We start from the raw sequence: 123,834 nt of genomic DNA, 5'->3' as shown, positions 1-123,834 counted from the left end.
GTTGTAGAATATTTCCAAAGCTTCAAAATGACATCTGGTTGGAGGCTGTAAGTCCATATCTTACGGCTGGAGCATCATCGGAAAAGAGTAAAAAGTACTGTTTGCAGCGGAAAACATACTTTTTCCACCAAATGCCAATCCCAACAATTATTAGAAAATTGTGTAACTCATGACATACAGACTTGGGAATGGTATCAATTTCTTCATAATGATGTGTAGGAAGAGATTATCCATGATGGCAATATCAAAAAATGTTTGTCATCATGAAAAAACAAGATGGCGGCATAAATATGTCGATTTTTAAGAAATTGTCTGTAATTCTAATAATGTCGAGGATATCGGATCAATTCAGCCATCTGGAAGCTCCAAAATAATCATACTACAATATCTGAAAGATTTATCCAATTCCACCATCTTTTACTATGGTAAATATAACTTTCACATTCACGGAGACATAACCCACGGCTGTTACTCAAAAATGACCACGGAATGACATTTGTGCCCGGACTAATCATGAACCTCAATTCCTCGTTGATTTTGAATACTTTACATTTAACAGAGCTTAATATCTAAAAAAAGTACCGCATGCAGCTTCACCGTGCTGAGAGGTGTGGAGTTTGGAATGGTTACGTCCAATTAGCGATTTCCGATGAGTAATTTTGGGGGTTAGCAGTCCGCTGAGCGATCCATTGTTCAGGATAACAATGAGGATAGGCAGACGCTATGAATGGGAGGTTTTGGGTGTCATTCATCAACAGAGGCAGGCCACAAGTGTATGTGTATACTTGCAATACATTGATGATGATTGAATCAGTACCTATCACCTTCCATAAAAAGGAATCAGTAATAATTGTTGAGTAGAGTGATTTTGGGATCTTAAGGAAGCTTTTTTGCTCGAAATCCCCTCCCCCCTCTCCCTCCTCGTCCATCCCGCCTCCCCTTCCCCCCGCCTGTAGGGTGGGGGGTGTTCTAAAAATAGATTTCCCCTTCCCCCTGCCCATTGGAGGTGAGGGGGTTGTAAAGATAGAGATATATCTTTCTCTCTCTCTCTCTTTCTCTCTCCCCTTCCCCTTGCCCAGTGGAGGTGAGGGGGTTGAAAAGAGAGAGATATATCTTTCTCTCTCTCTCTTTCTAAAAATGGATTTCCCCTTCCCCCCTCCCCAGGTGAGGGAAAAAAAATTTCCCTTTTAGGAGGAAAAATTCCCTCAAGGAAAAAAATCCCTGTGAGGGAAAAATTCTCTACTGTCAAATTAAAGTGAATCCATATTTCTACATCTAATGCTATACTGACAGATTAAAGTGAATGCTAGATGAGGGAAAAAAATCTCTTTGAGAGGGAAAAATTCCCTTGGTGACAGATTAAAGTGAATCCATATTTTTACATCTAATGCTATACTGACAGATTGAAGTGAATTGAGAAATTCTCTCTCCCAGTATAGATGAGGGGTATGAATATGGGAAAAATTCTCTACTGACAAATTAAAGTGAATCCTTTACTCTACATCTATGCTGTCTTAGCCACATCTGCTCTCTCCTTCTTTTACTCGCTCCATCTCTTACTGGCACCCTTCTAAATTCCTTTTTTGCTATTCTCTATTACGAAAGGGGAGTGAAGCAGACAAGGAGTAAGTTCCATTTTGATCGACCGTTCCTATACTGTACTAGTGAAACCACATGCTTCTCTTTGCAATCTTTGCGTTATGAAAGGCTAGAGAAGGAGTAACTAAGTTCCATTTTGATCGAGCGTTCCTATACTAGCGAATCCTTCTCTCTAATGATATACTAGTGAATCTAATCTAAGTTCTATAATGGGTCATATTATGCTTGCTTTCCAACTGACAGTCAAAAGTTCAATCCCAATTGGCCTGTAGAAACTCGTTGAAGCTTGTGCAGTCAAATTTATCGTCAGTGGCGCGTGCGCTCGTGAGCGTGTCCCTCGTCGTGCGCTCTGCAAGGTTCCCTCTCCTGCACCGAAAACCGTTACATTCCGTTACATGAAAAAATGTCTAGACTGAAATTTGAAGCGACATGTGTTTAAAGCTCATTATACTTCAAATTTCACTCTCCCATAATATGTCATCCTTTCGCATAATTTCAGAGACCAAAAGCCTTTATACTCGCCGTCTTCATCTTGAAGCAGCATGTGTTTAACCGTTAAAAGTTACTTCACTCTCTCTCATAATATGTCATCCTTTTACAAGATTTATGGAAAAAACCGATATAGTCAAAAATGTCTAGACTGAAATTTGAAGCAGCACATGTTTAAATACTTCACTCTCTCTCATAATATGTCATCCTTTTACAAGATTTATGCAATCAATCATAGTCAAAAATGTCTAGACTGAAATTTGAAGCAGCATGTGTTAAAGTTCACTCTCTCTCACACAAGTGTTTACAAGATTTTATGTTTTCGGCCCCAATATAAAGTCTTTATATTGGGCTAGATCCATTTTTTCTGTAATAATTTGCACTACCTGATTTTCTGTGAGGTTGTGTTCTTTGGCTTCAATCCAGTTCATGTGAAAAGAAACCCAGGCATATGAGGATACGATGTCCAGCGCCACTCTGTGTATGAATAAATTTAGATAATCTATGAATGGAGCTGAACATTGCAGTCTCATGACAGTACCCTCTTCCGAATTTTTAATTGCCTCAGCTATTTCATCACAAACGCTTTTCACAGCGACTCCCATCTCGTTTTTCTTAATAAAATCTCCTATATCATTTTTAGTCGCGTACTTTTCTGCAATTTGATTAATTAGAATAGCAATAGCATCTTTTGTAATGAATTGTTCAATACCCTCCATAATATTAGCTTTTATTGCACTCGCCATTTCAGATAATCATTTTTCAAACTCTTCCTTTGTTAATGAAGAACTAGTCAATTTCTGCAAAGCAGATTCCAAATATTGCTTATCAATTGACGATGGATGTGTTTCATTTACTTTAGTAAAAATTTCTGTACTAAGCTGTTTTAATTTAGTATTGAGATAGTTTCTGTCCAACACCTCCAAATTCTTAATTTTATCCGATATGGCTTTTAATTTCTTATCTAAATAAGCTTTATCAACTTTATTGTTGTTAATACTGAGCAACTGAGATGAAAAGCTGTCTGTTAAAGTTTTCACTTCTCCTAGAGCAGATTCTAAAGTTAGAGTTCTCTCTACAATAGCTTTATCAATATTAGCACTGAAATTTTGTAATGAACTTGAAATATGTTCTCTTTCAATTATGCTCACTCCAATATTCTTTGTATTTTCTGAAACGAGTTTGGTTATTTGCGAATCTAAATAAAATTTCACAGCTTCACTGATTCTTTGTTGATTTATCTATTCGATTATTTTTTGTGTTATCGAGTCAATATCACATGTAAGATTAGCAACAGCAGGCCCAGCACTAGGCGTATCAATTCGACCGAATCGATGTAGAGTCATAGTAACACTAAACAATTAGTTTTGCTTCTTTTAGCTCTTCAATTATAGACGTGATCTCAATATCATGCCCGGTGTTGCCAGAAGCTTTTGAGGAATAGAGTAAATTTAATCTTTCCACTAATTCGTCAAAATTATCAAAGTATTGATAAATTCTATCATGAGAATTATTTTTTGCAAATTTCAATAAACCCCACCCCTTCTTTTTACTAATTTTTTTACTGGGAAATAACTTTTGAATCATTTGCGATTTAATTCCCTGATTTCGTTTAACATAGCCTCTTCGATCTAAATGTATGCCTGTAAGTGTTAAGATTTTTTTATACTTATCCAGGTCTCTCTGATTATAAAGATTCGAGTTTGGTCTCACACTGAATAATAACTCAAGTAGACCATGTGTTAAATGAAATCTTTCATTATTAATATCTATATAACCGTTATCGAATATTACTTGCTGATTTCCAATATAATACACGTCATCTTTAGAATTGTATGAAATTCCATAACTGATTGAATTATTCAATTTTCCCGCATTAAACGTTTTTAGATATTGTGACAGCACATCATTGTTTCTGCTAGAACCAAGTAAACTGTTTTCAAATTTAGTCGAGCTTAAAAAATTGTCTGTTGAACTCTCATAACTCTGCTCATCCTCCTCATTATCATCAATTTCCATACTCTCCTCTTTTACTTCTTCCTTTTTTGGTTTTACACCAGAGTGAAAACTAGATTTGGTTTTTCCCAATTCAATTATAGGTTCTATCAATGGTGATAGAGTTTTCCTATTGTATTCCTCCGATCGCCTTTCAAAATTGACTAAGCTTTAATGCTTGTCTCTGATTACTTTTCTCAATTTCTTAATCTTTTCGATTAAACCAACGTTCTTTCTATTCAGTTTTCTGCTGCTGTATGACAACATGACTGCACAAAGAATTAATCTCTACTGAACGGTAAGAAACGTATCGAGCGAATCTTGGTACTTGCCGCTATTAATTCCACACTCGCTCATAATAGTTACAAAATTATGAGGTTTACGATTCTAAACTTTATGACAAAGTTTAACGAAATCTTTATAAGAAATATCTCCTCCAACGTGATCTCTGTGAATTAATTTCAGACTCAATAAATCTATCTTGAAGATTATAATCATATTTGCATTGTCCCTAGTGAAATGTTTCTGTGTAGCTCCATAACTCTGAATTAAATATGCAGTGTCAATATTACGATGTCGTCCCATAGTAAAATATTCTCTTATCTGTGGCACATTGCTCAGTTGTAAGTCATCAAAAATTACTAAGCTATATTCGGGGATACGGTTCGGATGGGGAATTTGGCTCACATCCTCTTTCATGTGAAATCCAATATTTTTCAAACCTGCAAATACCTTCTTGAGAAAAACATATTTTGGTTGATATAAGCTCTTGCTAAATAAGTAAATGTGCTTAAATCTTAAGCCATTTTCAGAAAATACTAAATTAAATAAGAGATTTGTTTTTCCTCCAGCACTGGGAGAAATAATTAACATTCTTGCATTATGAGGAAGTAAGTCTCCATTTTTACAAAATGCAGCCTTTTCTTTATCTGTAATTAATTTATCAAAGTTAACAATTGGTATTTGACTCATGATTACAAATGTACAGAACGTGATCTGATAAGGAACTGATAAGTTATCAGGGAGGAGGGTGAGCCACCACATCGGCTCGACAGGCGCTCGCTCGCTCCCTCCCACTGATAGAAGTTTCTCACCTCAACATATCGTTCCCTCTCTTTCCCGCACCCTCTTCACGAGAATGCATATGTTGCTTGAGCCTTAGCAAATTACAAAAATGAAACTTCAGATTGAAATGAAAAGCATTTTTGATGAGCAGCTATTATATTTACAGCAAATCTTTGACATATTTACACTGAATGGAATGTATTAACAATGAGATATTACAATAGATTATTTTTCATCTAATAGTTGATCTTTACTTATATAACTAGGCGTTGAAAATCCAATCCATTTCACTAGCAATCCTTTTTTATCACGTTTTAATATTTTTTCAATCAATTCACTTGTCTCTCCGATTCGTTTAATTGTGTTTTTTTAATTTCTTCTGCATAAAACCTACCACTAATTACTTCTCCGTTTAGATCTCGCAAGCTATACGTTACAGGTTGAGAAGGAAATATAGAATGAATCACAAAATACTCTGCGCTCCAGTTTATGTTATAAGATTTATCGAAAAGAACCCTTTTCTTCGAGATTCGTACAACATCTCCTAGCTTAAATTTCGGTTTTGAATTTTTCAATTTATATCGTCTATTGAATGCAGAATTCAAAGACATTAAAACATGATTACGATCTTTTTTCCCCACATCTTTAGGTTTCATTCTAATGGATGAATGCGTTGTTGCATTATAATCACAAACCAAACTGTCTAGTTGCGATATCCAGTTTTTGGTTCCATGTTCAGTTAAATATCTATAATTTTTTGCTTTAATTGTTCTATTAAACCTTTCAACTATGGAGGCTTTCTTATCACTAAAAACATGGTAATGTTTAATACTATATCTATCTAATAACGCTTTAACTTTTGAATTAAAGAATTCTGTTCCCTGATCTGTTTGGAACAGCTTAACTCCCTTATTTTTAGAAATAATTGGCTCGAGAGCATTAAATACAGATTGGCTTGTCTTGTCTTTTAATGGTACACAATATGCAAATTTTGAAAAACAATTAATAACAGCTAAGATATATTTATAACCCTTATTAAAATGCGATAAACTCGTCATCTCAATGAGATCGGCTTGAAGCAGGTCTTTTTCACTTTTCAGTTCATATTTGCGAGTGGCATAGTTCACACGCGGCACGCTATGAAGCTCTAAAGCTAGCTTAGATCTAATAATATTCATGATATTTACAACAGTCAAATCAGTGGTGTTGGATGATTGTCACGGGACATACTGAGCAATCAGTTAGAGTGTTGTGGGCACTCTATAATGTCCAAAAGGGAGAGTGTAAACACCATTCTCCGCAATGTATCTCTTATCATCATAAGGACTCAAACAGATTTTTGCACATTCAACCTGATACATGGTGTGACTATAGGATCTTAACATATTAAATTTTTCAATGTGTTCACTACGTTCAAACAATGATTTCTTATTTAAATTAAAATTAAGTTTTCTACATTTCACTCCGCTCTGTACACCCTTTGCTATACATTTATTTACAGGTTCTTCATTCTCGTTACATACTAAAAAGGAGTAAAGTTTGGATCGAAGTCCAAGAAATTTATGGACAGGTTTTGAGGCAGTCTCATCCTTGAACTTTCCTACAACTTTATTTCTCTCCATGGAAAAGCAAGGGTGGGAAGGTGGATAGTTAGAAGTATCGAAAAGGCTCAAATTTTCTCTAATCAACTGATACACATCTTCGACTTTTAGGTTTAGAAGAAAACTGTCGGTATCAGTCATACAGAGTTCTATACGATCCCACGGTATAATTTTTTGTAATTTGCAATAGAAAAAATCGTACATATGGAATTTACTCAACTCCAGTACGGAAAAGCCGGAATAGACAGGCTTGTTCATTTTAAGTTCCAACTTGCGAGAGAAAACCGCGATCACATTCGGACTAATTATTTCCCAGCGTTTACATAGTGGATTTGAAATGTACTTATCTAACCGTTCTTCATCCGTGATAATTTCAACATTGATTTGCTTACGACTAGATTGAATGGTCTTGCCAAATATCAGATTGCAACAGGCCTTAAAGAAAGATATTTCAAATTTATTTTTCGCGTTCTGTCTATTCCGGATATTGAAGTCGATGTAGCTTTTCAGCCAGGGAGATTGGGAAAAGCTAATGACACGATGCACTTTCAATAATTTCAAACCGAGCTGAAGGTAGAGCTTTAAATTGACATAGTGAACAATGTACTTTTCACGGTTGAAAAGTGTGTTCATGAGCTTTTTGGTTCCAGTTTGACCGTTCTCATTTGTTTGGTAGTTCGACAGCAATTCGCGTGGCGGTGTTTGGTGGAGAGGTGTGAGTGGGAAGCTGGCATGCTTATCATGTAACTCTTGAGGGTACTTGAGATCACATTCTATTATATATCCGGTTTCTGAATTGCTGTCCAAATTCGCGAAATCAAGCTTGGAAATTTCTTCCTCTGAGAGGAATTTGAAATTTCCAACAGGTAAGCTTCGGCTCATAGCTTCCGAGTATAAACTGTTTGCATCGATATAAAGGAGATAATTAGACGGTTTTGAAGGATCGTATGTTTCGGGTAGATGTTTGTTATTCGCTTCACAATAACGTTTACCGATGAATGACACCCCACCCCTCATCCCTGCCCCAAACATAAGATGCATGTCAGGATGAGTAATCAATTCTAGTTCGACTTTAGTGTGTTTCAGCATGCAATTCCAGGTGAAGTGCGCGAGAGAAAGAAAATGGGTCACATCAAGGCCGTATGAGCTAAAAAGCATAGACCTCATGGATTCAAAAACTACCGCTAATAGCATTACAACCAAACATAAATAAAAATTGTGATATTCACCCAGATTTTTCAGCTTGAATGTTGAGAACACTCTTTGCGCATGCTCATATTCTTCGCGAGACAGAGGTGTATCAGTTAAATCATTATGAAAACATTCGATGGGAGGAAGCGATGTTTCCGCGAATTTTTTGGGACAGCTCATGTACGAGTAAGGATATACTCCTTTTTTCAACAAGAGCTGTCTGTGTTCGCGAGGTGGATCATGAAACACCGAAAATAATCGTTTGAACTTATTTTCCATGTCTGTACTTTCTACCAAATTATGCACCAATACTTCCAAGGATTCAGACATAAACTTGTAGGAATCTAAAAATTTAATTTTGCCTACTGAAAGTGTCAAAAATCTCTCTGACGTATTTGCGATGCAGGAAATTTCTTTTTTACATTTACCGAGCGATTTCAGAATAAAATGCGAATCAAAACCGGAGAAATTATGAAAATAACACGAAATGTACTCCGGAGTACGAGCTGTTAAATTACAAGAAACATGTGCCGCACACAAGTAATTACCGGTTTCATGCGCGTGGTGACGACATTTAATATCACTGTCTAAAAACGGTTCAGCACAAAGCCTGCAGTTTACCGAATTTTGAAATTTGCGCTCTTGACTTTCGGATAAAGCTTGCATCGGAATTTCTCGTTTCATATCCTCATACAAAATGTTGCCGAGATCTGTAATTTCCTGAAGAAATTTCTCCATGATTTTTTCGTCTAAACTACTCGATCTATGGAGTACAGGTCCGTAGGCGATTTCCCCGTTAACATCGATAACAATGAAACAATAGCCGCAGGGAATATGGCACGCCGTTTTCTTTGTGTAACTACGAGTAATTTCATCAGAATCGGATTCATCATCATTATTATCGATATTAACAACATAAGTTTCTAAATCCGCGTGAATGGTGTACTTTTTCTTCAACGTCGCGCCTAGTTTCTTGAATTCAATTGTCTCTCCGCGTTTAGGATATGAAACGCGCTGAGATTCAAACTTGGAACAAAGTTCCACATGTTTCATCAAATTTGCTTCAGCATCACAATTCTCAGTTTTGTTTGATGTGAACCGGTGAAAACAAAAATTGCAAATGTGTACTTGACCATGGTGTTTTGACCATAAAAAGCATTTTTCGTCAGAGAGATTTTTGACATTTATAATGCAATGTTTGTTTTTCAAAAACTGGGGTGTTTGAATGAAACTGAATGTGTATATAGGATTAAATTTAATCACATTCACATCCAGTGATTCAATTTTCTTTGGCACCCATCCACTCTCATGTCTTACGAAATTTTCGAAAGATGAGAGGATTTTTTTCACAGCCAAGAAAAAATGCTCATTAAAATCTTCATAGTTCTCAAGCATATTTAGCGCTATGTTGGAGTAACTATGTAGATTTATTAGACATGAGACAGTCTCACCAACCTGCTTGTCATCCATCACCACTAATTTATACAGCAAAACATTTAATACTATAAACCACTTAACATTCCCATCATGGCGTGCCGCATGTTCCCTAATTATGTCGAAAACTCGACGTTTCGACCTCTCAAGCATGTTGGTGATGTCGATATCCTCAGCCTCGTCATCGAGGGTGATGCGATGGCGGACTGCTGCAGAATTCACACCACGTAGTCTGCGTTCCCTCGGCATGATTCTGAAAAACAAAAGAATAACGATCAGGATGAGATAGAGTACAACAGCATGTTTAGTTGTGAATTGTCATTGGTAGAAGAAGGGTGTGTGAAAATGATATCTCAAGATCACATAATGTTGTATGAAAGATTAAGATTATTATCTTTTGATAAAAGATGGTCGAAATCTTCTCCGTATTTGTCCGCGGAAAACATGGCGAAAGAGGGATTTATATTCTCATCTGCACCAGACATTGTGCGATGTGTATTTTGTTCAATTTGTTTGGGAAAATGGGAAGAAAGTGACATACCAGCAATAGAACATGCAAGGTACAGTCCGAACTGTAGAAGGAAAGATAATATAACAATTGAAGAGGAGAATTTCGATAATAATATTCTACAAGAATATGAAGAAAGATATTTAACTTTTAATTGTGTAGAAGATTCATCCGTTCAAGGAGAGTATTTTGAAAAGCATCATCATCTACATTGTGACTTTTGTAAATCATTATGCAATAAAGCAGAGTATTTTGCGAGAAATGGTTATTTCTTACATAAAAATCCATTCTATCTGCAATGTGTCTATTGCAAATATATTATCGAAAATCCATTTGAAAAAGTAATACATTTACCGTTTTGTTTATATGAAGAGTGTGAGAAAGAAGAGCGGGGCTTGGATGTTCCGGATATACCATATCGTAAAGATGAAGTAAAATCGCATGCATGCAGTATATTGTAGAAGGTTTTTTATCCTCCAAGGACAAAAACTGTGCTCCGAGGACAAAAACTGTCCTCCGAGGACAAAAACTGTCCTCCGAGGACAAAAATTGTCCTCCGAGGACAATTTTCCTCTCCTCCTCAGAGGATGAAATCAAAGTAAAAATGTACTTACATGTACTGGCTGATGGTGCGCGAATCTCCTCGAGTGTACAGGTGTAGATAGCGGGCTATGGTACAGGTGTAGATAGCGAGCTATGGCTCCTTTCAGATTGATTCCTCTCAGGTGTAGATACCGCCTTTGACTCCTTTCAGATTGATTCCTCTCAGCTGTGTTGTCTCGACGAGAGCTCAACTGGTTATGAGGTTCGGAACTCGAATTGAGAGGTGAGAAAATGCTGTGAAAACAATGAAATATTTGATAACTGAACTGAAATCAATCGAGAATGCTATTCAAAAAAGTGAGCCCTATGTTGAAATGCTGTGAAATATTTAATAATATTAGAAATCAATCGAGAATGCTATTCCTCTATCTTGAAATGTTGTGAACTATCTAATAATATTAGAAATCAATCGAGAATGCTATTCCTCTATGTTGAAATGCCGTGAAATATTTAATAATATTAGAAATCATTCGAGAATGCTATTCCTCTATGTTGAAATGCTGTGAAATATTTAATAATATTAGAAATCATTCGAGAATGCTAATATGTTTAAGTGAGTTGGCATGGGGGATTTCAGCTTCTAGCAGGTGTTTTCACCCTCTCATGCAGAGTTCTAGACGAGATTTTTTTTTTTCGTCTTCTAACACATGGATGCTATTCGAAAAATGATCGAGTGTCTTATAGGAGAGAGAATACTTACAAACCGATAATGATGTGGGAGCACGTGTTGTTGAGGAGAAATTTGAATTTTTTTGCCTTGTAGCACGCTTCGCTCTCGCTCGCACAAGCCTGGAACAGAGAGAGAAATGTATGCTATAGAAACAGAAGCGATGAGAGGAAAATTATCATTTACATCAGAGACAGATTCGAGTATACTTCACGATGAGTTCTCCATCAACATCTTCTTCATACATCTTACCAGACAGCCCGCCACAGCGCATCCTCAACTACTGGCAGCGGAAAGCTGCCCTCGCTGCTGAGTTGTCCGCTGCCGCCTCCGCTCCCTCACCGCTCAGCGTGGAACCACCATCACCATCCGGGGAGATCATCGTTGGGGACAGCCCTATTCAGCGCTTGGCTCCAGCACCTACCTGGGCACCGCGGCGTGCGGTGCTAGCTACCCTCTCGAACAACATCAAGCAGAAGCAGGCAAAGAGGGAGTTGGTGTTTGGGGACGAGCCTGAGGTTAGCGGGGAAGAGGAGGAGGAGTCAATCTACTCTCAAACAAAGGTTAGTTTCAACAAATATTATTAACTTGTGTATGCACAGATTTTTTCCGTGATTGATTGTTAAAAAATTTGTGCACATACAAGTCTTTGATTATTTGATACGAATATTATTTGAAATGATTAGAAATTGAATTATTGTTTAAAGTACTCGATCATGCATCAATGTTACGAATATTATTTGAACTGATTAGAAATGGAATTATGAGATATTATTGTTTAAAGTACTCGATCATGCAACAATTATTTGTTACCAATATTTCCTTGAAGTGATTAGAATGCTAAGGAAATATTATTTGAACTGATTAGAAATTATTGTTTAAAGTAATCGATCATGCAACAATGTTGCCAATATTTCCTTGAAGTGATTAGAATGCAAAGGAAATATTATTTGAAGTGATTAGAAATTGAATGCAAGGAAATATCATTTGAAGTGATTAGAAATTGAATTATAAGATATTATTGATTAAAGTAATCGATCATGCATAAATGTTACCAATATTTCCTTGAAGTGATTAGAAATTGTTTAAATTAATCGAACATGCATAAATGTTAGCAATATTTCCTTGAAGTGATTAGAATGCAAAGGAAATATTATTTGAACTGATTAGAAATGGAATTATTGTTTAAAGTAATCGATCATGCATGAATGTTACCAATATTATTTGAACTGATTAGAATGCAAAGGAAATATTATTTGAAGTGATTAGAAATTGATGCCAAGGAAATATTATTTGAAGTGATTAGAAATTGATGCCAAGGAAATATTATTTGAAATGATTAGAAATTGAATTATTGTTTAAAGTACTCGATCATGCATCAATGTTACGAATATTATTTGAACTGATTAGAAATGGAATTATTGTTTAAAGTAATCGATCATGCAACAATTATTTGTTACCAATATTTCCTTGAAGTGATTAGAATGCTAAGGAAATATTATTTGAACTGATTAGAAATTATTGTTTAAAGTAATCGATCATGCAACAATGTTATTTCAATAACTGATATTACTCACTTTATGCAGAGAATGCCAATTCGATGATGTCGAGTTGAGATTATGACAATAATCTGATGTAGAGATCAATAATCTATTGATCAAGTTCTCTAGTATGATGATAATCTGAAACAAATAAGACACTAATCGAATATTTTTCAACAGAAACGAGCTGTAATGGAGCATGACTCCTCACTCGCCCCGCTAATGAAGGAGGTGGAGGGCGCGGGAGAGTTGGACTTTGTCCAACTCATAAACAAACCTCTACCCAAACCGTGGATCCCGCTGAGGGAGTTGAAGGAGGATCTACCGTACTGCATCATCAGAGCTCGAGAGGACACCAATAAACACGGTCGACGTGTAATTTTAAAAATAAGGAATGCAGGAAGCAAATGTGAGGTGTATCTACCTCAAAGATTTGCTTCCTGCATTACCAGAGAAAAAATAGAACATTTTAACATCAACTGTAAAAATTATGTGTTGCTAGTAACACATAAGTTGCCAAATTGGTCGGATATAAAAATTGTTAATGCTTAACAATTTTTATATCTGTATACAAATGACCTATGTGTTACGAATTGTATAGATGTATGTATGTGTGAAAGTAGTGTTCAATAAATTGTAATATTGTTTCTATAAAAATTGTTTTCAATTCTTACCTGTTGTTGTTGTTGATAAGTTCGTAATGAATAGTAGAAACACACAGAAGAAGAAATGGTTCAGCTGCTCTGTTGTGAATGATATTTAAATAAGGTGACTGGGTCTTTTATAGTTTGTTGTGAGCATGCTCAGTAGTCTTTACCGCTACACACACACACACACACACACACACACACACACAACACACACACACACTCACACACACACACAGCCAAGAGGCAGCGGCTTCTCGCTCACTCCCTCCTACATCTGTTTTGGCACGTGTTCCTGCAGATGTGGGTGGGCGCGCAATGCCAGCATCATTTCCCCCCTTTTCAAATCGCATTCACCTTTCAGATTATTTGCTATTTGAAATAATATTCTTATCATTCAAGCAATGTTATAAGCACATAGCAATAGCGTGTGAATTCATTTCCAACTTGATTGAAAATTAAACCAATTCGATTCAATTCAAGTTGGTGTATTGATTAATTAACCTCAGTTAATGTTCAACCATTGAGTTGAAAGGTAATGAAAAATGGTATGTAGGAGAAAGCAGAGTTCGAGGAAATGGGGTAAAGGAATCTTGAGTTCAGCGGCAAGAGTTTTTAAAGGTGTGTCAGGTTTGGCAGGTAATGTGACATCAACTATTTTAAATAAGGTAATTGATAACCTGGGAGAGGAAATTCATATTCCGGGATACGAGTATTGTGGGCCAGGAACAAAGGTTAATGAGAGGTGATCAAGGTATAAATTCATTAGATAGAGCTTGCAAGGTACATGATATAGCATATACGCAAAATAGCGATAATAAAACTCGAGCGGTAGCTGACAGAGCTCTAGCAAACGCTGCATGGGACATTTTCAAAAATCCTCAAACACCCCTTGCCGAGAAAGCACTTAGCTATCTTGTTACAAATGTCATGAAAGCTAAAGCGGCGTTTGGTGGGTCTTTGAGAAAGAAGAAGAAGAAGAAGAAGAAGAAGAAGAAGAAGAAGAAGAATGAGAGGAGAAGTTATAGTAACGATATTAGACGCAAAGCTATAGCTCAGTTAAAAAAGCATATTGCAGGAAAAGGGTATTTTTTGAAGCCTTTTCCTCAAATAACTAGTGGAGGGAGAGTTTTAATTCCACCCCTACCCCCATCATCATATGGAGTGAGTTTATTCCCTCAAAAACAAGTTAAGAAACGTAGAACAACAAAGAAGAGTAGGAAGAAGACAAAGAAGAAGGTATGAATATTGAAGGAGAATTGAGTAATTATGATTTGATTGATTGGTCGAAATTATTACAGATTCAGCTAAGAGGCATATATATGCTAGATGCATTACCCAAAAAAAATTCTAAAAAACGAGAATGCCATTGTGAATTTAGCAAGGGAAAGTGAGGATGGCACACATTGGGTAGCATATAAGAAAGTCGGCTCTAATGTTTGGTATTTTGATCCAATTGGAAATTTACAACCTCCATACAAATTGGACGAATATTGGAAAAAAGAAAATGGAGTAAATATATTTTATAATGTAGAGCATATGCAACCATTAAATAGCGATTTTTGTGGTCATCTTACATTATTGTTTCTTGCAAATCAGTTGTAATTAAGTGTTTGTGCTGAACACACAAGATGGTTGTTATTACATTAAGATCTAACACGAGTAACCTCTATGAACATTTACAAGAAATTATAGAATTGGATAAAAATCGTGAATGGGAAATTGGATTGATTAATTTTTCTAGTTACAATAGTATTGCAAACATTAACAAAGGAACAAATTCCAGCTTCAAATATGGCGATAGATTAATCGAGTTGGATACCGGTGCATATGAAGTTGAGGATATTATAAAATCTTTAAAGAATAAATTGAAATTGATGGGAAGAAGAATAAACTTATTATACGTGCAAACGCAAATACTATGAAGATTGGAATTCATTCTGATAAGCCTATTGATTTAACACGTTCTGATTCGATTGCTAAGATACTTGGTTTTGATAATGTTGTTTTGCAGCCAAATAAATGGCATTATTCCAAACATTTGGTTAACATAACAAGCGTTGACAGTATTGTAGTTGAGTGTAATTTAGCATGTGGCAGTTACTCTGACAGAAAACAAAAACATATAATCTACGAATTTTTACCAAAGGTTCCTAGCGGGTATTTAATAAACGAAGTACCATCACCGATTATTTATGTACCTTTGAATACGCATCGAATTCAAACTATTAATGTGAAGGTAACGGACCAGAATGGATCGTTTATTGATTTCCGTGGAGATACAATTACAATTAGGTTGCACATACGTGAAAAGTAATGGGTTATCTTATTTTCAACCCACGTTCGAATATGTGCATGCACAATCAAGTCATTAAAGAAAGGAACGCAATAGCATCAACACCTAAAAACAAACGTGCTTTGTCGGCTAAAAGCGCGAGAATATTAGAAAAGTTGGGTTTTATAGTTGATTGGCGAAATGTTAGGAGGGGGAGCGGCAGCAATTAGTGAAATTCTGGATGTGGAGACAGACCTTCAGTTTTATAATGATATTACTAAATTCCAATTTCACACTCATACAGTTTATTCGGGACAGGAAATAAAAAACTCTGACGAGGCACGTATTGGCATAAATTCTTTAGATGTCTATTCTTTACCTTGTAAATCATTCATATTGATTGAGGGAACAGTTAACTGTACAAAACCGGGAACAGACCCAGGCGATGCACCAGTTGCAGCAGACTTTAAATTAAGCAGTAACGTAATCGGCAACCTTTTTGACGAAATACGATATGAATTAGCAGGTCAGCAAATTTCTAAATCAAGATTGATTGGATTAACATCCACAATTAAAGCTATTCTAGTGAAGAATACTCTTGATAAAAACACATATCACTTGGCTGGTTTTGACAGAGCAGGATATGAGCTAACGGATAATAAATTCACTTTCTGTGTACCGCTGAAATTAATCCTCCCATTTTTTGAAGATTTTCTAAGAATAATTTTAAATTTAAAACAGGAACTCGTCTTATTGAGGTCACCGACAGACCTAAATTGTGTTGAGTCTACAAGTGGAACAAGCGTTAGTGTGAAAATTACAAAACTACAATGGAGAATGCCCTACATAACTTTAGAAGATCATGTAAGACTGAAATTTTTGAGACTGCTCGATGCTGACACTCCACTGAAATTAGGTTTCCGGCATTGGGAAATTTGTGAATTACCAAATTTGCAAAATTCACTTAACCATTCTTGGGCAGTTCGTACCACATCGAGTTTTGATAGTCCAAAATATGTTAAAATTGCATTTCAAACTGATTGTAAGAATAAAATTAAAAAATCAATATCTAATTTCGATAGCTGTGGTATTTACAATGTTAAAGTATATTTGAACAGCGAGTATTATCCATATGAAAATCTGCTAGGTGAGAAGGAGGTATTATACCGCATGTTCCTGGATTTCGCGCCCTCATATTATAATCATTCAATCAATAGCGAACTCGGAACAGAAATTGACTTTAAAACGTTTTGTGAATCAACACCGCTGATTGTTGTAGATTGTTCACACCAACCAAGTCATTTGAAATCATCGACAGATGTTCGTATTGGAATGGAATTTAATAGTGCAGTACCTGCAAATACTTCCGCGTATTGCGTTTTAATTAGCGATTGTGTGATGGAGTACACACCTCTGACGAGCATGGTGAAAGAAGTTCAGTAATTTGCGCACCGCCTATATAAGGTGTGCATTCTGCTCAATTTAGTTCATTATCAGTTTCACCTTTGAACAGACAACATGTCCTATTCTTTGTGTTCTGATATTTTGGACAAGCCACAAACTACCAGTATTCAGTGTGATCTTGATAGTTTCTATTATGAAGCAAGTACACCAAAGCCGCTGCAGGTGGAGGAGGAGAAACGAGAAGAGGAGGAGGAGGGGAGGGAGAAAGACGAAGGATTCAACGAGCCCGCCGAAGATAAAGAAGTGGACAAGCAGACGCCTACGAAAATTGCTACGGTTGATCTTCACTGGTTTAAACAAGATTGTAATCAAATTATTGTGAAAGAACTTGCCATAATTGATCAGTTTAATAATTATATTGTGTTCCATTTCAAATCACCATTTGCAAAGACAGAATTGAGTGCAAAATTGTATAACGATGTAACATGGTTAGAACGTCACTATCATAAAATAAAATGGGAAGATGGAGATTTAGAATACAGTGACTCATTAATATGTGATTACCTTGCAGGTTATGAGAAAATTTTTACAAAAGGAACTGAGAAAGCAAAGTTTTTAAGAAGATTGCATAGCAACGTTCAATGTATACCAGAGGATTTTCCAAAACCTGATTTCAGCTTTTTCACTAGTTCATGGTGTTATGCTGTGTGTAACATTCATAAAAATAGACCACATTCTCGCTGTACTTTATTCTCTGCACAACATTATAATTCTTTGTTGTTTAAAAATATGTATCAAACAAATAATTTCTTGTGCGAAAACAATCGAATGCAAAGTATGAAAATGGCTCCGATGTACACAAATTCGCAGAAAAGAAACTTTGCTCATTATGGATTCTTCTACAACGGAAAGGATCTACAATGTGTTTATTGCTTACATGCATTGAGACTGCATAAAGCGTGTACATGTTGTCTGTCGACAATTAATGAAGAAAGACCACTTAATTACTCTATAATAGTTCCTGCCTACACTTAGTTTACTACTCAACAACATGGATCCGAGAAAGTGGTTGGCTGCTGACAACGAATTGGAAGTGAGGTTAAAAAACTGTATTGATTGGTACGATGAGTGTGAAAGTGCAATTAGGAAATCAACTCCTGAAAATTATAGTTTGGCGAAACAATTGAAAGACATTTTTCTAAGCACGGTTAATTTAAATGACATAAGAGACTATCTATGTTATTATCATCCTCATAATTTGTGTATAGATAAGCTAATTAAAATTGAAGATGAAATTATGAATAGTTGTGCTGAAATGTGTAAATAAATGTTTTCTGCCTTCAAATGATTTTTCATTCCAATATCCCATTCACGATTTTTAGTTTAGTTGCTGCTTAGAGCTAGGCCTGACAACACGTGTGGCGTGATCTTTTTTATACAGACACGAGCCCCTATAACACATGCATCTCATCAATTTAGAAAGAGAGATATATCTTTCTCTATTCCCCTCATTCGACACATGTCAAACATCTGGGAAGCCTTTAACATGCAGTGTTATGGTTTTTCAAAATTCAAAAAATTAACTTGACTCTTGATGTCAATTTCATTTAACGAATTTGATTCAATTGCGAAGAATATTAAATTTTCAACAGGATGTCAAGATATTGATTTACCGTTAACAAAAACAGAAAATGTACGCTTTTCGATTTTATCTGAGATTTTCGAACTGCTCAATATTCTAGACAGCGGCCATCTACATTATGATTGTTCAAATGATTCAGCATTATCTGTTGTTAAAAATTCCGATGAACTTTGGAAATGCTTGTACGATATTGCAGATAAAAAATGTAAAAGAACTTAGATCATTGTAGAGATTCACTAGTATAGCATTAGATGTGAGAGAGAGAGAGAATTTCTCAATTCACTTTAATTTGTCAGTATAGCATTAGATGTAGAAATATGGATTCACTTTAATCTGTCACCAAGGGAATTTTTCCCTCTCAAATAGATTTTTTCCCCTCATCTAGCATTCACTTTAATTTGTCAGTATAGCATTAGATGTAGAAATATGGATTCACTTTAATCTGTCACCAAGGGAATTTTTCCCTCTCAAATAGATTTTTTCCCCTCATCTAGCATTCACTTTAATTTGTCAGTATAGCATTAGATGTAGAAATATGGATTCACTTTAATCTGTCGGTATAGAGAGGGAATTTTTCCTCCTAAAAGGGAAATTATTTTTTCCCTGAGGGAATTTTTCCTCCTAAAAGGGAAATTTTTTTTCCCTCACCTGGGGAGGGGGAGAGAGAGAGAGAGAAAGATATATCTCTCTCTTTTCAACCCTCTCACCACCACTGGGCAGGGGGAAGGGGAAATCTATTTTTAGAAAGAGCGAGAGAGAAAGATATATCTCTCTCTTTTCAACCCCCTCACCTCCACTGGGCAGGGGGAAGGGGAAATCTATTTTTAGAAAGAGAGAGAGAGAAAGATATATCTCTCTCTTTTCAACCCCCTCACCTCCACTGGGCAGGGGGAAGGGGAAATCTATTTCTAGAACACCCCCCCCACCCTACAGGCGGAGGAAAGGGGTGGCGGGATGGACGAGGGGGGAGAGGGGGGAGGGGGTTTTGGAGCAAAAAAACCCGTCAGTTATCTCAAAATCCCTCTACTTTGTTGAGCAAAGATCGAATAGCTTTCTGCTTCGAACAGTTCAAATTCATCTTCATTATGCCTATATAATATATCTATATATAAAAATTTACAATTCCAACAAGTTCTATCAATCATCTGCATTTCTTCAAGTGAATGAGTAACACTATTGCAAATAGATATAAGGTATAAAGTATCTCACATATATCAAGAAGATTTAAGATCAACTTCACATCTAAAGCAATCTACATTCACAAGCAATCACAAATATTTTTATTTCTGCCAATCTACAATCGTCAATAATGGCTGGAATTTAGTTATTCCGTCATTTTTAGGAAATGGAATAGCTTTTTCAAAAATTCACACCCTAAGGCTGTGCAAAGGTTAAAATTAAACTTTCTACTGGTGATTTTTTTCAAAATTTTTCGATTTGAATATTTTCAAGTTGAGCATTTTTTGTAAATTGAATAACTTTCTCAGAAATCTATATTTTCAGAAAATTTCTGTTTTACACGATCAACAATACCATGAAGTATATAAGATATATGAGTAAGATCAACAATATCCTCTAAATTTCATGGATTTATCTCTTACCGAATTTGAAATGTTCAATCCCAAAAATTTAAACTTTAGGCGCTCAAATCTCAAAAATTAAGAGAAAAAATTATGGGAATAAATGTTTTCTTATGGAAACTTTTTCATTTTGATAGCTTGATGATATAAAAATCAAAAAACTTTGAAAAATATTACCAGTAGAGAGTTTATTTTCAGCCTTTGCACAGCCTTAAAGAGTTTTTTTTACTATCACCAGTAAATAGTACCCAAATCGATTTTTTCTATTGTCACCAGTAAAATGTTAGTCAGTTGCACAAGCTTTTGAGAACAGTTTGTAAAATTGATAACAGTTCATTGGATAAAATTATTATTCAACAACAAATGATTCGTTTTTATGGAAGGTGGTGGGTTCTGAAGTTCTGATTCAATCATTATCATCAATATATCGTATTACGAGTATACTTACGACACTACCCATTTAGCCTTCCTCTGTCACAGTTCCTGATGATTAATGACACCCAAGTCCTCCCATTATTAGCGTCTGCCTATCCTTATTGTTATTCTGAACAATGGATCGCTCAGTGGACTATTTTTTGCTGAATTGCTCATCGGACGACACCTTGGGAATAGCCCTCAGCTGGATGGGATTCAGGGTATCCTTCCCCGCAAATCTATATATTTATATAAATAATATAAAAGAGAAAATATCCAAATTTAGTGGAGAAGCTCAGCTAGGGTGTAAGAATGTTGTAGTAGGAGGACTTTAGAATAACGCAAAAGATACACCTAAAATAAACGGGTTTTCCAGCGTTTAAGAATATTTCTGCGTTTCCTCAGTTTTAAAAAGAAGTAGGGTAATAGACAGAAAATGTTCAAATTTGGTAAACAGGTGCGTACAGCACCTGTGCGTATTCACGCACCGCGAACACGCCAATCCACTTTCCATCAGCTGATTATATCTGTATTCTTACAAAAACGGTAAGATACAGATATAAAAAGTCTGGCATCAGCTGTTAAAAAATGAATTGCACGTTTTCGCGGCGTGTAAATCTGTACGCACCTCAAGGTCCATGTTATACGAGCGCTGATAACTTGAGTTAGCAATGTTACTTCCATAGTGCACGCTAACAACGCTGTGTGTAACTTGGTTTAGCGCTGCCAGCGCCGCGTTAACGCCGCGGCATTAGCGCTCGTATAACATGGGCCTTAGATGTAGAAAATGTTCTATTAGAAGAGCTGTGGAATAACGTCAAACATAGGCCCGAAATAAGTGTTTTTCTTCTTTTCGTCAGCTTTTTTCAAATTAGGTAAAAATGTTCACAGGGTGAACAAATGTCAGCTAGGGTCTAAAACTATTATGTTGAGAGATGCCCAATATTTCACCGAAGATACGCGCAAAGCTGGCGTTTTCCAATTTTTTCTATATTTTTCGGTTTTTTTATTATTTTATGGACAGGAATTGTTTACATCTGTTCCACAGGTCCGTGTAATATTTTTTTTGGTTCAGAGTTGTTTTCCAGGGGTCTCAGGAACAACTGAATTTGAAAGTGTAAACTTGAGGAAATGGCGCTGATAAATAAATTAGAGGGATTCTTTTCTCCAGTTTTTCATTTAGTTTTCTATGTATATTTCTTCAGAAAATTCATACTTGAGAGAGTTTGATATGAAAGTTTTGTAAGTTAACCACGTCATTCCTATCTCAAATTTCAAAGGCCTGAACTGAATACAATAATTTTCATAATATCCTAACAAAGTCTCTACAGAGAAATATTTATTCATTCCAATGGAAACACGATTTTTTCCATCCTGCACTACATAATTTGAATTAAACGGTTCCTAAAATTCTCTTTTGACTGTTTGATGGAAAGAAGCATGCCTATATGAAAAATGTAGACAAGCGAAGCGAGCCTGCCGACTAGTATCAAATAGTTTTCATCAATAGAATGTATAGTATTGTACTTTGAAATTTTTCAATTCACTTCAATTTTCTATAATACTATTGCTGCTGGATCCTCCTTGAACCGCCACTGCCTGTGATTCCATGACCCCTGGACCCCGGCAGTGTCAATGGGACTCGCTTCGTTCGCCTGCAAATCCCATTGAAACGGATTCCTCTTGTACATCCGTTGATCAGTCAAGAGTATTTTGAAGTTGCTTCAATTGCTTGTTGTTTTGAAATGTGGCTCTTGGATAAAAACATAAAAATATGAACCAATACTCAAGCTGAACCTCATTATGAAGTTGAACTATTGGTTCTTGAAAAATGTGATATAACTCTTAAAAAAGTGATGAATGACTGGGAAAAGCAGGCGTGATTTCAGGAAATCCATAGAGTTAGTGCATGAGATATATATATGTCAGTTTACTCGCGAAAACTCTGGCACACAGAGCGTGCGAGGAGCTTGGTTGTCGGGCTTGGTGACAACAACCAAGCTCCTTGCACGCTAGCGTCAACTAGTCTCCCCGACAGTAAATACCCTACTGGTTCGGAGGGGACTAGTTGTCGGGACCGCAGACGACAACTAAGCTCCTCGGTCGCTGACGACAACTAGTCTCCCCGTCAGTAAAGCTCCTCTCTCAGGAGCTCAGTTGACGCCGTCAGTAAATCGCCTCGAATGTGGTTTTAAAAGGAGCTTTACTGTCGGGGAGACTAGTTGGCGCGTTCCCGTTTCATATGCAGCCCGGAAATATTTCAATCTGAGTTGTCTCCGACGCTCGCATGGCCAGTGCTACTGGCCAGCTCCTTCTCACTGTCAGCTCGACAGCCATATTGATAGTTCCCTCCCACCAACTCGGAATTATTTTTACTCCATTCTACAGGTTTTTCAGAGTGTATTTCAAATTGAAAAACATAAATGAATTCAACTAAAAGTATTCTTTTATCTACATACACATATATTTAAGATGATGAATTTAAATGGAATATATATTTAAAAGTTAAACATATTAATAAATCTCGCATAATCATTCTTGAAATCTTCTTCTTTTTCAGCTGTGAATCAATTCAGTCAAGTCCAATCAAGTTTCAGTCCAATTTAAATTTGTTGTTACAATGATATTTTTCAAAACCTCACCTACATGTAGTCCGGGATTTTTTGAGCACGTTTTACAAAAAATAAAAACTGTTCTTTTTCTCTCTTTTCCTGGCCGTCTATCACTGCAAACAGCACAGTCTCTGGTCTTGCCGTCTGGTAGTTGATAGAGCAGATGCAATTTGCTATTAAGTCTCTCATCATCCACTTATTGAGACGGTCTTCCTCGTTTTTTCAAATTTCTTACATCAAATTATTTGAATCTACATCGCTGTCATGCTCAGAATCAACTATCAGATGAACTTCGTCACAATCCTCTTTCATATTTTCATATTTAATCCTCTTTCGTAGTCTCATATTTCATTGGATCCTAAAATATTCTCCATATCCACTTAAACGACATGAACAACTCGAAATTGGTAAAGAAAATAATATAAGATATGAAAATCAAAAGTAACCATATTCACTTTAAAAACTCTCTATCATAATAATGTAAACAATGTACGGTTGACATGAGACTGAGACAGCTGTGGACAATATGTCATCTGTTGTTATTATTATTCACTATAAAGTTGGCAGAAGTATTCTATTTAGTTAGAGAAATACTCAGTTTTAAACCGTTATGTTGGTAGTGAGGTCACGTGGGGTTGCCTTTGGTCTATTTGCGTTTTCTCTGTCGTTAGATCGTTCACTCAATACTAACTGGAACGGGCTGTCCAATGCTAAGCTACAGCCAAAAGTGTGTAAGGCGGAGTGAGTGAGACAGGCCTACCGTGTGGGATACCCTTCTTTCTCGTACTCATACATTTAAGAAGGTTGTTGCAGCTCTTGAGTACGATTTTTCATTTTTAAAGTTGAAAAACGGATTTGAATGAGTATTAGGGCTATCAGAATTAGATCACAACCTTTTCTCTTAAATATTGTGATGTATTTGTCGTAAAATGCGTAGAATTGAATAAAAATACGACCGAGAAATGGTGATGTATTGTGTTGCATTTGGATGCAAGAATGGGCATGTTAAAGGAAATGAAATACCATTTCACAGGTAAGTCAAACATTTTCAGTCTATTAATCAATTTGAAGAAACCTTTTTTGTTCTACATAAATTTCCAATACTTTTTTACTTTCCTTGCCCTACTACCATAGGTAAGGAAAGTATTGCTTTCCAAAAAAATTAAGGTACCCCAATTTCAAGTTTTCTATACGTTTCAAGGTCCCCTGAGTCCAAAAACATGATTTTTTGGTATTGGTCTGTGTGTGTGTGTGTGTGTATGTCTGTGAACACGATAGCTCCATTCCTAATTAAATATAACCTAAATTAAACCTAACCTCTAAACCTTTCACATTTAATACTTTAGATTTATTCGTCATCTTTAGAACAAAACATAAACACGTGGTTCATTTCATGAACATGTTCACAAACATGTGGTTCAATGCAAAATCCTAACCCCCTAACCTATCTTTTTTACCTTTGAAACATCAAAAAACATAACTCTACCTAGACCCTAGCCCCTCCTAGCATATTGCAATTTTAAAGCAAAAACCTAACCTATCCCAATAAAACATTATCAAATATAACCTAAATAAAACCTAACCCCTAACTCTTTCACATTTGTTGAACGATAGACAAGGATAGCAGCACCATTGCAAATCGTACACTACCATTATAACGTGGACCTCACTATAGATACTCAGAGAATACTTTTGAATAACTATGTTATAACTGCGACTGTTGCTTGCCGTTACTCTGTTTCTGAGACAAAGAGAAGCTGCTAACAGGCCTATTATTAGAAAGCACGTTGGTATTATCTACGCGTTGCTAGAATCACAGCTTTTATTACGGGTACGCGCCACCTTAGTCCTCTGACACACCCAGAACCTGACAGGAGTGGACAGCGACTATCTCATCCATCGACACCGTACGCCAGCGACAGGGAAAGACTGTTTTGAAAGAGTCTCGAATTGGCGTGTGCGTTAGGCGCCAAAACCGGTCACTTTTACATCCGTACAGAAACGACAAAGTCAGACACATCGAATCTCTGACACTTCAAGAACAAGACGGTCAGGTTCTACTTCTTGGACGGACTGTACTACGCAGAGCTGTCTGGTTTTCAAACAATGGTATTGTTCTGATGAATCCCCACATGTAGGCTATTCTTAACAAGACCATTGACAATTTATTTCTGAAACCTATCACTCTTTTCTATCCCTCTTCGTAGTAATATCAGGCGATGACTTATCTTGTAACTGTATAATTCCTATTTATCAGTCCCATATATCATTTACATTTGTAAGTCCTATATATCATTCCTATTTTGTGCAGTTGTCTCTCTTTTCTGCAGTTATTTGGAGCTTAAATTTAATAATAGAACTATTACTAAATTTCTTGACACAAAACAAAAATAACTTCACTTAATAGGTCAATTGTCAAGATTAGTGAGTACACTGAAACTTCTCTATAATTCGTAGTTTTGTCATCAAAAACACTAATTAGTTTTCCCATAAAGATAAATACACTGATATGCCATAGTAACTGATAACTCCAGTAATGAGTTCATCGAAAATTATGCTACAGTAACTAATAACTCCAGTGATGAGGAGACCGAAAATCACATCAACTGATGAAGTGAATTGGAAAAAAGGGTGTTGTGATTTATCATTAATAAGCTGGAATATTAATTGCATGCAATTACCATAATTTACCCATTTATTCATAACAGCTAATGCTATTTAAGAATAATCACATATACTGTCCTTAATGCCCCGAACTCAGCTGATTAATATACAAATTTTACATCAACTCACTTTTGTTAATGTCTGTCTGCCTGTTGAGGTATTGTTTGTTTCCACCATAGCCTATATATTTATTAGATAATACAACTTGTGATAGCAATACCTTTAACGTTATAGTAATTGGTATTATTAGTTTAGGGATTTTGAATTCTGATTGTGAATTATTTACCCATACGGAGTGAACTTTAAAGTTCTATGGATTCACATATAATAATATAACTAGAGACACCCTTGGTTGAAGAACTCGCTCATGAACAGTTATATTGATCTCTGAAATCTTTTACAAGTATCTCAAATTAATATTTAACAACATTTTTCTAATATTCATTCATAGAGGCTATATTATGAATTAATTATGGGCAATGATGGGATCAGTATCAATGATATAATTTTCTCGTATTTTGTTTTATCAGCCTCGATATTGCAGAGCTTGACCCTCATTAATCAGAGCTCAATTCGTCACCCTCCAAAATTCGTATTAAATGCTTGGTCCCGTAAGCTACAAATTATATAGGTTCTACTGTGTTGAATGTAGTCTAGGCCTACTGGAGGGTTAATTACTCGAACATTGAGAATTTTGAATATAATAAAATTATTCAGTATTGTTTTTCATTTTGAATGTCATTTTCAATACTGGAAGATATACAGTTATCATTTCCCAAAATAGCGGGAAAATGTTATTTTTTCATGATAATATTTTGATGATTGATTTTTCTATGTTTCAATGACGGGATTTGCTTTTGTCTGTATATGTATGTTGGCATGTTTGTAAATTAGCTTTTGATGATTACAGCTTGGCAATGCTCTCGGTTTTATTTATAACAAGTAATATTGTCATCGTCAATACACGCCAATCAGTCATTGGCCGTTTCAACACTACAATTTCTCGTCACGGTACCGGTTTTTTTTCCGATGTCCGAAGGGCTAATTGGGGTGACATATTGACAATGAGATCTGTTTATAAATGCTGTACGAGGTCTACTGTTCACAGAACTACTAGCTACAAGTATTCAACTGAAGAAGTCGGAAATAGACATTTCATTTTACTCATGGAAGACACCCACCCTTATCCATCTACTTCAACGTCTATGAAGATAACAATATCAAAGAAACAGAGTTGAAAGTACAAAGACATAGAGATGGAAATTTATAAGTGAATGAATAATTGTTATAATTCAATTACTCAGGTATATTAAAACTGACTACTTTTTTTAGCATTTACCTGATTAATATTACTGCAATCATTATGTTTCAAATTCAAATTTGCGTTGGGTTGCTGTCACTCGGCTGCTCTCTGCACCTATTTTCTCGAATCATGCAATAACTTCAAAAAAATGACGTCAACAAACTTGGTGACTCAACACATCTGTCTCGTTTTTCAACTGACAATGGCAAACTCTCCCGATCAGCTGTTTTCAACTGACGATGAAAAACTCTCTTGATCAACTGTTTTCAACTGACGACGGAAAACTCTCTCAGTCAGCTGCTACTCAGTTGATGAATATTATTACCGTACCTAATCATTTTTAAGTTCCCTCAGTGAGTTATCCTCAACATGAGTCCTAATCCAAATGATGATTTTCGTACCACAAACTCTATATTTCAAACTATAAACTATATTTCAAACTTAATCAAAATCGTTAGAGCCGTTTTCGATTTCCATCAGACATACAAACAAACTAAAACAGAAATTGAATATGATGATAAATACGTCTATAGTAACATCCATATGGGAACGTCTGTTATAGTAGACTGCACAAAACTAATCCAATGTAAGTTGGAAGAGCTGAGTACCTCCTCACCACTTACCATAAACTTTGCCAATTCTTCAGGTGTACTGTATTATGAAAATATCAATATTAATTCTAACTTATAATCAGCTGCCTAGGAGGCCTAGGCCCCCCTCACGGATCAGATAAATAACGAAAATGCGGGTCTATCTACACAAATCCTTAGAGTCTCATAATGATTTAATACTTTTCTTTATCAGCAGTAGTATAATTCCTTCTACAGTATCAACAATTTAGCAAAATTGCCTTGAAAGGATGGATACGGGTACAGAGTAATAAATAATATATTTTTCTCTGTGGTATAGTTTGAATACAGAATGGTTTCACTTATTGATCAGAGCACAATAAGTGAGTTATTGAATAAATTTCAATGTGAGAATTAACAAGTTGCAAGATGTCACAGTGAAAGCAAAAGAAAGGGCACAATCAGACAATCAAAAATGTATGTAAAGGGTTGTTGAGAATTATGGGAACAGCTTGATGTATCTTTAGCTTTCTAACTGAAATTTTCCAATTAGAATATGATCCCCAATGAAATTGTTGAAATTATTCTTACTTCAATTATTGTATGGTAATTGTATGGCAAGATTACGATACTTATGAGCTCTACTTAGAAATGGAAACAAGATGGACAAGGATTGTGAAACAAGATAATTGTACTGGAATGTAATAAACTGTGATATTTTCATGATTATATAAAAGCAATTAAGCCATTCATTTCAATCATTGAGAGAAAAACCAATAAGATGCTCATATTATCTTCTCAAATCTTAATAAATTAACAATACACTACCGGTAATTCACGTGTAAATAATACTGATGTGGTCGATTTCAATGAGCATTAAATGAAATGTTTGTTATCTTCTAAATGTCTATACTTGAGCATTCTGTTAATTTCGAACAGAGATCACTTTTACGGAGTGTTTTCTCAGATGATGCAGCAATCACTGAGGAATTTCCAACACATAACTCAATAATCCAGGAGAGAGTCATCTAAAATTAGAACTATTAGTGCAATATTGCTAAATTATTAGAGTTTTTCAATAAATTATTAATCCCATAAATGTCTCTTAATTAAATGATAAGTTATGGAGTTCCAAATATTATAATATTTTTCGCATTCCCATTTTTCTTTTTTTTATATTTGAATCGCTTCATTCACTCGTTGTTTAGTCGAATATAGTATTTAATAGTATTATTCAGGTATATCTATCACATATAAATCTCTCTCAGCAGCTACTATAATATAAACGCTTAAAATAGGTTGCTAGGGAACGATAATGATAAGAATATGTGATGAATAATCTATCCTGTTCTAGGCGAGCAATATTTCTGTATCACAGATATCCAAAAACTTCAACACTAAAATGTGAATATCTTTGAAACGGTTTGATATATTTATGAGCGATTTCCACCATTCATTGTCTCTTGAAATTCTTTATTATTTGAATCTTGTATTAAAACCTCCACATAGAAAATTTTTGATTCAATGTGGCGGAACGAAGATGGCAGACCAAAATTATTTTGAAGCTACCTACAGAATTTTTTTTCAATTTGAATGAGAATCTCAGTGGAGCCCACTGTTATATTATCTTTGGAAAAGGAACATTAAGCTGTTTTCCTATTAATATTACGCTGTAGGTTTACGTGAATCCATAGGACTTCATAGGTTTCTCCGTATTGGTAAATGATTCAGAATCAGAATTCAAATTTTGTTAAATCAATAATACCAACGACTTAGCAACTGCCATCACAATTTGTATCATTAATATTATACGTATGCTACTGAAGGATAATATAGTCAGGCAGACACATAGGAGCAAGTTATTTTGTCTCATGCAGTACTTTAAATGTTACTTTTATATCCTGAAAAAGGACGAAGAAGTGAGTAAAATATTTTGTTGTTCAACGAACTTGACCTGTAAAAAGGTTCAAAGAGTGCGTGTTCAAAATTTGAAGCTGATCGATCAACTCTTTCTAAAGTTATTGTAGTGCATTCAAACAAACAAGCAAACCCACAGACTGGCAACAACTTTGAACTTGAGTAAAAAGTATGAACTTGCTAACGCTCGTTCAACAAATATTATTGAGAGAACAACGGGCGGTATTATCAAGTTGGGAGCACATAACTTGAAGGAGTCAACTTATTTCAGTGTAGGGGATTGTGTATTTCACAAGAGAGTGTGGTTCTGAGGGATATAGGCCTATAGTGAGAAAGTGAAGAAGTGAGGATTCAATTGAATTTCAGTTTTAGTTTTTTTTTGCACGGCCGGCCCTCTCTCACATTCAACCATCAACCCTCCAGTACGATGCTACATCAACTATATTATACAATCCTACTCGGTGGAATGGGGGAATTCACAATATTACAAGCAAGAGTTGATAGTAATGAATATTATTGACACAAAGAAATTTACAAATCTAGGCATGGGAAAGTCAAATTAAAGATAGGTTGTAGATAATTATGTCTGAAGCATTGTATGAAATAATAGCAAAACCCTGAGGGGTTTTGAAGAAAGGAGAGCATTAGCACACAACCGGGTAAGAGAGAGAAAGTGAGAGAGAGAGAGAGTGTGTGTGTGTTAGACAGAGAGAGAGTGTGAGAGAGAAAGGCGCAGGAGTGATAGAGAGAGGGTGATGGAGGGGAGAGAGAGAGTGGGAGAGAGAGAATGAGAGAGGAAGCAATAGAACTAAATAAGGTTGAGATAAGAGACAATGTCACGCAGGAGTATTGTCCAATGGTGGTCACACACACACTTCTACAGTCACACTAAGTTCTAAAAAGAATATTTCAAAGAAAGTACAGTCTGTGCCAAAATTGAAACCAGTTTACTTCCAAGCTATTCTGCCAAAAGCGTCAAAAGCTGATAGCGACAACCAGAGACTGTTTTCCAGGTAGAGAAATTAGTCACGGACTCGCCCCGCCAAAACAAGACACTTCTTTTTCAGCACAAGAACGACAAAAGTGGCCACCGCCAGAACAAGACTGATTTTCAGTGCTAGGATGGATGTGTCTGACATTGACGGTGGTGTATCCTGACATCGCCCCTTTATTACTAATCGCAGCTCCGACATAAACGTACCCTTATATGTGTTGATGGGGGAACCACCATAGCCTCGATATAGGCTATGTCGTGTCGATGCTGTGGTTTGTCGGAGCTATGGTAGGTAACCCCTCATTATAGTATAGATATGAAAATGAATTGCAAAAAGACCCTTGTTATGGGATTGATTGTGATTTATGTTTAAATATTATAACATGGTCGTAGATAAAATACCGTATTTGTATTTAGCCGCCATATAGAACTTTTCACTGTAGCCAACATATTATATTACTGGAAAAAGACCGCTTCCAAGCGCATTGTATCTGAACAAAAAACGACTCCGAAGAACAATCAAATTCATCAATGTAGGTATGACAAAACATTTATTTTGCTGAATTTTGTTTCATTTTGAATTAAAAGAATATATATTTGCTCTTTCGCTTTCTTCTATATTTCACTCTTTTCTGTCTTCTTACGTTCTTACTCCATTACTTCATACGTTGAAGAAAATGGCCGACCTAAGCTGTGGGATGATATTTTGTGAAAAAATATGTGATGTTTTATAATGCTGTTCTCAATGTCAGTGATTTCAAAAACTTATTTTTTATTCTGAGTGTTGTGCTTAAAAAAGTGAATGAAAAATTGGACAATACTTCTCAATCCAGCCACAGAGAACTGTTCATAAGTGGGAAACAAATTCCTTCGTTCTTAGCTAGGTAAGCAAGAGGGCAAAGACCTCAGGGTCTAGCCCTTGGGATCATCTTTGCTATACCTATATAATATGCAATTTTATTGGTTATTTCTTTCACCCTATTTGCCAGTCTACTATTACATTTTCTAAACTTGATTTATAATTAGCAATCATTTGATTCTTTAAAAAATAACACCTCAAAGTAGCCGAAAGTTTTTCTACCGAAGTTTCCAACGTTTGGGTAGCTTATTTCAAGTAGGTATTATGTGGGAAACCATGCTTACAATCTACAACTTGTATTATTTTTCAATCTAAAATTACTTGATAAGATTATTTTCTGATTAAATTTACAATAAGAGGTAGGCCTAACGTACGACATGCTTGAACTGTGATATTCAGTCAATTATCGATCCGTGGCCATGATGCTATAGCGTTTCTAACAAGCCTAGTTTTTCAATTCAATCTGTTGCTGCTGACAGTCTGTAGGCTTCAGTGTAATTTTAATTTATTTCTAGCATACAATTAGTTTTCGTTGATCGGGCCTGATTATGAGTTATTTACGGTCAAAATTCTTGCAAGCTTAGTACAAATTACTAAGTTAGGTACCATTCGATTATGAGTTATTGTACCTAGCCTACAATTTTTATTTAAAAAATGAATTTTTGCATTAAGCATTTTTAATAGCAAAATTTATCTTGCTGGCTAGTTGATCCCGTACTTTATTAATTCAACATATATTTTGTACTATCTAGTGTTACTACCAATAACGTATTTTACTCAGCCTTTTTCTATCTGAATATTTGTTTTTATTCGGAAATTGCCTTTGTTAAGGAATAACTGTGTTTTAACTTTCAATTTAACCACCTGAACTAAATTTATCTCTTTTAATTTCAATCTGTAAGGGAATAATGCTTTTTGAACTGAAAAATTTTTAAGTTTCAATTCTTAAATAGAAACTGTTTCAATATTAAACTTTGATGGACTGTTGCCGAAAAATTCATCTTGCTAAGCCCATTACTAGCTCATTACCCTTGACAAGTGTTAGGTAGGCTACTGTATGTTGCCACCATCTAGAAATAATGTATTATTCATTTTTCATGGGCTTAGAGGATTTCCATATTATTTTTATTGGAATCTAAATTAATCTTGGTGACTTCTAAATTTATCTATTTCGAATTAACGTTATTTGCAGGCGCTTTATCCAGATAGAAATATTTAGAAGCTCATAATCTCAATTTTAATTTATTGTATCCAGGAAATTCTTCTATGAGTTTTGCTGCCTTTGTGAAAATTTATTTCATCCTTCAGAATAACTTACAAGATATTGCTAACTTTGTTTTAAAGCATCTCAACAAACCCTGCTTAATTTGTCCTAAATATTTTGAATTTTATTAAAATCTTCCCATTGATTATTTTAATCTTTTCAATTAAATAAAATAAATGAATTTTGCAAGATTAAATGAATGCACTTTTCAATTGCTCTTGAACAAGATAACCTGACCTGAATTAGTTTTCTCTCTATGATCAAGATTATTTTATGTTTAGACTTAGGCCTATAGATTTTTGTACAAAAATGAATAAATAAATAGCAAACCAACGATACGATGATATTAGTCGAATCAACTAATAGTCTCTAACAAACCACCAGTGTAACAACAAATGAACCACTGGAAAATTTCAAAAATAATTTAAACTTCAATAGAACAGCAAAGAACGAATAAACGACAATGAATCTTATACACAAAAACGTTATCTCAAATTCAAACAGCTGTTTTTTGCTTGCAGGCTTTCGCCGAAGACATAAAGTTAGTACAAGCGTGCTTACAGTATCGTTATTGTCCGGTCTTATAGCATTCTTTTCTTATAACTTATCTTTTGCTTGATTTTTGACTTTTGAAGTAAACACCACTTCATGATTTAAGGTCTCTTCACTCTTAGGAACTCTTTGCTGAGATACGTAGCCTCCTATCTTTCAATTTTGAAAGCTACGCTACGCTGATGTGAACGGGACAGATTCGTAGTTTGGATTTAATATTTGGGGACATTGGGGACGTATTTCAGTGTAGTGTAGCTAAGCGTGACGAGACCCTTGAAGACTGACTTTTTTAAAACTATTATCACAACTCTTTATTATCGACTTAACAAAGAATCGAAAAATTTTCTCATGTTTAATTGTATACGGTATTAAAATACTATTATTTGACTATTTTTTGCAGTTAAATCAGTCCCACATCTCTCAGGTCCGTAAATTGTTGTCTCCTTCATAAGCTCCAAGTTATTCGGCCTACCAGTTGAAGTATTTCGGTGTCGTGTTATGTATTTTTCATATATTTATTTACTGGTGCACATTAATTGCCTTGTTGTTATTTGTTCTCCAAGACAGAGGTATCTGAAGCCTTCACCTGTTTGCAGTAATTGAACAGGTATTTGAGTTTTTTACCAATTATTTCACAATTCGACATTGTCAATTAATGATTGAGTCATGATCCTTGAAGTTTAATTGAAAACAAAACATTTTCTAATCATTCTTGCTGCTGCTAGTCTCGTTTCCCTGGTTTTTATTCACTTTTCACTGTGGTAATATTTTTCCTAAGGAAATCCTTCCTGAAGAAAATATACAATCGGGAACCGAACCTAGTACCAGGCATCAAGCTTCTGTTTTGGGGAGAGCTGTAACTGCCAGTGTGTTGAACGGAATTTCTTGTTGAAAGATATTTTGTTTTTGATGTCTTCTGCTATCTTCATTGCCATTGTATTCGAGCTCATGCCTGGACATCACTTCACAGACAGCTTGGATATATTCATACCTCACTTACATTTAGGCTCTTAATTACTAGACATAATGTTGGAAATGAATGTATTATGAATAAATGTCTAGAAATAAATGTATTTGGTGACACTGTTTGCAATAAATATATTTGTATCATTGTGTAACTAGTCTTTGAAATATAAAACTCAATTTCATGCTAACTTTGTTAAATCTTTCTGGAAAATTGTATGCAGTTCAAAATAATAAGAACCTGGATTTTAGTACATTATGTTCATCAGATTAAAAATAAGCTCTTGTCTGTAAATCGTATACATTATCATAAGAACTTATTTAGTACATAATATACATCAGTTTAGAAATTAGCTCTTGGTAGTTATATTATGAGTATATTATATTATGATATTATGACTAGAACAATATTAGTGAACAGTTCAGTAAAATACTGATAGGGCGGGCAGTTTCGCGTGGTTTTCAGTAAATCCACTGAATATCCTAAAAACATTGGCCTAGCCTGAATTGTAACTTGAAAGGTTTTGTAAGTTACAAAAGTATATCATTCTTTTTATAATCAATAAGTAATTAAGGTCTTATTATTATCTTATATACTCATTCAATTATTCAACAATCAATCTGAATGCACAGTCTAAAACAATGTTTGATGTAAAACCGTGATGGATCTATTAACATTGCTGATATTTACCTTAATCACATAATTTATACAAAAATAGCATATTATTTAATCTACTTGATCCCGAACATGTACTGTGTTGTGTATTCTTTTCAACTATTAATATAAACTTTGAATTTAAAAACACTTTTGAAGTGTAATGATTCACTACCTCCGTAAACAGAGGTAGTGAATCATTACACTTACAAAAAATCTGGTGTGGCGCACTCACATAACTTTCCTTGCCGTTATGAAAATTGATTACCTGACGCTAGTGTTCACGCGCATCCCAAGTCTACTATTCAAAGATCTGAGCCAGCTGGTGACAGGACAATAACGCTGGTCTGCTATCGAGGTCTGCTATCTCTTCATAGTGAATGATTTAATAGAATCGACAGTTGCCAAAAGTTTGCAATTGAATAATCACATTTTCTCGAATTTCGAGCTTATTTTCAATTTTAGGTGAAAATGTTACTGAACATTAAATGTAGAGATTTCCATGCTCAATCTTTTCCACTTGAAATTTTCTGTTTTAATTGTATATGAAGCCTGATAATTTGGAATCTAAAATCAAACTTTGCATAGATGGGGCGGAGCTCCTAAAATTTTACAGATATGGGAATTGTGGCAGTTGATATGCTTTTCAATGACTATTTTAGGTATAAATTTGATCAAAATCGTTGGAACCGTTTTCGAAAAAATAGCGAAAAACACTGTTTTTGAAATCATTTTCGCCGCCATCTTGAATTTCATTTGATCTAAATTGTTCGTGTCGGATCCCTATACTGTAAGGATCTTAAGTTCCAAATTTCAAGTCATTCCGATAATTTGGAGATGAGATATCGTGTACACAGACGCACAGACACTCATATACACACACACAAACACACACACATACACATACATACCAATACCCAAAAACTACTTTTTTGGGCTCAGGGGACCTTGAAACTTATAGAAACTTAGAAATTGGGGTACCTTAATTTTTTTCGGAAAGCAACAATTTCCTTACCTTTGGTAATAGGGCAAGGAAAGTAAAAATATTTTAATCATTTCGAAAGTCGGCAACTCTGTAAATGCATTCTTCACGCAGGATCAAATTAACAGTTTTTTAAACTATACCAGAGATTTCATCTTTCTGTTATTAGATTGCAATTGCAGTTTATTAAATTGCCAAAGCAAGTTTCCAACAAATGCCATGTAAATTTTTTTAAAGTAAAGAAAGGGAAAATAGCCACAAGATAGAGGGTTGTAAGGGAAGATTATTGATTTAATCTTCAATAAATATATTGGAAATATTGATCAAGCCAATTAGTGTGGTTAATATTGAAGAATGCTCAATTCGTAATTGAACAAGACCAATTTAGTTTCCTTCCTGTACTATGAAGTGTGATACAGCAATTAAACATGGATTTGTTCTGGAAGATTTGAAAAATTGATTTCTAATGCCAATAACGATAAAGGGTGCAATCTATATCATAATTTTTTTCAGTTCATGAATCACAATTATAGTCTGTGTAAAATAAGTTGAGACTTGGCCCTCCATCCGAAGAAATTACAGGGTTGCCAAATCGTGTAAAATTGCAACTTTCTCAAATTTCCAATTCAACGTCAGACTTGGATGTAGAATATCATACCCGATATCCTAGTAGTGCTAAAAAAGTTTCAGTGTTGAAGGATGAAAAGGAAATTTTACTTTTATAATAAAATTGGAAACATCGCAAAGATTTGTTTTTCTTTTGAATATCACTTCTCAGAATCATGGGGTGTCGTAATGCATAATAATTTTATATCAAATTAACGGGAAGAATGTCTCCTTTCTATTGGTGTCTGGATAATTTATATCCGACCTATAGTTATTTTTTAATTAATGATTATGTTCATCAATGTCGAGCAGAAAACATAACATTTTCGACATGCTAGAAACTTTTTTGTTTCAAAAGATAAGAAGTGGGTGGTGAAAGCGAGATAGTTTCTCAGAAATGATTGAAATTATTTTTTCAATTGTCAAAAGTAGTCGGAAAATCGTATTTTGGTCTCCAAGGAATTTTAAAGTTAGGAGAGCGTTTTACTGAAAATCAATAATAATCATTGAATGGTACGGTACATGGGAACTTTTTTAATAGTGGAAGAGCGTCTCTCGTTCTTTAGACAAGTTGTTTGTGTAAAAAAAATGTCTATCCAATGTGTGGTGCAAATCGCACCTAAAGTCTGGATATTCAGAATAATGTATTAAAATTATTATTAGCAGGGACACCCACATGTGGGGAGTTTGTAATTCTGGTAGTGGTCCTTGAAATTCTTAGACAAGGGAGTGATTATTCGAGGTCGGAAGTGTTTTACCATGAAAGGGCATTGAGATTAGCAGTGAGGATTAGGCCTTGCTTTGAGGTAGTGCCTTAAGGCCCAGTGCACACTTGCGTCTTTTCTAGTCGCGGTTTTACGACCAGAGCGACAACAAGATCATTGGCGTTCTAAAAGTTGTTAGAAGTATATGGGTTCCGGACGGAGCAGTGCGCATTACAGCGTCGCACGCCCGCTCACGCTCTGCGGAGAAAGTTTCATTTAAAAAACTGTCCTATGCTTTGTAGTTGATCTTAATACAATAACATACTTTGTAAAGGCTACTTTCACACGATAGGAGACGTGCAACTTGGAACACTGAACAGTGTTCACGTTTTTTTGTCGAAGTACATTGAGTCAAATCGTGTCTTTCACATGGTGACCCCGAGCCAGGAACCTCCTTTTGTCACGTCTTTTCCCCTCGAGGCAAGCAGAAACCGGCTTGGATCGAGATACTAGCGGACAAATCGCCGCTTTCACATGGTGATTCTACGTCTCTCCGGTCACCACTTTTTCTCTAAAACTATCTTTCTTGAAAATGAAGATAGAAAGATTCTGATTTCGGATTTGGATTCAGCGACCCCAAACTCTCTAAAGCGTAAGTCCCTTTTTCGAAAATATCCGAAAACAAGGAAGTTATGGCTGTTTTTAATAAAGCTTTCTATTATCATTTAATTAATTATACGGTAAAAACGAACAGGTACTGTACTATACAGTACGTATGTACTGTAGCTATTATAATACAACTTACACTGTATTCGTGTAGGAAATTTGGTAGGATATTTATCTTGATTTCTGAAAATACCCCAAAATAAGGGATTAAGATAACTTTGAAAAACCAAAGTTTTCCTGCCGATTGAAGAAACATTAAAAATTAGTCTAAGACATATTATGTCTTAGACTAAAAACGTGTAACAAAATCAGACAACTATTCAAGCTATCAAGCTTTTCATAAATTTATTTGTCTCCTCATGGCAGAAGGTTTGCGCCCAACGTTTTCACTTGAACATTTCTGCGATTAAATTGTGATAGAACACATTATCGTATTGATCTCCTAAATACAGTTACATGTACATCGATTTTCGTAAAATTGATTTTTTACCGTTCCTATGAATTCTAACAGGTTCAGCACAACTTCTTAAATAAAATTATGTTTGATTCAACAGAATTCATAAGCAAATGCTCGCGCTTGGTCCATAGTTCTACGACTGAGGAATGAATTTAGCTCAGCGACTAAAATCGACAAGCCATGATTATGTCAATCTTACTCACGATACAAAGTATCGAACTGCTTTGTACTATGATACATGGTTTTCATTAACAAAAATAAAACAAGATTCCGGATTCAAAAGCATCAAAGTCGCCAGGCTGGTCTGAACTATTCATGACTTTTTACTTTCCTTGCCCTATTACCATAGGTAAGGAAAGTATTGCTTTCCAAAAAAAATTAAGGTACCCAATTTCTTAATTTCTATACGTTTCAAGGTCCCCTGAGTCCAAAAAAGCGGTTTTTGGGTATTGGTCTGTATATGTGTGTGTGTGTGTGTGTATGAGTGTATGTGCGTCTGTGTACACGATATCTCGTCTCCCAATCAACGGAATGACTTGAAATTTGGAACTTAAGGTCCTTCCCCTATAAGGATCCGACACGAACAATTTCGATCAAATGCAATTAAAGATGGCGGCTAAAATTGCGAAAATGGTGTCAAAAACTGGTTTTTTCGCGATTTTATCGAAAATGGCTCCAACGATTTTGATCAAATTCATACCTAAAAAAGTCATTGATAAGCTCTATCAACTGCCACAAGTCCCATATCTGTAAAAATTCCAGGAGCTCCGCCCCATATATGCAAAGTTTGATTTTAGATTTCCAATTATCAGGCTTCAGATACAATTTAAACAAAAAATTCTAAGTGGAAAAGATTGGGCATGAAAATCTCTACAATTAATGTCCAGTAACATTTTCACCTAAAATTGGAAATAAGCTCGAAGTTTGAGAAAATAAGATTATTCAATTTGCAAACTGTTGGCAAGTGTTGATTCTTTTAAATCTTTCACTATGAACAGATAGCAGACTTCATGTGTCTGCAGCATTATTGTCCTGTCACCAGCTGGCTTAGATCTTCGAATAGTAGACTAATTTAGATGCGCGGGAACACTAGCGTCAGTTGATCAATTTTCATAACGACAAGGAAAGTTGTGTGAGTGGGCCACACCAGATTTTTCAGTTTGCATTATCCACTCAGCAGTTCTAATACACAGACATCAGTTTCACTTGGAATGGCATGACATTTTCTATTCTTTCAATTCCCATTATTACCATAGATCGATTCAGATCAGCACAATGTTTATACTGTATGTTCATAATAGATTTTTCTGATTGTTAAAAAGAAATAGTCAATAATTGCTGGGAATTTAAAGTGATATTCAACAATTTGAACCTGATGAATTGGATTGTTGAATGACAATTGAAATTCAGTGAAGTTTACTGTACAACATTCCTTTTCCTCCTATTTTATTAGGTGATGAGTGGAGATGATTTATGATTTCATATTTGGATTCATCTTTTCATAGTTCAATATTTTTTTGGGAAACTAGAACTTTTAAAAATTGAAAATGTTTATGTTTAAACTTCTCAGGTGTTCAAAAACTTCTTGAAACCTTTGTCTGTCCCTTTGTGAGGTAGGAGTATTATTATCTTAGTACGTTTTCTATATAATCATATGATAATGGAAAGCTATATTAAAAACAGCTATAACTCCCTTGTTTTCGGGTATTTTTGAAAATGGGACTTACGATTTTCTAGAATTTGGGGTCGCTGAATCCAAATCCGAAATCAGAAATCTTCTATCTATATTTTTAAGGAAATTGGACTTTGAGAAAAAGTGATTAGTCATACTTTGAGCAAACGTCAGCGTAGTTGTTAGATCTGTCGGCTTATTCGTAAGATCCCCATGTGAAAGCACAGGAGAGCTGCAAAATATGAAATATGATCTTCAGTAATATGATCTTCAGGAGCGAGGATTCTGCCGTGTGAAAGAGGCCTATTGCATTGAGGTAAAAGTAATTGTACTATGATTACAGTACTTGATCAATAACATCTTGCTCTGAATTAAATTGTAGTTGTGTATGTACATCATCACCATCGCCGTCAACCCCTATAAATTATCAGCATCAGAACCAGAAATTTCCAGATCTTGTTTACTAGTCTGAGCGGTCTTGTATCTAGTATTGCATCATCAAAACAATAAGTGGGTACCGAGTCGGGACGGTATCGTTCTTCATGAAATTTCTGGAATAGAAAGATTGTTTACCGGCCTAATTTATTATAGTAATTAGTAGTATTGTCATCATAGTTGCACCCTTAGCATCAAGAGCAGCTGAATCAGACCCTGTCACATGACCAGTGGCGTGATCGTCTCCTGAGACTCCTATTGGTCGTCAATCTCTTTTCCCACGGCCTCTTAATTTTCAGCGACCCTGTACTGCTTCGAGGAGACCTGGGAGAGAGTTAGTTGTTCGGTGGTTGAGCGTGTGAACGGGTCGCGAATCTCCTCTCCTTATGACATTCCCGGTACTAGTTTAGTTCTAGGGGAATTATTCTATTCTTGTGTGTTAATATAGAATATTGTTGGACGAGTTCCAGACAACTCCATGATAGATCTTCCTTGGGGATTTTCTCTCTTGTTGGTTATTTTTCCTAAACTCGTATCACTGGGGGTGAAAGAGTTATCCTTGGTTTTGAAACCTGTAAGGGATCTAAGTTTGTGCTACAAATAGTTGAGTGGGGAATTTAACTAGGCTCTTGTTATGATAGTGACATTGGAACATTTAAACTTACCGCCATAGCTGGCAACACTGAATTAGAGAACTTGAAGATTTATTACAATTATTAACATTTATTCACAATTACAGTTTTGTTGTGTTGAAGAAACAACGAATATTGAAGTGAAAGAAATTTTATTCGGGAACATGAATTATTATAAGCACATAATACAATGTGTAATAGAACAGAACAATTTGAATTTAGGCTGAAGTTAACCATGAACAAGAGAAGTTGAGAAGCAGAAAAGAACAAGTCCAGTTCACACTGATTGTAATTAATTTTAGCAATATGTATAGAATTGAAATCAGTGTTTGAATTAATTGTCTTTGTATTTATAGATTGTAAATAATGTAAATAAATGTAATTGTGAATAAATGTTAATAATTGTAATAAATCTTCAAGTTCTCTCATTCAGTGTTGCCACTGTGTTGCCAGCTATGGCGGTAAGTTTAAATGTTCCAATGTCACTATCATAACAGCTCTATTCGGTTCGATCACGGTGAGTTCCGCATCGTTCGTGGATTGTTGCCGATTATTTTTGAGTACTTAATTTATAAGTCTCAACTCTGTCTCTTCACGACATTTTTAAGTTTAATACGGGAAGTGGGAATCCGTTCGCTATTCTCCGTATTTGGTTCTGCAGTGATTCAGGTAACTGTATGTTAGTACTGGTCACTTGTATGCATCTCCTCTTCTGTAATAAGGTAATCTCAATTTTAAAGTGTGAATTTTCCTTGTTTAGATTTCATACCATTGAGTGGTCCTGCATTTTAACTTTACTTAGCAAATTCAGACTTGCTGTAATTCCTAGTAGAAAAATTCTAATCCTTTTCCTAGAGAACTCAGGTGCAGCTTGAGTTCGTCCTTGTCAAAGTCCCAGACTTTGTCGGCTAGCAGTCGGCTAATTTGATGTTTGCGTTGACATCCAACAATAAATTCTTGGTAATGCATGTTTCATTCAAAATGAGTTTATTCTCAGTTTGTCACAATTGTGAGTCGCTTAGTGCTAAATTATTTTGGTTAATAAACACAATCTTTTTAGAGAATATTGTATTATGTTTATCAATAAATAAAAATAACAAGCGAAGCTCGGTGCCCCGATATTTTATTTATAAAGCCACCACGCACCATAGCTTTCTCATAGTGGCGTAGGCTTATTGTTTTCTGTAAATAATTTTTCAGTGATCTTCTGTAAAAGACTGAATTCTATACCGTAAATAATAAGTGCATTCCGTATTCTGTATTTTTCTACGAAGTACGTAGTATGTACGTAAAAGATACTTACGGTATTTACCAATCTTACATTGAAGTTTGATTTTGGAACTAGAGATTGCCATGACATAACTCATGTCGGATATAAGCATATAACTTCTATAAATCAACATTATTACTTTCCTTGCCCTATTACCATAGGTAAGGAAAGTATTGCTTTCCGAAAAAAATTAAGGTACCCCAATTTCTAAATTTCTATACGTTTCAAGGTCTCTCGAGTACTAAAAGTGGTTTTTGGGTATTGGTCTGTGTGTGTGTGTATGTGTGTCTGTGTACACGATATCTCATCTCCCAATTAACGGAATGACTTGAAATTTGGAACTTGAGGTCCTTACACTATAAGGATCCGACACGAACAATTTCGATCAAATGCAATTCAAGATGGCGGATGAAATGGCGAAAATTTTGCCAAAAACAGTGTTTTTTGCGATTTTCTCGAAAATGGCTTCAACGATTTCGATCAAATTTATACCTAAAATAGTCATTGATAAGCTCTATCAATTGTCACAAGTCTCATATCTGTAAAAATTTCAGGAGCTCCTCCCCATCTTTGCAAAGATTGATTTTAGATTTCCAATTATCAGGTGTCAGATATAATTTAAACAAAAATTAGAGTTGAAAAGATTGAGCATGAAAATCTCTACAATTAATGTCCAGTATTATTTTCATCTAAAATTGAAAATAAGCTTGAAATTTAAAAAAATGTTATTATTCAATTGCAAACTGTTGGCAACTGTTGATTCTATTGAATCATTCACTATGAAAAGATAGCAGATCTCATGTGTATCCAGCGTTATTGTCCTGTCACCAGCTGGCTCAGATCTTTGAATAGTAGACTTGAGATGCGCGGGAACACTAGCATCAGTTGATGAATTTTCTTAACGGCAAGGAAGTTTGTGTGAGTGCGCCACAACAGATTTTTATATTTTTGTCTTTTCGTTAAGAAACTAGTAATACGAGTTTAAAAATACTTGAGTCATTGACCCATTAACAGGATGTAATTTATTGTAAACTATAAGAAACTGTAAGATTCTAAATAAAATACTGAACAGTTTACTATTATATTTATTATCATCATAACCATTCATATTTGATTTCATAGTTGATAATATTTTATGATTCAAAATAATTTTGTAATTTCAATTAATAATAGCCTATAATGAAAATAATAAAAATAATATTTTAAAAATTTAATAGCAATTATCGAGTTTTGTAGTTTATTCAACAACAAAGGGTAAGATAGAACAGAAAAAAACTGATAACCTTCATAAAGCTCAATATTAAGTTGTGATTTTTGTGTATTAGAACTGCTGAGTGGATTATGCATACTGAAAAATCTGGTGTGGCCCACTCACACAATTTTCCTTGCCGTTATGAAAATTGATCAACTGATGCTAGTGGTCCCGCGCATCTAAATTAGTCTACTATTCGAAGATCTAAGCCAGCTGGTGACAGGATAATAACGCTGCAGACACATGAAGTCTGCTTTCTGTTCATAGTGAAAGATTTAATAGAATCAACACTTGCCAACAGTTTGCAAATTGAATAATCTTATTTTCTCGAACTTCAAGCTTATTTCCAATTTAAGGTGAAAATGTTACTAGACATTAATTGTAGAGATTTTCATGCCCAATCTTTTCCACTTAGAATTTTTTGTTTAAATTGTATCTGAAGCCTGATAATTGGGAATCTAAAATCAAACTTTGCATATATTGGGCGGAACTCCTGGAATTTTTACAGGTATGGGACTTGTGGCAGTTGATAGAGCTTATCAATGACTTTTTTAGGTATAAATTTGATCAAAATCGTTGGAGCCATTTTCTATAGAATCGCGAAAAACCCTGTTTTTGACACCATTTTCGCAATTTTAGCCGCCATCTTTAATTGCATTTGATCGAAATTGTTCGTGTCGGATCCTTAAAGGGGAAGGACCTTAAGTTCCAAATTTCAAGTCATTCCGTTGATTGGGAGACGAGATATCGTGTACACAGACACACATACACTCATACACACACAACACACACACACACACACACACACATACAGACCAATACCCAAAAACCGCTTTTTTGGACTCAGGGGACCTTGAAACGTATAAAAATTAAGAAATTGGGTACCTTAATTTTTTTTGGAAAGCAATACTTTCCTTACCTATGGTAATAGGGCAAGGAAAGTGTAAGGAAAGTAAAAAGTCATGAATAGTTCAGACCAGCCTGGCGACTTTGATGCTTTTGAAACCGGAATCTTGTTTTATTTTTATTAAAGAATGATGCAGAATGAAAACCATGTATCATAGTACAAAGCAGTTCGATACTGCGAAAAGCATAACCATTGTACCAACTATTCTAAATTATCGTACCGTATTTCGTGAAGCCATGCTTTGTTAAAGCCAGTTACTCAGAAAGCGTTTTTTTGTTGTTCGATGTTTTGTCGTCCTTATGAATTCTGTTGAATCAAACATAATGTTATTTAAGAAGTTATGATGAACCTGTATGGAGAATTCATAGAATTCTTAGAATTCATAGGAACGGTAAAAATCAATTTTACGAAAATCGATGTACATGTAACTGGATTTAGAAGATCAATACGATAATGTGCTCTATCACAATTTCACAGAAATGTTTAAGTGAAAACGTTGGGCGCAAACCTTCTGCCATGAGGAGACAAATAAATTTATGAAAAGCTTGATAGCTTGAATAGTGATCTGATATTTGTTACATGTTTTTAGTCTAAGACATAATATGTCTTGGACTAATTTTTAATGTTAATATTATAATTTTTAATAAGTCAACACTGATGTTCATTTATTTTGAATTTTCATCTGGAGATGGGAGTAAGTCCTGGAATTTATAGTGCTTTCAATTGATTTTAAAAGTTTAATAATGTTAGAGGTTTATTGTATTGTAAAAAGAAATGAAAAGGTCTTTTTGAAAAAGCTGTACTATTCCCTCGTCATTTGTATTATATTTCTATATTAGTTAAAAACCGATTAATTTATTCATTACTGCCTGATAATTGATCACTTTAATAATTGTGATTTTTATAACTGCTCTGACGTCCGGTATTACAAAAAACTTTGAAAATTCGAAATCAGAACTTTTATGTCACGATTAATGACCAAGTTGCCCAAGCCGCGAAAATTGCTGAGTACAAATTGACGTCGCTTGACAGTGAGAAGCTGTCGATACGCTCAAGTGTGCACTGAACTGAAATCGGCTGCCGGCAGAGAGTCGCTCCACTCGTAAAAACGCAACTGGCTAGCGTCGCAAATGTGCATCGAGCCTAACATGGCGACTGGCGTCCTTTTTGCGGAAGCTTGAGAAAATAAACTGTATCACGTCTTGACTGTATGTAGATTGAAAGATGCTTATTGCGAACCTAGAATGAGACCTTGCACCTTGTTGACACCTGAATTTTTATCCCTTTCTCAAGCTAGATTTTAATTGCTCATACAGTAGTTTCAACTGCTAATTCTTCATTAATTTTTTATGTAAGTCCTATAAATATTTCACCCGACTGAATACTAAGCAAATTTTGTAGATATTTCACTCTGATGTACATTAATAGCTGCATACAGACTTGAGCGCCACGAACACACTCATTTTGCTTTCCATCAGCTGATGCCACGCTTATTATATGTGTATTTGTGCAGAAACAATAAGATACAGATGTACTGAGCATCAGCTGATGAAAAGTAAAATGCGCGTGTTCGTGGCGCATAGGTCTGTCTGTACGCACCTCATTATTCAAATCTGTAATAATTATTGAATCTTGAAACTTATCTTTTCACTCATACCTTTTTCAAATTCAAATTTATTAAAATTCATTTCCACAACATTTACAAAAAAACCAAATGCTCTGAAACTAAAAATAACAGATATCAACTCAATAATACTAAAAATAGTTACTTAATATGTTGGGAGTTTGCAGTGAAAGTCGGCCAAAGCAATGGTGGATCAGATTAGTCCCATAAAATCAATATAAAATTTGAAGTGATTTTTGCTTCAATTATTGAATTATAAAATTTAAATAGGAAAAAGCGGAATAAAAAATTTCCCTGAAGAATTGACTCCTTTTTTCCAATGGTATATCGAATGTGAATTTCTGTACATAGGTAAGGGCGCTATGTGTTTCAAATGATCAATCAGTCTGCTACTATGCACTCTAAATAAATTTTATTAATTGAACAGAACTATTCAATACACCTAGAAACTTCATGCTAAAAGCATAAGTAAATACATACTTGTCCACCAGTATGAGTAGCAAGATGAAATTAAGAAGGGGAAAAGTAAACTAATTCGGAAGAAATCGAATTACACGAGCGACAGCTTAAAAATATGTTATTTTTCTTATCATAGTTCTCTATTATTCTTGTGTGTGGTTTTATTCAGAAGTTTAATTACAAAATCTAGATTAATCTATAGAATGCTCCTTAAAAATATCCAAAAAAATTATTCAGTTGAGTTTTAACTTCTAAGACCCAGAACAAACATTTCAATAAATTTATGTCCTGTGACAAGACTATGTTTGATGGGATTGATCCAATTAATATCGACAGGGGTTGTTCTTGCAATATAATATATTATATTGTAGTTCTGATTTTTTAATATATTGTTTGGATAGATAAGAGAAGTCCAGTACCAATTTTTTCATGCAAAATTTCCTTGTGCTAGATACAGTGACCTAAAAACCTTTTCAGCTATTTCCCCCAAATCCAGTCATCCGACAGAAAAATTTCTCTCCAGCCATTCTTTTAGATTATACAATTTTGAATAAAATGAAATTATACGGAGGTCTCTATATTCAGTGAGTGCTGACTTACAATTTTTCAGAAATGAGTAAAATTCCAAGAATAAATCAATTTTGATGAATTTATGTTTTTAATCAACAATAACAGGTTACCGAGATACATAGTTTTTAATATAGAAATAGGCCATTCTTTGTGTATGGAAATATGAGTTGAAGCACACACAACTATAAATTTATCATTTCTCCAATCAACTCGTCTCATGATAGATGATTTTAAACCGTATTGACGAGCCGAGAAGGATGAACTGTATAAAGAGGAGATCCGATTATTGTGTTAAAAGTTATGAGTGTTTGAAATTTTGATCGTGGAAGTGTCCTTATACGCGCCTCTCCACTAGGAAATACTGAAATAAGATGCGTCCAACGGTTGATTCTCATAGAACTTGTATCATTTGGCGAAATCTCAATGTGGGGACAATGAAATCAGTGATTATGGTTGAACCAAAAAAGTTAGGTGCTTTTTCAAAATACAAGGAGCATTGTTATCAGGTGTAACTGGAAATCTATGCGAGGTGGATCGTTCAACCTGGTCTCAGGTTGTAGAGCACAAAATTACACTCAGAGGGATTTTAAATTATATATGTAAATGGTGTCAATCGGGTGATATTGTTGATAAAAAACAGAAATTCATAAAAATTGATTTTGTTCTTAAAATTTTTCTTATTTTTGAAAAATTGTAACTTATGAGTAGTTCAGACGATGCGTCATTCGTGCATTTCCTATCCCGTACGTGTATAGGACGATTCTTTCCATTATTATAATTAATATCGAGCTTCGCTCGTTATTTATTTATAAACAGAACACAATTCTTTAAAATGATTGGTGAAGGACTAACAGGCACAGCCCAAAACTGTTTCTTCCCAGAATTTTTATTTATACACTATAACGTCCAGAAAGTATGTTATGTTCCATACACTTGAATTCAGGTTCAATTTTCAGTCCAAACATGTCAAAACAAAAAAGTTCTAATTTATATTATTTAAAAACCGAATTGAATAACAAAATAACATTCACTAATCACTTAAAATTGTCAAATAATGAATAACTTTGAAAATTATGATTTACTCTAGTTTAGAATGATAATCATGCCATGTCAACAAATCAGATTATTTTGATAAAGTCGATTAAAATTTCTCGCTGATTGATTACACAGCTGGAAATAGTTTCTGTCTCTCACACACACGCATCTTCTGTTTTAACAGACGACGAAATTATCATCTGTTTTTCCAAGGATGAATAATTGTTATCCTTTTCATGTCCTTCAGCGAGTTTTCCCAGGGATGAGACCTAGTGCAATCGAATTTTTATATCATAAACCTACTATGTTCCAAATTTCGTGAAAATCGTTAGAGCCGTTTTCGAGATCCGTTGAACATAAATAACCAGATATACAGAAATTGCTCGCTTAATATAATAGGATAGATATTACAATTTAGAAAAAGGCGTTGGCTAATTCATCTGTCCGATGACTGAATTTGGCGGAAATTTGGCTGAATTTGGCGAAAATAGCTGAGAACTGGAAAATGTCTCGAAATACGAGGTTTTTGGGCCACTCTGTATCTAGCACAAGGCAATTTTGCATGAAGGAATTGGTTCTGGACTTCTTTTATGTATCTAAACAATATATTGAAAAATCAGAACCACAATATACTAACTTGGGACAAACCAATCACAATTCAGCGAACTTGGAATCTGAAAAAAATTACAGTGGCAACAAGAATGGCTAAATTGAAATGAATTTGTTAGTTATAACTTATCAATCAATCAATCAATCAATAGTTTATTTCTCCTTCATACAATGCATACATGAATGTATAATTACATAAATACAATTGACAATTAACAATATAAGTAAAAGTAAAATAGTCTTATTATTAAATACGGAAAGTCCCTGAAAAGGTTAAAAACCTGAGCGCAGGGGTACCTGAGGGGGGTTTATCAGTTTCATATATTATAGTTCAGAGTTTCATAATTCTATTTGTTTTAGCAGCTCAAAATCATGAAATATTATCAGAAAAGGCAAACAATAATAATAGGTCTAATTATCAGTTCGATAATAATCAATGTAGAGGTTGGGGCCAAAAAAAAAAAAAATGAATTTGGAAGTTTGATGAACATAACATTTTTTCTCAAGTTGAAGCAGTAGGTTACACTGTAGAAGTTCATTTCATGAATAATTAAGGTATCTTTGGCATAATTCTAGTGATATAAGATTTTACCATTTGAATCATTAGTAATTTATACTAGAACTAGAACTTTTTTAAATTCTTTTTTGATCCATACCCTTCATTGTCGATCGAAGCTATTTATATAAATATACATTATTTTACTAATTTTTGACAATTATTTGATTGTGAACCTTGATGATGATGTGACGATATAATATTATAGGTTTTGTTTGCACCACGCTTTTAGAAACGTTTTACTGTTGAAATTTTTAAAGTATTTCGATTTAGATAGATACTATTAAGTTCTCTGAATTGAATTGAGTCTAGGGAAAACATTTTTTATAATTTTTACTTTTTACTTTCCTTGCCCTATTACCATAGGTAAGGAAAGTATTGCTTTCCGAAAAAAATAAGGTACCCCAGTTTCTAAATTTCTGTACGTTTCAAGGTCCCCTGAGTAAAAAAAGTGGTTTTTGGGTATTGGTCTGTGTGTATGTGTGTGTGTGAGTGTGTGTGTATGAGTGTATGTGCGTCTGTGTATACGATATCTCATCTCCAAATTGACGGATTGACTTGAAATTTGGAACTTGAGGTCCTTACACTATAAGGATCCGACACGAACAATTTCGATCAAATGCAATCCAAGATGGCGGCTAAAATGGCGAAAATTTTGCCAAAAACAGTGTTTTTCGCGATTTTCTCGAAAATGGCTCCAACGATTTCGATCAAATTTATACCCAAAATAGTCATTGATAAGCTCTATCAATTGCCACAAGTCCCATATCTGTAAAAATTTCAGGAGCTTCTCCCCATCTATGCAAAGTTTGATTTTAGATTTCCAATTATCAAGTGTCAGATATAATTTAAACAAAAAATTTCAAGTGGAAAAGATTGAGCATGAAAATCTCTACAATTAATGTCTAGTAACATTTCCACCTAAAATTGGAAATAAGCTCGAAGTTCGAGAAAATAAGATTATTAAATTGTAAACTGTTGGCAAGTGTTGATTCTATTAAATCTTTCACTATGAACAGATAGCAGATCTCGTGTGTATCTAGCGTTATTGTCCTGTCACCAGCTGGCTCAGATCTTTGAATAGTAGACTTGAGATGCGCATGAACACTAGCGTCAAGTGATCAATTTTCATAACGGCAAGGAAAGTTGTGTGAGTGCGCCACACCAGATTTTTGAGATATGAGTTTGAAATCTTGTAGGAGATGCATTGCCGATTTGGTAGCAAATAAAAACATTATATTTTGAAGATACATTCTCCAATATATTATTATCTATCTCATGATATATTTGATTCCTGAGAATATCAATTCCAGGAAAATTTATTCAATTTTGAAAACTCTAAATTTAAGTTATTTTGAGTCATTTTTTCTTAATTGGAAACAATTTTAACAATCAAACAGAATTTTAATAATTAAAGCAAATTTATTTAATGTGTGCTTCATAGCTATGATTTTATGTATGATTTCTCTATTCTGTGAAGTTACCTACGACAGTTGCAGCAGTTTTATTGTTGAGTGTGAAATCTTCCAGTTTTGCAACAATAGATCAATTGAGAAAGGAATTTGGAGGTAATATTTGGAGCTAAATTTTTGACTTAAAAGCTTTGTTTGGACCAATTAGGAGGTTTGAACATATCAAAAGTCCCCATCCCTATGTACCCCTGATGCTAAGGGCATGAAGGTTGATCAAAAGTTTTTTTTTTCATTTGTTGTTGCTTACATTTATATTGGGAACAATGAATTCCACCGTCATGTCTAAGTACTCAAAATTGAAGTCAGGTAAATTTTCTACAAATTTTGTCTAGTAGAGTTCTGTGATATTTTCAATAGTCTTCGCGATATATGCTCTTGAAAGTGTGATTAAAACAAAGTGTGGTTTTAAAACACAGGTTTTTATCCAACTTTTTGCAGCTTCCAGGTTTATACTCTCCAAAAATGCAACGAAAAAAATGAAAATAATCGAAGAGCATTGAATCCTCTTCGATTTAATATGTTATTTAACTATTAATTTCATGATATCCTTCAATTGTTATCTTGCTTCTTTAATTGCTTCAGTGTCGGGGGTGAATTATCCCAATTCAGTCACAATAGATCATTTGGCAAAGAAGTTTGAAGGGAATGTCAGGAACCTAATATTTGACTGTGCAGTTCTATTGGGACTAGTTGTTGAAAGGTGAACATATCAGAAGTTCCTTTCTCTAACCTATCTGCTAATGGTGTGGAACCGCTAAGTTGACACGTGTTGAAAAATAATTGAGCAATTCACCCCCGGCACTAAAGCTGCTATAACAATAATTGAAGAAAATCAAGTAAAATCAGTATTGAATTAGTGAAATACTGCATTGAATAACAAAACTATAATGGACAGAACTTGTAGGAAATTTATCAAGCTTCATTTTTTAATGCTTTCGCACAAGGATGAGGGCGTTTGATATATTCGCCTCTTTAATGGTCCAAACAAAGCTGCAAAGTCAAAATTTAAGATCCAAACATTCCCTCCAAATTCCGTTGAGATTTCATACCTCAACAATGAAACTGCTGCAATGGTCATAGGGAAATGCATGAAATAGAATAATCATAAGTTACATCAAATTGAAAAAAATGAACTAAAAAATGGTTAAAACCCCAAACTTTCCCCTCTTTAACCATTCGTTGACTGGATAATTTTTCATAATAGTAGGCCTATCTATGTAACTTTGGGACGATCAAAATTTTATCTATTTTTATTGAAAACTTTCCTCCTTTCTCTTATAATCAACCAATAATCTACTGGATCGGTAAAATTATCAGTTATCTTTAAACGAAAACTGATGTAAAATTTCTTACTTTCCTACGTCAATATCTACTTCTTGAATTCTGATTGTAGTTTACACCAAAAGTAGGAAATAATCACTGTATTTGATTTAATAAACTTTATTTCCAATAAATATAAGTAAATAATAACCTGAAGCTTTTCATCAAGTACGGAAATTTAAATAATTTTCATCTCAGGTGCAGTCTTGCATATTCTAACTTTATTTAAAGTATTGTAAATAATATATATTGTTAAAGTATTTGTGTATTGGGAATAGAGTTTATTGAATTAATTATTCTACAGATAATAAATTGATAAAATGCAGTAATTATTCCTTATTTTTGGAGTAAACATCAATATGATTATAATGTCAAATGTCACTCCATAGTAACATATAGCATAAGTAGATGGTATAGAGCGTTTATATTCTAAATTTCACTGTTAACTCAAGCCGATAGTATTTGTAGTTCTTTTTCATGAAGCTGTGTGACGCTGATAGTATCTGATACTGTGCTGTTCTTACACTCTCACCCGGTTAGAGCAGTAATAATAGACAGTGTTCGACAATAATCGGCTTGAAATTTGGAACATAAACGATATACAATGGGATATCTACTTATGCTATATTTTCTCTATGATTGTAATGAGTAATCTATATCAAAAACCTAGAAAAAATTAACTGTTGATAAGTAAATTTAACTTCCTAAGATTAGTAGGTAATAGTTCAGCTCTTAGATTTTTACTCTGTTCATGTTATTGATCTATATGAATATTTACGTCATTTTTATTGAATTTTAATTTTATATTTACTTATTATATTGTACGCTCTTCTACGAAATAAAGATGCTTATAAAACTTTGCTTGTTATTTATTTTTTTAATAAATGAATACTAAAAATACTACCTAATGCTTTCTAAACACCTACCCAAATATACTTTAATTGAAGAGATCCCTACCAACTTCTAATCTATTACGTTCTGCTATAAAGCATTTCGAATCATTATTATGCAGTATTTAGTTCACATTATTTTTTATTGATTTTATTATAGATCTTTTTGTATGCGGTTCACATTGTTGTTATTTCATCATTATTACAATAGTGTGATTCATGAAACCAAGATGGATTAAATCAATTTCAGGTAATCCAATCCCCCTTGTAAGCATCCCATTCCCTCTTGTTGATTTTAAACTATTACCTTGGTATTGACGTTTAAATCTTTTGACGATTGAATTTATCCTAAAAAACATTGTCTTTTTCGCGATCTATCGTTTAATTTTTCGTTAATTGAATTTCGTGTTGAATTGAAAAAAAAATCTGTAATTTAAATTTCCAGATGAATTATGGCTGAATTTATTTTGTCCGTTTATGATAATTTTCTGGTATAATATTTACAATTGTACATTTCATCCAATTTTAAATTATATGAGTTATCATCTGTGCTTTTATTCGCTTAAAAATGTCTTTCAGATTGTTTGAATGCCATTCATCTTTCCAAAGTGTAAGTGATCCTGTTTATTGTTGAAAACATGACTGACCATTCTTTCTAACAGGTTCACTTTTTCATAAAATTTTGTGTTTCTGTTATTTTGAATATTGTTGCTAATAGGTGGTAGCAATATGAGTGATGATTGGGATGATATACATACTAGTTTCAATCCAAGTGCCAGAAAGCGAATTGCCAGAAGAATCTCAGAGAGCAGCTCAGACAGCGAAAGATCAGCTGTCACCGCTGAAGTAAGTTGTTTTTTCAAACTCATTAAATTGTAGTTTTATTTTCGGGTTTTGATACTGCATGTTGCATCCTAAATTCATATTATTGAAACTTTCGTTACTCATGAGTATTCGTGTACTCATGAACACAAATATTCATAGGTGGAAAAGGATATTCATTTAATGAATAATAATTATTATTTATCCATTCATCATCATTAAACCCTTGAAACAATACAATATAAACAAACGTTGCATCTCATAAGTCCAAAACTTCGCTCCTTCCTGATTTTGGTAAATAGATAATATTAAAAGTCTAAAAGCATCAGGCAAATAAAATTAGAAATTTATTAAACTGCTCTTCAAAATCTGTCAGTTAACATAAACACATTCATCAATGTTGGCAGTTGAATCCATTGAGTCCCATGAAACATTACTATTCCAAGCAATGTTTAGTCTGTCAGTATAGAGGTTTAGGATTATGTCAACTTTTAGGGTTTTCAGTCTGTAATAACCTTAAATCTAAATGTAAAAGCAAAGTCTGTTGAATGACAATACACCGTATGTCACTTTGACTATAATTATCAAGACATGAATGTGCTTGGTGTGTGGTACACTACTACTCACATACACCTCTACTCACTCTTGCACTATAGTCCAGTCAATATAGACATAAAAATGGGGATGTTCTTGCAATTAATATTGTAGTTCTGATTTTTTGATATATTATTTGGATACATGAGAGAAGTCTAGAACCAATTTCTTCATGCAAAATTTCCTTGTGCTAGATTTTCCAGTTTTCAGCTATTTCTGTCAAATAATATTATAGTAATCGGACAGAAAAATTTGCTCTCGATTTTTTTCTTAGATAATAAAATTCTGAATAAAATGCGATCATTCGGAACTCTATCTCCAATGAGTACTGAGTTATGATTTCATTCAAAAATGAGTAAAAAATTTAAAGAAAAAATCAATTATGACGAATTTTAGTTTTTGATCAACAATATTTTCCGATTGTTACCATTTACATATATATTTCGAAACCCCTCTGGGTGTAATTTTGTGCTCTACAACCTGAGACCAGGTAGAGCGATCCATCTCATATAGATTTCCAGTTACACCTGACAACAATGCTCCTTGTAAAACACATGCTGCGTTGCAAAGCGACCTATATCAAGACGATATGCGATTTGAGTAGTGCTTGATAGTTCTTGTCAATCAGAAATTTTCACTTGTAACTGTAGAAATACATAGGCCTACAGAATATAATTATATATAAAAATGTGACCCTAGATACTAGTAGATTGAGCCAAATTCAAAATTAATATTCCGCAATGTTAACAAGTAAGTTGTAAGTGCATGACTGGCGGGTAGAAGATTTAATACCCAATAATATTAGATTCTATTTAATTTCAGGCTAACTGGTCATTATCATGTAACACAGTAGGCTACTAATTTTCTTATGATGTATCGTATTACAAGATACTATGATATTATGTTTCATCAATTCTATATTTTGAGCAATACTTATCAATTACTAATTAGTTTGTTGTTTGAATAATTGATGTGTTTTAGCTAATATTTTAATAGAATATGACCAATGAAAATATTTTTCGGTGAAGTGATCTGTTATTTAGGGACAGTTACAAGCTTCAGTGTAAACCTTTTGTTTAAACTTCAATGATAATAATTATAAATCTATATTTTGGTGACTCCAATTTTTAAGTCACATTTTCCAACAAAAGTAGCTTCTAACAAACAACTGTTTATTATCAATTATTCATAATAGCGAAAATCGACTCATCAGAGAATACAATTCTATGTAAATGTATTGAAAGTTTTATTCTTTTTGTTATTGGTAATATTGTGCTGTTACTTTGGCTTAAAAATAGTTTAAAACATTTTTAAATGTTCATGGTTATAATAATAATAATAATGTAAGATTGTAGAAATGAACGCACAGTAATATAATATAAATCGATACAGATACGGATTAATGAATTGACCACAAATTTGTATTGATTGTTGTCGATGAAAATCCAAATTACATGCTATTGTTGTCGATTCCAAATTACATGCTATTGTTGTCGATTAAGAATTCATAAAATATATGAATTACAACTTAATATAGAATGATAAAGAATGGAGGTACCAATGATATATAAGTTCTAAAACCCTCCTTTGAGTGGAATTTGAGCTTTTGCAGAATTTCTAGTAATTTTTTTAGATAAAAAAATGAAAAAAATATTTGTGATTGAATTCTAAATAAATAAATATACATTCTATATATTGCAAAGGGGTTTCAATAGGAGTGAATTGCTTTGTAATGTATTTTATAAAAATAGGTACAGGGTGCCCAAAAACTTAGTATTTTCTGTTACTTTTCCAATTTTCCGAGAGTTTTGCCAAATCGCGCCCATCGGACGGAAAAATCACTCTTACCTTTTCCTAAATAATAAAATTTCTAATAAAATGAAATATTTCAGAGCTCCTATGACTTCTGAGATCTAAGTTACAATTTTTACTTTCCTTGCCCTATTACCATAGGTAAGGAAAGTATTGCTTTCCGAAAAAAATTAAGGTACCCCAATTTCCAAATTTCTATACGTTTCAAGGTCCCCTGAGTCAAAAAAGTGGTTTTTGGGTATTGGTCTGTATGTGTGTATGTGTGTGTGTGTGTGTGTGTATGAGTGTGTGCGTCTGTGTACACGATATCTCATCTCCAAATTAACGGAATGACTTGAAATTTGGAACTTAAGATCCTTACAGTATAGGGATCCGACACGAACAATTTAGATCAAATGCAATTCAAGATGGCGGCTAAAATGGCGAAAATGTTGTCAAAAACAGGGTTTTTCGCGATTTTCTCGAAAACGGCTCCAACGATTATGATCAAATTTATACCTGAAAAAGTCATTGATAAGCTCTATCAACTGCCACAAGTCCCATATCTGTAAAAATTCCAAGAGCTCCGCCCCATCTATGCAAAGTTTGATTTTATAATCCCAATTATCAGGCTTCAGATACAATTTAAACAAAACATTTCAAGTGGAAAAGATTGAGAGTAAAAATCTACAATTAATGTTTAGTAACATTTCACCTAAAATTGAAAATAAGCTCGAAGTTCGATAAAATAAGATTATTAAATTGTAAACTGTTGGTAACTGTTGATTCTATTAAATCATTCACTATGAAAAGATAGCAGACTTCATGTGTCTGCAGCGTTATTGTCCTGTCACCAGCTGGCTTAGATCTTTGAATAGTAGGCTAGACCACGGTATATAGAAGAAGACGGTAGGTGTCACGCGCATGTTTGTGCTAAATTTCCGGTGTCGCTGACGTCATTTTATATCCAATCATCTGGTTTTAACTAATAAGTTTCATAAATTGCCAATAATTAAGGTGTAAAAACCTCGGTTGGTGGCGATGATGTAATCTAGCTGGCTGGCCACTGCGCACACATTTCATGACCCCTACCGTTTTCATCTAAATACCGTGGGCTAGACTAATCTTGAGATGCGCGGGAACACTAGCGTCAGGTGATCAATTTTCATAACTGCAAGGAAAGTTGTGTGAGTGCGCCACACCAGTTTATTCAAAAATTTTCAAATTTTCGAAAAAATGAAATTTAGAGGAATTTCCGTTTTGATTCGAATATATCTTCCGATTTCAATAATTTTAATGAATGATCCATCAAAATCCCTCTTGACGTAATTTTGTGCTCTACAACCTGAGACGAGGTATACCATTCTATCAGAATCATCTGTTAAATGCACTTGATCTCAGTATTTCCTAGTGGACAGGCGCGCATAAGGACACCTCAAGGATCAAAATTCCAAACACTCATAACTTTTGACACAATGATCAGATCTCCTTCTTGGCTTGTCAAAGGCGGTTCGAAGTCACGTATTATAAGACAAATTCGGTCGAAAATTGAAAAATTTATCCTTGATTGTACTCTAAGCTATATTTCCATCCATAAACAAAACTTTGAAAACGATAGTCGTAATAAATCGTACTTGTTCTTGAATTGCAGAGCAGAACTTTTTCTTTCATTTGACGTAAATAATATTCATTAAAAAATATTTTAGTAGAGTTTGTTTCGATCGTTAAAAAAATCAAGAAAATGAAGATATTTTTCTCATTTTAAGGTTTTCGGTAGTTTTTTGATAAAGAATAATTGTTCAAGATGATTCAAGGCACTTCAGCTTGTAGAGAATGGAATTTTCAACAATCTGAGACTAATGACAAACTCCTAACATGTACCATTCTCATCTCAAAGGCAGTTGATTATTAGTAGAATCGTAAAAATATAAAAATGAATTCGCCTTTCACCTGTTCAGCTGTACCTTGACTAGATTTCTAATTTTTTATATGGAGTATTCCACGAGTAAGAATGAATTTTTATAAATATGCATAATCGAAAAATCGTAATTGTCCAATATTGCCCTAATATCAGCCCAGTCAATGAAGAATCGCAACTAATTAACCCAGCCAAAAGCACAACTAAGGAAAGCCGAATTTTCGCAGGTAGTATACAATCATATCGTATATCTATATTATCGTATATCTATTATTCAGGAAGTTATATTGCCATATAAAGCGAGTAAATTTCAACTCATTATGTTATGTATATTTTGTCTAATAAACGTTTACGATTTCGTTTTTCGAAAAAAATGTTTCGTATATAAGTTATAGCTCGTCTTGAAAATTATGTATCATAAGTCGTACTTTTCAATGTCGTATAATCTTAATCGTCCAATCTGCACGTTTTTCCGCGGTAGATGCCCATTTAAGTAATACAGCTGTCCTGTCCCTCGATAATCCGACGTTCTCGCTAGTCCGACGCGCTGCCGGCAGCAACATGCATCTCTCTCCCTCCGCTCCGTTTGTACATATTGTATATTTAATTTACTTTAAAAACTCACATTTACTGTCATTTTGTATCCTGGTATTAATAAATTACCTTTACTGTTTCCTCCTTTTTTTTAACTTTATTATGTTCAAACACAATAAGAATAAATTATCTTTGATAAAATTACATTTTTGCAATCCGACATTTTCGGTAATCCGACACTCTCGGCACTACCTCCGTAAACCGAGCCATAGTGCATTCTGGTGACGTCTGCACAGGTAGGGCTCCTAAACCAATAAAAATTTGTTGATTTCAGCTGATCTATATCAGCTAGTGTTTTTATTGGTGTAAGAGCCCTACCTGTGCTGACGTTACCATCAACCACCTGTCATGCACTATGGCTTGGTTTACGGAGGTAGCGTTCTCAGTCCCTTAACTGTCCGATTATCGAGGGACAGCTACTACAACCAACAGGTGGTTTCATGAAAATCTACTGGTCAAATGCAAGGCAATTTGTTATCGGGTGTACCTGGAAATCCATTTGAGATAGAACGGTGTATTTGGTCTCAGATTGTAGAGCGCAAACGTCCAGCGGGATTTTTAATTATAAGCATGGTACAGACTTGAGCGTCACGAACACGCGCATTCCATTTTTCATCAGCTGATGCTACGCTTATTATATCTGTTTCTGTTCAAATACATGTATAATCAGCTAATGAAAAGTGAAATGCACGTGCTCATGGTGCTCAAGTCTATACGGGACTTTAAATTTGAATAGAAGAACGGTAATTCTAATTTAGATTTTTCGAAAGTTTAACTCATCTTTGTAAAATTTTGGCTCATCACTCAATAAAGATAGAGAGCTCGAATTATTTAATTTTATTCGAAATGTTATTGAACGAGCGTTAGCGAGTTCTTACTTTTAACTCAAGGTCAGAGTCGTTGTCCGTCTGTGTGTATGTTCGACAATACCTTTGAAAGATTGGATCAATCAGCTTCAACTTTTGAACACATATCTTTCGACCCTTTTTACAAATCAAGTTCGTTGAACAACAAACTTTACTGACTCCATCGTACTTTTTCAGGATATAACTAATAACATTAAACGTGCATAAGAAAAAAATGTGTTGTGATTTATCATTTAGTCAGCTGAAGAATTCATTCCATGCAATTACAACAGTTTTTCCATTCATTCATAACATCAGCTGATTTGGGAGATATCTCACAGTGAGATATCATGCGCTGACACATGATTTCAGCTGGTTAATATACAACATAATTTACAACTTTTACATCAACATACTGATATGGTATCAATGTGTGGTTTTCGCCATTCATTTTCTCTTGGAACTCTGTATCGCAATCATGTATCACATGACCACCTTCTCATTTAAAAAAAATGAATTTGGATTCATATGAGGATAAAGATGTTGAAGCGACAGAGAAATTTTTGAAGAGTAATTTTTCTTTTACTGTCAAATTATCCTGATAAAATAAATATTCAGCTGTTCTCATAATTATTTTCACCTACTCTGTATAAAAGTTGCTGGTTTCAAAGATTACAATAAAACAGTTCATGGGCGAGTTATCCAACCCAGGGGGTCACTAGTTATCTGAAAAATGTAAGGGTGATTTTTTATGTCTGATGGCTCAAAATGGCGAAATTCACAGAAAACTGGAAAAGGAACTGAAAATCCGAGGTGTTAGGGGCACTTTATAAAAAGCTCCAGGGCTAGAAGACTTTTTGTATTTAAGTTGCCCAATCCTCCAGAATCATTGCACGAATAATTTAGCATATTTGGAATTAATTCTCCAAACGGCTTTTTTTCACTACCTCGTGGCTGGACCAACACATGAGATAATTATATTGCTTCTATCATGCATCTCATTGCAATCTTCAGAAAATGGAATGATGAAATTCATATTATATAATTTCAAGAGGCTATATTTTTTCGTAAGGTCTATCCTTTCTATTCAAAGCTGCTATTCAAGATTAAACATAATATATTGAAAATATAAATATTAATAATGTTATCAATAGGTAGGGTAGCTATGCTTTTGTAGAATGGCTGACATGGTGGAATATACCTGTACAGTATCGTTAAAATGAACAACTTCTAATTTTTCCCTCACAGACTTGGGAAACCATCATATAACATTATGCACGATATTCAAATGCATGCAGTTCCTATTTTGTAGGAAAATTGATTTTGCGTTACTTAAATAATTATTAAATTGAAACAATCCGCCAAGTTGCGTAGTTACAAAGTAGGCCTATAGGATGTGGCAGAACCAATTAAGCAATTATAAGGAGCTATAAAGATTGACCGAGGATAGAATAATTTTTTTCTAAATCGGCAAATTATACCATTTTATAATATTGATTAAGTTTTGAGAGCAATGTCCTGAAGACTGTGGCCATTAGCATCACATTGTTGAAGAAGATCTCTTAAGTTTCTAGCAGCTCTTGCACACTTGGAATCAACTTCATTATTAATTTATTGTTTTGCGGTCTTTCATGAATAATTATTCGATGGTTTTCTTCAGTCTGGTAGCGGAAGTTTTGCTCATTTACTTATCCATTGAGATAAAAATGTGCCTTGTATCTAAATAATACTGCATCTGGAAGGATCTGAGCAAGCATTTGCTCACACAAATTTTCTCAGTGTGTCTGCTGGGCGTAATTTTAATTGATCAATCATTATTCTAAAAGGATCCCCAATACAATAGAATGTCGTCGATGGACTGCTGTCCTCACCCGCAGCACATTTTCTCCGATCTGTTGTCCACTAGTTGGTGGGTTGTCCACCCCACCCCACACACGTTCCAACTCAACTCTGACTAGGCGGCTGACATTGGCAAGTTGGAGGATTTGGGTGTCCAGTTTACACGACTCGTCCAACTTCCCAACGTCGAATCCAATATTGAATATTGGACCTCAAGTTGGACAAGAAATTAAATGGATAGTGAATGTTCCCTCCAATTGCCGAACGAAGGACCGAATTGTGGTGGCATTAGGAATAGCGCTGTTACGTGGAATGTTGAACTGTCGTCGAAAAGCCCGTCCTATAGCGATCACAGGTTTTTATTGTTTAAAAAGTGCGAACGGTAAAATTACGATGAGCACCGGTCGACTACTTGAATGGGGATAATAATAATGAACTGAAATGGACCACTGGCAAAATTTTTACTCCAGAGTTAAATTTTAACTGTGGCAAATTGCTCAATCGGATCTGTCACACCTTGTATATACAGTACAAAGGTTAAACAGCCGATGACCATACAGCCGATTGTACATAACATTTTCTTATATCGACCTTAGTTTTCACAAATATACAACATTTGTATATCTTGAAAACTAAGGTCGATCGATATAAGAAAATTCCACTGGACATTATTTGTTGCAAATTTCATGTAGAATCTATGGACTTCGGCTGTCACACCTTTCGTGGGGCGCCCTGTATGTTATTATAATAATTGTTTTCCTTAATTATTACTCCACAATAATAATTATATGGTATGATTGATTTTGATTTTTTATTTGCTAATTCATGAGAAGAAATGACCTACTCCTTTTTCCCTTGCAGAGAAAAATAAGAAAAACACAAGTGAAACATTTAAACAAGAGAGCATTTACATCAAGCAATTCTAGTGGTGTTAGTAGTGATGAAAGTGTCATTCATGCTCCTAGTCGTAAGAGACGCAGAGTAAGTAATATTATGCTTTTGTAAATCATTTATCTATGCAATAAGTATTCACATGTTAGGAAGCCAACCACAAAAAATATTGAAATCAGAGATTCAGGTCGTGTGTTTATTAATTTTTCGTCAGTTTTCGCTTTCAACAAATCTTACTCCCGCTCAAATTCTCAAATTCATTAATTCATTTTTCAATAAAAAATCGGACACTTAACGCGCCTTGATATTGTAAATAAGATTAAATGGATTTCTAACCAATTGCATTTTAATTTTGCCAGTGTCACTAGATACAGAAACAAATATAAAAATATGACACTTGAGTTCCAATCTTAGGCCCGTTTCAAGAAAGTCACAAGTTAAAGAAACAGGTGAATCCTAATCTACTAGGGTTATATCTGAGGTCGTTATGTTATAATGGCTATATTTGAATAGATTCACAAATATATTATTTGACAAAGCAGATAGAGCTATCCTTTTCTAGCTCCGCAACATTGCCAGATCGTTTTTTACAATGTAGAAATGTATTCAATTGACAACATTTATATTTAATCTCAATTATGAAAATTTATTATTTAAACATTGAAATGTTTTTTTCTGATTACAAGAATGAAAGCTGCTAATGTTACATCAGATATACCGGTATCAGCTATTCTCTATAGAAGGAAGTGGCAAGGGTGAGAGAGAACAAGCAGCACTGTTCTCCTATCTTTCTCCACTGTCATTATAACATGAACCTCACTTCAGTGAAACTAGCCATTGGAGGGAAATTTAACTAGAAGCTGAATATTATATTAGTATGGCATAAATAATATTATCTAAATAAGATTAATTCGATTGATTTTCATATTCAATTTTATTATTTATCAGATGGAGCATTTTCTATAGAAAGATAATTGAGGAATTTTGATTTTCCAATTCATATTTAAAATGTATGTCAACAGGCTGAATATTCAATCTATTCTCGACCATTCAATAGTATTTCATTTTTACTGTTAGGTGACTCAGCGTATTCAATGACCCATTTCATTCTAATTTTATGTAAAAGAATCGCCAAGCAGTCAGAGTTTGCAGTTTTCATATTTATAATTCCTCAAGTGTTTGAAGTGAGGCCTATTTTGCATTTTTGAGTCACACTTTCATATGATATTCTGTATTTACGTTAGAATTTATCTTCTTTATGAACTCGTTCACACAAACGTTTTGCTGTTGTTGAGATAAGAAAAATCACCCCTTGGCAATCAAAAGAGATTCTTCTTAACACATTTCCCACTCAAATTATAAATAAATTATTAGTTTTGAAAAGACACTTGACTTTTCTTTTTTTCTTGACTGGGCCATAGATCAGGTCTCATTTTACTAACGTATTTGAATTTCATGTGACCTATTTCAAGCTGAATAATTTGGTATAATTTAAGTATTGCTGAAGCTATTTGTTCAGGATATTATTCCAGCCTGAAAGCTTGGCAGGCTCCTCTAAAACATCCTGTATATAGAATTAATCTGTTTTGCAACTAATTTGGGTTAGTGCTTTTATTAACTGTTGTAATACAAAAATATAAACACGGATTTTTCTGACCAAAACTTATATCTAAAATTGTGTGTATCATAAGAACATTTCGATTCAAATAGATAAATGTTTTAATCAACAATAAATTGGCACCGATGATGAGATAGAAATTTTCATCTTGATGTGCTTCACATACTAATACTGTACAAAAATTGTGAAGGAAATCGATTATGTGCTTTAATTAATAGTGTGGCTGGCTCAAAATAATAGCTTGGGAGTAGTTTGTCATAATTCAGGCTCTTGACATCTGTAAGCGAAAACATCTGTCATTTTATAATAATTATAGGTACTCTATCAATGTACAGTTTTAAAAGGTTCGTCAACATTAATTTTTATTTACTCATTACTAGTCTAAATTCACAGCGCCAAGCGACACTTGTTCAAATATTTATCGTCACCTTTTGCAATACTCTATCAATCAAATTTAATCAGTAAGTCTCAATTTTTCTCAAAAATTGAATTACGAGTATATTTATATAAAATGGATAGGGAAAGAAACAATCTGAGTACAGATTGTACGCTCAGACTTGTATGCAAGTTGAGTTCTTGTGCAAGCAAAATTGCGATTCTTGTATGCAAGTTGGGTTCTTGTCCAAGCAAAATTGCAATACTTGTCAAATTAAGCATACAAGTCAAAATGTACTCTCTGCGTCGCTGTCTCCCTACTCATTTTATATATTATTTAATATACTACTTATTTATATGTATATATTCGTATGAATTTTAAATTTTATCGTTATTATTTTATTTGATATTTATTCTTTATTAAATTAATTTTGAGACTTGAAATTTCCATTTCATTTGAAAGGGTCTGAACCTATAGCGCTAAGCACCGCTTACTTTATTTAATTGAAGAGACTGTTAAAATTGGCTATAAAATGTTTTTATTTTTTAATAATGCATTAAAGCTTTATTACCTCATGCTGTTCAATAATCAGAAAATTGGAGAAATTTTGTTAAATATTTATCTAGCAGTTAAATTTAAACAGTAATTTTTTAAGCTTTGTTGAAAAGCAGCATGGTGCGTCACCATTCATTTTAACGTACTGTTTCAACCACATTTTGGTCCAACTAACGATTTTTCAAAATTTAAAATTAATAGACTTTCTTCTGATAGAAATGACAAACAAACCAAATACGACCTCAGTGATGGTCATTAGTTTTGTAAATCTTTTCATATCTAAAGATAAAGTGGACTATATTAATTGTCCAGGCGATATACAGATATACTACAAAAGAATCATCGGATTTTAATAATTAACAAAGTACACATCCAAATTAAATAATTTTTTACAGCAATGGAAAGAGAAAATTCCTAAGTTTTTGACAAAGAATGAAACGTTGGACGACCCTTATTAGACTAGGCAGCCAGGACGTGCAGCCAGCCAGGCAGCCAGGCAACCAGTCACACAGTTAGCCGGGCAGACAGTCGCTCACTCCGTCACCGAGAATTGTTTCAAGACTTTGGCAGTCATCTCTTGGCTACCAGTGTGGTCGTCGGGCTCGACATCCAACCAGCTGCCAAAATTTGACTGCCAGAATGGCTGCCCTAGTCTTGAAACAATGTCCTGGCTGCCTAGTCTAAATAGGAACCCAAGGTTTTTATAAAAAAAACTTTGCAATTACCTCTTTCCATTGGTACAAAGATTATTTTTATTTCAACTGAGTACTTTTTTTATTATAAAGTTTAAAAATCTTACGAATCTTTTGTAGTAGTAAAGGCTAGTTTATACGATGCCAATTGGCGAGACAATAATTGTCATCACGTGGTTGCGGATTGTCGGAAGCCAGGCCAGTCGAACGAGAAGATGTTTATACGAGGCCAACGATTGGCACGGCAGTTGACAGCTAAATATGGCCGAATGCTCGTCATCTGTTGTGTATGTTGTGACTCGGAATCCCAGTTGTCGCCGTGTGAACTGTGTAGGCCAGTAGCGCTGTCTTGTTTTTGCCAGTTCAGTCACAACAGATGATGAGACCTCGGCCATGTTTAGCTGTCAACTGACGTGCCAATATTTGGCCGCCTATAAACATCTTCTCGTTTAACTGGCCTGGCCTCCGAGGTTGCGGACAATATTGTCCAAAGACAACTGTCTCGCCAATCGGCGATGTGTAAACTAGGCTTAGTAAATTTCATAGGCCTACTTGTTTCTCGTGAGACTACTATTCTAAAGCCATCTGTAGTAAATCTAGGTACATTTTAATTCAATAATTATTTTTTATTCTTGTTGATCTTTCCATTATCCAATTATAATTTATTGTTTATAACTGAGAATAATATTTCAATTCATTTTTACACATACACATTAAAACAAAATAAAAAGAAAGTGGTACAAAAATAAGGGTGGAGGATTGAAGAGTTTTTCCAACTATGAATATCCATTTACTAGTAAAACCTTCAATCCTTTTTAATGATTCAATCAATGATTGATTATTAATTTACACAAGCGTGAGATGTCGGCGCCAATTTCTAAAACATATAACAATCAAAACCCTCAAATGAATAGAAGCTCTGCAATAATCCACTTTAATTTCTTTGAAAGTCGTACCATATCAAAATCTATTTTTAATTAAAATGTGTGGTAAAATATGCTTCTCAAAAAAATCCCGAATTAATCTTATCTTTCAAAATCCTCCAATTGAAATCCACGATTTAATATGGCGGATGACCAGATTAAAATTGCTTGTTCACATTGGTACAGTCACTATTGAAAGCCAGAATTGAACATTGCTGGTAATTTGGTAACAATGCGTATTTGGGAAAGGATAATGGTATCGGCACTGTTTAATGACAGACAAGGATAGCAAACCAATACAGTACTAAACATGTGCTGACTTAGAAACGTAAATCTCATTCTAGAAATCCTCAAAATGCCGTTTATAATTTTGAATCTCAGTTTTCTCTGCCTGTTTCATCTTAACTTTTGAAACTTATTCTATTTAACAATAATTCGCGAACGGTATTAGCACTTCTTTGAAATTTCCTATTTTACTGTTTCCCTTAACATCTTAAACAAGATTTTTGTACCACTTTTCCAGTTTTTTCTTTCAATAGATTTATTTTTCATCGTAACCTAATATTATTATCGTGGATCAGTGTCCTTATATAAATGAAAATAAAAGTTTTGTATATAATTATCTTGCATACGACTTTTAGGTGCGGTTCCATTTAAAATCTTTACTGAAAATAGTGTTATCTTAGTTGTGGCAGTTTAGTTCAATTAACTAACATTAACATTCATTTTTCCACATTCCATTTATTCTCATTTTGATTATCTCTTCCATCCTTCATATTTGTCATTCCATGAGTTTTTAGTCCAAATCTTTTTCCTGCTCCCTCTTTCAAAACCAATTGATATTTTTAATTATAAATCTTAAGATTATATTCTCAATTACTATTTTTGTATCTTACTTTTAACTCAGTTTTGTAATTTGTTGTTCTCTGGTTATTTGTGCAGAGACTGTCAAGTGATAACGAAAATAATAATGAAACTAATGACTCTGGTAGTGAGAGTGAAGTAATTGTTCAAACTGTAAAAAGATCCTCACGAGTAAGTATTGGCTTGTGAATATATAATATGCATGCTACTTGTTACTTCTAATTTATCATTGTAAGGTAAACTGTTGTGAAAAATAGACCCAATTTTATAAAAATGAATAATTTTATTTATTTTATAATTAACAAAGAATATTCAACTTCTATCATATAAAGAATACCTAGACTCTATTTTAAGACCAAAAGTTGAATAACATTAAGAGTCATTACCTCTTTTTAGGCTATACTCACTTGAATAACTTATTGATTTTCCATTATCATAATAGTGTATATATGCTTACAATATACGTATAATAAGCAATATGTTTAATTTCACTATTATAAATATACAGGATGTTTCCGAAAACCCTACCAATATTCTAGGGCATTCATTGTTCCTGGGTACGAAACATATCTAAATATCATTTTCAACTAGGTCCGAAAGTCCTTAGTTACTCACACAGCAGCCATTTTGATTTCTTCACTTCCTTTTTTTCTAAATGATGGCTGCACATACGGGAGTGAAACCTTAGACCAGTTATAGAATAGACACGTTGGGAAGTCTAGCCTCTGAAGCCAACATCTACTGCCATATGACCATATCGTGACGTCAGCATCGGATAGAAAACTTTTCTGCAGAGTTTGTTTACATAGTTTTCTATTTCTATTTCAGCGGGAGTTTACCATTTTCATAAATAATAATTTACTTCCATCGGAAATAGACACAATCAGTTATGGAAAACAATATAAACAAACTCTGCAGAAAATTTTTTTATCCGATGCTGACGTCACGATATGGTGATATGGCAGTAGATGTTGGCTTCAGAGGCTAGACTTCCCAACGTGTCTATTCTATAACTGGTCTAAGAGTGAAACTTATCACAAACATTGACAACTAGACAGAGCTACATCAAAATTATGACAATTTTTCAAATTCATAAAACAAAATGGCGGCCGTTTAAAATGCTATTTCTTGAATAAGAAAAAAACCGTCGATTTTACTAAAACATTACAAGAATAACTTTTCTAGTAAATTAAATAACAAATTAATTTACACCTGATTTTTCAAGATTGAAAAAAATATTAATTGAGATATGGCAGCTTTAGTTATAGGTGACCGCTGAATGTCAAGACCAAGTGGGTTATGTAATGTTTTATTATTGCTTCCGAAATAATCTAAAATCGCTTATAAATAGCAGCAAACATAATATGGAGATTGTTGCATTATTGAGGAAGACTTTAAAACCATTCCTTGGCGTGCAAGAAATAAAATTTCAAACTTTTAAAAATTATTTACTAGAAAAATTGTCAAGTAAAAAATCAAAATGTTTCGTACCCAGGAACAATACCCTAGAATTTTGGTAGGGAGTTCAGAAACACCCTGTAATCTGTATTATATTCAATGTTCTATTCCATTTTATATTATTTAAAGCCCATTTCATAATATTGTCATTGAGCAATCAGTCATTGAAAGCATTGCCCTTTTCATATCAAATCGAGGCTCATTCAATGGTATTAGCATAATATAATGAATACTATTTAGGTACAATAAAATAATAGCCAAGGCTGTTCAACCTCCGCGAAGCTGTTGTTTAACCAACAGGTTAAAAAACTTTTTATTGCTGGAATTCATAAAAAATTTATATTTGTATATACTGTATCAAGTTATCGAAATAAACCATTTTTTCAGAAATTTTTCTTCCGATTAGAAATTTTTGAGATTAGCACCGAAAGTCTAAATTTTTAGGATAGGTCATTTTATTCAATCAATGCACATTTTATCCTCAAAATGTCATGATTTATCTCATACCGAATTCGAACTTATCTGTCCCAAAAAATTAAACTTCATGTGCTGATAAAGTAAAAAAGGAAAAAACTAGAGGAAGAGGTTTTATTTTGATAATTTAATACTATAAAAATCGAAAAACTTTGAAAAACATCATTAGTAAAATATATTATATGAACTAATTAGTAATTAATGTTATACAAAATATGTAAATAGATTTCTATATTAAGTCTTTTTTAGCCAGTTGCACAGCTTTCAACAGGTCACTGAATACATCTGTATATCAGGGGGCTGACCCAATGCAAGTAGAACATTTTAGAAGGTATAATAATTACTTTGGGATAAACTATTCATCCCCAATAATTTTTGAATTATTGTTATTCCAGGCTGTGATAAGAAGTGAAGAAGAAGATAGTAGCACGAGCAGTAGCAGTAGTAGTCCTAGAAGCAGCAGCAGCAGTAGCAGTAGCAGCAGCAGCAGTGGTAGTAGCACTTCTTCTTCTACTACTTGCAACTCTGATAGCTCATTCAGTGTTGCCTCGTTCGGTAGACTAATGAGACGGTCAAAGAGAGCGGCGGCGGTCGCATTTGTAAGTTATCCCCCCCCTTCCCAAACATTTTGCCATTATAACCAATCAAACATTTATCTATTCCTACAAAGACTACAAACTTTCCTCAAATCCCCAATTTATCCGTTTTTTTTTTTTTTTTTTTCTTAATGTTAATGTTATTGCTGAGGTTTATGTATGATCCTAAGTATAATCCAAACCAACTATTCGAACTTCGACAAATTCCTTGTATTTAGTTATTGTATTGTTTTGAGTTGACTTATAATATTCATTAGAGAATAATGTTTATTCATGAAATTAATTTGTTAGCTCTTATTTAACACTTTTCACATAATAGTTGTGACTAAATTTCTATTTCAAATTTCCTTGTAATAAAATATTACTTCATAATTGTAATTCAGGTCTATTACTTCAAAGACATAAAACCTTGACAGCATTTTTAGTATCTAGCATTTAGTATTTTAGTAAGCAACTAATCAACGACAGGCTGCATTTAAAGGGTCCGTCCAATTCTAGTTTTACGATTTTAGTGTAGTCTTATTGCTGTGTTTTCATCGAATTGTGAGTCTGATTTTGTTTCGATTCTTCTGTTGCAGGTACAAGGGTTGATTATTGATTGATATCAGAATCATGGTAATTGAGAATATTTTTTGACAACTATTGATGAATTTTGTGGATTAGTTTACCAGAAGATGATGAAATTGTTTTAATTCTTATTTCTAATCAGAAATATTTTGTTTGTTACAGGTGGTGAGCAGCGATGATGAATGGAGCACCTCGGACAGTGGAACGAGTTCCCCCAATCTTCCACGACTTCGAAATGTAAGTTTTGTCGAGCTGTTTGCGTTTCGAATAGAAAAGTTCTTGTATACAGTACACTTGCTATCTAAAAAATCATTATTCATTGATCATCCTAAATGAATCTTTAAATTCGCTACACTTGATTTCAATACAGTTCCTTATCAATTCCATGTATTATTTTTTTATTATTTCATATTATGATTGATGTTTGAATAAAAACTTGAATTTTGCCCAGTCCGTGCCCAATGTCTTCAACAGGAGACTACTCAAAATATAGTAGAGCAACATCATAATAATCGTGAGACACTAATTAGAAGCTTATCTCTACCCATACCCTACCATAATAGAGGATATTTTTATTGCTTTATAATAAGTAAAAAAAATTGAAAAAAATCCAGTTCCGTGCAGTATCCAATATTACTAAATAATAATATTGGTCTAGAAACAATTAAAAATTACATCGGTATATTTCTATGTAAGATTATTTTAATTTGTCAAATATTTCAACATTATAAAAGCTTGTAACTCAAGGATTTATCCAGATCGATCACTTAATCTGCTGGAAACATTTTATCACTGTTGTCCGTTAATTTTATAATTTTGTTGACAGTGGATTGTTTAGATATTTTTTGTTGAGATTTATAATTTTTATAGCCCAGTCAACGGATGGTTTTAGACGGGGAAGTTTGGAACACCACTTTTGATCTCGAGCTCTGTTTGTGATTGTAGAGCATGAACATATTATATCAAAGTCGCTACCCTATCAAAATAAGAAAAGTATCTCAGGGAAAATTTTCCTCAGATTATAAATTTTTGAGATATGAGCGCTTAAATCTTAACATTTTCAAGCAGATTATTTCGAATCCGCTAAAAGATAAATTCGTGAAATTTTCAGGATACATTCTTCATGATATTGTTGATTGAATAAAAAGATTCATCAAAATATCAATTTTTGAGAAATTTGAACAATTTAAAAAAATGACAAACTATAACTTAGATAAGGTTACTTTTAGTAATTTTTGTAAATGGAATAACTTTTTAAAGAATTTATATTTTCTAGAAAAAATCTTCATTTTATCAACAATTACATGAAGAATGTACCTATTATCAAAATCTCATGAATTCATTTCTCACCAGATTTCTAATGATCTGCTAAAAAGTAATTGATCTGCTGAGTTGATTTGATTTAATTTTAACTTTGGGACATTTTTGTATTAGATTTGATGTATATTGAGATTAACTGTTCGGAAATAAGGATAGGAAATAAAAAGAGTAGTGGAATAAGAGAATAACTATATTAAAATGAAGGACCATAGGAAGGGGTGAGGATACCACAAAACGCGATGCTAGGATAAATAATAATGAAATTAATAAATGAATCTAAATACATTGATATTGTTCCTTTTCACCATATGTAATTGAAGCGTTGAATCGTTGGTGTGGCCACACGTAGCGTCGATGATGAATCTCTAGTAGCACTTTTAGGTATTTCACTATTTGAGGTAATATGTCGGAAATGAGGTGGAACAATAATTGCGGTAAGGAGTTGAGGTATGAGTTACGGTTTGTCACGGCTGGTAATAATAATATATCATAAGAAAAATAAGAATTAAATGAGGTTTTCCACAATACTGGTAATAATAAGAAGAAAATATTGTGTAGCGGTTTATAACGAAAGAGAAATAGAAGTTTCTCCTAGCAATCACTTCATACGAATGGAAGACCAGGGTGACGCTTCCACTGAACACATGCGCTAGATTACAAAGAAAGGGTTACTGCGCAACCACAAGTTGAAACCAAATAGAAACAAGTTGAGGGCTGGCGGCAAATCACATCATATGAATTAGCTTAGGACTCTCAAGCTACAATAAATAATAATACAAAATACGAAACAGTAACACTGTTTTATGCTATTCCTTACACGATTGATGCAGTAGTTTTAGGCTAAACTCACACTGCAACTCCAGACGCAGCATGCGTTTTCAAATGGTCAACTCAGACAGACCAGTAGAGTAGATTCGACTCTCCGCGACCTCGCGACTGTTAGACTGAGTCGATAAGACAATATATTCATAATAATCATGATTAAATTTGTTACATGCTAAGTAGTGACGAATCAGGTATTATATTTTTAATAAAGTAAGGTTTGAAAATGGAGTAGCATGGAACTGAAGTAGTAACAATGAGCAAAAAAGTCGTAAGGTCGAGAGACTGGATCATCCTCGACTGGAGTCGTTCGATTTGAGTCGAGGTAGTAACCCGTAGTGTTGAGTGTGAAATCTTCAGTTTTGCAACAATAGATTAGTTGAAAGAGAAATTTGGAAGGAATGTTTGGAACATAATTTTTTACTTTGAACACACAACTCTGTTTAGACAGAACATTTAGAAGGTGAACATATCAAAAGTCCCCATCCCCACCACTTATGCTTAAGGGATGAGGGTTATTTTTACACATACAATTATTGGAAACAATGCGTTCAAGCGACATATTCACTAATCATACAAAAATGAAGCTTGATAGATTTCCTATAACAGGCTCATCCAATTTTTTGTCCTTTCAGCTTTTATAAACCTCCAACCATGCATCAAAAGGAAATGTAGGCTTGTAGAGCATTGAATTCTCTTCAATTTGATGTATAATTCCATTTTAAGCATCTCCCTACTATTTTTCCAGCAGTTTTGGCGTAAAGTCTGGAATCTTTGGTTTTGCAATCCTTCAAAATTTGAAATGGATGTCTGTAACACAATTTCTAACTCTGCAGCTTTATTGGACTAGCTAGGAGGTGAACAAGTCATGAGACTCAACTTGAACCTTTCACCAACTTCTAAACACTTCATAATCATAACCTCAGATGATATGGCAATCCCTGTTTGGATATTTAGGGCCGGCTTCCGAGCTCGGTATCTATCAGTTCTGGACTTGCAGAGTCTATGACTAAAATAAGTCCTCGGATTCAATTCGTCATTCTGAATCAGGGATTTATCTTCCAAACTCTAGGATCTATTAAGTCCTAGACCTATTTTGAGTCCAGGACTTGAGGCAGTAAACATGAGGGAAATGCACAATCTTCTTCTTCTTCTTATATCTATAAAAGGCTAAGCCCCGACTAAAATCACACCACAGCCCAAACTACTGAGCCTAAAAACTTGAAATTTTGCACAATTGTTTATTTTAGCCTCAAAACATCCACTATGAGAGGATTTTCAGAAATTTACCCCCCAAAAATGTTGTACTTTTTAACCGCTCATTGCACAGCAAAGTCATGAGGAACTTTTTTGTTCAGTTACGAAAAAAAATTAGATCTATGCAGAAAAATTCCGATCAGGAGGGGGGTTCAGGAGAGGGCATTTTTCGAAAATTTTTATGTAAAATCACACTACAGCTCAAACTAATTGGCCTACAGACTTAAAAACTTTGCACAAATATTCTTTAAACATGCTAGACGCATAACGCGCCTATGCACGTAATTCATGCGCACGCTAGAACGGATTTCGAGATGTTTTGTCTCTTAAGGGTTTCAAAGGATGAAAAAGGATCCTATTAAGTGAGGCTATGAACATGGTAAGGTGAACGCCATATGGAACTGAGATGATTGACACATGATATTCTAACATATGTTGTAATCATTGGAAAGCTTAAAATAATCTTATCAATAAGCTGATTGAATCAATTTTGCGTTTCTCAAGAGCGCGAACTGGCCACGTGTTTGTTCCATAGTTGTATGCTTGGCCAGTTCGGTTTGCGCCTTCTATCAGCTGTATATATGAAGTCTCATACATTCCGATTAGAACAGAGCACAGAGATTTTCTTTGGTTAGGAGTTTGTTGATAATTATTTTTTGAAATTCAAATTTTATTACCATCAAAAATCACATTGAAAACTTTCTCAATAGACAACAAGATTACAAAAACAAAATGTCAAACATATACCTACATTTATTTGTAGCACGGCCAGAAAAAGACAAACTTGAGTACTAGCCGTAAGTTAATTCAATATGACTTATATATTATATTTTTTGTTAATATTTTGTAAATAAAAAGTACGAGCTGATGAGAGGTGTGAGTAATTCCTTATATTTGATCCAAATGGTTATTCATATTGTAGTAGTTGGGGTCACTGCAATCAATAGTTTTTTATTCTGTACAGTACTGGTAGCTAATAAATTTCATACGTATTGATTGTCCATAATGTATCCAGTGTCCATAATGGAAGTGATTGAACTACTCAAAATATTAATGGCTTACTGGTCCCTCAGTGAATTTATAGTATTCCTGGTGATTGAGCCTGTCTTTTTTCAGCGTTGACTATTAATAATAAAACTTTATTTACAACTAGCTTACCCGGCGAACTTTGTACCGCCAAAAAGTCAATGTATCTCATGTCACACTTGACTATTTGGTAAAACATGAATTTTATCTGACAATCAATATTTTCATTTACATCTCAATACGGACTTTCTATGTGCTTAGTCATGCAGCATTCATTATTCCGAAAACATCTTCTCAATCAATTGGTAGTAATATGTATCAGTAAAGTGTTGAATTAGAAAGAATTGATAGGTTGAATCAGAGTTTCAAAAATGAATTCAATGTTTTCATAGTTGCTGATTGTCAATAGATGGTCCAGGAAATATGCGATGTACGATGAATCACACAGAATTCCATATATTCTTTGCATCTTCCATTTTAGGATGAATATGAGCTAAGCTAAATTAAAAAAAAAGTAAATTATTCTTTCATTCTTCAGTAATCAATGAATGCAATATGAACAACTCTCTTTCACGAGGTGAATAATTTTTTTTCAACATTTTCCAGTTTCTCAATGATAGGGGAGTGATAATTATTTGTATAGGTCTTCTAAGGAACCATTATCTACATCTGGTACCAATTAACTACACTTCAACTCCAAACTACCGTTTTAATACCAGTACCAATTTATCACAGGGTGAAGTGTTTATTACAGCTGGTAACATTAGATGATAAATCATTTTATCACAATATGATCTTGAATCATGATCATCTTTCTGTTCTTCGGTAGCCACTCAGCCGACAATTTTGAAAACAGGTCTGTAAAATGGATTAATAAAATATTTATTATTAGCCCCCCTATTGAAATTTCTGGTCAGAAACCATCCCCAATATTCACACAACATATTCCCACAGTTTTATGCCGTTATGTCAAGTAGTTTTCAAGTCCATAAGGAACAAACAAACAGACATTCATTTTTATATATGTATATATAGATTTACATCCGGCTCAAACAAAAGCCTCTCTAAATGGAGGTAGAATGATAAGGTTGACAACTTTCAGTTCTGTGGTTTCAACATTTTTTTTTTTCAAATAACTTTCGAAAAGTTCATGTAGTACCTACTATTGTGTTTGAGACACTTCTGGCGCTATCATAGTTTCACCACTATTCTGTTCCAATTTTTGCCAATTAATTCCAATATTTGCAGTCGTCAATTATATCTATAATAAAGTATAGAGCTGGCTTATACACGATCGGGATGGGACAATTATGTTTGACGCATCATCACATCTGAAATACTGGACTAATTAACTTGAAATTTTGCATATAGATTCCTAATTAACCAAGGATGGTTATAGGCCTATTTACAATTTTTCAAAATTTTCCTGCTAGTAATTATTCTATTGTTGTAATATTGGCAATGGGAGACAGCTGATAAATACGTGCCGATAGAAATGTGTTCCATTGTGATGCGCAAGCGCAGTACAGTTAACGTTTTAGTTTTTTTTCTGTGTTTATTATAGATATTTATAAAAATAATAATAACAGAATATATTGCTATTTCAAAGCAAAACCTTACTTTTCAAACATAAATAAACATTTCACTTTACGTTATGCTATCATTGATCATTGGTCCTCGTCAGTGATTTTGGATTAAAAATATGAGCTTTGAGTTGAAGAACTTACTTGTTTCGAAAAAAACTAGAATAATAATAAATTAATTATTAGTATGTTACAAAATACACTGATTAATAACATTGAAATATAGGATTCCCAGGCAATCAATCCATGTGTTATTTATTCTTGAAATGTTAGGTTATGACTCAGTCCAAAATAAAGTTAGTTTTTAAGCACAACTCCAATACAATTTTATTCCAAAAATAAACTTGCAAACTATTAATTTTGAATTAAGATGGATTAATTCATAATATAATCAAGGTATTTCATGACTGCTATTCAGCTATTCATTTTTTCCAAAAACAATAACTGAGATGTCTTTGTTTATTTAAGTAGAACTACTAGACTTAAATCCTCCGAGGCTTTAAAATCGCGCTGATTTAATATTATTTATTAATCCTTGACTCGGAAAGAGGCGAGAACCTACTGGATTAAATAAGTCCTTTACTCAGAAAGCGAAATTATAAACTCCGGAGTCTTCTAAACTCAGTCTATTCAAGTCCTCGACTACGTTAACGGCCTGAATCGGAAAGCCAATTCTCTGACTCGAGAGTTTGAAGCCGGTTAAAGCCTAACTTGGCCAAATCCCGAGCTCGGAAACCGGCCGGCCTTTAGCCGTACGTGCACTCCACATCCATTCACCACCTACACTAGCGCGACTCAAATCGCGAAGCTACTCCTCCATACATCAGCGCCCCAAGTGAGTGCTTTCTCAACTACTACGATGACCAAATTTCTCATTCGAAATTTAAAAAATTATTGAATTTTTTTTTAATAATACTACCATATTATCATTCTAAAACTCAACCCCATAACTTCCTTCATGCTAACTTCAACCTCCAACTAACTTCTTCTTAACTCTAATAATAATCATAACATCAAATGATAAGACGATACTTGTTGGAATATTTAGCCGAACGTGCATTCCAGATTCATTCATTGGATACTCAAGACGACTGAGTTTTAAGGCGACTCGACATGTTGGTTGCCAAGAGACGTGAGACTTGAGTATCCTATATGTTCAATAAAGCAAGGTTATGATTTCAAGTGAAATAGCGTGAATATAAATGAGAACACATTCAAATTTGTTGAAAAAGTAGTAAAATTTTCAATATACAATTGAAAAAAGTTTGATTAAAATAAGCTTTTGATTACACAATTTTAATCAGTATTTTTCAACTAGTACCACAAATTCCATAATTCACGTTTCATTCTTCAACATGGCGATGAATTTTCTACTCGTGAATGCTTATTTTATGCTATCATTATTATTTTTGAAGTGACGGATTCAAGGATCCAAAGGTTCAAAGAACCCCACACGTCAACCGAAGCTTATTGTGTTCCCAAGTAGTATGTTGGTTAGGCAAACCAATACCTGTGTCCTTTACAAGAACCAGGAGTTTTTCCCTATGCTAACATCCCATTCATCACCTGGTTGCTTGTCGCAATCCAGTGTGATATGCTTCAGACTGATTAGTCTTCGTGACCTATGTGAGTTCTACTCCTGGCCTTCTTTGATGGTCCTTCCGCTGAGGAAGGGGCGGCCAAGTTGCCTCTAGAGCGCCTGGCCACCCTACACCCTTGACTCAGCCTCTTGATAGGCAATTTTGCCTGGAGTTTCACCCATCTCTGGTCTCTTGGGTTTTTCTTTTTTCCCTCCGAAACTTCGCAGGGTCAAAAGCCTCACCTCTCCTAAGAAGTTTTGTCTAAATGGCCGCCCTTCTTGATCTCTCCACCCACAAACTCGTGACCTACGTGAGTTCCACTCCTGGCCTTTTTGTAGGTCCTTCCGCTGAGAGAGGGGATGCCAAACTGCCTCTAGGGCGCCCGGTCACCCTCGATTCAGCCTCTTGACCCACATTTGTGCCTGGAGTTTTATCCATATCTGGTCTCTTGGGTTTTTCTTTTTGCCCCTCCAAAACGGCCTTGATGGGGCAGATCCCGTGAGTTTTATTTTATGCTAAAATTCAGGCTCTTAACATTTGGGATAGACTACACCCGACAGTTTAGTGGGTGTAGAACAGTCATTGGCAACTGCTTCTGATAGACCAAGATAGAAAGTCATCAAGCAATTCTCACTGGCGCAAAAGAGTCATCCTATGCCAGTGGGGTTTTTCACTTACCATCTATTATTATTGAATTGTATTGTCATGCTGAACTTCATTTGATTTCTTTAGCCTATATTTATTATTCTGACTTCTTGACGTGAATCGGGTCTATTGTGTATTGAGAACTCAGTTGCTGTGATGCAGTTTTGTTTATCATTGGAATCATGATTTCTCTTCGAAATTTGTTCATTTAAAACTGCAGCTATGCATTCATCATTGATATGATTCAAATATAATATGAAGACAACCACAAATTGTATCAACCAACATTTTAACTACCACAGAGGTGACCTACAAAAAATGTAGCACAAATTAATATCTTTACATGTCAGAAGAGAATTTTCATACCAAACTTATTTTCGGATAAATTTAATGAAATTAATAACAACTTTGTATATGATATTTCAAGAAATATGCGGGAAACGTGAAGTTTTCAAGTTGAAAACTTGATTGTTTGGTAGATGAATCTGTGAGTTCTATTATTAAATATTGTTGATAATTCAATTATTTTTAATAAAATATGTCTAGTCTAATATTCTAGTCTAAAACTCATCATCATCCAACGTTTATCAGGATTAGAAAGAAATCAAAGCACATTATGGTGCAAGACTGGGAAGTATGTCTACATTGCAAGCATGATAGATCCTATAGTGAGGTCCAGGTTATAATGGCAGTATACGATATACAATAGTGTTGCTATCCTTGTCTATCATGTAACAAAGCAGATAGCGCTATCTCTCTCTAGCTTTGCAATGTTGTCAGTTTGCCAAAAATATTTCATTTTGACAGTGACTGTACAAATGTAAACAAACATTTTTTATTGTCAGTCGCCATGTTTTTTCATCATTCTACCAAAATACTTCAGTACACAAGTCGTATAATCTATTTAAAATGTATTTTTGAATGAATGAAATAATTGTTAGATATTACCGTATGAGAAACAAAAATTATACCTGAAATGACAATTTAAAAGTTGACAACTTTGACCATCCTAGACTTCTCGTCCATGCTTCACCTAGACTAAAGGTATAGGTTAGGCCTACTGGTACCTGTATAAATAATATTAAAAGGTTATTTCAGAATTATTTCCATTGGAATTATCTTATTATAAATAGGATTCCTATTTTTCTATTATTTTTTAAAGATATTGGAATAGAATACCCACCTTGATTTCTGTTGTTTTGAAGTACAGATTAGTGTATCACAGCTTTTTAAACTAGCCCCGCCATTTCAGGTTTGTATAGAAATAAAATCTGATCTCAGATATGAAAGCAAAGTTTTGAATCAAATTATGAAAAAAATATTTTATTGATGAATTAAATTAATTTGGCATGAAATTGACTATTTTATCAAGGAAATGAAAACTAATATTAGATCAAGTTTAATAGGATGAATCTAGTAACAGCTATACACTAAGTGGCAACATGGAGTCAAATTAAGAGACTTGGCAACGTGATCTATCTTTCTTCACTGCCATTGTAACGTGGACCTCACTATAGGAGAGGCTTGCTCGAATGATAGACTCTGCAACCATCGTGTGCGATGGTTTTCGCCATACAATTCTCCAGCGCCCTCCAACGAAAACCCTGTTGATTTCTGATGCGTTTTTCCATATGCATGTGGTAACAGGCTAGAACTATAAAATCGATTTTTCATGACTTCTTCAAGGCCTCAATCTCTTCGCTACAACAAGCAGAATAAGAATATTGATGATGGAAACAACGAAAATATTCGTCATCATGAAAAAAGCAAGATGGCGGCAAAAATATGTCGATTTTCATGAAATTCTCTGTAATTCTATTAGTATTGAGGATATAGGATCTTTTCAGCCATCTGGGGGCTCCAAAATAATCACACTACAATATTTGAAAGATTCATCTCATTCCAAAAACTTGTACTATGGTAAATATAACTTCAAACTCTTAAAATCTGATTTCTTGGGAGAAAATTTTACTTTTTCACCCTATGAATGTATTTACAGAGAACAAACACTGATATTATTGATACAGTGTTGTAGAAAATTTCTAAAGCTTCAAAATGACATCTGGTTGAAGTCCATGTTCTACGGCGGGTGCCGTAGATAGAAAAAAGATATCAATCCGATATCTCTCACAATAAATATTCTTATTCGGCTTGTAACGAAGAGATTGAGGCCATTTGCAAGTCTCTATCTTGAAGTAGTCATGAAAAATCATGATTTTATAGTTCTAGCCTGTTACCACATGTGTATGGAAAAACGCATCAAAAATCAACAGGGTTTTCATTGGAGGGCGCTGGAGAATTGTTTGGCAAAAACCATCGCACACGAATCAACCAGGAATCTGTTAACGGTACAAGAATGATACTTCCCAGGTAGAGCTTGCAGAGTCTATCATTCGAGCAAGCCTCTCCTATAGTGAGCTTTAGTTTTAGCTTGTTACCTCATGCATATGGAAAAAGAAAATGCACATGAAAGAAATATCATGCCGAGTTTTCTTTGGAGGGCGCCGGAGAACACATTTGTTGACGTAAAGTGCATGAAGATATAACGTTTTAAAGCTGAAGAAGCTATCTAAATTTCATAGAAATTGTCATTGAAATTTATCTGTATTCCTTGCACAAAAAAAAAGTTATGGAAAGAATTTTGAAAAAAACGTTTTTTAGTCAAAAAATGAGTGCATGAAGATGTATCGTTCCAAAGTTGAAAAACGCTCTAAATTTCATAGATTTAAAATTTCTCTGTACCTCTTGCACAAAAAATTTTTATAATGGAATGAAATTTGAAAAAAATAGAAAAAGTTTTTTGTGCTTTTGAAGGTTATAACTAAAAAAATATGCGTTTAAGAGGTAAATTTTATAAAACAAAAATTGTTGAGGAAGATTTTCAAAATATTTTCGTTTAAAAGACGGTTGAATATCTTGAACGGTTTTTGAAATACAAGCGATACAGCAAAACTTTACATTTTGGCGGCCATCTTGTTTCCGAATGACATTGCGCCCGGACTATTTGTAGAGGAAGATTTTTAAAATATTCTTGTTCAAAAAACGGTTGTATATCTTGAACGGTTATTGAAATACAAGCGATACATCAAAACATTTTGGCGGCCATCCAGTTTCCGAGGTGTTTGCCTGTGATTTCGACTTATCATCATCACGATTCTTATTATGCTAGACCTAACGAAGAAATTGAGACATCTTCCACGGCTGTAACCCAAAAATGACCACGGGATGACATTGCGCCCGGACTATAAAGCCTGTTTGTGAGGACGGACTAAGTAGTCTAGGATTGTCAAAGTTATCAACTTATGAAATGTAATTTCAGGTATGATTCGTGTTTCTCATACGGTAATATCTAAAAAAAGTTTAAAGGGAATTTTTAAAATCAATTTTGCAAATTGATGTCTACCTAGTATTAAGTATTCTGTTAGAATCAAAATAAAACATGGCATCTGCGAATTGTTTGTTTACATCTGTACAGTCACTGTCAAAAGTAAAAATAATATATTTCTGGCAAACTGACAACATTGCAAAGCTAGAAGGGGTTAGCGCTATGTGCTTCGTCGAATGATAGAAAAGGATAGTAACACCATTTCCAATCAAGTACTGTCATTATAATGTGGACCTCACTATATTAAGCTAACTAATTAAAAAATTAATAAAAAAATTGAAAGTTCTGATATTTATTAAATTTGGGAAAGAGTGAGTTTTGGACTTTGTTCTCTCTTGATCTTTGTAAATTTGTAAATTATCTGTGCCTATATGTATATGATAAATTTAGAAGTAAAATAATATAATGTTCCCAATGGATTCAAGAATTACTTGACCGATCGGGATAAAGCTTTGAAGTTCAGTTTTTGTCAACAGTATGTTTGATCCAGAATAATGCTATACTACCCCAATATAACATCAAAAACATGACATGAAGAGTTTCTAAAACTTTCAATGTGTAACCAATTTGTGTGAATTGACCTTGATTCATTGTGTTGAATTGGGTGCAATAAAATAATTTGTTGTCAATGTTATATATACCTAAGTTTGAATACTGATGAGATATTTTCTTCTATTCTAACATACATTTATGAACCAGTAAGTTTATTCCCAGAATCTCTTACTGATTACTAAGTACACCGATTAATATCAACACTAATCGACTGCACTAAAAGCTAGATTTCACTGATCTACTCTTTCACTGAACACTACTTGAACAAGAACTAATTCGAACGGTTTCCTCGTTTTGAGCTCTCGCACCAATCCTCCACTGGCATTAGATTTATCGGAAAATTTTACATTAAATTCATTCCATCATTTGATTGTTAACTTTCATCTATTCACGAGATATTCAAATTTTATTTATAATACAGGTACAATGCACAAATAATGATATTATACAGGGCCCGCCACGGGAAACTGACGTTTTTTTTAAGTTGATATTACGCATTCGGTTGGAGTTGGTGAGGGAAGTCGATGCCAGCTCGTTACTTGTCTGACCTTGCCATTTATGTTTGTTAATTATTGTTCAGTTGCTATCATGCCCCTGTGGAACGTAGTAGAAGAGCATCGCGCTCTCGAGTATGACAGTTTTGTGCGGAGTGGTGAATCAGTTAGGGAGTTCAACGCCTCTTTCGTCTAAATGTTCAACGTTCCTCGGCATTCCGAGCCGAAATACCATAGGGATAATGCCCTAGTGGAGGTAGTTCAATAAAAAGGCACCAGGACCACATCACACAGTTCGAACTCCGGAGAACATGGAACGTGTAAGACAGGCTATATTCCGTAATCGCCTCATCTCTAGATTCGATCTGCATTGGCCCAAGACCATTCGATGTGTGATTTTTTGTTGTGGGGATTTCTAAAGTCTCGTGTGTATAAAAACAAGCCTCGTACGTTGGGCGAACTGCGACAAGCTATAGAGCTGAACGTCGCTCAGATCAATCTTCAACTATTGAAGAGAGTGAAGCAAACTTCAGAGAGCGTCTTCACATTTGTAAGGTGTGAAAATGGACACCTTCTTGATGAGATTATTTTTCGTAGGCCTACATATGTTAGTCAAATTCCATGTTTTAGCAAACTTATTTCTGCCAATTAATTATTTTTCAACTTCAAAATAGAGGAGTGTTGTCCATTTGAAAAACATTGGTTTCTCGTGGCGGGCCCTATACAATGATCGGGAGTTTATGATAATCTGGAATTTTGTTGACAGTAACTTGTCGACAATATTCCGGATTACGAGGAAATTGGCCTCTTTTCCAAGTGCAACGTTTGACTGGTTTTGACTTTCAGTGAACCATACCTACATACCTATTAATCATATAATATCAAAAATTTCAAATTATTTGACATAAGCTACTAGAAGTACTAAAATATTATTTGATTGTAGCATTTTCATTTGCCTGAAGAATGTTGATTTTTATATTCGTGTATTCTTGTACTGGTATTGGAACAGTCGAGGAAGGATTGACTGTTCCAATACCAGTATCTCTGATACTGGTGGAAACAAAAATTTCATTAATTCGATTATAGTTGGTTGAAAACTGTGGTGACAGGATCATTCAACTATGCTTGTTCTGCTTTCTTCAATTCATTTAGATAAGTTAGGTTCCAACGATTGGATTCATTAATTAACATTCATGTTCATAGGTTTCTTTTATTGATGGAGATACTCAATCAGTTGTTCCTTCTAACTTGAAAAAAAATTCAAAGTGATTATTTTTTATATAGTATCTTTTTCCAGTGACGTTTTTTTTCGGTAAAAGTTACGATATACTACAAAATTTCTTAAAAATTTTTCAGCCAGTGATTATTTCTAGCTCTTTAATAGTTTGTTATGGAGTTATGATTTTTTAATGATGTCGTTGCTGTCGCTGAGCCAAGTAACTATCATTAAAAATGAACTATAAAATCGATTTTCCACGACTACTCATGATAAAGACTTGCAAATGGTCTCATTCTCTTCGTTACAACAAGCCAAATAACAATATTCATGATGAAGCAACGAAAATAATTTTCATAATTGAAAAATTTAAGATGGCGGGTATAACTGACAGAATTTTCTATATTGATCGCTTTTCAGTTGTAGTGAGAGATATCGGTTCGATTCCACCACCGAAGTGTTTCAAACTACCCAAAATATAAATTTCGAGAAAATAAAATCATTTATTTTAAGTACTCTCTCATCTCTCAATGATTAATATAACTCACTTCCCACTCAATGATAATTTCACTTTCCACTCTGTATGTATTTACAGTGGACATAACCTAATATTACTGAGACAGTGTTGTAGAATCTTCCCAAAGCTTCAAAATGACATCTAGTTAAGGGCTGTAAGTTCATTTTCCACGGCTGGAGCATCATTGGAAAAAGAGAGAAAAGTACTGTTTCAAGCGGAAATCACGCTTTCTCCTGCGTGATTTCCTGCGTGATAGGTGTGTGCAAAACCTTATAAAAAACTCCGATGATGTAGTCAATAAGATGGAGAAAACAGCATTGAATTGAATTCAGAAATTTATTCTTCATTTTTAATTGTGTTTGTATTTGTTGTTATCAAATTTTCAATTCGTTTTTTTTACAGACAAGGACCAATAGGATACCAACCACATCATCATCATCATCTTCATCATCAGACTCACCTATCCCCCGACCACGTAGAGCTGTTAGTGTGAGTACTTCTTTTATTCATAATTTTTAATTCATGGAATCTATTCATGAATGGTAGGGAGTTTTTTCACCTTTCTTATCGAAGTATTCCCAATGTTTGGGGAATATAGAATATAGTGTGACAATTCTTCTATAGGCTATAATAGGTTGAAAGTTTCAAACTAAACATTTTGCCATTATACTTTGAAAAAGCTAGGCCTATTTTGAACGTATCAAGTTTAATGTATAATGAAAACTGAGCACAGCATAAAAACATCAAATCACTATTTTTTATCATCATTTTAAATTTAGAATAGAAATTGAAGTGTTTCATACTGTTTTGTAATAATAATAATTTATTATTAGCCTATTAATTATATATTATTGTAACAATGTAATATTTTATTACTGTAATAATAAAATAATCATTGATCTATTAATATATTCAATTCTATAATAAATTATTCTCGAATAAATGAATAATCTTCAATCATTAAATAAAATATTTTCCCAAACATATGAAAATTCAAAGCTTAGAAAATTATCAATTTGCTGATCAAAATGTTTGGCATTATTATTTGTCTGGTTAAAGCGGGCCATTCACTATCCGATATTTGTCGTTTAATTGGACGTAGGAACGGGTGTGGGGTTGTGGGCGGGACTAATACTGTCGTAAGTGTTGTGAACTGTTGAACTGACTTGGCCGACCGCGGAAGGTCAGTCGCCGCCTTGTCGCCTAGTCTGAGTCAGGTTCGATCTGCAACGTGAGTGCGATGTTTGACTAACCAGCCGAAGCGTCAGTGGTGAAAGATCCAAAGTAGTTGAAACAAACTGGCCCGCTTTAGGACGTTGGGTTTTGTTTTTTGCGTTGCCGACCACGATCGGGTCGTGCTCGAACTAAATGGCCGACTGCTTCTGTGTTAAATCGTTAAAGCGTTTTCGTTTATCCAAAGTATCACTGCGGACCGAACATAGTACGCATTCGATTGCGGCAGTATTCCTTCAGAAGCAGTTGTCCATCATCCGCAGGGAATATCGACCTCAAATATATTGTAGAAGATAGCAGGCTATAGTAAACAAGACTGGGAAACCCAAATAAAATTCTTCAAAGTAATAACATAATATAATACAATCAGAATGGTCAAGATTGATAGTTGCATGGAATGTATTGAGAAAATAGAAATCGTGGAGAAAATCTATGAGTACGAAGAAATTTATAGCATAATTTGAATTACTTTTTCAACAAGTCACAATTGAAGCTTTTTGTTCAGACAATCTATAAAATGGAATGTTATAGTTCATCATGCTCTTCTTTTTTCAATAGAAAGAGCTTTGATAATTTCCATATTAATCCATTATTCATATCCATTATCAATAACTACATAATATGAACATTATATTATACAGTAATATATAACAAAAAACAAAATTAAGAATATGAAATCTAATATAAAAATTTGTGATGCTTTTGTGATACTTTTTTATTTAATTGAAATAATTTATAATTAATATAATGGCAGATAACGTTATTTTGGTCTGAGTGTGTGAAGTTTGACATTGCGACCGAGTCGTGCGGTCGACGTCAGCAGTTCACGCAAAACCTCCCATCTTGAATCAAATGTTTCCGTCAGAAGGCTCACCAAAATTCAAGATTGATAAATTAATATTTAATTGAGGAATATTGCTCTATTTTATTATTTAACTATTATCAATCCATTATTTCAACTTCATAGATAAGTTTCAATACAACTATCAATAACAATTTATTTTCCCTGGTACTCTTGCTAATAATACTCCTTGTATTTTGAAAAACACTCAATTTTTAGCTTCAACCATCATTACCAACTTCATTGTCCTCACTTAGAGATTTCACACAATGATATAAGTTGATGAGATCATGTTCTATGAGAATCGCCCGTTAGATGCACTCAATTTGGTGGAGAGGCGCGTATAAGGATCTCCTCCTACCACAGCTACCTCTTTTCGGCTCGTCAAGGCGGTTCAAAATCATGTATCATAAGTCAAATTCGATGGAAAAATGGGAAATTTATTTCTGAGTGTACTTAAACTTCATATTTTCATACACAATATAATGGTCAATTTCTATTTTCAAAGTATATCGATAACCCGTTTTTATAAAAATTACTTGATTCCGAATTGTAGAATAAAATCTTCTCTTTTATTTGTTGTAAGCGATTTATTAAAAAATATTTTCGTGAAGTACGATCAGACCGATAAAAAAACAAGATCTTTTAATGCGGGTGATGCCTACATGAGATTTTTACTTGTGCGTGGGTAATGGGAAGTGCGAGGGTGAATTATGAGATGATCAAACGTCCATGCCTATTTGATAGGATTCGGCGGGACTCGAACCCGCGACCAGGTAGCACTAGCAGACTGAAGGATGCATCGCCTTAGTCAACGTCGGCTATCTGGCCGGCAATATTGAAGATACTTTGCTCATGTTCGCAATCTCGGCAGTTCTATGTTAGGAAACAGTGGCTCAACATGAATTTAAGGCAACGGAGCTCTTAGAGCATGAAATTCTCTACAATTTGGAATCAACCATGAGATTCTATGATGTATCAGACACGTTTTAGAGACTCTTGATTAACAGTAAAATCGAGGAAAGAATGGAAAAACTAAAATAGCAATTTTTATAGGTTGTAACTTTTAAATGGTATTTAAATCGAAAGTGAAGTGAGAAGAGGAGAAAATTCTTCACATCCTTCACTAGATTTTAAATTTTTATCTGAAGTATTTCACAAGATACGCAGCTTTGAATATAGAAATTGGTCATTATTTTGTGTTTGGATATATATGGATTGAAGTACATTCAACAATAAATTTCCCATTTCTCTCACGAATTTGACTTATACATAGTTTTTGGGGCTGTATCTAGCACAAAGAGATTTTGCATGAAAAAAATGGTTCTGGACTTTTCTTATGTATCCAAACAATATATTAAAAAATAAGAACTACTATATAATTTACAAGGAGCTATGTATATAGTTACTGGACTATTATGGAATATAACTGTCAAATGGATTGAATAACTCCAATTTAAAGTTACAAAAGTGCATCATAAAATTGTTCTATTCAAATTTATTATACTAGAGTGGATTCTACAATCATTAGAAACAAAAAATATCCACAATAAATGCATACTCTATTGTAAAAAAATAAATAATATGCAATCAAAATTCGGGAATGGAATAGTAAGGGCTATAAACCTGTTTTTCCGTTTTCAATCATTTTATAAGCTGTTTTGTCAGTGTTGTTGTTAAATAAATGGGCTTTTATATGAATAAATGAAAAGGTTCATTAAATAAATAAATTTATATAAGCATAATTATGTTTTAGTTAATGAATTGATATCAGGCGCTTGAAGATAACTTTTGTCTCTGTTATTTTTAGAGAACGATCTCTGCTGTTAGCGAAACGACGTCAGACTCCAGCTCGGAGGATGAACAAGTCGTTGGTGAGTATCATCTAAATTACTGAAAAATTGATCCTAGTAATTTAAAGAAATTGTCTTTAGTCATCAAGACTTGAACAAAATGAATTTGAACAATCGATTTTTGCAGTGTAATGATCTCAATTCATTCGTGGCTGCCTTGAACATTTTCACTCGATTTGAACATTTGATGCTATTATTTCTTGACAAATATTCAAATGAGTGAATCAGTAAAGATAAAACGATCTATCTATTTCATTCATTTACACAAGACAAAATCAGTTAATTTTTTCATAAAAATAATATAAAATATAATATAAAAACACAATATTTTTTTTTATTTGTTGTACAATTATCGCACCCATGTGAGAAGGCACAACAAGGCTTATGCCAAAAAATTAATCTTTATTTACAGTGTCACACACGTATATTTATTATTATTAACAATACTTGAATGTCTTCTGATCTTCAATTAATTGCTATAGAGATGTGTTCTACTATTCATTGTAAATTTTAGTTTCAAGTAATCTACGAACTACCAATCAACTTCATGACATGGATATTTTTAATATATAATTATATACATGGATATTTTTAATATTTTATAGATGAGTTCTATTGACATAATACAATAAATGTTTAGTATTTATCATTTTTACATAAGCATTGGCATTAGTTTGATTTTTTTTTAATTCTAGTTGAAGGAGATGAAAACGACTGGGAAGATGTTGAATCTGAAGAGGAGATTAAAGCAACTAAGAAGACGAAACCGGTATGTTCTTACATAAAACATCCTGCTCAACTTGCTAGCTTTACTGTATTCAGTTTTCACTGCCACTGCAACATTATAGTAACACCAATTATATGAACTTTATATTAACAACTATGAGATGCCATTCGTTCAATCAAACATTCAGGTAGTTTATTAACAAGAAATCAAAGCGTGAAGTAATGCATGATGAACATGAACATATTATCATGTTTATCATGCACATACACATGTTCATCATCAACGAGATGCTTCTAGCATAAAATAAACAACCAATAAGTATAAATAAATCACTAGAAATTTACAAATTTTAATGACTAAAATAATTTAACCTCAAGTAGAGTAGCGAAAAAATAATCAAAAACATCGGAGATACCTAACCTCAAAAAAATTTACTCTAAGCAAGCGTTCAGCTGTGATGACACAACAATGTATGACGACTGTGTATCATGCAATATTCAGGCCCGGTTGCACAAAAGCCGGTTAAATTTTAACCGTGATTAATTTCACGAGAACCAATCAGAGAAGGGCTTTTAGAAAATACGGCTTCTCTGATTGGTTCTCGTGAAAATAATCACGGTTAAAATTTAACCGGCTTTTGTGCAACCGGCACTTGGGTAATTAGTGTGTTGTCATGCAAGTTGTCAGTTGTGGGTAATGTCTTTTTATAATCTTATTTAAACTTGATATAAACTTTATATGTTATATAAATTGATATGCTAATAGTGATTGATATAGTTAAGTTAGGAAAACATGCTTGGAATGGTGTAGAGGGCGCAGATTAGGCGAACAATGACTGGCGTTCTTCTTAAGAGTCCACTCACTACACTAGCGTAAATCTGACATTTTTAGTGTAAAATACAGGCCGCCAACTGAGATTCTTTTGCATTGTACAACAGCCATCATCGTACAAGATGCGAAGAAAAATCACTTGATATTTTATCAAAATACTGTATGATCAAATTATTCAAATCATCGTATCCCATGTATCATTGTTGGGAGACCCAATTAAATTTCATCTTATATCGGCCAGGGCCTTGGTGTGTGTCTTGTACCTGTACAGCGGCGTTAGGGAGTGAATAAAGTAGTACGCATTCGCTTTCTTTCTGTTGCAGTCTGGACTGAACCGACAGCGAACAGTTAGTTTTAGTTTAGACAACCATAGCGTTTTCTTTACTAGCCAACCCTTTTCTCGTGAATCATCATCTTGCAACTTTCGTTATATTATATGTTGATTCTAGAATGTTTTAATTGTTTTGTGTATTTATTTTTAAGAATGGTTTGTACTTACTTTATACTGTTATTATTTTGTCATGTTATTAAATGATTAAACTTCCATCTCCCAATTAGGAGGTGAAAGTGGAAGTGAAAATTTCAAGTGGTTAACTTCAATCCAGTATAACCTATAAGTGGTTTGCTCAACTAGGCTATGGAAGTGACATTGGGTATTACCGCGAGCCAGAACATCCAAAAAGTCCTCTGCCAATAAAATCCATAAAATTAATGTTTTAATGTGTATTTTAAAAACATATTATAAATGTTATATCGGTTATGATGAGATATATAAATAAATATAATCTGTTTTCTTCACATTCCATTTTCATTTTCCTTTCACAACACTTTAAAGCATTTGTTGTACTCTTTTGATAGGTACTACCTGCGCTAGCATCGAGTTCTGATAGTGATGATCCTTCGGCAGAACCATGTCCGATCTGTTTGAGGAAGTTGACCACTCAGGAGATTGGCACGCCCGAATCGTGTGATCATAGTTTCTGTTTAACATGTCTTCAACAATGGGCTAAGGTATTAACTTTTCTCAATTCCTATTCTAGAAATACAACATCAATTGTCAATTTAAATCATCTGCGGAATTTATTTGTAAGTTGGAATTTTGAAAGGCCTAAATTGAATTTAAACCAACCCTTGTTGAAAAAGAGACTTGTTTAAAAATTCATGTTGGAAGAGTATACATATTTTCTATCAAGTACACAGAGGTGTTCTTGCCATCGAACCATATAATATGTAGATATTATCTATTCATTAATTGAAAATTAAAACAACTAGGAATCAAAATTACTCTTACATGAATATTTTACTCGTTTGTTTTTGTTTCATGTTGAAAGTGAAGATACTATGCAAAATACTTTTATTTTTGTGACTTCTTTTTATTTCGCCACCAGCTCGTCATTTTCAGTGAGAACACAGCTTCCCTCTCTTCCCTATCTTTGTTCCCACTGATTCGTTTCCCACGTTCGTTTCGGTCTCTGTTTCCACTTCTCATTTTTGAATTTTTATTCCTAGGCTATGTTTGTTACCAGTATCATCATCTTTGTTAATTTTAGCCAGAAATAAGTATTCTTAACATTCTTTATGAATTCTCCCTTACCTAGTGATGATACATAATTCACAATTATTTTGGTAAGACTGTGGTCGAGAAGTCTCATTATGTGGCCATAAAATTTTAGACGTCTTTTCCTGATGTATTTCTCAATGTTGGAATATCCTTCTATTTATTATTAGTAACGAAGCAAAGTATTATTGCTGTATTTCAGTAAAATATACTATCCGATGTAAAATTTCAAGGAATACAATGTTTATGTGTTTTATCACAATTATACTCCTGTTTTGTATCACTTGAAAATAACCGTAGTTCATTATTAATTGGAGTTTTGAAGGATTAGTTCGGTGATGATTCATTTTTTATTAATTTTACAAACCAGCCCAGTATAGTTCTTACTTTATCTTTGAAGCTATAATAAATAGACCTTGAATGATGAGGGAATCAAATACCAGTTTCGTATATAATACAATTTCGCATATTATTAACTTCAAATAATTTTCCTGTAATAATACTCCCCCCCCCTCCACAGATGTAAAGAAAGTGGAATATTTTTTATAACTTTGAAACGTAACGAAAATCTTAGAAATATGACATTCTCATAGTGAGAATCTGATTTCATTCAACTTATTGGGAAAATATTCTAAATTTATAAATTATGTTTTTTCCAGAATGTAAATACGTGTCCAGTTGATAGGCAACACTTCTCTATGATTCTGGTTAGGAAATCTGGTAGTGATGAAATACTTAGATCCATCAGAGTTGAAAATGTAGAAGTTGTAGAGGTGGTGGACGTTGTGGATGATCCAACAGCCTGCGAGGTAAAGTATTTATTGTAATTATTTCATTATTTCAACATGCCATAAAAAGTGATTAATACTTATGGAAAAGGATAGTAATTTGTTGAATAATTTTGAGAGCATATATTATCGTAACCATGTTCGTACTAATGAATAAAAATACTTGACAGTACCACTTATCATTATTATTTAAAAAATTATGTACTTATAAACTTATCAATAATACCGGGTCACCCAGAATAACGGGAACTTTTAAAAAAGTCATAAAACAAAAGTGGGAAGGGCAAAAATGATTTTATTTAAACTAATGTAAAGTTTAAGACTTGCCATTGAAAATTATTAATCAAATTTATCACTTTTTGATAATTACTTCATTAAGATGGCTTCCTCCTGCATGAATACACTATTGAAATCTGTGTTGAGATTTCTGAGCGATTGCAGTAACATTTCAGCTGGGATATTGTTAATTTAATTGTCTGTTATGATTCAACCACAGTTATTGGTCAAGTTGTGAAAACTTGATTTTGAGATAGCTCCACAAACAGAAAATCGCAGGTGGACAGATCCGCCATGGGACCAGGAAACGCAACCTAAACGTGATTACACGGTTACCTCACTCGCACAGTTGCCATTAACTGCCGTGCAGTGTGGATTTCGCTTACAATTTGATCAATAATATTGAATTAATATTTTTTATATTTGTAACATTTTATTGTGTTTTATTTGTTTCAAATTCTTTGTAATTTTGTTTTGTCTTGGTATGTGTGTTTTTAATAATAATAATAAATAAATTAAAACTTCAAAATGAAATCCGCGATATCCCAGATGAGATATTGCAGCGATCAATGAGGAATCGTCAACACAGATTTGAACAATGTATTCGTTCAGGAGGAAGCCATTTAAATGAAGTAATTGTCTAAAATTGATAGATGTTATTAACCCTTCAGAGACACACTTACTTTATGCTAACACAGTAGACACAATGGGGTGTTGCACACCCCAATTTAATTTTGCATTTTTCTTTGAAAAATATGAAAAAACTAATACTTAAACCATACTTTATCATTTGTTAATCATTTTTGTTCCAAGTGCATACAGAAATCAAAAGTAAAGCACTGCTTATAAATATTTATACTAATTTTAGAAGTACGTATGTTCCGCCTAAGTGTTGGAGCTCCTAATCCGGTTTGAACGAATGGCTTGATCATTGCCAATGACAACTTCATCAAAAACCCACATTTCTTAATTTTATTGTTTTGAATCTCAAGTTGTAGAGCATCATAGCTTTTATTCCAATCTGATTCATCATCCCATACCACATTCGTAGTGTCAATACAAGTAACACTTTGTAATAAAAGTGTTTGATAAAAGTCCTACGTAAAAGACACTCTGGGGTGTTAGACAAGATGAGCTGGTGACCTAGTAGAATGCTATTACTGACTGGAAGTGGTGGAGAGTAGTTGACAATACTACAAACCTAATTTAGACTGGGCATAAATTCCCATCTGTTCGATATTGTCAACTACAGAAAAGAAAAAAATCCCTGGGGTGTAAAACACCCCAGTGGTGTCTCTTTAGGGTTAATAGTTATTAAATGGCAAGCCTTGAACTTCACATTAGTTAAAATAAAATCATTTTTGCTCTTCCCTCTTTTGTTTTATGGCGTTTTTAAAAGTTGCCGTTATTCTGGGTCACCCGTTATTATCAAAATACCGAGAAACTGATTTTAGCTGCTTTGTCATTAATCTTTTAGAACAAAGCGACTAGTTCAGATGAACAACGATGAAACAACATTGTAATTTCCTCGTTATTTAAATATTACACAAACAAATCATATCATTCACAACATCGCCTCCCCACTACTATTAAAAACATACAAAATAACATACAAATGGTGTATTAGTAGACATGAAAAAATATATTATGAATTAGATCTAATTCTTATTTTAGGTGTTGATAGATTGTGAAAACTCACATACGCCGTGGTGAGATTCTAATAGTGGTCTAATAACTCTACATGATTGTGTTGTGTTATGTAATTAAAAATTTCATAGAGATGATCGACGAATAATAATACTCAATGAAGTAAGAGTATCTTATTAGGGTAATAAGGGTTGCAAATTGTTAGATGATAATTATGCTCTAGGTATGTAGTGTTTCCCATTCACGAACCAAATTAATTCTCCGATAAGCTTTGACCTAAATATTATTATTTTTTTGATCTGCCTGAAGATCTGCTGAAAATAGATTTAATTGCTGAATTGGTTGCGATTAGATTGAGAGTCATACTACGATCCATTGTTGCAAATGCTCTTTCTATAGTGAGATTCACTTTGAACTGCCACTGCCTGAGCCCTGAGCCACTGCCTCAACTGAACTGGTTGAAAGGAAAACCTTGTTGTTATTAATTAGTTATGCTGACAGTGTATTCCTTGCTATAGAATAATATTGTTCTCAAACATAGTTGATTTATATCAATAATTTTATTGTATTTTCAATATTTATGAATATTTTTAAATAATTGTTAAAAAAATATATTTTGCAATAATTTCATCGATTTTTCCTCATCCAATTCTTTTTGCGAAAGTATCTATTTAATTTGAGTAGATACCAATATTATATCTGAGAATAGTCAGTTTGAGAAAACATCAGATGTAAATAAGCCTAGTCGGTTTTATCTCGGAAGTAATTACATGTAAATGATGATAGCGAGTTTAAATAATTATTATTGAGAAACAGTAAAATGCAAATGTAAAAGTTATAAATTTAAAATGAGAATACTATTCACTGGCGTCACTTGCTCTAGCCTCATTCATTTTAGATTCTTCATTCTAGCAGAAAGCGATTCTGTATTTGATGAACAAGTTCAGCTTCGTTACTGTCATTTTTCAGTAATTACAAATCTCATTATCAAAAATTGAAATAATTCTTTATCAAATAAAATTCACTATTCTCAATTACAAGTCATAACTTCTCAAATGGAATTGACTTTTGTCATTTTCTCATTACTCCTAACATTTTCTCAAATACAAATGACCATTCTCAACTGCAATTGATACTTTCTTAAATAATTTATTGGAAAAGGAGTTGAACAGATGTCTGTTCACTAATACTGCAAACGTATTCTGCATGACTTCTTCCTCATGATAGTAATTATTTTGAATTTGATTTGCTGTATAAAACAATTAATGAACAATAACTATTAGTCATCTTGAACATGAAACATTGATTCAATAATTGATTTATTGTAAAATAATTTTCAAGTTATCTCTATTATTACCGCGACCGATTACCGTATTCGAATTACTGGTTCCACTTATAATGGCGTTGCAATCTTATCTGTATTTTAATTGGAAAATAATATTATTTTCAATTTATTAAAAATATAAACATGTAATATATTGTTATTCAATATCTTGTTCATGTCTCATTTGTCAAGATGATCTGTACTATTCCTGTCTTATTCAGTGAGCAGGCTTGTAAACACTCGCACACTGATTAAACATTTTGCCATTGAATATCCCTTTCCTCCAGTATAGGATTTAAATAATTAAATGTTATTATAATTAAAATGCAAGCAAGCAATCTGATTAATAAAATGTACATAATATTTAAAAATACAATATACAAAATTGACCACAAATGTAAAGGAAATTTAATCTTTTTGGAGATTAACTCACTCAACTATGGGAAACCCATGTACTAGAGCAGGTGTAATAGTAATGCATTTTGAGTGGGGGTGCAAATACTTGGGGTAAGTGAGCTCACATATTGTTCGAAATGATGTTTTCTATATAATGTCTTCCATTTAATGTTATTTATCACTTTTATGCCAATTATTATTTATCACTGTTATAAGGCATTAATAACTGGATGATGTTTGTTTGGGGCAGATCTGCGGGGAGAGCGACAGAGAAGATAGGCTGATGCTGTGCGACGGCTGCAATCGCGGCTATCACCTGGAGTGCATGACCCCACCCCTCGACCACGTGCCCATCGAGGAGTGGTACTGTCCCGACTGTAACGACTACTTCATCATTCCAAATGAGGTGCTCCGAAATTTATTTGACATATATCCACAATACAGGCTTTAAGGTTTTATCAATCCTTCCTCAATCACTGTGCTTGTCATCCTAATTTCCATGTGATACTTCACAATTCTAATGACTCATGAATCTAAATTGAAGTTTTCCGAAATTGATTTAAATACAGATTATAAGGTATTTTAGCCTCCAATGATGAATCCTTCCTGCTCTTCAAACACGTTGCCTGTGATCCTAAATTTCACCTCTAGGATTTAGCCATCAAATTCTTAGTTTCTCTAATGACAAACATGAAACTATAGTCTTATCTTATATTCCAAAATATACTAATTTCTGGAAATGCTGCATTGACATGGTGTACAGAATTAACTATGTATTCTATGGTAGAATAACCTATTATAAATTATCTGTCTTCCCGTCTCTTGTTTCGGATTTTTTGTTTTTTAATAAATTAATGCTTTTAAAAATGAATAGTGTTCAATAAATTCTTAAGTTGATATTCAATCTTAGTTTTTCAACGGGTTACTTGTATTTTTTTAGGTTCTCATAGAATTTATTTTGTATTGATTTACAGTTGAAAATTTCAAATATTTTTCGAAATTGGAGAATATTATTTAAAATAATCTTTTTTTGCTTTTCACAGTGATGAAATTCTCTTCAAAAACCATTCCAAAAAAAATGAAGTTGATAAGTTTTTTGTGTGGAAAATACAAAATTTCCAATAATAAAATCCTCATTTACGTTTTGAAGTTGAAGTCTACCTTTTGTTTGAAAACTAATTTTTTATATTTTTATTCCTTTCAAGAATGTTTTATGTACTAATGCTTTTAGATATTGAGAAGAAATTTTTTTATACCAATGTATTCAATTTAATAATAACTTGAGACTTTTGTAAATTTGAATTCTTTGGCGATGATTAAATTCTTAGTAGGGTTCCTTGTTATGCGAAATTCAATGTATTCTCAATGTAGAGCCTATTTTGTGAATCCAACTGTGTTCAGCGTATAATAGTGTTTCCAGTGGCGGATCTAGGTTTGTGGTGTCCCTGAGGCCTAATTAACCGTGTTTGGGACTGAGGCGAGTATTTATTGCATTCTCAAGTGTAAAAATGAATTATTTTGCAGTAAAGAAGCAACATTTTGCGGTTATGATATTATTGCCCAGGCACCTACCCTGGATCCGCCCTGGTATTCGTTTACTGCTTGTCAATTATTATCCATATTCGTTAACAGCTATTGATTGTCAACAATAACAGAGTAGATGTCAGTAAAATGTTCATACAAAATACAAGTTCAGTATTTTATTACGTTCAAATTCTCAACTACCATGGTTAAATTTTATGGTTATGGTCAACTTTTTTCACTATTACAATAGTACTTCTAATTTACTATTGAGACTGTACGCGTTTCAGGGTGTTGTGTCCCATCTTCAGCAGGCAAGGAGTATTTTATAGCCTATACTCATTTTGTTAAGGAAGTATATTCAACGGGCTTTAATTCAACAGTATAACAGTATTGCCAGCTGAAGATGGGGCTTGGTTAGTTGAAAGTACTATTGTGAAAGTGAAAAACTAATCTTGAAGTTGTTTACCAATACTTCAAATCAGGATGAAAATTTCAAAAGGAGTTATATTGTCTTGAAACTTCATTGAAGTCTGATTAGAACGGATGTAACTTTATACTCTATAATAATTCAAAAATACTAACTTTCAGAGATTTTTTCTATTTTTAGAATTCATGAATGATTTTGTGAATGAGATTTGATTTGATATTCACAGTTTATTAATATATATACAGTATTTTCATAAAATTTTTATAGTGTGTAAAATATTTGTTGAGATGTTTATCCATACAGTTTGAATCAAACGTTTTTGACAGTATAGAGAAATAATATTTCACAATATTAATATATTCAATGTCAATTATGAACTAAGAAGCCATACATCATAATAGAAGCCATTTAGTAATAAATTTATTAATATGTTGTATTGAATCTTAATTGATAAGAAATCGTTATGAATTTGTAATGGATTGATAATGATTGAATTATGATAATAGTTGGAATTAGAGTGGACCGTAAATTCACTTTCACAATAAATTGAAATTCTGATAGAAATGAAGAAAAACTGGTGTGCCCCTTAGTATGATAACTTTCTAGAAGAAGCTGCGATTTATATTTACGCAGAGTAAATATTTTCACTAGCAATCTTCCTATGCAACTAATTTGGAGTTTCAGTATTTTAAACTTCTTTTGTTTTTCTTTAGCACGTCGACTATTATTATGAAATAAATATTCTAAAGACAATTAATTCATCACCCAAATCCCCAGTAATTGAAGCCATGATAATAAGGTTGAAAGATGTTCTAGAGCTGTTACTAAATTTCCAATTTAAAAAATCTCTGTCATCATTTAAGTGTTACCCTTGAAATTTGGCGTAATTTATGTTAATGTTACATTTTTTAATCTTTTGAATGTCAATAAATTATTTGAAACTATTCTGAGTCAAAATTATTTCTATACAATATCTCCAATAATAATAATTTATTATTTTTTAATTTTTAATTTGCAAAATTATTTCTATCAGTTGGATAGAATATTTAGCGATAAAATCACAGTTCATATGATATGGTTCTCTAACTTGAAATATGTCATTTGTATTGATAAGACTGGAACATGCAACATTAAATAATTAAGAATTTATTTTCAATGGTCATGCATTTCTGTAAGGAATACAATTCAAAAACGCCAATTTACTATGGATCATATTTGATTGATGATATTTGGTTTGAATAAATCCGATATAAATGAATCGATGAACTAAAAACTACTTCAAATTCAATAGCAACGTTGAATTGATCATACAATTTTGAAGTAAAATAGGAAAGGTTTGATAAACTGAAGCACTTACTCGATTACGTCAAGGGCCCATCAATTACCTTTCAAAAATCATTAGAAAACTGATAATATGATGTATGAAGTCTGTGAAGGCATTGGCATTGAGTCTTTGAAGTCTTTGCAGAAATTACTACGCTAAAAGCATAAAAGTTATTAGTTAATTACTGACGTAATAATTACAACAATACTGCAATCAAAATGACAGTCATTCTCTATAAATTTTTACTGTACCAAATGATTACTTCAAATCAGACAATTCAATTCTTCTGCCAATCAAAACGTAAAATTTTAAACCCAGTGAAGTTTGAAATTTACTGGAGGAGCAACCAATTTTACTCAAGTATTCAAGTACAGATTTCAATTCAGTAACAGACAAGTCAATAGCTGTTGACAGAGATAATTATTTTAAACTAAGAATAAACTGTTTAGTTTATAGAAATAAATTGTAAGGTGACCTTTCGTTTGTTATTTCTTCAAAATAATTATTCCCGAATATCTCTTCTTGAATATTGTAGCTAACCATCAACACAATATGCTTTGGGCTACCTGTTTGTGATATCTGCTGATAGAATCTATAATTTGAGATGATGGAATGGTTTGTTGTTAAGAGGCAGTCAGTTGTCAGGCAGCAGCCAAAGTGTGTTGTGTTGAACCAAACTTAGCCAATAAGAGAATACATAAGAATGAAATTCTCACGTGGAAATAGAATTCTGTATCCTAGAAAACATTCTCATAGACAGTAGCATAGTCAAGATTTTGAAATAAGTAGGGGGGTGTCAAAATTTTTGGGCCTTCTAGTTTTTAGACCTTACCTAGTTATGTTGTCGGCATGAATTTGTAGATTGTAGATTAAAAAAATGATAATTGTGGACATTTTTACATCTTGGATTTGTGGGCCTCTTTCTTGGGCTCAAGGGGGGGGGTTGGTAACCCGGAAACCTTCGCCCCTTCCGCTACGCCACTGCTGATAGATGGAGCAAACATTCTGAAAATTCACAGGAGATTAATTTTGGATTTGCGAATTGAACTTGGCTCAAGTCCATTATAAAATTCATAGATAGTAGATTACAATACCGTAGCTTATTTTGTGTTAACTTTTTAGCATCTTCCTAAATGTAAAAAATGCTAAAATGAATGAATTTTGTATTGCTGATTCGAATAGATCTGATTGTCTAACGAATCTGCTTGATGAAAATAGTCTTCAATGTTCTTTAACCCATATCTTTTTTGAGCTTTTCATTTTACACTCAATATTTGCAAATATTAAAATCCTTCACTCTGATCTTCTCTACTTTGTCATCACCATCTTGTTCACATGATTGGTTATGGTCAATTCAAGCTCTTAATAATCTTGTAATGTATTAGATTTGTACTGGCAGTCAAAAAATGTCAAAATATGTTTATATCCCTGATCATTGAGTAAAATATTTGAAATCCACGTTTCATTTCGTGAATTTGAATGTCATAAGCTACAGAACTCTAAGAAGTTAGCGTTAATACCCGAAAGCTGGTCTATCAAATTTCAATTGAGAATCTTTAGATGATTTGAAACTGGTGTTATACATTTTGTTTTCTTTATAAACAAATTAATTTGAAGAACTTTGGTAACTAATAAAAAGTTTTCTATTGAAAGGTTAATTCTAAACCAAACTATTTGAATGTGTCAATATTTTTATTGTATGTAAAATTAAATTACAGACCACTTGTGTAGAAACTAAAGCTTTTGTAGTCAACTCTTATCGTTTGAATTCCCCTAGTTCAGTTGAAACTAAACTTTTAAAATAATTTAAAGGGTTCAAAAAGTAGTTCTTTCTTTTTGATACTCCATCATTAAATAATAGCATGATGACAATAATTTCAATTCAATTACAAGTAAAACAAAAATGGAATCCTATTTTAGTTGCATTAGACAATAGGCCTTATGTAATTAGTGAAATTAATTATAAGTCTAGTCAAATTGAACAAATAGACTCATAGTTTCGTGAAAGATTGTTCCAGAAGAAAAGTGCTGTCGTTTTTCATAAATCTAAAATGTTATTTTTATCATGTACCAAGTAAGCTTTGCTAGTTAATTCTATTATTTCTTCGTGTTAGATCTACTATCTAAACCGGAACTAACACGGCTTACATAGCCTATTATTTGTGTTTTATTTATATAATAGTATTTCAAACTGTGATTATTTTCATCCACTCTTTTATTTAATTCTTTTCGGCGTTATCTAAATGTTATTTCCCTTTTTGTCTAGGACTCGTTCTCAGATGAAGAATGGAGTATAAATATAAGACGAACACGCCGTGGCGGGGTTGGAGGGATTGTATTGAGGCAGTCTCGGCTGATGCCCAGGACTCGACAAAGCGAGCGAATCATGTCACTGCTGGGTCATCCTACATCCAGAAACGCCGCCACTATGTCACAGGTATATACAGGGCCATATTCAATTCAATTTCTCAAATGCATCATATAGTCAAGTCCAAGTTATAATGGCAGTGGAGAAAGGTAGGAGGATAGCGTTGCCGATTCTTTTTTAGAATCTAATACATGATTGGTGAGAAAGATCAGCTGGTATTTTTAAAAATCTTCACCTATCATGACAGATTCTAGGCCTACACTGCTACGTTGCAATATCGTAGGCCGCGGCCTTGTATTAGAGGTGGCTATGCTAATATTCGTATTGAGCTCAATCACGTGGATAGCTGAGATATTTTTAAAAAACCCGGACACGCCTTTTGCATTTTAATGACGAAGAATAGGAAGATAGGCATTAAAAATGGATACTGTTACTTTCCTTATTCCACAAATAACGGTTGTTATAGAAATTATTTCATTTCCTATCCACAAACATAAATTTATTATGAAAATCGATAATTGGCATTGGAACCGTTTTAGGCTGAAGCCTGTGGTACTTCTCTGGAAGTTGTGTAATACTGAATAATTGAAAAAATAAAATAGAGTTAATTGTAGTTTAAAAAAATTGTGAATAAGAGTTGCTATTGCTACTGTGCTATTTGTTTACAGTCATTCGTGAAGCGTTGAATGGTCATGAAACGTGAATGTCGAATTAATTTTATAATCTCAATAAAATTCTATAATGGAGCATAAAAAATGCGCCTTGTTTAATCTAATTCTAGAGAGCTTCAGTGAAGAATTAACAAATATTTCATATTGCTTAATACTCAAAAAGTTATATTATTTTGAAAAGAACTTGTTCAATTTACAATTAGATGAATTGAAACATGCGAATTAACCATCCTCTTGCTTGATACTCAAATTGAAAAAAGTTCTATTTTATAATAGAGCTAATATTTGGATTGAACTCAATCACTTGGATAGCTGATATATTTCTGAAAAACCTGGAATCGCCTGTTGCAAATTTTTCCGCAAATAATGAGGAAATTCTTGCATTTTAATGACAAAGAATATGAAGATAGGCATTAAAAATGGATGTTCTTACTTCCCTTATTCCACAAATAACGGTAATAAGAATTAATTTATTTCCTATTCACGAAAATATAAATTGATTCAATAAAAATTGATTTTTAAATTGAAATCAATAATTGGCATTATTGATAGTTTTAGGCTTAAGCCTGTTGCTTGAAAAAAAGTTATATTATAATGAAAAGACCTTGTTCAATTGGCAATTTGTTGAATTGAAAGGTGCGAGCTACGCAATTGCAGGCGGCGTCAGGTTCGGGCGTAGGATCGCAACGCAGGATGGGCGCTGGTGCTGGTGGGCGTGCGGCTGCTGTCAGAAGCAATCAGGCATCGGCGACCCCGAGAAGAGCAACGAGAGCTGGCCGCAAGAAGCGACGAAAGCGCAAGACGAATGCTGCCTTCAGGATAAAAGTGATACAGACCGAGGAAGGAACTATCGAGGTGTCGTTGCCCAGAAAGAAGCGGAAGAAGAGAAGGGTGAAGAGACGAAGAACTGGCGGAGGAGTAAGTGAAATGCATCTTCCTCAAATGTCAGCTCCTTTCAACTATCCAATTCTCATACTCATTATTCGATAGTCAATTAAAATTAACTATAATACAAGGATTAATTGTTCAACCACATGGAATAATTGTTCTGAAATTTTGTTTTCATTGATTCAATTTGCTGTGTTAGAACACTCAACAGTTGTTCAATGCTTTTTTAATTAGAGTCTCATATAAAACCATAAGGCAAATAAAAATGTAAAATTGAAAAAAAATTCATGAAACTTCTTTTTTCCTGTATTTTGTATTATATTTGTCCTAATATATAGATAATTGAATGAATAAAACAAAATCAGAATTGATCAATTTTGAACAACTAGGATAGACTGTTAAGAAACGCAACATTGACAATTTCAAACATATAGGATGAAAACACATATATTTTGAGCCCAAAAATGTATGTGTTCATTTGTGGTATTACATCTATTTCAGCCTGCTCTTCCATATTGGTTATTAGTTATAGTATTAGATTGAAGGATGGTCGGTTAATTTTTGTGATAGTATTAGATTGAAGGTTGGTTGATATTTGTAATATTATTAATGAATATTTTCCACTAAGTTTTCTATTATCTCCATGTAACTAGAAAATTCTTATTTTAATTGCTTTACAGTATTAGTGATGTGCAATACACAATTTAGTAATGATAAAAGATCTTCTTTCGATTAGTATTTTGAAATCTGATATTCTTATTTATTATAGGCTACAATTTTCACATTAAATCTCTTGATAGAGCAGAGCTCTAGTGATGTATGAAAAGTCAACTAAAATATAAATGGGAACAGTGAAGAATTAATGAATAGATGAATGAAATCATGATACATAAATCATAATATGATTGTGTTGAATTACAGTGGAGATTAAAAAAAAAATCATCAATATTGTGAGGGCAAATATTCAAATTTCATTCAAAAGAATAGATTTCAGGCTATCTTTGGAACTATGAGTAGTAGCACTTTCTTGGATTCTCTGCGGCAAGGCTCTGAAAATTTTTATCACCATGTAATATGGACCTTTATCGAGTAGAGAGTCTATGGTTTGTATCATGGTCTATAAATACAGGTCATGACACTCGTGTTCCTTATGGAGCAGCCATTATGTGGGGTCTTTATGGCGGTACATTTAAAATTCCAAACTGCTCATAACAAAATCATGCATTATGCTTTTTAAAAACAATATTCTGGTTCAGATAATATGTAAATTCAGGTTTTCGATTTTTTAATAATGAAATTTCAATAATAAATGGTTCAATAATTCATTATTTTATTACGGTATTAAAAATTGTTTTTATTCTTGTAATTTGTTATGATTCATAAGGCATTGGGACAAAAGGCTAACCTTAAAAACAGTTTAAAGTTCCCAATGAATTAAATCTAAAAATCAACAATTCAGTTCTTAGTTAGAATCTAAATATTATTATTCTGTGGGAAAAATTTATTTTAAAATTCAAAGCCAAGCAATATTCCTTGAACAATATAACAAAATAACTCATCATGTTGTTCAATCTATAATTATAACAGCTGATAAATTTGAAAATTGGTGAACTAGAACCCCATAAAATGGCGATTTTGCAATGCATCACGGGATTGTGTCATGACCTGTATTCATAGACCTTGGTTTGTCTATATACAAACTTTAAAAGAACATGAATACTCCTCAAGAAAAGTCTTATTTCTAAAAAATAGAGCCAATTCCGATACTCGAATAGCAGGAGCAGTAAGACGGCTGTGTTCCTTAAATAAGAGTAGGCCAAAAAGCCGTCTCAAAGCTTTCTTTTGAGACCTGAAGATAGCCTCAAACTCTGTTGTCTTGCCCCAAAAAATACGACCAAAACGGAGGCGGGATACAAAATAGGAATGGTAAACTATAAAAGCTGTTTAAATAATTGGTAGACTGATTTTTTGTGAACAGCATGCTGTTTATATTACAGGGCGGTCCAAGGGTGGCAGGAACTGTGGCTAAAACGCCCAAGGAACGTTTGGCCAAACGACTGGGTATCTGCGCTAGGAAGCATGTAGCTAGCAAGCAAACTCCTCCCACTCTATCTGGGACCCAGCAGCTCTCAATGAGCCGCGCGTCAGCTGGCATTCCCACCCTCGACCTGTTTGGAAACAGGAATCAGCTGGATGGACTTCCTTCCCTCAGTCACGCTCCGAATTCTCGTCCAACTACGGAATCGGAATCTCGCCGTTCACCGGCTCGGCTCCGATCCGCTTCCGGATGACTGCTCCGCCCCGCAAGCCAACCATGATGATTCCTCCCCTCGAACAGCCTCCCATGCCCGACGCCAGTCTCTTTCCTTCTCTGCACTCGCCATCGCATTCGTCGAATGACGACGAAGAGGTGGATATTTACAGTGATATTGAGCCGAATGGTGCCGGCGAGGCCGATGACAGCGACAGGAATTTCGGTACCCTGGAGCCGCCCCCCGAGCCTCCAGCCATTCTCATGAATATTGGCACAGATGACAATGCGGCCAGTGATGACGAGGGGCTCATCATTGATGACAGGCCGCCGCCTCCGCTGCCGCCCCCGCTCCCCGCCCCCGATACCATGTACGATCCGGCTGAGCCTTGTGACTCAAACTCCTCGTCAGATGAAGCTGGTAGATATCACTCTTTCATTATCCATCTAAATTAATTCATTATCCATGTCTTATAAATTGTGATGTATCAAGTTTCACTTTTATAACAATACTTGAATTTACATTAACTCGTTAGATCAGGCCGGCCACCAAGTAGAACATGTGTCGAACATGTTTCAACGAATATGTCTTCAAACAAAAATTACATACAACAGATAGGTTTCAAATGAAAAACAGCTGTTTGACAGCAGCTTATAACATAAAATAATCAATAACAATAAATAAACCACTGGAAAATTACAAATTATAATAATACAAAATATTAACCTCAAATACAGCAGCGAAGAAAAATAAATAAAAAATCGAGACACAAATTAATGCCCAACCTCAAAAATGTATTTTGAAGCCTTTTGCCAATGACACAACTTGTATGAACAGAAATATACGTTCACACATGTTAGACACACTTGTCCAGTCGTTAGTGGCCTGTTTCTGATGTGAAATAAATTAGCTGTTGGAGTTTCATGATTTCAAATTTGTTGAATTCCTGATCTTGAAACACTATAAATTCAATATCTTTTAGTTTAGTTATCTTTTAGTATTAATTTTGCTTTTATTATCAACCTTTTTAAAATTCTGTTGATAGTGAACTGTTGATTGCTTCATCCTAAGTGAAAACTCATGGATTAATTAATTATTGTGCACATAACCTCAATTTGAAACTATTGGAGTTTCGGATTAGAATGTTTGAGTTACCTTCTTTTGATTCCTTAAAATGTATTTTTCGAATTACATAATAAAAAAACATAGCTATTTATCGAATAATCATTGTTATTTCAATCATCTTGTCATATAACGCTAGTTGGTTGATTTCTTCTAACCTTTAAAAACAAGTCAGCACCGCCATTATACAACTGTTGTATAAATGACTATTTTTTTCCTGTGTACCGCAGTTCCAAAACTTCATACACGATATGAAATGAATGTCATTTTTCAGAAACTAGGTCTTTCCAGTTAACTTGAACTCATTATTTTTTGTGTAACTTTTTAAAGTGTTTCCTCGTAACACTTGAAAAATTGAAATGCTTCCTTACGAGTATTTTTCAGGATATGAAAATGACCAATAAATAACAATTAAGATCATGAAAATATGCGATCTGTACATGAAACGGTAAAGAACTCTGTTAGTCTCTGTACATGAACATATCTCATTGAAAGTTACAAATTTTCATTGAAATGAAAAAATGTCATAGGTGAAGAAGATTTGATTTCATATATAATGGAATTTTTTGCTCATATTTTTTACATGGAATTTGTTTTATTTTCTTGAAGTGATTTTATGGTTTTTTGAACAGGAACATCGAAGATTCCCTACCCACCTCTGCCGAAAAGGTGGAAACCGCCTCCACCCGAGCCAGACGACCCGGCCAGCCACCCGAACTACGGCATGTGTCCGACAATCGGCCTGGTGCCAAGTGACTCGTCCGAGGAAGAGGCCGCCGAGTGTCCCAACTTCTCCATGTACAGCTCGACCAGCATGACCCTGGTGGCGCAGAAAGACGAGGATGCGGCTGACGAGGACAGCGAGTCTCCCATCACGGCCAGCTCTGACAACCTGCCCGACATACCCTTACCGGCCTACCAACCTCACCTGCCCAAAGCAAGTGAAGAGGATGCACAAATTGATGATGACGATGAAGAAGAGGTTGAAGAGAATGACGACACTGAAAGCAGCAATGTTGAGAAAATAGTTGGAGATGATATTGAAAACCAATTGAACGATTTAGAATTGAAGTCGTTTAATCAAAACACAATGGATATTCCTATCCCAGCCGACATGAAGGAGGAAGACATCCCAATTCCGGCTGAATTAAATAACGAGGAAATTCCCATTCCTGAAAAGACTGAAGAGACCGATGAAAACAAGGAAGCAAGTCTTGGTGATGAAGAGAAGATTTGTTCTCAGCACGAAGAGAAATCTGAAGCTGATGAAAAAGGAGAATCGGAGAAAGCCAGTGTTCAGTCACGAGAAGGTGAAGACGAAGGAAGCACCCAGGATGTCCTAGATCTTGCCATCGAGTCGGAAGCCAACCTTCAAGACGCCCATGACGAAAATGATGATGCAACCAGTATCAGTACGGTTGGAAAAGAAACAGCTGAAAGCAAAGAGAAACAAATCGACGCCGGAGAGAAACCAGATGGGCTGATCGACATCACTGATGAAGAAATGAGTGTCTATGATGGCCAAGATGATAACCTCGATAAAGGAGCAAGTGAAGCTGCCGAAAGTAAAGATGGTGGTGAAAATGTTGAACATGATGTGTTCGAGTCCGATGATGATAACAGCCTTATCGGCGGGGCCACATCAGCTGTTTCAGGTGGAACACTCAACAACTCCGACAACCTGCAAGTTTCCTCCCTACCTGGCTTGGAGGGCTTGGAAACAGAAACTATTTCCGAATCGGAAGATGTCAATTTCGATGAAATTCCGGAAGGTGTCCCACATTCTGCATCCAACGAAGATGAGTACTCGTCGTCCAAAAAGAAAAAGAAGAAGAAAAGCAAAAAGTCAAATTGTATCAGTGAGACAGATGAATCTGTTTTGCTTGGGTTGAAAGGGCAGTTGATGGACATGCTTGAGTTTGAGGAAGGAGAAATCATTGAGGATAAACCTAAACAATCTTCTAAAAAGGATAAGAAAGCTAAATCAAAGCATGATAAAGATGTACCTGAGAAAGAGAAAGAACACACTTCTTCGTCTGCTCGCAAATCGAAAACACCTCCCCTTGACAAAGATTCTGAAAAGAAACAGAAGAAGAAAAAAGATAAGAAAGATTCGGGAAAAGATAAATCTGGAGAAAGTAGTAAGGGTAAAGACTCTAAATTCAAAGAGAAAACTGCCAAAGTTGGCGAGGGTGATGAGAATGTCTCATGGAAAAAGTTGTCGAAAAGTACAAAAGAGAGAAACTACAGAGACGGGAAGGAGAAGGATGAGAGAAGCAAGGCGCCAGCGCAAGAGCCAACTAAGAAGGAGAAGGAGAAGGAGAAGAAGAAGGAAAAACGAAAGGAGTTGGAAAGGTATGATGTTAGGAGGTTGATCAGTGAAAGACCAAAACGGCCGAAAAAGGATGAATTTGGCCGCGATATTTCACCGTCACCGTCGGAGTCGCTGTCGCCTCCTAGGCAGAGGAACAGATCGCCACTGCGTGTGCGCAATAGAAGCAGAAGTCCGTGGCGATCAAGGAGCAGGTCACGCGCTCGCCGACGCACGCGCACGCCGCCGCGCAGGCAGCGGTCAAGGGAACGGCGCTTGCGCACTCTGTCAAGGGAGAGGGCGTCCAAGCGAGACAGGTCGAGGTCACGAGTCCGAGCCAGACCCAAGTCCAGGGAGAGGGAGAGGGAGAGGGAACGCCCCCCGCCACCAGCAAAGACAGCCAAGAAGAAAACACGCAACGATAGTCGATCAAAAAAAAAGAGCAAAAGCCGTTCACCGGTCCGACCCGCGAAGAGAGTTTCGCGCTCGTTGAGCAAATCGTGGTCACCTTCGTGGTCGCGGTCGTCAGCCTCACGCTCCCGGTCAGTGACACCACACAACCAACAGTCCTGCTCGATCTCCAGGTCGGTCTCCAGGTCATGGTCCAGAGGCCGCGATGCTCACAAAAATTCACACAAAAACTTGACTGTTATTGTTACTAATAAAGACGCAATGAGGAAGAAGGATAAAAAGAAAACGACAAAGAAAGGAAAAGATGATAAGCAGCGTAAAAGAAAGAGGGGACAGTCGCCGGCGCCCTCCAAAGAAGTATTTACATCGGGTGATAATATTTTGGTTAGTGTGAATTTCAAGTCGAACCGAGGAGCAGCTGAACTGGTTCCGGCCAGCACACCTGTTCTCAGGGAGAGCTCGAAACGCAAGAGGGATGATGTCGATCCCATCACTGGTAGAAAGAAAAAGGATAAGAACTCCAAAGAGAATGTTGCTGCCCGTAGCAAGAAATCGCAGCTAAGTAAGAGTACTAGGTTATTAAGGTTGAACGAAACTGTGAAAAATGCTAAACCGGTAGCTGTGATTGACCTGGATATGTCTCCGTTCAGGGAGCAGACGCCTTCGCCGAAAGAAGTGATAATTTTGACGGACAGCGGCGGGGAGGACAACGACAAACAGCACAACGACCTGGAGAAGCAGCTGGAGAGAATGGGCGAGGGTCACGAACCCGGCAGGCGAGACCAACAGCCCGAGTCTCCTTCCACTCACAATTTCATGATGACTAGTACCGGTCCCAAAACACCGCCCGAACCGCATATCAAATTCTCAATTGTGTCAAATAAGCCTCAGCTGCGCACGTTGAACAATCCATTGATGGAGTGCGATGATGAGATGCGACAAGACGAGGCAGCCGAAGAGGAGGAGATGATGCACAAGGGACCCAACACTCCGCCGGAGCCTCCTCCCGAACTCAACACTCCCGCCTCGCCTCCCACAACACCCTACGACCCGTTCGACCCCACCAAGTCACGATCACCCAGTCCTCAACCGCTCAACGACTCCAAACAAGACAAAACTGCTGCTGACAACTTGAACGCAAGTCTGCAATCAGACATTGAGGAGCACGCTGCAAGGCTGCTCGAACACAGCACGTTGACTCCTCCCATGGACGCAGATGAGCTCAAGAAGACACCCGAACCACTCAAATCGCTTTCCACACCGAAACCAGAACAGAGTACGGAGCCTTCCCCCAATCATCAATCTCCCAGCACTGCAGGTGATCAGTCCAAAATAGCCGATGACAATTTGCTGAAGCCTTTCCAGAAATTGTTGTCATCACAGAGTAAAGTCGACATATCGGTACACAAATCACCAGACAAAGGTATGACGACTGTGATTATAAGTCAGCAAGGGCAACAGATCAAAAGCTCGAGTTTGTTGCCTACAAAACAAATCACTTCTACTACTTCTAAGACTCTACAGATAACTACGTCTAAAATCTTGTCAAAGCCGACACCTGCTCCGTACAATCCTCTGCAAGCGTTGAATGCGAACAAAGCAGCTAGGGCACAGCAGAACGGCAACGATGCAACTGATGATATCCTAGAGTTGGATGTGGGATCGCCGTATTCTCCGGGCTCAAGTGAAGGGGACGACCTATTTGACCCTCCGGCCATGACTCCGCCGCGAACAGCTGTTCCCGCCAAGCGAGGCAAGTTGGCTCAAAACAAGTTGGATGTGCTGTTCGGTGCGCCGCCGCCCACCAAGTCATCGCGACGCGGCAAGCACACCTCCAAAGCAGCTAAGAAAGCCAGCAAAGGAAAAACAACCAAAGGTCAGTTCAATATACACTCTTTTAATTAACACTATTCATTAACTCTAAAATTTGTTATAAAGTATACTCCATAATCCGATAACCAAAGTTTCACTTGCCATAGAGATCCAAGTTGAAACTGCATTCTGTTTGACTTGTATCTGAATTAGATGTTTTCTATATCGTACTCATTTGATATTAAAAATTCTTCTGTCGCTATCACTATTGACTTGAAACAAAATATATTATTCAAACTTTCAATTCATTAAAGATATTGAAAGTTAGAAAATTTAAAAAGTTAGAAAGTTTTTTAATAGTAACAAATTTTAACATATAATTATAATAATAACAAATGAGATATTTTATGTTTTACTGAATTGCAGGAACGGGCAAGAAAGAAGTGAACGTGAAACTAGACGAGGATCAGCTGAAGATTCTGGATGATCTTCCGAGCTCAGCTGTTGAAATGCAGGTGAAGGATAAGGTACAAAATTTCTTGCTACAGAAAATGTTGCACCAAAGTTTGTACGGCCTTTCAGCTTTTCTTTTTTCTATTAGTTCTGGCAAGATGTCTAACTATTGGTTCACTTCATTCTTTGCTATTTTCCTGTTCAAAATTATCATTTATTTTCTAGAAAGAAATTATAATTCTGTTTATCTAGATATGATATAAAAATAAAAACATGGAAATTATGAGAATATTTTGAAAATAAAAGTAACTCGATAATCGGGTAAGAAACTTTTTAATCATAATATGTGTACTTGACACATATCTGAACCAATTTTGAGGCATCTTCCTATAATTATTCTGATTTTAATATAGTTAACTATTTTCATTAGTTATCACTTCTATTGAAAAACGCTTCTGGATTCAAGCTCTCTCAATAATCTGTCAGTTTTTATTCTTTTCATTTTCTTCTTTAAATGTTCTTTGTTCAGCATATGTTTTCAAAATGAAATTCAATATTACATAAATGCCTCATGTATACCGATATCTATTTCTGTGTATTACTGTAACTAGCATGAAGCTAACTCATTTTTTACCATTTCAATTATTAGTATTATTATCAAACTATTCTAACGAAATATAATTTTCTTCCATGTAGGTCTAGTTACAATAATTTAGAATGCACGGCTGCATGTTAGTATTGTTAAATCACACTTGGTGCAATATATTCTAAAAAAATTGGCGGCCAAGATATTATATCTGTTTGCGGTGTGGCATTACCAAGAATCAATATGAATACAATATTAAATTGAAATATTAATTTGTTTATTTAAAAAAGAGTGGAACCTCTACAGACTTTGTTGAATGTGAGATTCGGTCTTGGTGGAATTCACAGTCTTTCCATTTATCAACCAAATATATTAGAATTGTTTTTTTTGTGCTTTTACATACCTCAGAGTTCTAGAAAATCATATTTTTCGTTATCGCCTCAAATAATGTTTCTTGGTTGATGATCCCTTGTATACGGTAATCTAAAGGAATTTTATGAGTTGACTAAGAATATTTAATTTTATTCAGTGATAGATTTCGTTGCCTTGTGATGACAAACTGTATCATACTGGTATGTGAACTAATTTAAGGTAACATAAAGAATATTCCTTTTTTTCGTGTACCATGTTATTATATTTACTGATTTTTTTAAACGTTTCCACATACCTGTTTTACGATATTTCATATTCATTTCAATTGAATTTCATCAATTTAAATTTTTTGTATAGTTTTTGAAGAAACTGAATCGACAAGAACGAGTTGTAGAAGAGGTGAAAATGGTTCTGAAACCGCACTATGCCAAGAAGCACATTGGTAAAGAAGAGTACAAGGAAATACTGAGGAGAGCTGTTCCTAAAGTAAGTTTTTTTCAAGTAGCCACCAATCACAAAATTATTCTATTCTATTCTATTTTACTTTTTATAAAACTCTTTACTAGTCTAGGCAATGCACAAAAAAGGGTATAAAAGGAAAGGTTAGGAAGACAATTTTTGACCCTGTAGTTGAGTTTAGGGTAGTAAGGAGGTAAACATATCAAAAGTCCCTACCCCTACCCACTGTGCTAAGAGGGTGGGGATGGTTCACATGTACCATTTTTTGGTTACTCGCATATAATATATCAAAAACTATGCGTCTTACGGACACAACTTTTCAAACAAAATTGAAGCTCATATAATTTTCTACAACTTTCATCGCAAAACTTTTTCTGTAACCTCTATAGTTTTCAACATATATGCTCTTAAATATGTGACATTTTCTAAAAATACTGCTTCCAATTTTTTGCTATTTTTACTCATATATTTTTTTTAATTGACGGAAAAATTTCATACTGAATATAAGCTCATAGAGCATTGGATTCTCTTGAATTTGATGTATAATCAATAAGTGTAAAATCTTCAGTTTAACAACAACAACAGATCAATTGACAGGGAAATTAAGAGGGAATGTTTGGAACACAATATTTGACTTTGCAGCTTTGTTTGGACTAGTTAGAAGGTTAACATATCAAAAGTCCTCATCCCTACCTCTGTGCTTAAGGGGTGAGGGTGGTTTAAAAGTTGCATTTTTTATATCTGGAACGTTGAGTTGTAGAACATCAAATTATTTTCAATTTGATGAATTATTTCATCATTTTATGCTTTCCATCAATTGAAGCGTTAAGTGGAAGAAGGTTTTAAGTAACATTCTTTTCAAAATCCACTTTTCTTCATGGATGAAGGTGTTAAGTGATAGTATTTCATATACTGTTCCATTTGAACCCATTATTCACTCAGGAAAATAAAAATATTGAATTGATGAAGGTGTTATGTGTACTAATCGGCTAAACAGCTGTAGAATGGAAGAAGGTGTTATTGGCACTTTCTTACACTAGAGTTCATGTCTTTCAATGTCGCTTAACAAGGTCTATAAAATACAGGTTATGACAATTCGTGTTCCTTATGGGGCGGCAATTTTATGGGATCTTTATGGCGGTACATTTGAAAATCCAATTCAATTTGCTTGTAACAAAATTATTCATTTTAAAAACAGCATTCTAGTTCAGATAATATGTCAGTTGAGGTTTTCAATTTTTTAATAATAAATTCAAATTTCAATAATAAATGCTTCAATTATTCATTTATTTATTATTAAAAATTGTTCTTATTCTTGTAACTTAAGCATTATGATTCATAAGGTATTGGGACAAGACAGAAATATGCGAGACAAACTTCAAAAAGATTTTTAAGTTACCGATCTAAAAATCAACAATTCAGTTCCTAGTTGGAATCTAAATATTATTATTATGTTGGAACAATTATTTTACAATCTGAAGCCAAGCAATATCCAATTGAAAAATATTCCAAAAAAAGCTGGTGTGGCGCACTCACATAACTTTCCTTGCCGTTATGAAAATTGATCACCTAGACGCGCATCTCAAGACTACTTATAAACAAAGATCTGAGCCAGCTGGTGACAGGACAATAACGCTGGAGACATACGAGGTCTGCTATTTCTTCATAGTGAATCATTCAATATAATCAACAGTTTGCAATTGGATAATCACATTTTCTCGAATTTCGTGCTTATTTTCAATTTTAGGTGAAAATGTTACTGAACATCAATTGTAGAGATTTTCATGCTCAATCTTTTCCACTTGAAAAGATTCCTACTTTTAAACCACCCTCTTCCCTTAAGAACAAGAGGTAGGGATGAGGACTTTTGATATGTTAACCTTCTAACTAGTCCAAACAAAGCTGCAAAGTCAAATATTGTATTTATAACGGCTGTGACAATCGTTGGGAGATGGGTAAAATGATGAAATAATACATGAAATTGGAAATAATTTAATGCTCTATGAGCTTTGCTCATAATTTAATGCTCTATGAGGATACCCAATCATCGAACTACTATTTTCACAAAATCCTTCTTAGTCAGTGCCTGTCGTGCATGGAATACACTCCCTGTTTCTATCAGGTCTATCGAGAGCCGAGCGAGCTTCAACCTGACTTTAAAAAAACATATTTTGGAACAAATGACTGAAACTGTCCGGCCCTAGAACGATCACATGACAACCATCCCTCACCCATTCCACCAATATAAACCTTTAAACCATGTTATAGAACGAATTTTATATATATATATATAAATATATATATATTATATAAACTCATGTTATTTCAATTATCCACTGCATACTGCTGTATATTACTGAAATTTGATAACCCTGATCTACTTTCAGCCTACTTCATTTTATGAATCAATTTTCTGTTTTTTTTCTCTTCAATATTCATATTGATTAAAACTTTTACAATATTTCCATTAATAAATAAATCCTTAGTTTAAATAACGAAATTAACGTTTTGGTAGAGAGTTAGTGGGGAGGATATTTTTAATATTCTTCCCAAAGAATGGACATTGATATGTCCAAAGCTCCGCCAATTTATGTAGATGCATAACAATATGATTATTATCTATAGTTATTATATTACAAATTGCTTTTTCATATCATATACAGTTCAATAGTTATTTTCTTAGTCTATATTATGTAAATTCATCTATAATTTTGCTGTATTGTAAGCTATTGTATATAAGTGTATAAGCCAGTATATATTGTAATCTACATAAATAAAGTACTAAATCAAATCAAAGCTCATGATTAGCACGGATTTTTTTAATCAAGCGTTGAAAAATTATAAGACCGAGAATGAAAAATTTTGTGTCGGAAGGGGCTTTCTTCAAAATGTGGCCTTCGAGAGCTCATATCTAGAAAACTATAAGAGCTATGAGAAAAATGTTACAGATGAAACTTGTAGCTTCAACTTTGTATCATACAAAAGTTTTCGAAAAAAGCATATTGTTCAAGATAAATGCAAAAAAACCAGTGAGTGAGCAAATACAGGCTCAAAGAATAATGATTTATTGATTATATTAATATCAAATGTGGCTAAGATTGATCAATAGCAAATAGAATGATTTATTGATTTAAAATATGAGTAAGATTGATCAATTTCAATCATTTTTCTAGCAATTTCATAAATTCCCTCAAGTTTCCATAAATTTCCAAAATTTCTTGGCCTCGGAAATATTCCCAAATCATAAGTTCCTTCCCACTGGGAATATTCACGATCCACATCACTAGATAAGGGTGGTTTGAAAGTTGCATTTTTAATTTTTTTGCTTACACATATCTTGTGAACAATGCTTTAAGCTGACATGACTAACCATTAAAAAAAGCTTGATAATTCTCTACAATTTTTGTTCAGTAGAGTTTTGTGATATTCTCAACAGTTATATCCGAAATATTTGCTCTTGAAAAAGTTAAAAAAATTCTTTATTAGGTGGAGTTAGGACTTTTAAGTCCTCTCTACTACTCAACCTCAAACTCAGGTAAAAATCAGGTTCTCATCCATTTTCTTGCTCTTTCAGGACTCATAACTCTCTAACATTGCATCATAAGAATGAATGTCTGTCTATCTCAGGTCTGTGCCTATGCATATCTAAAGCATCAAATTCTTTTCAATTTGATGTATTATTTCCCTATTTCATGTTTTGATTTCATTGTTATAGTAGCTCTAATGTGGGGGGGTGCTATTTTTCGTTTGTCACTCTAGCTATTGTTTCTGAAACAAAGATAGCACGGGATAGTTTGACATCTAGCGCTCTCAAATATCCCACTTGACATTCCTCTGCAGCTCCACTCCATGAAATCTAACCAGTTCAGCAGAACGACATTCATTTCCTATTCCTGAGTAAAGGGTGTATAGCCATCAGTAGTAAACCTGAAAACATTTGCCTTACTTGAATTTAATTTCAAGAAATTACAATTGAACCAGTGACTGAGCCGGTCAAGAAAGGAAACTGCTTTCTGTTTTACTTCACAATCATGTTTGGCTTTAACAATCACAGTAGTATTGTCTGTATAAAGACATAGACTTAGGTCCAAGTCAATGTTATGAGACAGATCATTGATAAAGACGTTGAAAAGTACAGGACCCAGGATTGATCCCTGTGAGACCCCACATACACCACCTTCCCACTTCCCACAGTCAATCTAACTGCTTGAAACCGCCCAGAGAAATATGACCCTAAAGAATTTTCTGTAAATCCGTAAAATTGAATTTTTTTTCAATAACAATAATCCAAGTTCGACATGTCAAAAGCTCGGTACAGGTCACAGAAAAGGCCAATAGCACTCTGTGAACCATCCTAGGCCCTCAACACCGCCGTTACCATAATATCAAAAAATAGCAGATTTAGTTGAGGAACCCTTACGAAAACCGAACTACTTCTTGTGAAGTATGGAATTACTTTCCAAGAATTTGGTAATCTGCACAAGTGCATAATTTTAAAATATTTTTATATTCAAATATTGATTGATGACTTCAAATTTTAATAATGATGATTTTCAAATATTTTTCATAATCTGATTTGAAAAAAATTAAATACAATATGGTAGTATCACATCACGTTCATATTGTTTTCTTTTTCTTTTTTTTTTGAATAGATTTGTCACAATCGTTCTGGCGAAATAAACCCGATGAAGATTCAGTTCCTGGTGGAGGCGTATGTGCGCAAATTCCGTAAAAACACGGGAGCAGAGCGCAGTGGAGCGGGGCCAGGCGGAGCGGCAAAGAAGAAGGGGGGAGGGACGGGTGCAGGAGTCGGGGGCGGGGGCGGTTCTAGCTCCGCTACGGGAGGCGGTGGCGGTGGTGTTCCTCTTTCCATCTCCATTCCTCCCAAACCGAAAATGTAAGTACATATGTACATATATACATACATACACACATTTATAGTACGTATATACATCCAGCGAACGCACAGACACATCACTGTCTACGTTTGCTGATTCCACATATTTCAATATCAATATTTTCATATTATGATTGTGAATCTGTATTCATTGCATGTTTAGAATCTAGTAATAGATAGTATTGAAAACATTTATTTATCTAACGGAATAAAGGTTGCATTAGTAGATATCTACTACCCATGGTATAGGGCAGGGGTCTCCAACCTTTTTTATCCAAGGGCCACATTGTTAATTCTAGGGAGGCTTGGAGGGCCAATAACAAGGTTGAAATTTGACTTGTGGGACCATTTGCTAATATCTCGCAATGGTTGATCGCTGCTTGTTTCCAGCGAATTCTACACTTATTAAGAAATACTCCACTTGGAGTGGCTAGTAAGAGACGAGTACTAAACAGTTGTCAAAAATGCGCATAAATATATATGTTTAAAAATCTGTTGCAATAACTCTCGGCGGGCCGGACAAAATCCATCCGCAGGCCGGATGTGGCCCGCGAGCCATAGGTTGGAGAGCCGTGGTATAGGGCGTTTATGTTGCAAATTTCACTATTAACTGAAGCCGATAGTCCTAGTAGTTCTTTTTCGTGAAGCTATGTGACAGTAGTCGGCTTGAGTAAACAAAAATATGCTTGCAATTTGGAACAAAAACGCCCTATATATACTTTTCCATTCTTTTCTCTTTTGATAGTACATGGTACATCATTACATAGCCTGCCTGTGTAATGCAATTATCACAACCATGTATTTATTAAACAAAGAGATAAGCCTACTTGGGACACTCTGAGTAAATTTTAAACTAAATTAGATAATATACTTCAACTACTGATTTCTCGTTTTTTTCATAAAATTGTAACAATTTCAAAAATCTTTAATATATAATTGTATTGTATCCAAATAAATTCATTTTTGCCAATATATACGAATGATTGGTTAACCAATAATGAATTATAATCTTAATAAGTGTATCAACAGTACAATGAACACAACAAGAAAGAGAAGTGATCATCTTAAGAAGATATATTGATCAATTTATGAGAGAGCCTAGTGTACAGTCTATTTTATTTATATGCTCAATTCTCTTCAACCTTTATGTCTCGCGTACCCGTACCCAATTGATTAATTAAACTTTTCAAATATGTAATTCTCTTTACAGGCAAAAAACACTTTGGAGTTAGAATTGAGTTGACTTTTGGAGTTGACGTAAGTATGCTTCAACATTTATACATTATCTACTTTTTCATTGTCTCCATAGATAGATAAGAATTGATAGATAGACAATTATCTTCATAAACATTATAAATTTCGGAATTTCTCTCAAAAGGTTACACACTATTAACACATTGGCACCTGATATTAAAAAAAGTAATCCTGGTATTGTTAGAATGAGAGCAATGGACTGTATGGTCTTTATTTGTTGATTTGACTAATTAAACTATTATGTTTTTCTCCAGAAAATGAATTACATCAAAGATAGACCAATTCAAATAATCATCACTCACCTTTTTAGCGAATTGTTGAAGTTCATATCAATTAATTGTCAGACTCTTATAGACGTGAGGTGGGATATTTGGCAGGAGTAATACATGCATTTTTAATTCAAAATATTCATTCAATAAATATTGCCCATTCAACTATCCCTCAAATACACTAAAAAATCATTGAAATCAAGATCCCTCACTTACCAGCAAAGTTTATTCAATAGCAAAATAGATTCTCCATATTTGCTTTTTAATTTGAATATATGCATCTCAACCATGATGACTCGTCTTTCCACTTTTTGTTTTCTCGCGACCCGATCCAGGACTGTGAGTCACTACAATTCACCAATAAATAATAGAATGCAAGGACTCTTTAATAGCTTCACTGTTCACCTATCCTATCCTGAACCTTCTGGTTCTCTCATGGAAGGCTTCATAAGGTTTTGAATTATCTTATTTGAGTTGTCTTTGTTAATGGCCACTTGTATTGTACTGTGTTTTTAATAATAAGTTACTTGTTCCTTGAACTTTTTATCATTGACTTCTTGGTATAATGTATTATTATTTGAATCCTTTAACATTTATTGATCGTGATTTTAACAAATCTGTATAAGTTCTCAAATCTTTTTCTAAATTTGATCTGCTATTTCCTCAATATTCTATCTGATTTTTGAATGTAACGCATTCTAAGACTATTCTCTATCTGCGAAGGAGTCAAAATGGGGTAACCTGTTGTCTCCATAAATTATTAAATAATGTAGGTTACCCTAATAATATTGGTATGTGTCTCGTGTGCAGCTCCTCGCTTCCTCTATCTGTGTAGTCTATAAACAATATACAATAGTTATGTTTCCCTTTGAATACTAGATGAAAATTTGAATAATTATTTATAATGACTTAGGTTTACTTTACTGCTAGAACTGCGCTTAAAATACAGCTCTAAAATACATGATTTGGACTAGCAAAGGATGGCGGTCAGACCGCCATATGTATGTTCTCCTGACCGAGAACTACACAACTCAATGCAATTGCAAATATACAGAGTATATTTAGGCATTTGAGACTCATGAGCTATATATTTGTTCGTGTATCTGCCCTGCCATACGCTAAATAAATAAATACAGCTCTGAGTCCATGAGTCTACGGTCACTCATAAATTAATAATTGATAGATTTTTCTCCGAAATTGTAAATTATATACGGTTATAGTAGTTTATGCAACCGTTTCATAAAATAACTAATAAACGATCGAAACTGATTTGTTCCTATATGTTTTTTACAAATTGACTCCGTGTACTACCTTTGACTTTAAGGCTATGAAAATAGATCACTATTATTTTTCAGGTGTCGTATTTAAAGCATGAATCCTTGGCATCGGATAAGAAAGAAACTGGCATTTCCTATGGATGGAGTTTTCAAACAGACTGAACTTTTCTGAATTTATTTGATTCAGTAGTAGTAGTGCAATGAAAGTTTAAACACTAGACGTACGACCACACTAACATTAGATATGTTTATTTCGTGTGTTTATCGTGTAGATAATATTCAGCACAATACCAATTGTAAATTATTATTGATAGATTTCAATATTCTGCCTTTTTCTCGTTGAAAATCAAAACGTTTGAGTAGTTATTCGCTCTAACTTTATTGATTAGTATAACGACTATTATAATTTAACTTTTGTGTTTGGATTGTAAGGTATTGCAATAGCTATTCACATAGAAGGAAGTCAGGGCTAATGAGAAACATTTATGAATAACCTTTCATTTTCACTTTTAAGGAAGCGATAAATATGCTGAAGATACAATCATTCATTTTGATATTCTTAGCTTGTACCTAGCTTTCATTTTCACATGTTAGATTTTTTTGAAATTAGTGTAATGTATCTCATCATTGTTTTAGCTGGGTTTACTGGATGTAATGGAACAATTTTTAAAGCAGTAGTACGACTGTACTGAATATCACTGAGAGCAATTTTATGCGAACAAATTAGCTTCAAATACAGAGAGTTTTAAAAATAGATGTAATTGAAAAACTATTCTAGCTATGTAAATGGAGGAAGAACAAGATATTATAAATTTTGAGTTTTATCAGGACCTCTTATATACTCTATAGGAAGTCCTGGTTTTATGCAACTACAAAATGAATCACAGTATCTTCAGAGATGTTTTATGTAAATTTTACAAATTTCATTCATGATTGAGATGTAGATTATCATCGTTTTCTGTTGTATTTGGAGAAAATATGTGGATAGGAATTTGAGAACTATCAACAATAAAAAGAGCTACAGAACGATGTAATTATATATATCATTACTGAGTCAATTTTGAAAATTTAAACCGATAATATTATGTTTTATATTTATTGTGTTCTTATTTATTATTATGCTAATATCATGTGATACAAAAATAATTTATTGAATGAATATTCTCATTATTTTATAAAATTATATATTGAAAGTTTAGTCGAGCTGAGTAAAATAACTTTCTATAGTAGGCTGTTTCTGATTTAACTCAAATAAGGGTTTATCAATATTACATGATAATTTTACAGAAATTGTAGAATGTAAGATTAGATCTAGGCAGATTGTAAAAATTTGGCTCAGTTCTTGTTATTGTGTTATTTTATATTAGCGGATCTTGAATCATGATAAGTATAATATACTCGTTTTCACAGTTATCAAAGCTTTCAAAATGTAAATGGTTTTAAAACACTGTACATGAGAATAATCCATAACGAAAGAATCATAAGTTAATGATTGTTGAATTATCCATCTTCCGTAAATTGTTCATATCCAATTATTAAAAGGTATGAGCTACATTTTTGTACACGATGTTTATGTTGTTGGAAAATGTTTATATCTAAATAGGATAATTATATCTAATCATCTCTTCATAATCTTTTAAAGTTGAAAAGAGGTAAAACCTCTCTTGATAATAAAATTGTTGGTTTTTATAGTTTTTCAACAAAGTAATTTTTCAAATACTCTAGATTAAAGTTGCATGCGTACTCAAGGTGAACTACTTCCAATTTGAACTAGAATATGTCCAAGTTACAGTGTATGTTTAAACAACAACAGAATCACAAAAAAAAATTATCAAATTTACTCATGATATTTTATTCTTATTGCATTATTTATAAACTATCAATTGAATTGTGTTAATTTTTTTCTGTAGCCTGATGTCAGTTGAACTGTTTCAAAACTCATGATTTGAAAATTAAATTATAGTCATTATCACGTTCTCATATCTCATTTCATTATTGATGGAAAATTTAACCTGATTTCAATTTTGATCACTAGTTTCATATAAAAAATATCATATGAATTAATGAAATCTTCTGAACAAAAAATGTAATTTCAATCTCATCTTATTGGATTCTTTTCGTGTAGCAGTTTTGCATGTAAATTATGATTTTGTCATTTAAATAATGAATCTGTAGTTTCATGTATTTTTTTGTAATAAAACAATATGTCTAAAAAGTTCTAACACTGAAATTTTTCAATTCTTTAAAAAATGTAAGTACAGTATTAATAAGAGATTTTGGTATATTAACCGATCAGTTTATAAAAGTAAGATCTTTTATTTATGATCCTTAGCATAAAATCGAGTATTTTAATAATTTTTTACTCATGTTCAGCGAGAATGGCTTTGGTTGTAGGTACCGTATAATATCTGAAAATTATTTAGATATAACTTACCTAGTTGTAAGAAATATTTATTTATCATTCTCTATCATATGTAAATGTTGAATTATCAATAAAGAGTTTACAAATTCTAGGTTATTGTAGGTATGATTAGTATAATATCATCCTCAATCAACCTTATGGAGAAATCCTTATTAATATCAAATCTATTCCAATTATATCCTTATTAGTCCGGGCGCAAATGTCATTCCGTGTTCATTTTTGGGTAACAACCGTGGAAGATGTCTCAATTTCTTCATTAGGTCTAGCATAATTGTCCAGTTACATGATTTCCTATAATATCCATTTTAAAACTTTTTCTATA

General features: G+C 34.0%; 2 protein-coding genes across 2 annotated transcripts; both read left to right on the top strand.

The window, feature by feature from the left end:
* The first annotated feature begins 11,367 nt into the window (after positions 1-11,367).
* On the top strand, positions 11,368-53,739 carry LOC120352186. The gene is made up of 3 exons (XM_039431901.1): positions 11,368-11,715; positions 12,874-13,102; positions 53,705-53,739. Exons 1-3 carry the CDS (start codon positions 11,368-11,370, stop codon positions 53,737-53,739), a joined length of 612 nt encoding a protein of 203 aa, XP_039287835.1.
* Positions 31,368-123,603, top strand: LOC111045506 (serine/arginine repetitive matrix protein 2-like). Its single transcript, XM_039432495.1, is given in 22 exon segments — positions 31,368-31,598; positions 53,844-53,971; positions 62,390-62,509; positions 67,526-67,618; positions 69,775-69,978; positions 70,705-70,779; positions 85,342-85,428; positions 88,824-88,887; positions 89,562-89,635; positions 91,283-91,435; positions 92,642-92,791; positions 96,664-96,819; positions 101,955-102,125; positions 103,364-103,645; positions 105,613-105,813; positions 105,816-106,287; positions 107,622-111,587; positions 111,950-112,050; positions 113,292-113,420; positions 118,046-118,290; positions 119,501-119,547; positions 121,169-123,603. Coding segments are annotated over 20 exon segments (6,882 nt in total). The 5' UTR covers positions 31,368-31,598; positions 53,844-53,854; the 3' UTR covers positions 119,523-119,547; positions 121,169-123,603.
* The last annotated feature ends 231 nt before the right edge of the window (positions 123,604-123,834 follow it).

Source organism: Nilaparvata lugens, chromosome 7, assembly GCF_014356525.2.
Source record: "Nilaparvata lugens isolate BPH chromosome 7, ASM1435652v1, whole genome shotgun sequence".
NCBI lineage: Eukaryota > Metazoa > Arthropoda > Insecta > Hemiptera > Delphacidae > Nilaparvata > Nilaparvata lugens.
Note: the sequence above shows the minus strand (reverse complement) of the source record. Positions and strands in the feature narration are given on the sequence as shown.

Excerpts from the sequence above, each read along its gene's own strand:
- LOC120352186 (XM_039431901.1), top strand. The coding sequence starts at position 11,368 with ATGAGTTCTCCATCAACATCTTCTTCATACATCTTACCAGACAGCCCG. Across the intron at positions 11,716-12,873 it reads CAATCTACTCTCAAACAAAG|AAACGAGCTGTAATGGAGCA; the intron begins GTTAGTTTCAAC and ends ATTTTTCAACAG. Across the intron at positions 13,103-53,704 it reads AAGGAATGCAGGAAGCAAAT|ATTGTTTGAATGCCATTCAT; the intron begins GTGAGGTGTATC and ends AATGTCTTTCAG.